Here is a 140,265-nt window from a genome sequence, read left to right on the forward strand (position 1 = left end):
ACGTGGTACACCGCAGTTGGATTCTTTGCATGCTCGGGCGTGAAGCTGGAGAAGGTGCCACATTTTCTTACACAAATGACAGCCTCCTGAAGCACGCTTTTTGCACTGGATGCCATGGCGGAAAAGACCTTTGACCTTGCGACAGTTGGGATACTGGCAAAGGGGTGACCGGCACTGAGAAGCATGCACCAGGAGCTCGAGCATTTTCCTCAACTGCAAAAACAAGTCCAAGAAATTTCTGTCAGGACTCGGGGCAGTATAATTCATCGCTCAGCAAGGACAAATAATAAGTGAAGAAAGGTGGGTGTGTGATCTTAGAGTAAAATTTACCTGCGTGACTCGTAATTGCCTGGCTTCTTTGTTCTGTGCATTAGGATCAATGGACTGATTATTAGTTAGCTTATGAGGATGATCTTTTCCTCCATCCTTCTGATAGCAGGCATTGCATAGATCATAATCGGTGCATGTCTCACATCGGTAACCTTGCCCACTCTCTATATCAAGGTGGCATTTGACGCATGTTGTGACAAAAGCTGGGGCAGTCGGATTGTGTAGATGATATAGGACCATCATAGAAGAATGCTTAGCTCGGCGAAGAGTATCGTACTGATAGTGGTTTCCTTGGCAAAGACTAAGAAATGCCTGTCTTGTGTCAAAAAATTCACTTTCAAGATTCTCATTATCTTTAGTTTCATCAGGAACTTCAGCAATGTCAACCTGCAGATTCATAAATTTCTCAGTCCAAATTCTAAGCTCAAACGAATTAAATCTGGCAAAAAATCATAAGCAAAATATAAATGTCAGCCATCATTACGATCGTAGAGACTTACAGGATAAAGTGCATGAACATCCTTGTAGTTTACAGGATGTCTATCCCTATCATCACGTTTCCTCTCAGCATCATAGCATCTGAAAGGAGCCGATTAGTACACTGCTCTACGTATATAACATGCAGCATGATGCTATTCCAGATGCAATCAACTAAAAAAGTTGGATATCTCGAGAAGATAAAAGAGTAAATACAAGGGACATGGATTAACATTTTGATTTGCGTGACGGAAATAGAAAATCCCTTGGAAATGAAATCAACATGAAAATGTTTAACGATAACTGAGGCAGAAAGTGAAAAAAATCCTTACTTGTCACAAAGCTGAAATTTTTTGCACTGCTTGCAGACCCAGCGTTTTCCAGAAACAATTAGGATGCAGCAATGAGTACATGAATGTTGTAAGTGAACCATAATAAAATCTTCCTTCATTGAAGTTATGGAGTCACCAAGCTAGGGAAACAAAGAATTTATTTTAGTATCACTAAGAAAATAGCAGCAGTAATTGCTTAGTCTTGCAAATATGAAAAAGAACAACAAAATACACAAAGTGACGCATACCCACAAGTTGAGCACAATTTCTGAAGAAAAAATTAAAATACAATTATGGCAAAGATCTTACCCTGTGCATTAACATCAGATCCTTTGATGCGTTACTAGAAAGATCGGTTTGGCCAGATGCCTTTAAAGCTCTTTTTGTGATCTTTTTCAAAGTTCCCTTCTTAGATTGTTTTCTCCCATCTTCTTCTTGTTGCAGTTGATAGATGATGTCCTCCGCAGCACCAGGCCAATAATCTCCATCAAAGTATGGCAGACGAGATGCAGTTACCTTTGCTTTACATTCACCAGTTGAAACAAAGAAATGTTCATACAGATTAGTGAGCTCTACGACAATGTTTTCCTTTGTGGCTTTTCGTAGCATGACCAAGTACCTGAAAGAGAAAAAATAAGGTGAAACACTGCTATGAATAATCGCTCACATTTAGACAGTAATGATACCAACCACTCTCGAAGTTTATCGGATTTGGGTGTCTTTTGAATTTCTGGGTGACAATACAAAATGTAGTCTTCACCCTTCAGCGGAGGGCATGCCCAGATGTAGCAGCTTGTAAAACCACGCATTTTGCAGTACTCCAAATATCCAATCTGAATCAGAAATACATATCAGCATACTAATAAAGAAATGGTAACATCTTTTCTTTTGTACATCCATCAACTATAAGGAAAAGAGAAAGAGTATGTTAACTTGCCAAAATTTCATGGTACACATATGTCCTTAGAGCCTCGCCAGAGACAGCTTTGACATCTGGCCTAAAGTACTTAACAGAATCCAGGTAAGAGAGGTAGACTCTTCGATGATTCGGCTGCTGGCATTCAGATCCAAATTCTTGAACATACATGCCAAACAAGCATACTTCAACGCCCTCGATTCTCTGAAATAACAGGACCACCTGCAACATAGTAAATACAGTTACAACACATTAATGGACCAGCTAATTTGCAATAGCAACTAATTCATTTTTGCTTAACTAGGCTTCAAGTATATGCAAACAAAGAAGACACCAAGCTTAAGTAAGGAGGCATATCAAGAAACAAATCTCCAGTATATTTTTCAAATTATTCGTGACTAATACTGATAGTGTTTTTTTCTGAAATCTTAGATATAGTTCATATGGAAGAATTTAGAAGCATTGTATCAAAATGTAAAGACATACCTTAGATCTATAAGGGTACTCTGTTGGATAGTTTTCCTCTTGGAAAATCTCCAGGAAGCGAGGCTTAACATCCAACTTTTTGTCAACTGATGATACCACTCTTACTACAAGTTCTTCTGCTCCTGGGATCTGGAAAAATGGGCGAAAAAATTATGACCTAAACAGTAACCATTCAACAATAAAAACTTGCTACAAATGCACAAACCACAATACTGATAATTTACACACACACACACACACACACACACATATATATATATATATATATATATATATATATATATATATATGTCAGTGTATGTGCGAGCAAAGATAATAAAAATATGCCACACAGTGTAAGTCAATAACCTCATCATAACTTTTGCCTTGCATCCTTGCTCTGTCAAGCCTCTCTTGCTTCAATTTTACAATTAAACGCTGCTCCAAGTGATCACTTAGATGTGATCTAGGCAAATCTTTTGCACCGAGAACAGCACTCTGCGGTAATGGTGCGCGTTCTCCCATTTCAACTTCTGCCATATAACAATTTGGACAAGTATACTCAGCTTCTCCACCATTATTTCTTCTACCATTAAACAATGCACAGATTTGATGCTGCCAAGCTTCACATTTGTCACATTGAACCCACTGCAAGAAACAATTACTTAGCGTAGTATTAAGATTAAATATCAAGATAGAACAACTCTGCAAGAAAATAAAGCATTACCCATTCTTCAGTTTCTTCGTCATTTTTCTTTTTCTCCACCCTTCCCTTTGGAATAGGCGTGCCATCTACTGCAATGGTGTCTCCATGAGAATTGTTATAGCATGGAATGCAGAAGCAATGACGGGTGTCCCCAGATCCAAAGGTGTAATACATTGCATTTCTTTTAATGCGAGTACCACAGGGAGTACAATATATAGGAGGAGGTTCAAAGGTAAGCTTCTCAACTGCACATAGTTGGCAAGAATTTTCACTCATTGAATGCTCCATTGCCTGGTTTCTCTCTGCCTTTGCTTTGCTCTGTGGACGAAAAGAGTAATTATAAATTTCAGAGGAAAAATCTGAAGAGCATATATGATGTATGATGCTTTTGAGTAAGGTGAAGGCATGACTGGGTGAGATCTAATCCAACAAAATGACATTTTTTTGTCCCATCCCTCTTCGAAATACGAACATGGGATATATAAAAAAAAGATCTAGGAAGAAAAATGAATCAAAAAGAAAAAAGGATGGACCCATACCAAATCAATGTTAGTAATGAAGAATGAATTCAAGGATCCTCGTCTAGAATAGTTGTGTTATCAAAACACCAAGCAATATTACTCCCTCCGTCCCACAAGAATATGCATTCTTTCCTTTTTAGTCCGTCCCGCAAGAATATGCACTTTCCAATTATGGAAAGTCTTTTCACTCTAATGAGGTGGGACCCATTCTCCACTAACAATACTTTAATTACTTTTTCTCTCTACCTCTCTCTTACTTTACCAATACTTTAATTACTTTTTCTCTCTACCTCTCTCTTACTTTACCAATTTTACATTAAAACTCGTGCCGAACCCAAAGTGCATATTCTTTGGGGACGGAGGGAGTATTAAACAAAAAAAAGCAAGCAAGCAGAGAAAGGGGAAGAAATTTTCAAAGCATCTCAGAGCAAGAAATGCATGTTATGAGTGTAATCCTAGTCCATATCAAATACAACAAAATAAAGCAAAAGAGAACACAAATGAGCTTCTAACTGTCTGATTAGATAAATGCATACAAACTCAAAGACAATGACTGTGATGAAATTTCATAAAATGCTTTAAATTGCTAAAAGCATTCAGGAGCCTTCAATAGGCATACATAGAGCACCTTGATAGTAACTAACCAAGGATAGTAATAATCATATGCCTAATAAGGTTGAGAAAATGGACGACACTGACCTGTCCTACCCACTGACGGAGACCCATTATATGTTGGCGAACCATTTCCGGCGTGAACAATTCAATCATTGATACTCCCTTTATTTTTGGCTTCCCAGACTTGGATGCACTCTCGGGAGGTAATGGAGTGTTTTCTTGCTTAGTCTGTGCCGAATCGTTTTCTGTCTTCGCGACCTGATGAACACCATATCCAACAGAATCACTAGGTGTGACATCATCACCTTTTGGAGTTTGGATGTATGCATCATCCAAGTTGTCCTTTTTTATCTCTATTTTGGGACTTTCATGTGCAACGTTTACAGGGACTTTCAACTCTACTTTCACATCGCTAATTTCAGATTTTACTGGAATTTGGTAATTGCAATCCTTTTCACTTTGACGTAGATCTTGGATATGACAATCATTTATAGTAGAGGTCAGTGCCACAGAGAATCCACTCCTAGAGACAAGAGACTGCAAGCCTTGCTCAACTTTTGCACGTTTAGTAGAAGGTTCTAGATCTTTGGGAGTTTCAGCTATCACTGGGTCTATCTTTGGAGTAGACCTTCCCACTGTTCCAGCTATATCATGGACACCAGAAGATTCATTGACTACTGTAGGCAACCCAGGCCTCAAATTAGAACGAGCAAGTGTCTTGAACTGAGCCTGCATAAAGCTTTTAACAGGTATACAAACAGGGCAATTTGTATCCTGACAGCGCCTATGATGATTGACTAATACCCTTGTCGTACGGCAACGAGGGTATGTACACTCAAGAGAGTTGCAACTTCCCATATGCTTCAACAGCTTCTGAACAGTTAAGCAGTGAGGCTCAGGGCATTTCCCTTCTGGGAAATGACATCTACGAGCATGCCTCAAAAATAACAACCACCTCTGTTGGTTCTTGAACTGTTTTTCGCGAATAATGCTATAAGTTCGAGGTGCTGGGTCACCTGTGTTCACTGGTTCTGTTGATCTAGAAGTTCCAGAGTAGCCAATAACAGATTCCTCTGAGGATAAATTATTTAGTTGAGCTCCATCTTGCCTGGTTAATCTTTGATGAATTTCATCTTGAATAGTCTGATCAAGAGGGAGTCTGCCTGATACATCCATATCTTGAGGCTTGGAATACCGCTGACCGCCCAATGCTGCATCTGGTTGAACACCACCAGAAAGACCAGTAAAATCACTTCGAGTGTTGCAAACAAATTGCTGTGGATGCAAAGATGGGGCATCATGCGGCACAGGTGAATGAGAAAAAGGCTGAGAAGATCTAGAATTGCCCTCCAGAGAGTTTGACTGGAACTGATTCTGGGTATTGGAATGGAAGGAGTGGGTAACTTTTGACTGTAGACCTTCATTATGATGCTCTGTTCCAGTCTCCTGCTTCACCTCAAATGCCATACTGGGCGATAAATGGGAATGAGTGAAAGAATCATTTCTCAACAAATACTGGTTTTGCATTTTGCTTTTTTGTTGCAATTGATGCTGAGAAGGTTGCCGTTGCTGAAACTGCTGGGACGGCTGTTGAAGCAGCTGATGTTGATGAGGCTGCACAGGATTTTCTTTCACTGTATACTGCGATTGAAAGTTCACCTTTTGTGATTGATCTACTGAGTGAGAATCAGTTGCCTGTTGAGAAGAACATACATTTGGTTGGTTATTGGTCATCAAAGGAGAATCTGTCCTGTGCATTGATTGCATGGATATGGCATTCAAACTTGGGTTGTTAATCGTTGACCCAACAGTTGTTACAGGAATATACATGTTTCCAGACCCAGAAGCATCAGTAGTGCCAATTCTATAGGCATCACCTGTCAAATGGAATACTGTCAAAAATTATACAAACTAGAAGCTCCAGAGGTATCCTCAACTAACTCTCATTACATTAAGGATTTGGGAAAACACGTCAGGACACAGAAACATGGTTGCAATGGTGAAGATAGAGTAAAGTACCTTGTGTTACTGGTCTTTGGTTATGCTGGTCAAGATGCTGAGACAAGGGTTTGGTGGAATTTCCATATATAGTTCCAGATAAATATCCCTCGGTGGTTCCTGAACTGTTCATGACAGACATATTCTTTCCCATCATTCCAAACCCACCACTTAGGGACCCATGATTTATTCCAAAGGATTTCTGCTGTAACGTAGAACTGCCTCCACTACCAATTTGCCCACCAATATTGTGTAAGACACGAGAATTTTGACCCCCAACATGATGTTTTTGCAACATAGGCTGTGATGCAGTTGTAGAGTCAACATCAGGACATGCTCCAACATCTGATGGCTCAATTTTCATGGAATTATTGTTGCTAGTGTTAGTAATCATAACACTAGTGTTGGAGTTACTAATTCCAGGAGTTGGGATCATTTGACTTGTCATTCTTTGCGAACCCATGGACGTCATCATGTTATTTCCACCAGGATTGACCAAGAACGTATTAGTTGACTGCTGATACCCACCAGCCAAAGCTCCTGCAGAAAAATAATCCGTTATATGAGTGAAAAGTCAACCAGATAATACTCCATGGATGAAAAGGCCAAAAAGACCATCAGATGAACTAAAGGAACTACCATGTGCACTTCCAGGAGACCCATTTCGAGTTGGAAAAAAGCTTCCCGAATTCATCGTAGACGATGTGATTGTATTGGAACTACTATTGTTCACGAATGAATTATCCACTGATGAAGTTCCAGCGAAGCTTGAGTTTTGTTGAAACCCAGGTGTGGGTATCATTGTACCGACGGGAGTGGAAGAATTGGCATGTTGCAACTGCTGATTGTTATTACTTGTAGGGAAGCGCTTAATCAGAATGTGCAAACGCCTCTCTAAAGTTTCCAGGTTTAGGTACTCCTCCTGACATTAAATGACATAATGAGAAATAGAAACGCAATAAGGAATTTATGAATAGTAACCCAATAGTATAAGTAGTTATGCTAACAATTTTCCAACATGCATACACAATTACACAAATATCTACTTAAAGATTCTTGAAACTTATATTAACTTTAATGTCAACCAGAAATTTTTCTATGTAATGTTATGCACAACAAAACATTAGCTATACAAGGAGGATAATTGCATGATGAAACAGATTAGAAAACAACAAACCATTGTTGCAGCAGTTCTGAATAGACCGTCTTCTAGACGTTTCACTATATCAACCATTTTCCTGTTGGAAACCTCAGGTGATTGTTGGCGCCGCTGCATAAGAAAGTTCCAACTGCAGAACAGAGAAACTAAACATTTAGCAGCACAAATCAAGCAAGCAATTTTTACAGCATGTTTTCAGAAGTAACCTTCACCTATCTCTACACAAACCAGGAAGCACTAGAAATAGCACAAGTAGAAATAATCCAAGAAAACTCCTTACATTTTCTCTTGCATGCATTTGCGTCTTTTAATAGTTTCTGGATCCATATTGGGTACATTTCGATGAATATTAGGATTCTGCATTTGGCTGGCCATAGGGTTTCCATTTTGCTGTGGTAGCCCAGGCAACATAGTACCAGTTTGGTTGGGTACCTGGCCCGAGATCTGCCCTGTATGGTGTGTCTGTAAATTCATCTTTATCTTAGACCAATATAATATGTGCTTTGCAACATGAAGCTTGGCCCCCAACTAGAGCCAAAGACCATAACAAAGGAGTCGAACAAAGTTTGATGTGATCTATCAAGTTTAGAGCAATTAAACCACAAACGTCCAAGCCAGACACGGATACCTGTCAATTAAATTCAATAGTGTGAGAAAATAAAACGGGTACGAGAAGAGAGTTGATGAAGATTCTGAAAATACGGAAAAGATCTGTACGTAAGCTTGAAGACATTAACAATCAAAAATAGATCATCTTATAAACATTCAAAGCACAGATTAATTGATGGTGAAAAATGTATACTATGAAGTCCCATCCCTTTTCCTATGGAACGTAATAATAAAATATACTAGTACACAAATTTCATGACATACCCAACTCTTCAGCACTTGTCTAGAAGAACCACACAGTGAAAAAGTCAACAGAACTGAAAGATCACTTCATCGTGAAATTCAGTAGCCATTTATCTCTAATTAGATCACTTTCTAGCTGATCCTCAAAAGGGGCTCCAGAGAGAGAAATGACACCCCAAAGATGACAAAACTTAAGCTATTTGAGAAAACTAAGGTCGTTAGGAACCCACATCTAACACACCAAAACCTATTTCATAGTATTACACATTTCCCAAAAGAATGATTACAAGGCCAAACACTTGCAGAGTGCAAAAACACACATACACTGAACAGGGTGAAACCAATAGCATTGGGCTTAATTCTGAGTTGATATAAGCCTCATAGCAAAAAAGCCCAGTTCTTTTCTCCAGAACTCGAGTTCCCACACCAAACAAAAGCTAAAGCAATTCTGCAGCATTAAATTTCTCAGAAATGATCACATGCATAAAACTCATACAGACTACAATTTTCGCATAGACACAGGCCCGTGTCAGCTGCATACAAATGATGAAGTCAAATTCAGTTGAAAATCGGTCATTTTCAAAATTCCTAGGGCTTCATCAAATTGGGGGAAATCAAATTAGGGCTTCATTTCTGATCAGACCAACGCTATATTTTCAATTGGGGGTAAGACTGATTTCAGCAAGCAATCAAATAAGACAACAGAACAAGAAGATGAACACACTAACAAGGCAACCAAAAAACGCACCGAAATTGAAAGCGTCACTTACGGGAGCTTAAACGAAGAGATAAAAACGCAAATAAGTTGTAAAAAATGCCAAACTAGCCAGCTACGTCGGTGCTGAGCTTAACCGGCGGTCGCGCCAAGATTACGGCGGAGAACGGTGGTTTGGGGAAAAATGGGGCTGATTTAGAATTTGTGTATTTTTGTTTAATTTCTTTTTTTCTGACTGTAGAATGGGCGGTATTTAACTTTTTCTTTTCTCTTTTTTTTTCTTTTTCGTGAATTTCTGATATCAAATTATTATTGCTTTGTGACATTATCTATTACACAATAAAATAGTTGATTTAAATTATTTAATAGTGTCTGTTATATTTTCACTCAAATAAAGCAGAAATGTGCAATGCAGTTTGTAAATCTTTATTCAAACATTTAATGTCCTCAGTGACGAAGTAAGAAAACAATTTTGACACGAAAAAATAAATAATTTGAGTGATTAATTTGTGTGTATTACACTACTGCATTACCCATACAGTTTTACTTATGATTCTTTAATTTTATAAGCATTCTTTAATAGTATTATATTTTTAACAAAAATGAAAATTATTTACTTCTTTACTTTTGTGTTTATAAGAAACTGAAATATCCCATTTTCAAAATTTCAAGAATTCGTCCATATTTTGATTAAGGTTATTCATAAGTATTTTTCTAAACCGTATTTATATAATTTGAGAATTTATAATTTAATCTAAAATAAATGGGATTGTAGTCTTTATTGTATAGTCAATAAAGATAAAAGCAGTCGTAACTGATCCAAGAAAATTAAAGGGAAATCTCAAATTAATGGAATTGTAATCTTTATTGTATAGACAATAACCAACACAAAATTTCAAATGGTAATTATAGATATTAGAAATTAAAAGGTATTTTCAATTTATATTAGTATTAATTTTTATAATTGGGATAAAATTGTTTTTAGAATGAATGGATCAACTTACCTTCCTACTGTTTCGTCCGGAATTTACATAGTATACCTCGTACCAAATGTCTTGTTACAAATTATATACGTATTAAAAATATATATGTTGTTATTAATAGAATAACACTAAATTAACAAATATACTTATGTCATTTTGTATCAGAGATTTAAAATTAACTGGTACTCCATAATTTATTGAAACTGAGTTAGCTACTATTACTAATATTTCATTTCCACATTTCATTTTTCATATTTGCATAATCAATTCTTAGTATTTAATTTATAACCGTAATCCTCAATTGCTTTATTTTAAATTCGGATCTCTCAGGATAAGCTCAAACAACTGTGAAAAAAATCATCAGTCAACGAAACACTAATTCGGTTAAGAAAAATTAATACTTTTTGCTATAACTTAAATTAGGAAAATATTCAGAAAAGGTTAAATGAGTAAAACTATTCATTTCATAATTCCCTAACAAACTAGTATTAATTTTATAAAGTATGGTACGGATGTAGTGATACTTAGGTAATAGTATGTGAAAATAAAAAAAAAGGATGAAAGAAATATGTAGATTGATTACAAAAGTGTGAGAAATTAAGCAGAAAAAACGTTGCAACTTGAGGTCAAATATACGATCATTTGTTAAAATATTGTACAAAGATTGCGCACTCAATATTTTTGATCAAACGACATGAAATTATTAAAATAAATCAGCATATACTTATGAACACATTTGAAAAAAAATTACATAAAGAAATACTAATATATATAGGATTGTTGCCATAGTTAAATTTTTTTTACAATTTATGCATGAAGTGTACGAATCGGAAAAAAAAATTTAGTGATATATATTAGTTGTTTGGGATTATTAAAAAAAGCACAAAATTTGTCAAATGAAACAATTTATTTTTGTGGCAAATCATTACTCCTGTTTTGATTCTAAATTTGTGATATGATATGCATAACACACTCACAACACAATAAGGTAAAGTTTGCTATAAAAAAATAAACATCACGATATGGCTCCATTCCAAAGAAGTGTTTAGAAACAAATCAATATTTGAAGTAGCAATCTATTTAGTAACACAAAAATTTTACAAATTAAATGAATTTTAAGAAACGTAAAAAAATAGAAAACTTACGCTTGAGAAGCCGATGTTATCAACCGTTGCAAGTTGCAATCTTCGACCATCAATGCCCAATTCATGGTGGTTGATATTGATACCCATAAAGTGAAATTTTGCTTGATTTGACAAGCCCTAAAGAAAGTTCTTGATGATTGTCGGACATTTTTTTCTTCGGGGCGGAACTCAGCGATACATTCGTTGCAACAAATATCATTGTCTCTCGAATATTTATTACTTTCTCGTTACAAAATCCTACTAAAATAATTAGCTAGTCTCTCGCTAAAAGCAATTCCGAAAAATCTTTTTAGCCACGTTCTATAAATAGCACTTTCTATTATTTTTTTCGTGAAAACGGTCAACTTATTATGTCTGCTTTATAATATTACGAGATATGATTCGAAAGGGTGGGACTATGAATACTTTTATCGTATTTTAAGAAATTGATGGTATGTTTTGAATGGTTAAATTGTCTTGAGATTTGTACATATTGTCTTTTCCTAATTTGATTTTATAAGGAATTATGTTTTTGATATTTTATAACAACGTGGCGAGGTACCTATGACTACTTTGTTATGACTTTACTACAATCATTAGCTCTGACTTCAGTGTCCTTTTCACATGTGAGTTTTCAGAATCATATGCAACCAATAAGCAATGAGGAATCCATGAGTATTTGAACCCAAATATCTAGTAAGAGGGATTAGTCTTGTACAATAACAAGTTGTTCTCAGTGAATCCCTAAATAACGTTACATCTTTATTTATGTAAAGATTTTCAACAACTTAATTGAAAACACACTAATTTATGCTTAGTCTTTCAATTTTTTTATAACAATGTCGTCGATAATCAATTTTATTTCATATTCCCTTTGTGTCAAGCTACTTGCTCTATATTCTATTTTGAGTCGTCTCAAATTACTTGCAGCATTTTCTTTTTTTTAGGAAACACTTTAGTCTTTGTCATATTTTACTCTTTCGTTCTCTTTTCAACTATATTCTTTTCCATACTTTATTCTCATTCCGCTTAACCTTCGAACATCAATTTTATTAAATCTAATGTCTATAAAAATGCGTCAACTAGTATGGAACGTAGAAGTATAATACTACCATATGCCCTCATATCAGAAATTTGAGGTACTTTTATGATGTACTACTCCCTTCGTCCCAAGGAAGATGATCCATGTGCGATTCAATCACGAGGAAGCGGGAGGTGCCGCCATCGCTGAGCTGCTCAAGACTCGGAGCATCTCTTGTATTCTAAATGTATGCTGTGCTCCCGTTTGTTTTTGGCATTGAGATATGAGCTTATTGATTCGAGCTGTTTTTGTGCATAAATATGCAATTTTTTATCGGTATGATTGGGTTAAGTAGTTAGCAGTAGGAAGGTTGTAGCATTTGTTGCATAGAGTTTGGTATTTTAGAATTGGTTCTTTATCTACATATATGAAAAATTGCAACATTTGTATAATACTTGAAATTGGTTTAATTGGTACTTTATATACATAAATACAAAATATATAAATTCATTGCGATATATATTTAGTGAAAGAAGTTAAGATGTGGTTATGGTCCATTGATTAGTTAGTTGTAGTACTATAATTTATTGGGAAATCCTCCACATACTAAAATTAACTACCCCACACAAAAATAGAATTGGGAAAAACTCAACCACTTATATTTCCAACTAACTAAACCAACTTAACTAAAATATTTCGTATATACAAATTCCACCTCTTCTCAAAATCTAAATCCATCTTCATTTCTTGATCACAACAACTAAATCAAACAAAAATTTTAGGAAACCACAAAAGAATTTGGCAATGACTGCATTTAGGCCAAAAGTTTCAATAATTTTTTTGGTGGGAATGTTGGCTTGTTTGGTCCTAGTAAATCAAGTCCGTGCCATGGACCAACCTGGACACAACATACACGCTTTCGGCGAGCTAGCTAACGAAGATGCCCATGATACTCGCGATGGACCTATTATAGGCAACCTAAAGAAATTTGGCGATGAAGATTCCGATGACGATATACCAGAAGTTACCGTTTTAGGACATTAAGATGTGCATGTTTGCACACATATGTTTATAAATCTTTCATCTCGTGAGAGCTCTATGTTCGTTTATTTTCTACTCTCTTTATCAGTCATTAAATGTCTCATATTTCAATTTGTGTATGTCCGACATTAAATGACCTTGAATAAAATATTATTGTGAATTTTTTTCGCTATTATGATTTTTTATGTATTAAAATAACTATTTTCAAGTTTAATCTATACAGTATATAAAAGGGGAGTTTTGGAGAAATTTACAAGATTGTCATTTAATTAAAAAAAATATATTAAATTAAAAATGTATAAATGTTTGATTAAAAGCTGAAAACGTGTGAACTATGAAAAGCCTACGTGATGGAGTGGGAGGTTTTTATTTGATGAACATCCATGATAAATCCTTTCTTCTACCCATGTCTTCATGCCATTAAGTTTTCAACTTCTTTCTTCCTATAAAAACACTACTCCACACCTCATGCTTCTTCCTAAAATTGGACGAGCACTTTGAGGTTCTTTTTCTTTGCTTTTTTTTTTTAGGTTTTAGTATTTACCTATTTCCATTGTCCTTTTGATTTTAGGTTGTGTAAATTGAAAGTGGAAATAGTTATGCTAACAAATATGGCTACTTTTTCATTTCCTAATGGAGTCTTCTTAATGTGCTATCACTGCTATGTTGTGATTCAATTGTTATTTTGTTATTACGTAAGGAAATATCAGAAATATAATGAGTCGTGCATCGGGTGAAGGAAATAGCATAAATGTTATATAATTGCTATAAAATCATGTCATAACTAAGGAAATTCAAAAAGGGGTTTATTCACGTAGATTTTTTTTTATAATTTTCATATAATGGTATTGTTTCTAATCTTATTTAATTAATTTATTTATATTATTAAATCAATATTTCAAAATATATTAGTCCGTGCATAGCACGGGGTGATACTAGTTTTTATTAATGAGACACACACTGGTGCACTTACCGAATTAAATCATAATAATATCCTCAATACATGAATAATAGTATATTTTGTCATTTTGAATATTTCTAAAAAATTTAACACATTTTCTAACTTCCCTTTTCAGAACATTTTTTAATATCTAATTTTCCGTACTTATTTACCAAGAATATGGCCAATCATTATAAGTCGGATTATATCTACATTCACATAACACACTATCTAATTTTTATTAAAACTAATTATTACACCAAAATAAAATAAAATCCGAATTAGATTTATGGCTACATATTCCATCATTTATGGCACATTTTTTCCTTAGGGAATAGACTTAAGAGATACCACAACTTAAAAAGGTCAATTAATTATGAGCCCCGAAATGTAACCCTACATATTAGTTAGGGAATGCGACTTGAAAACCAATCCATCGAACAAAATAAATATTAGTATAGTATTTTAAAAGAACGATCCATTATAACTAAAATGTGCAGCTATTAATCATGCTTCAGATTCAAAATACATCTTTTTTGGAGTAATATACTATAAACTTCAACACAACAAGAATGTAATTTAACAACCCTTTTTAATTACTAATTATCTCATTTTCTTCTTACTTCTAAAGTCCCATGTCGAATTTTAAAATGGCGATATTCCCTTATATCTCATTATTCATAATCTTACATTTCACTTCTCACTTTATCAACACTCGTCGCATTTTTATTTATAACTTTATTGATTCCAACTGTTTTTGTGCCTAAATATGCAATTTTTTTTCGGTATGATTGGGTTAAGTAGTTAATAGTAGAAAGGTTGTAGCATAATTTGTTACTTAGAGTTTAGTATTTTAGAATTGAAAGTGCTTTGAAGTTAGATCAAAAGATGTTTGTACTCAACAAAAATTTGTGCTTAATTTAATAGATAATTTTCTGGTTATATGATTTCTGTGTTTCATGAAATTGCATAAAGTAGCAATTTTAATTGACTTGATTGAGTTAAGTAGGGTTGACATAAAATGAATTTGTTGGTTGGTTTATAGTTTTAGAAGAGCTTTAACCTTAAAGAGATTTGATCAATTGATTCTTTTAGCTTTTGCGTGGATTTATATACAAAGATTAGTACACATTGAATTCCCACAAATTAATGATGGTTCAAACCTTCAATGTATTGATTTACTATCTGAAAAACTGCAGATGAAACTTGACATTATCTTTCCAATGCATTCCTGTTGATGCATTTTTATTTAATTTGTGTTTAGAAATTGTAATCTTGTGTGAAAAAACCAATGAAATCAGCTTAATTGGTTCTTTATCTACATATATGAAAAATTGCAAAATTTGTATAATAATTTGAAATTGGTTTAATTGGTACTTTATATACCTAAATGCAAAATATATAAATTCATTTCGATATATATTTAATGGAAGAAATTAAGATGGTTATGGTCCATTGATTAGTTAGTTGTAGTACTATAATTTGTTGGGAAATCCTCCACATACTAAAATTAACTACCCTACACAAAAATAGAATCGGGAAAAACTCAACCACTTATATTTCCAACTAACTAAACCAACTTCACCTAAAATATTTCGTATATATAAATTCAACTCCATCTTCATTTCTTGATCACAACAACTAAATCAAACAAAATTTTTAGGAAACCACAAAGTTTAGCAATGACTGCATTTAGGCCAAAAGTTTCAATTATTTTTTTGGTGGGAATGTTGGCTTGTTTGGTCATAGTAAACAAAGTCCATGCCATGGACCAACCCGGACACAACATACACGCTTTCCGCGAGCTTGCTAACGAAGAGGCCGATGATACTCGCGATGAGCATTTTATAGGCAACCTGAAGAAATTTGACAATGGAGATTTCGTTGACGAAGGTGGAGAATCCAGAATTTTTGGTCAGGGGGTATGATAAATAATCCTAATAATTTAAAGTCTTAAAATTCGAATCTTTTATCTTCTTTCTAATATATTTATTTCAACCATAATCTATATCATTTTTTATTAAAAATATTTATCGTACTTAAAAATGAGTTACTTGTTGGTATTATTAACTTTCACTATTTAAAATAAATTTTCTTACATAAACTTAAATGTATTTAAATAGATTTTCTTACATAAACTTAAATGTATTTCTATTGTTCTAAAATAATAATGAGATTAAAATTTTAAAATAATAATGAGATTCCGACCCGCGTCTCCCCTGAATATAGTAGACCCCTCTACCACTGCACCACCTGCTAGGATATGTTTTGGGGTACAATCGTACCCCTTTGTTCTCACGTGGATCCGCCACTGGATGACGATATACCGGAAGTTACCGTTTTGGGACATTAATATGTGCACGTGTGCACATATATGTTTATAAATCTTTCATCTCATGGTAGATCTATGTTCGTTTATTTTCTACTCTCTTTATCAGTCATTAAATGTTTCATATTTCAATTTTTGTATGCCAGATATTAAATGGCCTTGAATAAAAGATTATTGTGGGTTTGTTCGCTATTTCGATTTTTTTAGTATTAAAATAACTATTTTCAAGTTTAATTTTTAATAATGAGGCACACTCAGGTGCACTTGTCGAATTAAATCATAATAATATCCTCAATACATGAATAATACGGAGTAGTATATTTTGTCATTTTGAATGTCTCGAAAATTTTACATATTTTCTAACTTCCCTTTTTAGAACATTTTTTAATATCTAATTTTCCATACTTATTTACCAAGAATATGGCCAATCATTATAAGTCGGATTATATCTACATTCACGTAACTGACTATCAATTTTTTTATTAAAACTCATTATTAAACAATTAGATTTATGGCTACATATTCCATCATTTATGGCACATTTTTCCTTAGGAAAACTTAAGAGATACTAAAACTTAAAAAGGTCAGTTAATTATGAGCCCCACTGTGGAGATGATCTCCTACTCCAACACTTCTACTTCATTCATACTGCAATGCTCATAATAAAATAAAATAACATTATTTTATTTTATTGTAAGTGTTAGAGTAAGAATGAAGTAGGAGTTTTGGAGTACGAGATCCTCTCTCCCACCAAAATGTAACCCTACATATTAGTTAGGGAATGCCACTTGAAAATCAATACAATAAACCAAAAATAAATATTACTAGTATTTTAAAAGAACGATCTGATTGTAACCAAAATGTGCAGCTATTAATGATGCATCAGATTCAGCTCAATAAATCATCGATATTTCTGGACTTCAAACGTACTTATATAATACTCGATCAATAAGAATAAAATCTAACCAAATACATCTTTTTTGGAGTAATATATAAACTACGACACAACAAGAATGTAATTTAATTAACAACCGTTTTCAAGCACTTAATTATCTCATTTATTCTTAAAGTCCCATGTCGAATTTTAAAATGGGGATTCCCTCATGTCATTATTCATAATATTACATTTCACTTTCACCTTATCAACACTCGTCGCATTTTTATTTATATAATTATTTCGGTATTTTTTTTAGTATTCTCAATTTTGCAAAAATCAAAACGAAATTGGTGTAAAAATTAAAAAAGAATTCAAAAAAAATATTAGTTTGAGAGGGACAGTCGATGATAACAATGTATCATGAAAAGAAAATAAAAAAATACGTTACTGAATGGCCTCCATTTCAGGTTGGGATTTAAATGCACATTTTTTCGAACATAGTGCTTTCACCACATCACAATATTTTGCATCATTATTTATCCATTATTATTTTACTCTTCGTATAAAAAATTATTAGTAAATTAATTATTATTCTGCCTCACAGCTATCGCCCAATAAATTACTTACGGAAATATACAATTGAATTAATTACAACTATTTATTGCATATGCCATGTAGCTAGATTGGTCCATGGTTTATTTGTTATAGGTGCAATAAAAGGCACCTCTAATTGGGAAAGCTCAACTAATCATTTATTTATCTGACAATATTTTACTTCATCATATTTTTGTACCATGAATAACTCTTTTTTGCTACAGCAGTTTGAATATCTTTCAGTAATAGAAGAAAAAGAAAAAGAAAAATCAGGGCACATATTAATAAATGTATATGCCTATACATCTAGAGTCTCATTTCTTCTCTTTTGCAATGGTCCATCCTTCTAATGAACATTGATCACACAAGCAACCAACTTTAACAATAAACACTTCAATAAGTGTTCAATAACAAAATATTTAGTACAATACAAATTTGGAACACATTCGGAATCACTTCAAAACACATAAATTTACCAGCCTATTCGAACATTACTATCTCCACATACTCATCGAACCAAATATCGACAGATGTTCGATGATGACAGGATAAAATACGAGATCGAAACGCACCTAAAGTCACTCAGAAAACAAAAGCATGAATGCATGGGTGCATTTCAACACCCTGCCAACCCATTTAATGATTTAACCACCTCACACCAATGCACTCTAATTCAATGCACCATTAACAGCTTCTTCCTTTTCCTCAACTCCCAAATCCATTAAATAAATCAACCAACAAACTTTCCCCCAATTTTCTATATAATTTATCACTTCCACCTAAAAAACAAATTAATTTTTCCACAATGCTCAGTTTTCCTCTCTTAGCTTGCCTCCTCCTCTGCCTCCTCGGCGGCGGCGGCGCCGCCGCGGTCCCGGCGGTGATCGTGTTCGGAGACTCCTCGGTCGACGCCGGTAACAACAACCAGATATCGACGGTGCTGCGGAGCAATTTCCGCCCCTACGGCCGCGATTTCTACGGCGGCAAACCGACGGGGAGATTCTCGAACGGTCGCATTCCGCCGGATTTCATCTCGGAGGCGTTCGGTCTCCGCCCGTTCGTGCCGGCGTACCTCGATCCGCAGTATAACATATCCGATTTCGTCACCGGCGTCTGCTTCGCCTCCGCCGGCACCGGATTTGATAACGCGACTTCGAATGTTCTCGTAAGTTCGAGATCGGTTTTAGCGACACGCTTATATCGTGTTTCGTTGTTGCGATTTTAATTGTTTACTTTTTTTTTTTTGCTGAAATTGATACATACAAATTGAAATTTGCATGAAATTTCTTTTCAAGCTTGTTTCTGAAACAAATTCTGTGCTTCACTTGGACCGAAAAATAGCAGACTGAAAATAAGCAGCATTTATTATTATGCATAATAATTAATGAAATGAAGTTAATATTATCCTATTTTGATATTTTATTTCAGTATTAAAATAGAGAAATATACTCAATTTTGATCAATTTGTGTATATTTTTTTTGAATTTTGTGATATCTATGTAGAATGTGATTCCTCTATGGAAAGAGGTGGAATACTACAAGGAGTACCAAAACAAACTCAAAGCCTACGCCGGTGAAACAAAGGCCAATTCCATAATCAATGAGGCTCTCTATTTGGTAAGCTTAGGAACAAATGACTTCCTAGAAAACTACTACACTATCCCGAACACGAGGTCCAGATACACGGTCGACCAGTATCAGGACTTTCTTATCGGGCTAGTGGAGGAGTTCATCACGAGTATTTACGGCCTGGGAGCCCGAAAGATCTCGTTGACCGGGCTCCCGCCGATGGGGTGCTTGCCGTTGGAGAGGTCCACAAACTATGTGAATGGGAATGGGAATGAGTGCATGGAAGGGTACAATCTTGTGGCCTTGCATTTTAATGAGAAGTTGAATGGTTTGGTTGGGAAGGTGAATGGGAAGTTGAGTGGGATTAAGGTTGTTTTCTCTAATCCTTATGGGATTTTCATGCAAATGATCAAGAAGCCTTCTCTATTTGGTAAGTTTTTATTTTCTTATTTCCTTCTCTATTTGGTAAGTTTTTATTTTCTTATTTTTGTGAAGTTTCTTTCAGTATAATGTTTTTCAGATCAAGATACTAGCTAGTAAAATGCCAAAATTATGTTATGTAATACATATGAATATAGATAAATTAGAGGTACCATGAAATGGAAAAAATTAAATCACTTATTTTGGGGAAAATGGGGGTTTGAATTTAACTTTTGATGGGGTTTTAGTTTCATACTACTTTCAAATGATCAGATATTTTGTGAATAGTTTACACGTCAATTTGGGGCTATGAATTAGGATACAATTAAGTATGAAGGTGGTTGGGCATTGATATATATGTCAACATGCAACAATAAATTTCAAGAATTGTATGTGTTTATGTATACAAATATAGCTGGAAAATTAAGAAAAGAGGGTAATATTATTACGTGAGTACAAAATAGTACCATGTTGTTATGAATTATGCATGTGAGTACCAGATTTTAAAGGTTGTTAATTAAATTATAGGTTGTTAAATAATTTGTTACTAGCTAACCAGTTAACATTCTTTAATTATTCTTCTCTAGGTTGGCTATAATAGATTATTTATTGATTTTGTGCCATATACATATAAAAAGGTACGTGGGTATACAGTTAGCCAATTATTCTTTAATCGGCTATCGGTTAACCGATAACTGATAGATGATCTGACTAACTCGATTATTAACTAACGATAATTGAAAATTCTGGTTTCGGTTCATCATTTAGAGAGCGAGTTAATCGATAATATATAAATGATTGAGTGAGAGTGATATATATGGTGTAGTAAAAAATGAAATTATTTTCAGGCATTAGTTAATCTCATAGATTTACGGTGGATGAATCACTTTACGAGTAGATGGGTGAATTAGATCAACAGCTTAATCATTCTTCTCAAAGTTGTTAACTTTATATGAATTGAAATATGTTGTATTTATCTAACTTTATAGCATTATGTTGTGAACTATATTGACAGGATTTGAAGTAGCATCAGTCGCATGTTGTGCGACAGGAATGTTTGAAATGGGGTATATGTGCGACCAGCTCAACCCCTTCACATGTACAGATGCAAATAAATATGTCTTCTGGGATTCTTTCCATCCAACTCAGAAAGCCAGCCAAATTGTAGCTACCTACTTGCTCAAGCATAGTCTGCGTGAATTCTTATGAAAAATGTAAAACTTGTTCGACCCCGATTTTGTGTTACTAGCGCATATCTAGCTAGGTTTTGAGTACGTTGTGGTTTTTGAGACCGATGCGCCCAACTAGTGCTCGTGTACGCGCATAATATCTCGACTTAGATAGCGAGGTAGCGTGATTTATGTTTGACGATGTTCGTGTTATATGTCAATATATATGTTATGCCAACTATTATCTACTAGTCTCACTATTTGTTTATGAACGAAAATTGCTCAAAGCCAGAAGTTGACGAGCAAAGTTCTAATAAATCGTAACAATACGTAGTAGCAAAATTAGTACAATAACAAATGATAAAAAAAAATAAAAAAATAACCACATAACTGCAAACAACATAAAAGGATTTAGCCGATATAATTGAGCGATGCCTAATGAACTCATTAATAATAGTATTGACTTATTAGTCAATAATCGTTGTGTATAAAAATGAGACACGTGTCGAGTTGGAAAAGGTCAAGAAATCTCACATCAATCGCTAGTGAGAAGATGCACCTCTAGTTTTTTATAGTTGGGGATTTAAATGCATTGGCATGTAGTATTAATTTGTCAACTTTATTCTCATACATATTTGGTGTGATATTAATATTATTGTAAGTACTAAATAAAGAAATGTAGCAAACATGCATGGTATATAAGTACAATGCCTGCTGCAAATGCGATAATAGTTGCAATTAATAATAGCATTCGGTGGGTGGTTGCTAAATTGGCACTATCGAAATCTCTGGCTGCATTTGATCGTATTAATGTCGATTCATTTTTTTTATTTGGAACACTATTTTACATGCCCTCTCCCTTTCTAACTTATCTTCTTCACATTAAATATCGTATACCTACTTTATTAAGTTTTACAAAATTATTATTTTACCTTCATTGTTGCACCAAAAATAGACATGCAATTGAAGGATTGCAATGGAAACAAGGTTGAAATTAGAAATTCGATCTCATTTTTCTAAAATTTAAAAAGAATACACTTATTTGGAGTTAAATTATAGACACTTATTCAAAAATAGAGAAAACCAATGGTGATAGTTTTATGGAGTACTATTATTCTATATTTCTATTGTTGTATAGAGAGTCTAATCGACCTTGCTTTGTATGATATGACCCAAGTGATGAGATTCAAGGAATCGAAGTAGGTCTAAGTGTTTGAAGAGTATATTTATAATTTACCGAAACAAATATCATTACATCGATAAGATATTCATTCTCGCTTATTTTTGTTTACCGAAACTAAATGTTTTTAGATATAGTTGATGATTGTTTCATAATTCAGTATGATGTAAGAGTTCCTCTCGCCCATCTTCTTCGGATGTGATATCAACTTTCTCGAACATGTAATCAGATCAATTACCTAAAATCTTGATCTTGTGTTGTAGCAAAAAAGATTTTATTTTATGTTCATTTCTCAGTTTGCTCATTTTGAGATTATTACTTTTAGCCCATAGATTTAGGTTTTTAAAGATAACATTTTTGGTAGATGTACATCAATAAAAATTATAGATAGAAAATATTTTTTAGAACATTTTTAAAGCTTTCACTCCCTATGAAGAGAGAGAAAGTGGATTGAGAGGATAAATGTTTTTAACGTATTAGAATCAAACTAAATATATAAATCGAAACGAACAACGCTAAACATGCGTCAAATGAGATCAGTGCTCACATAAGGAGCTCACATAAGGTATGTAGCATATCATTCCTCGTTAAATCTATAACATTATTTAATTTACCATAATAGCCTATATACAACATGATTATAAAAATTTACCATCTCATGTTTTTATAATAAAGTGACATTGAGATCAATAGCATCGGATTTGTAGTCATGAACCAAATTATATCCTTCAAAAACTAAATTGGGCCTACCCATTCGGCCCTAAATTTATGGAAGGCCCGGCTTAGCTTGCCTAAATTTTGAGGCCCAATTTAACACTTTAATTCTATTAAATGGCCATCTTGTGGGGCCCAATTTCTGATAATGCAGAAAATAATATTGATAGAGGCTTTTAATAAAAAAATTATTGGTAATGTCATGGAAATCAGTAGAAAGAAACAATCGTGCAAGTGTTCATTTCCATTCATTTGATTGGTATGATTTTGAATCGGATGACCAATGTTATTATTCTCACTAAGGCAAAACGTGTATGATATAACATATGATGTAATTATCTTGTAACATGGCCTTGTCACATTCAATACAATTTTATTTAATCATATTAGCATAGTAGAGAGAATTGACCTAATTTGTTTTGTATGTTCAAATCACATCACCGAAAATAAACTGACCCCTTGAAAGTCAATTAAAAAAGGATCCATTATGTGAAAAAACTTTTGTATTTTTTAACTTTTTAATTGACATCGATGAAATTAAAAAATAGTAAAAAAATAAAACCCATCATTAGTAAAGAAAGACAAATTGCGTGAGCAAATTGAAACCGTTAAAAGTGGACCAAGTTCCAATTATTGAATTTAAAATGTAAATTATACGGCTCTTAAAGATAACCATTCTTTGTGGTTGGTTTATGATTGTAAAGTATAATTAAGAATCATAATTACGATAGCGACTGATTTGATGAAGCAAATTAACAACGTCCATACTAATTGTGAAGGCATGATTTTGAGTTGATTATGTAATTTTGAATTAATTATGTTTACATATATGGTTTATTTTTATGGTGTAACTTTGTTCTCATATTTATTTATTCAAATAACTAAGTGACATTGCGTGACTAATTAATTTAGCTAACACTTGATAATAGCAACTCCGGTGGTTAGCTAAACTACTAAATTTTTATTGTGGTTTTGCATGCTCCAACTTCATTAAGAAAATTATACTTAATTTTAGTGTGGGGGTGTTTCATGGATCACGCATGTTTCGATTTTATGTCATTTAAAATCCTTTTGATTATTTATATTGATTATAGTTATGATTAATTAAATTTAGTGTAGATTGTTTCATGCAGTCTTCCATTTATATATTAAATTAAACTTATTTTAAAGTGCAGATATTTATTTAATCACAATAGTTTTTGCATGGTTGGTTCAATGCATAAAATATAGTGTTTGGATGCATTCAAAACTATTTTATTTGTTTGAAGTGTTTTTTTAATTATTTATAGTATTAATTATGGTAGTAATTTCAGAACTGGTGTACGATTTGGTTATTAATTTTTTTACAAATAGATGTAAAAAAAGGTTTAATTTGATAACTTTCCATCTTCTTATAACATGTCGACTTATTAATATTTTTGCAAAAAAAACTATACTCCATCCGTCCCCAAAGAATATGCACTTTGGGGTCAGTACATGTTTTAATGTAAAATTAGTAAAGTAAGAGAGAGGTAGAGAGAAAAAATAAATAAAATATTATTAGTGGGGAATGTGTCTCACCTCATTAGAGAGAAAAAACTTTCTAAAATTAGAAAGTGCATATTCTTGTGGGACGGACTAAAAATGAAAGAGTGCATGTTCTTGAGGGACGGATGGAGTACTATATATTAGTATTAATGAATAATAAGAAAATTTGTCCCAAAATTCCGAGACATATATTGAAAAGAGACATATCATAACAATCACATATCTGTGTATATTTGGGGATGACCCGAGATAGAAAAAACTCTATTAAATTCGATTTTTGGAGCTGTCGCCAATCCCACTATGAGACAACTCCACACCATCCTTTCAAGGCTGGGGTTCACTTCTATTTTTCATCCGCCATCCACTGCAAGCAACAATCACCGCGTCGCTTATGCCTTCGATGCTATAGACGATCTCTTTTGTTATATACAAACTCTACGAGTTCTGTTTTCTGGACCCGCTTTGCACGATTAGAACTAATTTGAGCATGCAAGATAGACGACAAAGGTTCCAACAAAGGACAAATTATGAAAACGTGGCGCAGCTCTCCAAAATCAGCACACTCATTATATAAAGTAGCATATTCGTCGGAATATTACTATTATGCTCTTTCTACCGATTCTTTCTCTTTAGAAAAAAATAAAACAAAAATAAAGGTGCATCTATTATAATATTGACTATGTCAACATAATTTGTTCCAGCCATTTTAGGAATGTGTTGAATATAATTTTATATTTATAGCGCAACTTTTTAACTTTTTCCAAACCACACATAATTTCGAGGTTTCGTTTATTGTAAGTTGTAGTAATATAATAGTAGTGCCTAGAGTTGCAAACGTAAGGTTTTAATACATACAATTATTGCTACAAATAGAAACATTAGCTTTGGACAAAATTAATTATAAAAAAATCTAGTATACGTGTAAAACTGTTTTTATGATTTTAAATTAAAGTAGTACTCCATTTCCTCTTCTACTTTTTATTTTTATTCTTTTATTTATTGATTCAAAGAATATCCACCGATTTTTATTTGTCAAAAAAGATATAACCGAATATACTCCTTACAACAAAAAAGTTAAGTAGAAAAGGATTGCCTTTCCCTCATTATCATGCTTTATCTTCTACCAATTGCATGTGTGTGTATGTATGTATATAATTATAATACACTCTACAATTAATGGTCAATTATTGGTTCCAATATTTTCAGTATTCACGTTTTGAAATTCATGTATGAAAATAATTGTGTTCGTGTATTTACGTAAAGAACAAGTTAATTAGAGATCGTAAAGTCAAATAGTTGAATTGACAAAATTCTACTTTAGATTATGCTACTTTACAACTATACTCTAAATCCTAAACTCTAAATTAAAGTTTTCAAGTTGAAAACTTCAAATTTATACTAGTAAGCTTAATTTGTTTATCTATTTTAAATAACATTATAACAAAATTTGATTTCTATAAAATAGTCACATAATCAACTAGATGATTAGCATCCCTATGAACACAAAAGTCGCCCTAATAATCCTTATTGTAAAAGAATTTTTTTTTCTTCTGAGGAGAAAAAATAACACAATTTAGTTGACCATACAATTTGCGAACTTACTCTAATTTCAAAACCTAAATGCAATACAGAGTCAAAACCACATTTTCTTTCTAATGAAATATTATAAAATATTTACTCAGTCCATAAGCTAAGAATTCATTTTATCAATTTGACTCGTCCGCAATTTTGTTATCCAATTTTCGTATTTAGTTAATCATTTTAAAATTAGTATTCGAGACTCTCATTTCACTAACAGTGTACCCAGACTCGAGAAATTTATTTAAGTCCACATCAAAAGGGGCCGAGAATGGGCGGACACACATGAACCCAACAATATAATAAGCCGAAGCCTTACCAAATTGATATTTTATTTATCTATATAATATCGTCGAATTCTCGATATTATGTATATATATATATATATATCCTATACCAAAACAAATTCTACTTCTACTCCTAGTGATCGGAAATGGGTCGTGGACGGAGGGAGTATTATTAAATAGAGAAATAGATAAATTCGAATAAATGGACGATGAGTGCACGCATATACCATTTCTTACGGTAGTCAAATTTACATGCCCAAACATCGCCTATAAATAAACCCGCCAACTAAAAATCATCAACAAAAAGGCATTTCTTCAACACTCCTTTTCATCTGAATCAACTAAAGAAGCAGGAAAGCGAGAGATCGCTGTTGCAGCACTTCATTTTTTTTTGTGTTAAATTAAAAATCAGAAAATAAAAATGATGATGAAGTTCAACGCGGACAACGGCAGCAATAGAAATCAATGCAGAGCTGCGGTGCCGCGGCAGCTGCAGGTGTCGTTCCGGGGCGAGAGCTACGTGGAGGCTGGCGGCGCGGTATTCACGCCGCCGCTCAATTTCGCAATGGTGGAGTGCGGGATTTACCGGTCTGGATTTCCCGACTCCGACAACTTCTCCTTCCTCGAAACCCTCAACCTCCGATCTATCATGTAAGTCTCTCTCTTCTCTATACATACATATGTATCTATAAATAGGTCTGAGGATATGGTGCTGATTTGAGTGTGTGTGGTGTGTGAAAACATAGAGGTGGATATTGAGGTATTTTTGACATTTTTTTTGTAGATATGTTAGTTGTTGTTAGATTATTGAAGATTTTGGGAAATGGCATTAAATTCTTTGTCATTGTGTGGGAAGAAGGATAAAATATAAAAGAATCATTTTGGGTGTTTCTTTAGCTATTTTGATTACAATACAGTTATTACAGTTAAGACTGTACAGTTTCATAAGATTTTTATGCAATAAGTTTATTTAACATGGCTATAACTCTTTCCTTATATCACACATCAAAGTAATGTGTGTGTGTATGTGTGTGTGTGTGTGTGTGTGTGTGTGGAGAGAGAGAGGTTAATTTGTGGTTTGTTTGTGTAGATATTTGTGCCCGGAGCCATACCCCGACGCCAACGTGGAGTTTCTCAAAGCAAATGGGATTCAGTTATTTCAGTTTGGGATTGAGGGATGTAAAGTAAGTATGATGTTGATAACATAATGTACTTGTATAATGCTCAAAAATCAAAATGGCTCTTTAGTTATGAAGCTCATCAAAGATTTGTGATTGTGTAAGATGCTATGATTCATATATCTTGAAAAGAGAGTGATAAATGAGGTAATAGTGAGAGGGGAAGATGAAGATGAAGATGATGAGCAAAGCTACAATATAGAGAGTACTGACTTCCTAAAATTTGATTACTTCTTCTTATGCGTTGAGTAGAACTATACTCTGATTAGCGACGGATGATTTCTAGGGGGACGGACATGTTCCTGATATCTTAACACGAACTCGTTCTAAACAGGAACCCTTTGTGAATATACCCGAAGAAAAAATCCGTGAAGCGCTGAAGGTAGCTATAGGTATGTTGGTTTCAAATTTCTAATTCCCATTTCAGACTATGCATGCTTGAGTTTATTATGATAACTTCTCTTTTATTAACTTTTTTTCTGAATGTTAGATGTCAAGAATCACCCTCTACTGATTCATTGCAAACGAGGAAAGGTAATATATATACATTCTCTATAGACTAAACTAGCTAGCTAGCTACAAAGTTGCAGATGTAAGTACTAACTTGTTATTGGATGTGGTCACTTCATTCAGCACCGGACTGGTTGCCTCGTTGGGTGCCTGAGAAAGTCACAGAGATGGTGCCTGACTTCTGTTTTCGATGAGTACCAGCGGTTTGCAGCAGCCAAAGCAAGACTTTCGGATCAGAGGTTTATGGAGATGTTCGACGCTTCATCCTTTAAGAACTTGCCTAAGTCATTCTCAGTCTCCAAGAGGTATAAGGAGTGTGCCTGATAGAATATTTTTTGCTTCATCAGTTCAACTAGTGAATAAACATTAGTATCAAAATTTAGGAGCAACGACATTTCCAAAGCCATGTCTTCTCCTTCCTTCTCTAAGCTGACCTGCCTCTGAACTATGAAGTAGAATGATTGTTTAGGATCAGTAAAACACAATCTATCAGATCAAGAAGGCTTCTTCTCTCTTGCTTATATGAGTTTAAATGAGCCTAATTCTTATGCAGCTATCATAGTCACTCCATTGAAAGTAAAAGCTTGAATCAATATAATCTGAAGCATAATGATGACTCGTGCTTACGGCCTTCATACAAGAGTATTGTTGGGAGCGAGAATATTTGAATGATCTAATGTGTACTGCTTCTCTAGTTCAGAATGATAACTTTCTCAGTAACGAATAATCTGCAATGCACATACATTCGTTATTCTGATAATTCTTCTGGACGGGTATTCGTCTTTGATGAAGCTTTATGTCTCCTGCAGAACACAACTGGTTAGTGGATGACAGGCAAAGGAGATGAAAATGGCAGGTTAATTTTCAGTATGAGCTCACTCATCTTTCCATGAGCATTCTTTTTCGTATGTTTTCACAATACACTTTCCTCAAGTGTCGAAAGTAAAGTAGAAATCGTGCTTATTTTATCGTGCATAGGAGTCTACTTAGAGCAGCTATTTCAAATTCAATGTAACAACTCCTAGTTGTTTATGGAATCATAAAAGTTTGTGTACTAGTTATGTCTCTGCAAGCCGAGCTGAAATTTCCCCCTCCCTCTCTCTCTCTCTCTGAAGACAAGAGTGATGCTACACAAATTGCACCAGTGAAAACAATTTACTGCTAGTTTAGCCACAGTTAGCAACCGAAGATAGCTTTCTGTGGTTACCTCTGATTGAGATGTTATATGTCCTTCTTGGACTTCTTCACTTGATAAAAGGACTCTTTCCACGGAGGAGCACTGTCATATGAATCTTGGGTCAAAAACTTCCAGCGGATGCATAAATCAAATTGAATATCACTTCTGCACATTCAAGGGGGAGGGGATAACAGTTCTTTTGGACTTACACTAATCCCAACTTTTTCTTGATGCCACGCATTCCTCATGGCTCTTAACGATCTTTGAATGAACTCACGCACATGATTATAGATACTGCATTGAAAAAAATTGTCAGACCGACGAGCTAGCGTTCGTCCAAAGATAAAAACGGTGCTGCATTCCGTAAGTCTGGGTTAGGATTTCTGGTTGAAGATTTCATGTCATGCTAAAATCAACTGCTCCCCCAAAATAATACTATGAGGTTCAAATTTTAAAAAATGGTTGAGGGTGCTGAAGCTCCCCTCTGCATTGAACTGTCTCCGGGCAAAATGTGCTAATTGAACCTGTAAAGGAGCTCTACTTGGATCTCAATTAATTAAAATGCATTGAGATCCAATCATTAGTTTATTATATTCCCTTTTGTTAGCTCACTAACTTGTTTGTTTGCATGCCTATGAACCTATACCAAGTGAAGTTCGGCCCAATATTCTGCTTTCAACCCAGTTCACAAGCTCGAATTAGATCCCCCCCCCCAATTTTATGTAACTTGATAAATGACAAACCCAGCTCGAGCTGTGCACGAGCCTAACTATTTTGATTTGAGCCAAACTCAAATATGTATCAAGGTGGAGCCTAAGTAAAAGCCAAATGTGTTAAGTTCAGGCTTGCTAGTGTTTTGGTAGGCTCGGCTCGTTTCCAGCCCTATATCAACTAATATAATTATATCAATGTCATACCTGAGCCGATGCCTATTGCAGGCAGCAAGGAAAGCCACTAAACCGTGGAAAATACTCCGGAGAGCACGAAAAATCTGATCAAAAGAAACATAACATATATGCATACATTAAAAATTGCAAGAAGATCAAATATGCAAAACACTAGTAATCAAGCAGGTTTCAGTTGTGCAGCAAACTACCTGAGAGAAAAGGTCATTCCAAAGGGAACGCCACATTGAAATCTCAACTGTGCTCACTGTTGACTGAACACTCCTTGTCACCATAAAGATGCTCCTTGTAGACATCCACACATCTCTAAACAAGGCATATAAGAACGAACTTGAGGACGCAAGAATACGGCAGAACCCCAAGAGCAGCCTAAACGGAGCGTAAAAAAGTATCCATGCTACAGAGTATACAAATTTTGTGGCTGGAAGAAACAGATCAAAAAGATCAAGAATGTGTAGCTGTTATGTAGAAATGGTTAAAGTGATTGATGAAAGTATGTGTCCTTACAAACATTCCAAGCTACATTGAACAAGTACCACACCGGCAGCAGGAAGATCTCCAAAATGTCACCTATCATCGTGAAGGAAGATTCCACCACTGCCGAAATCACTGAGAAGAAATCCTGTGCTACTGGTGTGAACAGATTCCAAAGGGGCAAGAAGAGTTCCAAGACCTCAGCAAAGGGCCGAGCCAATGGCATAACACAGAATGAGAGGAAGGAGAGAATGGTCCTTGTTGCAGTGAGGAACCATTTCATGGCCTTTTGGAAGTTATGAAGAAACAGCATAGTTCCTAAATACTGAATCCTTGAAGTCATTTCCCATGCATCTATCCAGTCGCAGAGGGGTCCGAACATTCTAGAAACTGTCGCCTTAAGCAGAGGTACATTCTTGTATAAGTCATAGAAGCCAATGAGGACAGTAACGACTGAGATAAGGACATATAAGCCTCGTGCTAGAGGGCACATCCATGGTCGGTAGAGCCGGCAAAATCCTGGGTAAGACTGCAGGAAAATAACCCATGATGGAAGTCCAGCTTCAAGTAGAGTGAGTAGCCTTAGTTTTGGCATTATTATGTCCTTTAACTTGAAAGGGAGATAGGGATCACTGAACTTGAATAGAATCAAAACATCACGATAGATTGTGACCTCGATTTTTTCTTCAGTGTCACTTACATCAGAGGTCTTCGAACAGATTCCATTCGGTTCACTGTTTGCTTCTCCAGAGCTAGAAGCGTGCTTAGCTTCATAGTGACTAGAGCGAAAAAGTTTGCATCTTCTGGGAGGCTCATTGAGGGTAGGAGACACACGGTGTGTGTCATTTATACTCTCAGTTGTATCTGGACACACGCTAGGTGTATGCTCCAGAGTGCCGGGAGTTTCACTCCCAGCAAGTGTAACATCACTAGTAGTTTCGTCCCCATCCTCATCAATAATCGTCAGGAAACTTTCTTCAGAATCATAGTAATCCTCTCCTGAAATAACCTCAAACTGAGTGCTGCTACAAATTAACTTATAAAGCATTATCACATTCATGTGTTGTGTTCTTCTAATTCTAAACATGCTAGAAAGTAATAGAAAATGGATCATGTCCTTGGACAATCAATAAGCATGTTTATATTATACAAATTTTCACTTTGTAGTTTTGTTAGAAATGAAGGATCGAAAACAAATGATGCAATGAGAACTGGAGAGGATTTGTGATAAGCATATAAGATAGGAAGCCCCAACTTAACCCAAAACCATGGTCAAAGATAAAGGGTTGACTCCCTATTATATGTTATTCCACACTTTCGTGTGAAACCGATGTGGGATCGTATCAATCCATCCCTCTTTTAAACCGGACGTCCACGGACGGCACACGCCGGGTGGCAAACCCAAAGCCACGGGCCCACCATCCCCTTTGTTGCCCTTTTCCTTCGGGCCCACATTTTTCAGTGGCACCCCTTTGGTCACACCTACGGGTAGCCCCTTTCCGTAGGACATCCGGATCCATGTTCACCGCACCAAATTGATAAGCATATAAGATAGGAAGCCCTAACTTAACCCAAAACCATGGTCAAAGGTAAAGGGCTGACTCCCTATTATATGCTATTCCACACTTTCGTGTGAAACCGATGTGGGATCGTATCAATTTGCCATGTACCTATGAACGTTTTATCCACCTAAAAAATAATATTGAAATGATGCAAGAATCTAGAATGCAGTTCTGGCTATGACAAATACCTAATGTGACTTCCAAATGCTCCTTCAGCAGAATATGTTCTTCCATCGTCCCAGGAAACCATGAGGCTATGCTCCACACAGCTTGTGCTATACTGTCGAATTCCCATCTTCGCATAATCTTAGCCTCTATTGCAAGTGATGTATCTGTCTGAAAACGACAAACACGAAACGAGAAACAAGATTTCAGCCACCTTGTTTCGAAATGCAGTAACTAAAGTTTTCTCTGCGGTCACTACCAACCTGAAGATCATTATAATAATTGATTCCACGAACATTGCTCCACACAACCTCAAATACAATGAACCCATACAGACTGCTCTGTATCAAGCCATTTGCAATCAATGAGGTTGTAAGCTTCTTTACTGGACGCAAAGCATCCTTCCTGGATCCAACCACAGCATCGATGACATGGAACCACTCTCGGAGAACTCTTAATTTTCTGGTAGGTGGTGGGGAAGAAGTCTGTGGTTCTGGAAGTTCTTCAGTTGTCATTCTTTCCTTCTTGCCCCTTGTGTTCGCGAATGGGGACAACCTGGACTGTAGAAATATGAGAAGTACTTCTGAGAGAAACAGTTTTTGAGAGAGCTTATGTTAACTTGATAGCGCTAACTATAATGGAACATAAACTTTTTAGCAACCTTAGTGACCATCCATTGCCACCAATGAGTAGGCAGAGGCGCAAGATCTTTCAACCATGGCCTATTGTCCACCAAGATATAGAAATTCCCACTCTCAGATGCTAGAAATAAGTGGAGATGTGAAAGGTAGGCCTGCAGATCCCTGCATAAAGCATTAAACAGATTACAGCAATGTCTAGAGAAAATCTTTCAGAACATTGAGTTAGGATGAACACACACACACACACACACAATGTATCCAAGGAAAGGTAGTCACTGGTGAGATTTTCCTCATTTGCATATTCATTTATCAGGAATTTTGAGAAATAGGTTTCCATGATCTAGTTGAATGATTTAGATTATACACTAGAGATTAATGTAGACAAAATTCTCCTCCTTAGCATCCTACACACTAAGTTATATACTGCTTTAGGGAACTACAAAAGCTTCAGAAACCCCAGGAATTCATCATATTTTCTTTAGAAGGAAAAGGATTTCTAGATATTCAGAGCTCTCTGATCTATTTTCATAAACTTTTCCTCTCTTCATAATCATAATACTATTTCCTTAATAAGACCAGAAGGCTTTTTTAAAATCAACACGAATGGAATACCATTCATGGAAAAATCAACAAAAAACAGCTTCCAAAATCCAAATTCGTCCACAATGAGTTCAATAAAACAATTAATTACCCAATCTGCAAACTCGTCAATGGAAAGACGCCCCGCTCCTCTTCCCCTTTCGCCATTACTCCAACAACGATTCCTCAATCCTCGCTTCTCCTTCAAAGTTCCTCCTACAACCACAAGTTCAACAACATTCACATTGACAGGATTGAAAAACTAATTGGGGGAAAAAAACCTAAAAAGGAACAAAAAAATACCTGAATAAACAAAATGCGGTTCGATTTCAGGGTATTTCCATAAGACTATAGCTTGGCACGAACGATCGGAACAGCAAACACCGATTACAAGCTTCATCAACCTTAAATCGAGAATCCAGAGAAAATGGGGGGAATTGATCGGATGTTCAGCTACGCGATCGAGCAATTATCGGTTTTTACGGTGTGAGCTGAATCAGATGCCGAGAATCGCAGCTTCTTAGCTTCGGCAGAGGTAATGAAGGTCTGCCATTAATGTGTGTGGAGAGAGAAAATATAGGAAATGAAGATTGCGTGGATTTTGTAGAGAGAGAAGTGAATTTATTTGTGGATCGTCGGAAAATCAGCGACACGTATCATGAGAGAGAGAAGGCGTTCATGAATCAAACCGGTAGTTATTTTAGAGAGAGAAGGCGTTGGAAAACTGAACCGGTCGTTAATTTAAAGCGAAAGAAGAATTTTCCCGCGCGATTAGTCTATAAATATTAGAGATTGTCAATTAGTAAAATTTAAAGGATTATCTAATTTTTAATGAATTTCAGTTTATAGCCTCAAATAAATTTTTTCCTAGCATGAATTCTGAAAAGGTTTTGAACATTATAGTAACATACAACCAATTTCAGCTCGTTTAGTAAAAGTGTCGTTCTATTATCATGTAAAGATGAAGATTTATGACTGTAATATCTGATAATTTTGGTTGAGCAATGAATACACTTTCACATAAAAGTAGTACCAAATGACTATTTTTAGATCTTTGTCAAATTTGTTGAATAATACGTCAAAATCTTCGTCTTGATATGATTAACAAATTTCATACATTAATCGGAAAAACCTAACAATGTTGTTGTGACTTGTGCGCATGTGCAAAACTAATTTTGGACTTGCCCATTAGAATTTTTCTAAAATTCATATTTTTTGAAAATGAAAAAACAAAATTGAGACTGAAAAATGATGAAATTTAGAATTCTTCTAAAATTCATATTTTTTGAAAATAGAAAAACAAAATTGAGACTGAAAAATGATGAAATTTTGGTCTTTATACTAAATGAATCCATGCGTATTCACAATTTGCTCATAAATATAGTTTACAATAATTATTTCATCTAATTATCTAATTTATATTCATTAGCTATCTATGTAGAACAATAATTACATCTAACTGAATTCACACTACACCACAACTACACTAAGACCAATTCTTCTCTAAAATATTGTTCTGATTTTGCAGCCACAGCTCTTGCTGGTCCTTCAAATTCTGCTGATCTCCGGCGCCGTCGGCACCTTGATCGGAGAAATCAGCCCAAGAAGCAAAAGGATCATTTTCAACCGAACCCACATTCGGATTTTCCGCAGTAAACGTCGGCGCCGCCGCCAATTCCATCAAATCCTCTGTAAAAGGATTGAAATTATGATCAACCGGCGCCTGCGATTGCGGCGCCGCCTCCGCCACCTCAAACAAGAAGAGATCCTGTTCGCCTCCGTCATCGACATTCAGGGTTTCCGGGAACGCAGAGAAGGTGTTTGTGTTAATGTCTGTGTGAGGCATTGGCGTAGACCTAGTCGGCATTGTTTCAGCTAGCACAGTTTCCCAATTTTTCGATAGCAACGTCCCCAATTTCTCCCTCCGCCGGGGTTCCAGATCGTCGTCTTCGTCGTTTTCCTCCACGGACCAATCGTCTAGTGACATCAGATCGGCGCTACCAGTTACCGGCAGCGATCGGCTGGAGTCAGTGTCGCTCACTCCGAACGCTTCCTCGCCCTTGAACGTTGAATAAGCCTCGAGATCAATGGAAATGCCACGGCTCTTCCACGTCCCGGCCGCCTGGATCAACTCCTCCAACGAGGGGGCGCCCAGGGACTCGGACCCGGCCTCGGACCCCTCGTTAGAGACGGCGTCCGTCGCAACTGAGAAATCCGACTGCGCGCCGTAGCTCTTTTGCACGACGGACCTCGTCCGCATCGGCGCCAAGGCAGCTGCCTGCTTCACTGCCACCGGCGTCGGGGCAGCGATCTGGCTCATCGCCGCCGGCTTGCTGCCTAAGGATGATTGATCTTTCAAAAATTCTTGAAGAGATTCGATCAATTCCTAGGAGATCGTTTGCACGGTCGGATATTCGGAGATTCTTCCGATGCCTGAGCTTTTGCAGAGGCTGAAGAAAGCTGAGACTTCTTCAGATTGCTTCACAGCTTTCATGCAAGTTTGAAAGGCAATAACACAATTTTGGTATTGCAAATGGAAGAAGCTACCAAGAATGAGGGAAAGCCCTTCGGATATATCTTTGTCAAGATCGAAGCTTTCCTTGAGCACGGCGTAGAGTGCAACGTGGACGAGCCGGTTCCCTTTCACGGACCCAGTCGGCCGCATGACGATGGCCCGATCGAGAAGGCGTTGCCAGCGCGACAACTTGTCGAGGAGCATCGTTGGCTTCATGTCCTGGATGGGCTCGGTAGAGTTGATGATCTTGCTCCGACTCCGTTGGAAGACAGAGGACGCCCCCTCAGCCCCCTCCAGCGCTGAGGCGCTGGAGGTTCCCCGTGAGGTAGCACTCGAGGCACTCGTCGAGGTAGAGGGCGAAGGCACAGACGAAGGAGGTGAAGTCCCACGGGCTTGAGTTGGAGTCGTCGCGGAAGCTTGAGAGGTTAAGGATCTTGGCCCCACGCTTCATCGCGTGGAGGACCTCACGCGGGAAGTAGGGGTCGCTGTCCTGGAAGATCCTGTGGACGAGCATCAGGGACTTCAGGGCAACGATCCAGTTGCGAGTGCGGCCAATGCGCTTCCCGATGGCCCGCGCGCATGCCTCTGCGTGGATCTTGTTGGAGGACACGAGCCGGAGGACCTCATAGACGTATTTTTCGTCGACGGGGACATCATCGTGGCTCGTGGCCTTCAGCACGGCTACCTCGAGGCTGGAGGAGTCCTTGCTCGAGACCTTGGCGAGGCTGATGCTTGTTTGGTCTTTCACGGCAGCAATGGCCTTCTTGAGCTTGCTTGGCATTGTGGATTCGAGAGAGAGAGAGAAAAGAGAGAAGATCGTTGTTTTTGTGAATATGAGAAGACAGAATATGCGAAGACGAAGCCCGGAAAAAAGGACCTTGATTCTTACAGCATTAAGGGCACCAACAAAATCGTCAGACGTATTGCTTTTTCATTCTTGTTGCTACTTTTTTTTGCCGTTCTTTGTTTTATTTTCCTGTTTTGGGGGATTTAGGGGCTCAATGCTTACTTCCCAGTTCGTTTTATGCTGCTATTGATCATAAAAAATTGATCTTGGGTTCTGATTCTTCCTTGGTTTGGGTTAATTTGGTGCTCCAGCTTGGTTTTTTTTGAGAATGTGAATGTTGTAACTGGATGTTGGAGTTGGTTGACAGTTGATTTTTGTTTGAATTATGGAGTTTTGGAATGCCCGGTTTTCTGCATTTGTGCCCATTGTTTATATATGTTGCACTCATATGTCTTGCAAAAAAAAGTAGTCTTTTTGCAAATGTGACTTGGGATTATCTTGATGTGTGTATTGGTAGTGATCTCTAATTCTATAAGTTTAATGGTTTATATATGCAAACACTTGCACATTGTATCTTGTATCGGTTGGGATAAAGTTTTGAACTTTGTTGGACTAAAGAATGTGGGTGTTTTTGTAGCGGGAGATTGTGTGTTAATGAGACCATCCGACTCAGACAAGGTCCCGTATGTGGCCAAAGTGGAGAATATCGAAGCTGACCATAGGAACAATGTGAAAGTGCGTGTGAGGTGGTACTACCGCCCTGAGGAATCCATCGGGGGCCTCTGGCAGTTCCATGGCGTGAAGGAGCTCTTCTTGTCCGACCACTTCGACGTGCAGAGTGCTCAGACTATCGAAGGCAAATGCATTGTGCATAACTTCAAGAATTACACCAAGCTTGAGAATGTCGGCACAGAGGATTACTTTTGTAGGTTTGAGTACAAGGCTGCGACTGGAGGGTTTACTCCTGACCGTGTGGCTGTGTGAGTATTAAAATTTGAATATTCAGTGAATGAATAATGAAAATTGAAAATAAGCAAATAAAAATTTGTTTATCTAATGTTCTATCAACTTACCGTCTGTGTTATTTTGATAGGTATTGCAAATGCGAGATGCCTTATAATCCTGACAATCTCATGGTTCAATGTGAGGGGTGCAAGGACTGGTATGGCTCCTGATTTAACTGTTTCACTTGATTTTTCAGCATTCTTAGAGCTCGAATGACGTGAATTACGAATTTTGGGTTTTTCTAGTACACTGTGATTCATGAGTTGTAGTATTGCATTTATTTAATCATTTGTTGACGCTTTCTTCAAAACAAGATTATTTGTGAAGATTTCTAGAGGTGTCTGGTAGAAGAGCTGGATGACTTTTTTTGGCAGCTATCGAAATTTGAAGTTTGATTAACTCATTGCACTGAAATGTGGAGATGATAGATGTATAATAGTTTTGTTTAGCTTCAAACACTTCATATGTCGAGAACTTGAGCTTTAAACTGTTACTGCGCGTTGGGTGAAGTATGTGTTTGAAGTATGTGTTTGCTTTTGTAAAATTGTTGACTGAATACAATTTCGAGTCTTGTAACAAATCTTCTTTTGAAGGTTTCATCCTTCGTGTATGGGAATGGCCATTGAAGAAGCGAAGAAATTGGACCATTTCTTATGCTCTGATTGTTCATCCGATGATGATGCCAAAAGGTCATTGAACTCTTTTCCAGTCTCACCTGCTGATGAGGGAAAGGTAAGAGATTCTTCTCTATTTTGAACTGGAGTGAATACGATATTATGTATTGTGGCTTTCGAATATGTTTATAATACGACAACGGTCAGAAGATAACCTGGATTTATTCTCGATTCAATTTAGATGTAGACAATGATAGCTAGATAAGGTCATTGTGCTATTTGTCGTCAACGACCAAAACATCCTGTTTGCAATTTGTGCACATTACAAAATTAGCCTTTCCACTGATGAAATTCATGTTCTGAAGTTAACTTGGCGAGACTGCATTTCGATTTTCATTACTAGGTGGAGCCGAAGCGCAGAAAGAGGTGACACGTTGGTCCGGAGGCATCAACGAGGCTGTGCCCATTTCTTGCATAGCAGCACATAGTAGCTCTAGTATAGTTGTTGTATCAAGGAATTGTACAGTGCCCATTTTTTAGATGGCTTTTTACACAATAAGAAATTAATCTTTTTCCACTTATCTTTTTTGAACACACGCACAATCATGGTTTATATGTTCATTTTCCACAATAACTTTAGATAAATAAATAAATAAAATAATAAATTAGATTTCATATTTATGTAATTTGTAAAATAACTAATATTAACAATAATTTTATGGTATTTGAATAATACAAAACATATAATGTTAATGTGAACCAAATAAAAATAGTGTGCACATAAGGTATATAATACATAGATACAATCTGGACATTTTCACATATGAAACAGCTTATACTAATAAACTTGATCCATCATGTAGAGCGAAAATATGATCATTCAAAATCTGAGAAGTGAACTTGTTTGTATTACTATATCCATAACTTATCACTAAACGAGACAATGCTAAGAAGTCAGGTTTGAGGTTTGAGGTGAACAGTGAGGTCGTCCATGGTGGGGCACCCGAGGATCCGCAGCTCATGCTCGTTCGCTAGATGTAATAGGCAAATGAAGCACAAATGAGTCGAGATGTCATTAATCGATGGTGCTGCTCTGCAGCTATCTGGGAAATTAGCCAATACTTGCTTGAAGGAGACAGACTCTTCCTGAAATAGTTATTCAAGTTTGTGTTACTACAAATGTGATGGAAATAACGAGTCTCTAAAATAGTGTAAAATCTAAACTAGTTTACCTCAACTGGGCTTTGATCCAGGTGTTGTATATGGCTCCATAGTGTTTCCTTTAGCGCGTGAACATCAACTTGTTTCGATGTTTTATCATACTGAACCTCAATCTTGCTCACCTGAGTACGAATCCAGCCGTATTTGAGAGAGAGAGATGATGCATTGGTTACTACTACTACTACTACTACTAGTAGCTAATACAGTCTGATTAAGAGATGGTGATAGACAAAAAAAACCTGTCGAGGTTGAGAAACAAGGGTGCTTGTCTCTTCAACATCGCAATGAGCATGTCCATCATCTAAGCCACCACCAAAATCATCTCCATCATCCCAAGATGCAGTTGCTTCAAACCCATCTCTTTGTTGATTTTCAATATCTAACCACAATAATTAGTGTCTCACGCATGTGATGAAAGAGATGAACAAGCAGAGATGTTTTCTTATGGTTGGCTAGGGTACAAAGCATAATAGTAAAACTTACCATGTTTCTTCGTTCTAGTCCTTCCGAGGCACTGCAGCAAAAAATACAACAAAATGGTTATTATTGTATTGTCCTGCGATAATGGAAAAGGTTAGTAAGCTACATGAGTCGTTGTAAGTGTACCAAAACATGAGGTAGCAAGAAAAGCTTCACAAGATCCTCTGGTTGGTAGTGACAATCTTCGGGAAGTCTGGTGTTGCAAGGTGCTCTATTTGCTGGAAGTAATAAGGACTTCGGATTCTTTGGAGGATCAAAGATTTGCGAAATGTCAGTATCAATAGTGTTTGAAAAATCAATATCCAAATCTGCTTTCTTGTTTTTTGCTTTCTTCAACTTTGGTGATCCTCTTTCCTCAGCTGGAGCCTCAGGTTCTGCAGAAGAAGTCAGCTTTTAATTTCAAAGCAAGAGAGAAACCGAAAAAGAAAACCAGCTCGGGTGCATGGTGAAGCCTAGACCTTTTGTTTTCCGGAATTTCCAGTGATTGGGACCTGCCCAAGAATTTTGCTTGGTTGAAAATCCCAAACTTACAAACAAATAGCTATCAACCTCCTCGGATCTGTCATCCTCATCGGGGTCATACACATATGACTGTTCGTCACCCTGCAAAGTGATGCATGCAGTCACATATTTTTCGTTCTGATAACTTGAAATATGCAAAAGAAGGTCAGGAGGTTGAAGCAACAATATATCTACCACATAGGGAGCTTCATTCTGGCTAGGGAACGTTGTGTCCTGATTATCAGTAGCCTGGTCTATCACATTTGCTTCGTCATCATGATCATCGTCCCAAGCTCCGTAGCCCCCAAACGTCTCAGCAGATACACCATCATCATCATCCCTGTCGAGAGGTTCATTAACTTGCCCAAATGAAACTGACTCAGATTGTCTTCGGTTATCTGTGTCCAATTGATTAACTATAGCCATAAGGCTAGGAGATATTTCAGAGCTGCTAAGCATATCCGACACCATCCGCTCAATGCATTCTGAACAAAATTAAACATCAAAATCAACAGGCATCAAGTCCAAACCAAACATTTTTATTAAAAGAAACAGAAAAGGTAAAATCCTTGCAGTAAAATCCAGCCTCCAGAATTACCTACCACTAGCAAATGACAGATCAATAACTTGAGCACCCTCATCTCGAGCCACGGGAGATGAACACTTCCCAGGTACTTCCAATGAATCAAAAAGGACCTTGCAGTTACCATAAACTCTAAGATTGTTCAGCAACAGACCCTTTGCTCCACCTTCATCGAATTGTGCTGATGTCTGATGGTAGAGAGGATCCACCGCAAATGCAACTAAAACAAGAAAATGAAAGTCATGAGCACATGTAGACTAACACACACACCAAATGCCATTCAGAAGAGAGACAATAATAACACCAGATATTATGACTACTGATTGATAAAGTAATTTATTAGAAACCACTAGATGCAAGTCATGCAACTCACCATCAAATTTCTTTACATTTATGGCGGCAAAAGATGACTCCAGCGTTGATAAAGGTGACAACTGCATTGATAAATGCCAAATGTACAGGTTACTCAGATAACGATGTACTTGATCAACTGCTTAATACTTCATATTCCTTTTTCATCTCTCCCAAAATTAAAGTCCATTTCTAGTCAATGGTACAAAAGTTTTTTGACACTTAAGCCATTTAAAAATACTTTAGAAACATATCTACATAGGTGTCAAAAGGAAAAGTGAACTATCTTTGCAGGAGTACAGAATACAAGACAGACAATTAACCTTTCTCCCTTGCTCTTTCTTCTCATCATTTTCCGCTTGTCCAGCAGTGACATTGCCATCCTCGACAGCATCTGTATGAATAAAGTGTTAGGATTTAGGAAGCATAACAAAACCAGATGATACAAAATGATGTGAATTCGGTATCAAATGTTCTTTTCTACTACATTTGATCCACATACCGACAGTCAAACTGGAGTAGAAAAACCTGAAAAGAGGAGGAAAACTCATAGACAATTAACAAAGGAACCATGAAGGTATGTGAAAGCTCACCTTTTTCATCTGCATGCCCAACCCGATTAATTCCTCCAAGAACTTTATATGCCTCAGAATGCACAGAATCCACTCTCATTGAATAAATCCTAACCCCAGCTTCAAGTGTACAACTAGCCTACAGTAGGTTATACAGTTTAGGATACAGATACTAGTGACTCCAAATAACATTAAGAAGGAAAATCCAAAGACAAAGCATTCACACATTCAAGAAAATTAAGTGGTTTTTGCATCCTAAATTGTATGGATGAAGAACATTCAACAGCAACCAAGAATCATATTTTTCCTCAAAGGCGATGATAAATAAATTGCACAGCTTTCTCCCCACATTCATGATCGTCGTCAAGTTACAGAAACTAGTTACGATCATTGCACAAATTCCACTTGACCTTTTGACCTGTTCAACTTAATAATCATAATCATGTTACAATCCTCTTAACCTATGTGATGGACTGGTTTTTCTTACTTATGCTTCTCTTATTCTTATTTTCAACGTTAATTAACTGATGTTTTAATCCAGAACACTTGATTAAACAAAACTTCAAGTCTTCAACTCTCAAAATGTTTTAAAAAGTGATGCTCAACTTCTCCCAATCACTGAATGCTTGTGCAATGAATTGCCCAAAATCCAATGCACTATCAAAGCATATCTCCAAAAATATGCAGCTAATAAAGTCATTGCAATTGAAATATAAGATCAAATACAAACTAGGGATTTAAAACAAAATACCTTTTGGAAATTGGTTTCAGTGTCATCTTCTTCTTCGACCTTAACAATCTCGCAGAGATGATCAATCAAATTCAGCTCCCACGTATTTTTCTGATTAATTTTCTGCACGCCAGAGATAAATACAAACGACAATTACAAATTAATTTGAAAGATTTTAAAAAATCATAATTCAAAATAGAAAAGAGCGGACATTTTCGCTGGCTAGTTTGATGCAGTTGTGGAATAAATCGAGGATCTGTTCTTTCCCAAGGCACGAATCGGCCTCAGGCGAAACGGAGGTGGAAACGACGGTGGGCTTGCGGCGGATGGCGGCGGCACGTGCCGCACGTGCCTGAGCCCTTTCGAGCTTGTCGTCGTTGGAGCCAATTGCAAACTGCGGGCTCTTAATTGGGGAAAATGCAGCTCTTTGCTTCGAAATTGGGCTTAAGGCTTCCCCCATTTCCGGTTGCAGACGGCGGCCGGAATTCGTAGAGAGAGAGGTTAACGAAATTCTGTTTTTTCCCTCCTTTTCCAAAGGCATATAAATAATTACACATTAATTAATTGTGAATAATTAGTTGTAGTAACAATTCAAAAAAAATTACAGTACTTTCTTCCAATTCAAAATTCCAAAAGAAAAAAAGAACTTAATTAATTGCTCCAAATAGCGTTGCTATTCCACGTTAAATTTTAAAAATAGAACAATGTTTAATATTTTCATTTTAATTAATTGGTCCAAATAACGTTGCTAAATTCGACGTTATTTTTTAAAAATAGAATAAAAATTAATATTTTCATTTTTTACCTTATTAGGAATAAATCCAAAATCATTCTCAATCTTGCTTTATTTTATTTTAGTAGGTTATAGTTCATATATCAATAATATATGAACTACAAGAATGAATATACACATTACAAAATCAAATATTTATACAAGACACAGACACATATACCAAAAAACAACACTTGAATGAATATACACATTACAAAATCAAATATTTATACAATGACAATCCAAATACAGACACATCTTCCCTACAAGAAACAGACACATCTTCCCTAAATCAAAATAATTTTACACAATAAAAAAAATACTTTTTTTTGTACTCCCAATATTTATTTACCAACTTATGCTTCAAAAACAATAATAACAAAAAAAAATTAAATAATAGGAGCAGTATAAACAAAGATCAAAACTAGTCCAATTTAAGGCACTTCTGTTGCAACCTCAGCAGCAATCTTGCCTGAACTAATGCTTGTACTTTCCTTGAGATCTTCTTCCCCATCAAGCTGAGGTGCAACATAGTTCTGCACCTTGTACCTATGCCTCATTGCAAACAAAAGAAACACCAAAAAATTCAATATCCCCAAAAGTGCAAGCATCCAATAGAAGTTATCCAACTTCCCTCTATTGAGGTCACTCATTAGCCACTTCTTGTTCGTCATGCTGTCGACCAGCGTGACGAGCAGGCTACTGACGAAGAAGCCCATGGACAGGGTGCTGAGGAACAGCCCCGTGCTCATGGACTTCATCCTCTCTGGGGCCTCTCGAATAAAGAATTCGAGCTGGCCCACGTAGGCGAAGGCCTCCCCGGCCCCCACTAGGAAGAACTGGGGCACGAGCCAGAAGGCGCGGATTCTGAGGCTGTCTTTGACGAAGGCGTCCCTCCTCTTCATCTCCACGAGGGCCGAGGCAGCCATGCCGAATACGGAGAAAACAAGGCCTATCCCGACCCTCTGGAGGGAAGACAGGCCTTGTTTCGTGTGGGTGACGCGACGGGCTAGGGGGACGAAGAGCCTCTCGTTGAGGGACGTGAAGAGGAGGATCGAGATGAAGAGGAAGAAGGAGAAGCTGCCGGCCGGGATCTCGAAAGTGCCGATGTTCCGGTTCATGAAGGTGGCTTGCTCAATGGTGAATGTGTTCATTTGGGAGTAGACTGTCCAGAAAAGTATGCAAGTGGACCAAATTGGTAGGAGCATTACAACCATCTTCACTTCCTCAACTTGAGTAACGGTTGCGACTTTCCCTGTCGTCGCGCCTTTGGCTCCCCCGGCCCCTGTGTCGGCCTCGGTCACCGACGCCTTGTCCAAACACCTAATATTGCGACAATTTCAAGAAAAAATCATACTTTTTCATAATTGATATTCTAATAACTCCCATGTTTTACTAAGAAGTGACATGACTGTACTGACATGCAGCAGACTACTTGCTGCCCGCTTTCAGTTCAGTCATGTCTAGGATTAGTAAAACAGGGGAAATTAAACAAAAATAGAAAACTCTTTACCTAAGTTTATTCGAATGAGGAACTGTGGCACAGAAGTACTCATTCAACATGTCAGGTTGAGGAGGATACGGGAGTCGCCTCCTCCTCCACGCAGAGGAGACGACGCGCCATATCACGGTCAACGGGCTCCCCTGGGGCTGTTTGTAGCGGTACAAAGCGGTTCCCGCTAACAACACCCCAACCGCGATGATCATAGTCCCGGCCGAGATCCCATACCCCCACCCTCTCCCCACATTGTCTTGAATGTAGACCAAAACCGTGACGGCGAACAGGGACCCGAGGCTAATGCAGAAATAGAATCTGTTGAAAAAGTATATCATCGCCTTCTCCTCCTTCGGATCAGACGAGTCGAACTGGTCTGATCCGAAGCCGGAGACGTTAGACTTGATGCCTCCTCCCCCCAACGCGATCGTGTAGAGGGCCGTGTAGAGCATGGCCAGCTGGCGCCCGTTGGCCTCCACGCACGGCTGCCTCCGCGGATCCGTGCAGGAAGGAGGCCTCATGCTGGGGATGGTGGTGGCCAATGTCAACAATGTCACACCCTTCAATAATCACATAATCCAAATGAAATAATACAATGTTAGATTTATAAAATTACATAGAAAAAAAGTAGTAGCAAATTAGGACATGACTACTTTGATTCTTTTCTTACCAAAGCTGTGACGGATGCTGCGATCGCAACCGTCGTGTAACGGCCGAGTTTGGCGTCCGCGACGAAGCCTCCGAGGAGGCCGAGTAAATTGAGAGTTCCCATGAAATTCGTCACGATGTTCGCCGATTTTGCCGACGAAAGATGCAATTCTCCGACGAGGTAGGTCACGAGATTCATCGATATCCCCATCACGCAGACCCTCTCGGAGAGTTCCGTTCCTGAACTCAGAAACACGGGACGAGACTCATAAGTCAAGACTATTTAATGTAAAAGGTCAATCCTTTATGATTATGGCTAGATTCTATAGGGGTAGTTAGTCTTTATAGTCTCATATTGTTAAATAGGAATTTTATCAAAATTTCTGACTTCGCCACTGCTTAACTATAACTGCATGATATATGGATTACCTAAAATGAGCCCCGCTGCCAGCCAACCACCCGTTTTCGATTTGTCCACCGGTTTTCCTCGAAAATCCACCATAGCTCCTTCATCTTTGCTGCCATGATTATCAACCAAAACCTGCGTATTTCCAAACATCAGTTTCACCATTTTTGCACAAAGCATATATACATATATATGCGTAGTGTTACTTACCATTGCAAAGAAGGAGATGAGAGAGTGGAAAGGGAGGAGAGAGAGAGAGAGTTGGTATTGCTGAGCACAAAAGGAATACAATAAAGTTGGATTGGAATTGAATGATTGGGAAAAATACTAAGTAGCAAATGTGAAGAGCAAATAAATGAAACTAGTACATTTGGATTTTGGAGCTATTCTTTTGTGGTTGAAATCCTACACAACTAATCAAGACATTTTAATAGATACAATGTATTTATCTCTATATCGATTCCACTTTTTTTTATTTAATTATTTTTCTTTGATTGCCAAAGACAATTCTCTAGCCATGGTATAAGCAAAAATCACTTTGTATACCATCAGTGACGGAGTCAGGATTTTTTTATTTAAATGTGAACAATAATTACATGATCGATCGTAAACATAAAAGAACTCGGGGCCGAGAACGTGGGAAGATTGGAGAGACTGGCGAGTAGTGACAAAGAGAAGATTTATTTTAATTTTTTGACAATCAGAGTTTCTCTGTTTCTGTCCCTTAAGATATTTTTATTGAGGAATTAAGGGATTAAAAATTGAGTAAGTCTTAAATATTTTATAATATTACTATTTTGAGAATACAGTCTGGATCCGGCGTTGTATGCAATAACATGTGAGTGATGTAATTACGACAAATATTGGCTATATAAATTATGGCTGGAATGGGGATTTTAATTTAGAAAATATTGGGACTAGAAATTATCTAAAAAGTATTCGATAAAATCTAAATTTACTCAACCATAATTGTTACGAGCATAAAGATTTTTTAGGGAACTATTCTTTGGTCACATTTTACTCATTTTTCACACATACAACGCAGGCTTCTTAATTTGTCCCTTTTCAAGAGATGATATTGACAACTCTACCAAATACTATTGCAATAGTATTTTACATTGTGTTTGGTTTAATAGATTTAAAAGATTAATTAAGGCTTATGAATATTGTTTTTTATTAAATATTGATATTAATCGTAGAACAATATCACATTGTAAAGAGTTATTCAATTCTCACTATTAATTACTCATAATTAGATGACATAGACTTTCTAATTATCTCTTGTTCGACTGCATATTACCTTAAAGACTTGGCTCGTGATAGTGTATCTCAACATCTTCATAGTACTGAGGTGATGTTCGGTTCATTATAATTACACTATGGCTTCTGATTATACATCTCATCATCATCCATATGACTAATCTAATCCTAGACGAAAACTATTGGGGCTTATCGCATACTGTATCTCAATATTATCTTGTCTAACGTACTGAACGCCACCTAACTATGATTGATTAGTTAGCCACCTAACTAGTATCGCTCACGTGACTAATTACTAATCTAAGAACCAATTCAATAACAATTTTGATCAACGAAATTAAGGGGCTAAATTTGACGATTCAAATGATTAGATACGTGATCAATTAAACCATGAGGTGCCAACAAGATGTAGTGTGTATTGTCTAATCCCAATTATGGAAATTAACATTGATTGTATTATACTCTTCAACTACCAATTGTAACCATATATATCATAACTATCTACTCAAGAAAAAGAGGAAGGAGTTTGAAGGTAGAATACAAATATAGAAGTTCTATTATTTTGGGGTACGAATATAGGATTCGATATTCACATTTTCACCATGTTCTTGCCTTGAATAATAGAAGAAAAAACGTGTTTTTGGAATGCGATTGATACTTAACCTTGCATCGTAACATGCGCATGTTTCCCAACGTGATTTTTACTTCATGAATTATTGTTTGGTTTTATTTTAGCCGATTTGGATCTTTTTTCATTTATAATGAAAAATCTTGAAGGCACGTAGTTGTATCTCTATTTACTTACATTTTCAAAGTGTTTACTTATTCATCGATGCTTCTTGGAGATTGCTTATAATTTACTAAAACACTTTTACTATGAGAATGTAAGAACGTAATTGTAATTGCTTATAATCGCATCTAGGATTTAAATTCTGGTTCTCATCCATCACCGATATTCATAACCTAAAGACAGAAATTTTTCACTATTAAAATTATTCACATTTGAATCTCTTCCCTCTTCCATCCATCTTAACTTGGTATATATAGCATCTATGCACTTTAATACAATCCAATATATGCTCTTATAATAAAGTAAATAAATGCAAATGATATCTCGTGTTGGTTTATGATTTTATTTCAAAATTGTCTATTACTCCTATTATACATTTGACAATTTATCATTGGAGGCCCATATTGGGCTTAACCAACAACTAATGGGCTTTTAGTTAGAATAAAACGGGCCCATTTAGCCCATTGCTATTACAACGATCATACCCAAGTCCTCTTTTAAATGGTACTTCCATCATAATTATCAGTTACTACTATTTTACACCCCCATATAAAGTTGAAATTTTAATAGTTAGTTAATTATATCTCAATAATATTATTAGGTTTAAAAATTCTTGATAGACATGAACACAATTTAATAGCAGTAATTTTTATTTTTTACTATGTATTAACTTTATTAAAGTATTAATTATGTTTATATTTTCTTGCATTTGATATGAAGTCTCCATTTCTTGTCTTTGATGTTACAACCACTGTCACGCCCGCATTTTCTAAGGATAGAAAACACGGTTGATCGCGACTAGGGGAGGATTAAAGAAGCGGGGAAGAAAGGGGTAAACAACACAACTCAACCATAGCCCGAAACAAATGGGAATAGCTCGAATAAAATCAGAGTATCTCAACAATCAACAACTCAAAATGAATACTATCTCAACGATACAGGAACTCAAAAGAAGAACAACTACTTAGCGGAAGCATTTCGAGAGAAGGAATATGCCATGTGTGAAGACATGACACATTCTACACACTTAAATTTCTTCAACGGTCTTGCTCAACACCCACCGCACCCGTCACGCTCAACCTGCAACTTTTTAAAAAGAAATGCAGGGCTGAGTACTTGATGCACTCAGTTGACTCATGCCGAAAATATTTTATAAAAAGTATTTATCATGCCACCATTGAGTGACCTTGGGGTTTTAACTTTAGAAATCGCCCAAGACACTAAAATCATTTCCATCGTAAAACTCGTGACAGCAGTCATTTTCCTATAGATGTCTACCATATCTGATCCATTGATGACAAGGAATGTGGCCACATTCCAAGTCACTAGACTGGCCGACCCAAAAGACGGCTCACGATCTCCATAGGTGTACACTAGCCTGAATAGGGACTCACTCCCTAGACAGACCCGAATTCGATTATCCATTGATGGCAAAAGCCACATCAGATAGGTTCCATAGAATAAAACAAAACACGGCATGACAAATATTCATATCATTTTCACATAAAAATATACTTAGGGCATAGCCCTTATTTAAAAAGAAAGCCCACCTCGCTTGCTCATACCACACAATCACGACTTTACGCAACCTTTTACTCTTGGTACCCTCGTACGTGCAACAACCCTTGTCAATATCACCACACAATCAGGTTTTCCATTATTACAATTATCATGCATGTCCTATCGTTCCTTTCATCGTTTTCTTAGATTGCCCATTCCCGAACGTTCATCAACATAAGGAAAAACATGCCATAATACTTCTCAACGTGTTACACATAATCATGCCATAGGATACCTTCTTAAATCATACATGCATCATATAATTCATTAAAACTTAGCAACAAGTGATATTTTCACCTAACAACAAAACTGGCAGAATTGCGCGGTTGGTTTGTAAAAATCATTTAAAATTCATCCGGTCTCCGTTGGGGCTGAAACTTTTCCACAATACAGTAGACACATAAAATATCATTCAATTAAAATTCCACATCAAAATAATCTTTTTAGGTCGGTCAAATCGAAAACGTAACTCCCTGGTCGAGAAAAACAATTTCTGGCAGAACTGCGCAGTCAACTTCAAAAATTCACCAAAAATACATCTTTTGTCCAAATAGGTTGAAATTCACACACCACACAGAAGACACCTTAAGGTTTACTAGAAAAAAGAATCGTATAAAAAGGAGTTCGTTTGGTCAGTCAAACATGTGTCGGAACCTACTGTCCGAATACTACAGATTTCATGCTCCAAAATTCGAGTTATCCTAAATGAATGCAAGGAAATCAAGGCTGGGAATTGATCGGTGATTACCTTCTTAGGCGGCAGAAAACTCTCTTCTCCAACTCGGTTCTTTCTCTAAATTTTAGTTCCTGGTTTTCTTGGTATTGAATTTATGTATAGAAAGATCGTGGGATTGATTGGATATATATAGGCAAAACTGATAGATATTGATGGATTTGGTGGTTGGAGAGATTTTAGGGAGTATAGATATGGGGAAATCGTTTGGTGATATGGTTTAGAGAAATATATTTGACCAAGTCAACTAGGAAAAAATTTAATTAGATTTATTTGATTTTTTTTTTCTTTTTTTTACGGGTGTTACAACCACCATGAGTCCATGATCATGCCGTCAGATACCATATCTTCACCGCAATATGTCAGAAACCAGAATCGTTTCATGTCATTATCGTGTGTTTTGAATTGTCATTGTCATGTTGTTATGGTGTCTCAACTGATTCGTGTATGTGTGGATAATGTTTGGATTTAAATTAATATAGTAGGCCAACGTTGTGCTAGGATAAGAAATTTCCTTAACAAATCGTGTTCGGGTTTAACCTTAAAGGACTGAGTTGTTATTGGGTCAACCGGATAATAACCCCGCATAATTCGTCTCAATATGTGTGAAATTACCATTGGCATTGTTGATAATTTGCCATATCGCTAAGTTATTTTGTTGTATTGAACTTTGATTTGACACATTAGAAATGTGAATATTTCATAAAAAAAAATGAAATCATAATGGAAAATTTAAAACTTTAGCTTCATATGGCTCCACCTGGATGATGAATGACTGATGGTGATAATTTGATGATATGAAATACGTGACACAAATACTGATTTCCAAACGGCCGAACCCCAAATATAAAAAGAGATGAGATCTGAATTATTATATGAAAAATCTCATGAAGTGATAACACACTGACCATCAAAAGTGTAACTACTACTATTAATTTGAAAAATACTTCAAATTTAAAAATTGAACACCAGAAAAATCACCTAAAATCTAACTTGTTTACTTAATTTATATAATGGGTTGAGATAAATAAATTTATTTCATGAAATTGAAAATATAGAAAATGATATATGATATTATTTTCGATTTATATATTTTGAATTTAATGCATACGAAACGATTTAACTACTTGTCATATATATTCATCTAAGTACAACAATAATTGCAAATAAGTATATAACAAAAAAAAAATATTTTACGTGAAACAAATGTATGGCCGAAAAGTGTGAGCCTACGTGATTTTGTTTTTTCCACATTAGAATCCAAAAGCCAAGCTATATTTTGATTTTCAATCCTCTTGTGCAAGATATTTATTAATTATATTATTATTTATCTAAATAAAAAATATATACTACTATTTTATTTCCTCAACATATATTACGCCTTATCAAAATTCTGTGTCGTCAGCAACTTAAAAAAGGATGGAAAAAAGCTAGCCATCTATGTGCAAAATATTATTCAACAAACGACGTTGTTTTCTTTATGAATAGACGATGTCTTTTAACTCATGAGTGATGACATTAACATGATTTTACGGCTAACATATCAAAAAAGTTTACTGATAAATGCAAACAAATCAAAATTTCATATTTTTCCTACTGATATTTTAAATTGTGGCATGAACAGAATTTGACCAAATTACATGTTTTGTCATCCAACCTCCCCCTAGTTTATTCATTGATCATTTATGCCAAATGATTCACTTAATCATTGTTAAAACAATCTTAGATCTTTCTCCACTTACAATATACTAAGTCAATTTTATTAAAACTCGTGATATTTCGAAATACAAATAACAAGAGTAATTGATTAGCTAATGATAATATGTTGTAAAAAAGGTGTAGCAACAATTGTCCAAATTAGAAAAACACGTGCACAACGTTCTCAATAATTTTGCTCAATTTTTAACTTATTCATCACAACCTTTTTTTCCTCCTACAAAAATCTCATTCATGCAAACAGAAATTTCAATCTCATTCCAAACTCACATTCCACACTCTCTTCAGCACAATAAGCTTCAAAAAACCCCTAAAATTCCCCCAAATCATGAATGCAACACTCTCAGGGGCGGCGATGTCTCCATCAGCCGCCTCTCAGCGTGCAGAGATCCCCGGCAGCTACGGCTGGCCGGTGATCGGGCCGCTGTCGGAGCGCCTGCAGTACTTCTGGCTGCAGGGGCCGCAGAAGTTCTTCGCGAATCGGATGGAGAAGTACGAGAGCACGGTTTTCCGTACAAACGTTCCTCCGACGTTTCCCGTCTTCGTCGGCGTCAACCCGAACGTGGTGGCGGTGCTCGACGTGAAGTCGTTCCGCCACCTCTTCGACACGGAGCTCGTCGACAAGACGAACATCCTTGTCGGAGATTTCATGCCTAGTGTTAAGTACACCGGAGGAATTAGGGTTTGTGCTTATCTTGATACCACAGAAGCTAAACATGGTATCTCTCTTTTACTTAAATTTAACATAATTTGTGTTAATTTTTTGGTAATTTGCAAAAAATCTTGACTGATTTGTGCATGTGAATATGCATGTGACCACACGCCTATATTTCTATTTTGTAACAAATATGATTGGAATTGTCGACCGTGGTCCATGCTAAAAAGTAAAAAATATTTATTATTATTATTACAATTATTATTATTATTATACGAATTATCTTATCTTGTTTGCTCTCGTAACCACATAATTTCTTTGGGATGGACTACTATTTCTTGTGGATTAAGAAGCATGATAGGTTGTTACGTTACACATTGAAGCTTGAATTATTGCAACAGTGTGTTGCATTACATATTATTGATTTACTTGAATTATTTCGTGAAGATATGACCAAAATACGAATTTAGTCTAAAACATTCAGTTTTTGAATAACAAATGAAAATGTCGCCGAAGTAGTCTTTTTTTTACGGTTCTATAAAAAAACTAATGGTCAACACTGGTATGACCGTTGGTTTTTTGACAGAACTGTAAAAAAGGACCACTCCGACAAGAATTTCATTTGTTATAGGTCGTTTTTAAAAAAATGAATGTTATGGACTAAATTCATATTTTTGTTATATGTTTAAGACAAAAATTGATCTTTACTCTTATTTCAATATAAAATGAAATCGCTACGTAGTTCAAGTATGAGTACAATTGATATTTTCTATTTATTCATAGTTATTTTTTTTAAATCGGGACTATTTAGTATACTACTCTTTTCGATTTCCGCCATTATTTACTTCATAAACTTTTTTATAATTAATCAATGACTAAATAAAATTGCAGATCAAATCCTTCGCCATAGACATCTTAAAACGGAGCTCGAGCAAATGGGTTTCGTCCATGGTCACCACCCTCGACGCCACGTGGGATTCCCTCGAGTCCCAGCTCACCGCCGCTGGAGACGGTGGCTCAGCCAGCTACATCCTCCCTCTCCAAGAATTCCTCTTCGCATTCCTCAGCCTCACCCTCCTCGGGGCCGACGCCTCTGCCTTCCCGGAGATCAAGAAATGGGGCCACATATATCTCGACCTCTGGCTCGGCGTGCAGCTCGTCCCAACGATAAGCATCAACGTTGCGCAGCCCCTTGAGGAGATCTTCCTCCACTCCTTCTCCTACCCCTTCTGGCTCGTCAAATCCAGTTACGAGAAGCTCACGAGGTTCGTTGAGAACGGAGCCGCGGAGACCGTCGCCCGAGCGCAGACCGAGTTCAACCTCACAAAGGAGGAAGCCATCCACAACCTCCTCTTCACGCTCGGGTTCAATGCGTTCGGAGGGTTCACCCTCTTCTTCCTCTCGCTCCTCGGCAGGCTAAGCGAGAGTGCGAACGTGCACAAGGAGCTGAGGAGGGAGGTGCGAGAGAAGCTCTCGAACAATGTCCTTAGCTTCGAGACGGTGAAGGAGATGGACCTGGTGAATTCGTTCGTGTACGAGACACTAAGATTGGACCCGCCGGTTCCACAGCAGTTCGGCCGAGCCCGAAAGGACTTCAACCTCACCTCACACAACGCGGTGTACGAGATCAAGAAAGGAGAGCTGCTGTGTGGCTTCCAGCCACTAGTGATGAGGGATCCTAAGATATTCGAGAATCCAGAGGACTTTGTGTACAACAGATTCTCGAAGGAAAACGGTGGTAATAAGTTGCTGGAATACCTGTTCTGGTCGAACGGGCCGCAGACGGGGACTCCTGGCCCGTCGGCCTCCAACAAGCAGTGTGCAGCCAAGGACGCCGTGCCTCAAACTGCTGCTGTGTTTCTGGCTTACCTGTTTCAGAGATATGATGAGATCTCCATTTCTTCTGGTTCCATCACTGCTCTCAAAAGGGTAAAGTGACGGCTGTAAACGATGCTGTATCATAGTACAGTACAACGTCTGTATACATCGACGTTTGTCAATGTGTAAAATAAACATGGAAGAACAATATGTTTACCTGTTCAAGTCATAACCATCAAACAAAATTGAACTTATAAACCTTAAAATAGCACAATGATGATTCTTTCCTACACAATAACTAAGCTCTATAACATTACTTCGATTCCTAAGATCGATCGATAAACATTATAAGCACCATATCTGCTACAATCTAAAGTTCGAAGTTGACACAACTCTGTATGTATTCTTCCAAATGGTAAATAATAGTAGTAACAATAATAGTGACAATGATACCTCTACATGAAGATCCGATAACATTCATCGGTCTTGAATCATACTCGTGAAGCTGATGCTCGCTTACAGCAAAAACACCTGGTATTTGGAGCTTGTGATGCCCTTCAACCAGAGCACCATTCCCCGTTAACCGATTGCAAGAAACTATATATGACATTTTTTGGTATTTCTAATAGACTACGTGTGATGATTCAGCTAGGATTGAGCCCTGCCGTTTCCTTCCTTCCAGCCTTTTTGGCGCGCCCTTCGCTCCCACATTGCCGTCACCTGTTTCTGCGCTAATAAAGCCGCTTCAAACTTTTCCCTTGCCTCCTCGCACGTCTCCATTCCAGAATTGCACTTGTCGGCCTCTTTCTGGTACTGGGATGTCATCTTCTTCGCCTCAAGCAGTGCCATGTCAGCACGCTGCTGATTCTCCAACGCTTCGGCTTCCCGCAGCTTTAACTCTTCCGATAGTAGCTCTGCGAAGTTCTTCTGCGTGTCCTCACTCACATCTGGATCGTGCTTCGCGCAGTCTGTGGGACATGGAGAGAAAACAGAAGAAAGCAGATAGGTTGAGATATGCAGAAGTTTCAATAAATGCTGGACAATAAATGCTGAACACTTGAGATATGCAGAAGTTTCAAATCCAAATTAGATTGCTATAAAGTGGGACAATGAATGTAAAGAGGACTTATAGACATACTCCCATAAAGACGGTAAAAACAAGTGGGCAGCCGCTGAAAATACGTGTGTTTTAATTAATGTGTTTTCACACAAAAATTAAGGTTTAAGCTAGCACTACGTGAATACACTAGCTGAGGATAAAAGGTTGAGGAAATTAGTGACGTATTCTAGCAAGAGAAAGTCCCATGAGAACAGATGGAGAAAAACGAAGATATTCACGTTCATAGCTCGTTTGTTTGCTTAATAATGTCCCTTGATGCAAGCAACCATTGGAAAATTTTATTGTAAGGCAATTAAAACAAAGAATATAGTGGTTACCTGTGAAGGAAGCATTATGAAGACCTGCAAGAAGCAAACAAGTAATCAGAATATACGTTATTTTCGAGCAGAAGACTAAATAAAATCCAAACATGCATCGTATAACAAGATAGTCAAGAAAGTGACACTTAGAAAAATCTCTACCATGCACAAATACATGAGCATTGCAATATAAAATATAAGTATCAGTGACTATCATCTTACTGAGAGCTTCATTGCTCTAACATCAAAATTTCTGACACCTATCGTATATTTCAGTCTGTTGGTGTGTCGACCAACTGCACACAACGAGATAGTACACTAATGTTCAGTTAAGATTCAGAGAGTGCATGACTCAGTCATCTCCTACTGCTAGAATCCACCCAGACTGCACTACCTGTTATGAATCAGGTCGACTGCATCTAAACGATAAAGCCACTAAACGGTGGTCTATCAGCCCGACGATAGCCCTAGATTTACAGTACATCTTATCAATTACAGATTCGGGTGACAGAAGCCGATTAAGCCACTAAATGGTCTTTCAAGTTTTCAATCTTCCAACTCTGGTATTGTAGCAAACAGAAGCCGACTCCACACACACTACCATCAATCACAACAATTTAAATTACAATTCCCAAAAAATGGCTCAATTACAAATCACACACTCCAGTCGAAAACGAAAACACTGTCTCACCAAGATTTAAACAACAAAAGGCAAAATCGATCACTCCATTGCTAAAACAAGCTATCTAGCAGAGCCAAGTCCACATCTTTATCAAACTCACACCAACACACAATCATCTAAACCTTAAATCCGACTAATTACAAAAAACCTAAAAAAAGTAGCACGCGCAGCAATCAATCAATCACACATAAATTCATCCAAATTTCGAGCTTTAATGCTAAAAGTCAAACCCTGGATGGTCATAATTTCACAAATTAACACTTTAAACACAAAAATCGTGATAGATCTAGCACACGCACCTTTAGGAATTGAGAGAAGGGGCAAAGCATCACAATCACAGTTACAAGAAGGGCAAGTAGCTGAAGCAGAGGCCAATCCCTCCTTCAAGTGCCAATACAGTGGCGGCCCCACTATATATGCAGCCAAGCAAATCGCCATTAAACCAAGAACTGCCTTCAAAACCCCAGTCCTCACCGCCATTTTCGCCCCTTTTCTTCCTCTCTCTCTATATGTATCTATCAATCTCACTAGATGTAAATCAGCTGAACTACATGGACGTCGAAATCAATTCACTCCACTGCTTGATCAGATCCCAATAGAATCTAGAATGCGAATCTGATTCAGAGTGTTCAATTTCATCATAAATCGAATCCAACTCTGTAAATTACAATTCAGTCTCTAAAAATTCCTTCATTTTGTAATTTTAGCCAACAACTTTACAAAACTGTAAATTGACCCACAATGGGTTTTTTCTTCTTTAGTTCTAGAGTACATTAATCATTCCTCGTTTGTACTGCGTTTTTTTTTTGTTCCGGATTTGGGAGAGACGCATGACCCTCATGCGTCTCTTTTTAATGAGACGCATGACTGTCATGCGTCTTTTATAGAGACGCATGAGGGTCATGCGTCTCTCATTTTTTTCCGTTTTATTTTGACGACGCATGAGAGTCATGCGTCTTAAAGACAGACGCATGACGCTCATGCGTCTTTTATTTTTTTAAAATTTGACTGAAGACGCATGATGCTCATGCGTCTTAGATAGAGACGCATGAGCGTCATGCGTCTCTACTTCGAATTAAACCAGCGGCGAAGGCAATAGCTCCTCATTCACGCACGCAGACAGCAAAGGTTGCGATTTCCTTGGCGATTTCTTGGCGATTCCCGTCATATTTCGGTAAGTTTCCTTCAATCTTTCAACACTGCTCCCTTATTTGTTGTTTATTTGCATATTAGTAGGGTTTTTGAAAAATTTATGTAAACTTACTATTTTAGGGTTTATTGAAAAAATTTATCTTTAATTGTTGTTGGTTTGTATATTTATTTTTGCAGAAATCATGCAAGTATTCGTGAGTTTATATTGGGGTGGTAGAATATATCAACTTCCTCATGTGGGCATTTGTTATGATCCTCCTCGTGCGAGAGCTTCCATCGTATTGGATTCATGTGTTTCATTATCTGAATTAGTAGGAATGATATGTGCTAAGATAAGAATAGATTCCAACCAACACTTCATCGAAATATCTTGGAGGCATTGTTTCTTGGGTACCGGTACGAGTTATGTATGTACTGCGGTTGACAGTGATCAAAGTGTGTTTTATATGTTCAATGCGGCTCTAAATTCTACTCGGCATATTGAATTATTTGTTGAGTATTCGTCTGTTGGAAATGCCTTAATCCCACCAATTGTTGATCATGGTGTTGGTTCATCTACGAGGTTTGAACCTATGAGCATCGACTGCGGTATGAATGAGCAAACAGACGTTGCAGATGTTGGATTGAATACTCAAGAGAATGTACAAGAACATGCTGATGTTGATGTTGTACGAGGAGACCTTGCAGATCCAGAATTGTCGTCATCATCGTCTGATGATATTTTAAGTGATGATTCTGGTGCTGACTCTAGTGATGAGGAGGTAGTGTATAAACCCGTCGTACAAGGTGAACAACCACTTCCAGAATATGTTCACACTGGGTTGAAATATTTTCGCAAACTGCCAAGTGGTCGTACTGAGGTACCTGAAGTTGGTAATGAACGCAGTACCATGTACTGGGATGAAGAACACCCATATCGGATTAATGGTGGAACAAAATTTGATAGCAAGCTGCATGTGAAGACTGCTATTACTATGTGGAGTCTGAGGCAACACCGGCAATTTAGGGTGGTTGAGAGTAAATTAAGAAGGTGGCATGCCGTGTGCAAATATCCAAATGGGAGGACAGAAGATGGGACAGCTATTATCAGCGAGACCGACACTGACAAAGCGAATGAATGTCGGTGGGAAGTGTCTGTTACACACATGGCCCATGATGATATGTGGGAGATTAGGAAGTGGCGGGGACGCCATAGTTGTGAAGGTCATCGTAATGATAGAGGACATGCTAACTTTTCATCACCAATGATTGCTTTGTGTATTCGCCATCAGTTGCTAAAAAATGCCGAGTTTAGTGCCGCCGCAGTAAGAAATTTTGTTCATGACAAATTTCATGTGGTAGTCAGTTATAAGAAGGCATGGTATGCACGGAGGAGGGCTTTAGAGATTGTATTTGGTGGATGGGAGGAGTCATTTAGGGATTTGCCAAGCTACATGCTTGAACTGCAGTATAGGAATCCAGGCACCATTGTTGAGTGGAGGCATAACGAGTTGTTGAGCCAGGGCCGTACTAAAGTCTTCTATTACGTGTTCTGGGCACTTGGGCCTGCTATACATGCTTTCCAGGAGTGCCAACCAGTTTTGACAATAGACGGAACTCACCTCCGAGGAAGATTTAAAGGTAAGCTGCTTGTTGCTTGTGGTGTTGATGCAAACAAGAAATGTCTGCCTATTGCATATGCTATTGTTGATGAAGAAACTGGCGACAGCTGGGAGTGGTTTTTGGATCATGTCAGAATTCATGTGGTGAAGTACGAAAGGGAGGTATGCATCATTTCGGATAGGCACAAAGGAATCCTCAAGGCTATGCGTTCAGATGAATGGAAAAAGCCGCCGATATGTCACCACAAATTTTGTTTGATCCATGTGAGGAAAAATATCTTGACAAAACTAAAGGGTAAGGGAGGAAAAGCAAAAGGCATGATATGGGCATTGGGTGTCACAACTCAAGTACGCAAGTACGTGAGAAGGCGACGTGCACTACGGGAGGAAAGTCTTATTGCGATACACGAGCTCAACAAAGCCAAAAAAGAGAACTGGTCTCTTTGCTACGATGATGAACTGAGATGGGGGGTGCCCTCGACAAACATGTCAGAGAGCTACAACAACGTACTGAGAGGTGTAAGAGAGTTGCCAATAAGAGCTTTGGTTGATCTGACATTTTGGCGAACAGTTGAATGGTGGGCAGATAGAAAGACAGAAATACAACAAACCGAAGGTCGGTTGACCCCCTGGGCGAGGGACAAACTTGTTGCGAATGATGCGAAGGGGCAAATGCATTACTGTTCAGTAGTCGCCCGAGAATTAGGTCATTACCAAATTCGAAGTCGTCCACGTGTTGAAAATGGAAAGGCAAAGGGCGATAACAGACAAGATGTCGAGTTTATGGATTCAAAGTGCAGTTGTGGGAAGTGGCAGATGTGGAGAGTCCCTTGTTCACATGCGTGCACCGTTGCCAGAGATCGAGGTAACTCTATTTTTGAACTCATTGATAAACACAACCACAAAGCTACATGGGAAGCACAGTACTATGGTGTCTCATTTCAAGCACCAAGACACCAAGACTACATAATCGGGCACCGGCTGGGACATCCTGAACTGCTTTGTGTAGCCGTGTCCCCCAGTCCGAACACCAGGCACTCCACGACGCCGTGGAACTACTTCTGGTTCATAAGGCATGACCACATCCTGATGTTGAGAAGCGGGGTACTCCATGACATCCGTGTTGTTCGTAGATTCGAGGACATTCTTAACAATTTCTCGAATCTGGCGCACTCGTGGGTCCATTTCGTCTTCCGTAGTTAAATGGAAAACCTGCTGAAACCCCTCAGCCTAGACACAAAATGATACACTTATCAGTACTAAACAATCTATATCACATGAAAGCATATATTTTAATATAACAAACTTACAAATAGTCTCATCGAAGCAGCCGACTCGTTCATCCCAGTAGTGGCCCGTGTCCCCGGCTGAGTCATGTACGTCACGGTAATCCTGTTATACCACGCCATATACCCCGGGTTCATGGGGATATCCATGGACATCGATGCGGCATACTGGGCAGCTTGGAACCTTTCGAACCTCATGTCCCACTCCCCAATGTAGAACTGATGCGTGTTTGCCCAGTTGTTGCCTTTCTTGCCACGCCGATCAGTTTTGCCCAAATGATCGGCGTTCCTTAGCATCCTGTCTACGGACTGCGGTATATCCTGGTACCGATTGAACTGTCGGCGTACTCTTCCAGGCTCATGGGCCTCGACATAGGCCCAACATACCAAGTAGGTTTCGCACAAAGAGCATCCATTCACATCATTGCAGTAGTCAGGCAGTGTGAAAGGTGCGTACGGCGTCCAGATAACTACAAAACAACATTGCAAATGCCAAATTAATTTCATAATAAGTTCATAAACGAAGTCTAAACCGAAAGAATATTCACCTGGCCAGGTCTAATCAGAGATAATTGGTCACGGTAATGCTCAACCGAGTGTCTTGGAGCATTTCCTATCTGCGTTGTTCCTCTCCACCTATACATAAAATTGATGTAAGAAAAAAATTCACCCAATATGCATTAATAAATAAAAATTTCGATATATACCTGGCGCCACATGGTGTATATGGCTCGTGCACCTTTGGTCCTATGAACGCAGGCCTCAATGTGGGCATTCTTTCCCACGCCCATAGCTGCAGGAGGATCATAGGGCCGCCCAACTCTTTTCTCTTATCCATGGAAGCCTCGCATAGATAATGATAAAGGTAGGCCAATGCCGCGCTTCCCCAACTTATATTCTTCACCTCTTCCGGATCCCCAAGCCCATTCAACCACATAAATGGCACCTTACACCCCGTGGTATCCGGTAGAATGAGACCTCCTAATAAAATTAGGGCATGGATACGTGCTCTTTGGATGTATACGTAAGTAGGCAGGTCATCACCCAGAGGCATCCTTGTCTGGTTGATCAGCGCGGTCATCAGCAAACCGCCTTGCTTTGTCTCTGTGGAAGAATCTGGTATCCATCCCAACAGATCGCGGCACTTACTGGTCCAATCTGGAAAGTTGTCATGATAGTCACGACCCGTGAAAACGACGCCATCCGCCCTCAAGCCCCAGATGGCTTGCACATCTTCCAAGGTGATCGTCGTCTCACCAATCGGTAGATGGAATGTGTGTGTCTCCGGCCTCCAACGCTCAATCAACGCCGTGATCAGCTCATTGTCGACCTTCATTGGCTTCCCACAATCGATCACGCCTTTGAAACCAAAGACGTCAAGCCAATATCTTACATTCTCGTGAATCACGGCGTCCCAAGTCTTACTTTCAGTCCTTCGGACTTTAAATACTTGGGTTGTTCCCCCTTTCATCAGTTTATTTGAAATGTGATTTTTTTGCATATTTAACACGGACGGGTCTTCGGGTCCATACAATAAATGTCCAGTAGAACTTGAAGTCGCCATCTAATCTAAGTACATATTCACAAAACAACAATTACAAACTCAACCCTGACATGTGTTAGCTTATTTGTTATAAACCCTAATTTACAACCAAAATCACAACACCAATCATCAAACATTAGGGGAAATCTAAATAATCTATGCAACACCAATCATCAAAAAACATACCAATATTATACAATATTATACAACCAAAATCACAACCAAAAAACATACAAAATCACAACACCAATCATAAAAAACATACCAATATTATACAATAGAATGAATTTAGCCACTAAAATCGTAGACATTTAACTAAACAACAAAAAAATCAACCAAATTGGAGCTATTCGTTTTTAACCCTAATTTACAAACATTAGGGGAAATCTAAATAATCTATGCAAATTAACAACAAATAAGGAAGGCAAGTAGAATGATTGAACGAAACTTACCGGAAAACAAGTCGAAATCGTCTTCTTTCGCCGAATCTAGGAAGAAATCGCCGCCTCCGTGAGTGTTTGCTGTCTGCGTTCGTAAGTGAGGAGCTACTGCCTTCGCCGCTGGTTTAATTCGAAGTAGAGACGCATGAGCGTCATGCGTCTCTTCCTAAGACGCATAAGTATCATGCGTCTCCAGTCAACTTTTAAAAAAATAAAAGACGCATGAGCGTCATGCGTCTGTCTTTAAGACGCATGACTCTCATGCGTCGTCAAAATAAAACGAAAAAAATGAGAGACGCATGACCCTCATGCGTCTCTATAAAAGACGCATGACAGTCATGCGTCTCATTAAAAAGAGACGCATGAGGGTCATGCGTCTCTCCCAAATCCGGAAAAAAAAAAACGCAGTACAAACGAGGAATGATTAATGTACTCTAGAACTAAAGAAGAAAAAACCCACCCACAATAGACTAATTGAGACTTTCTCTCTCTCACTCTCTTTTGAAAAACCTCAGCTAAATTCTCTCTGCGTATCAACCAAGCTAAATCATCAATGGCGGAACCCAAAACCAAATACGATCGTCAGCTCAGGTACTGCATTTTCCTCTCTTCAATTCCCAATATTTTCCCACTGCACGAATTCGGTCTGTGTAACTCGATTTTTTTAATTCCCTTTTTTGTTTAAAGAATTTGGGGCGAGCAAGGGCAAGAAGCCCTCGAGAAATCAAGCATATGTTTGTTGAACTGTGGGCCCACCGGCTCAGAGACCTTGAAAAATCTAGTTCTTGGTGGAGTCGGAAGCATTACTGTTGTTGATGGCTCGAAAGTGGAGCTCGGGGACCTCGGAAATAACTATATGGGTATGAAAAGTTTGATCTTTTTTTCTTTATTAGCCCTATTTTATTGGTTTTATGTGATTTTTTTCTTCTTAGTGTTAATTCTGTAGTGGGATTGTGTTTTATGTGTTGTTTTGGTTGATGACTATCTAGTGGACGAGTCGAGCGTTGGGCAATCGAAGGCGAAAACGGTTTGTGCCTTTCTGCAGGAGCTGAATGATGCAGTGAAGGCTAAGTTTATTGAAGAGTATCCCGAGAAGTTGATCGAATCCAATCCATCCTTCTTTTCGCAATTTACGTTGGTTGTTGCCACGCAGGTGTGGAATATGTGCATTCTTTGTGTGTCGATGAGCTAAATTTACATACATTGTTCGTTTGTTTCCATTATTGGTTATAAATTGGTTGCTCATCTTGCCCTATGGTTCTTGTGGTTTTAGAATAATATAGGAGTATTTGTTTTAACAGGATGTGTGGACCGTAGAGATGTGTTTGTTTCATGTTTCAGTAGCGAACTTTCAATGCCCCTTGTGGTTGTGTAGATTGAAGTTAGCATGGGATTCACAGTTCATATTCAGGAGTTTAATTGTGTCAAATATTGTTCACCTTCTTGTTGTGGTCTTTAATGTGTTGGTTTTTGAGTTTAGTTTATCAGGATTAGAATTATACGGTTTATGATTGGATAGACGAAGCTGCATGTTGTTTAGTATAAGTGCTCTTGGATCAGTGTGATTGATCGATCCTCTTTAAGATTGAAAATTGAAATTGTTTGATGTCATATATATGAAGATCGTCGATCATTTTTATTTGGTGCTATACTGTTCTGTTCTGGATTTCACATCGTCTGAAAAGAGATTTTTCATAGAAAAGAAAGCTAAATCAACTTACATCTGGTGTGAACACACAAGATTACTTCCATTTAACATGTAGCTTATTTTGTCTCTTTCTATATAATGTCTCGTTTTTGGTTGTCCCATTTGTCACTGTTCTAGTTCATTCTATTGTTTGGGAAAATTGTATCTCGAATTCTACTGGAATGATTTTCATTTGTTGAGAACTCTCATACTCATACGTTATAACTTGTGTCTTGAATTTTTCTTTCAGCTCGTTGAATCTTCAATGGTAAAATTGGATAGAATCTGCCGTGAAGCCAATGTCTTGTTGATATTTGCACGCTCTTATGGCCTTACTGGTTTTGTTCGAATCAGTGTTAAGGTACTTTGGCTGCATCTTAGATATAGCATATAATTTTTATGACATGGATAGTAAGTCTTGCTTCTTTTCAGGAACATGCAGTGATTGAATCAAAGCCCGATCATTTTCTGGACGACCTCAGGCTAAATAATCCATGGCCAGAGCTTTGGAGGTGTGATCTTCTCCATATTATCTATTTTCGTTATGTATGACTATAACTCACATTTACGTACTTTAAAAAAAACCGCAGATATGCAGAATCAATTGATTTGGATACAGCCGATCCTATTGCTCACAAGCACATTCCATATGTTATTATTCTCATTAAGATGACAGAGGAATGGGCAAAAACTCACAATGGAAAACTTCCGTCTACAAGAGATGAGAAAAGAGTATTTAAGGTGCATTATAAGTTTTTCTGTCTTGGTGATTTGCTCGTTGTCGTGTCTGTCTTTTGAGGTATTCTGGTTGGTGTCTCGATGGATGCTATAGGATTTAATCAAGGCCAAGAAGACTGCACCTGATGAAGACAATTACAAAGAAGCAATGGAAGCTTCATTCAAAGTCTTCACTCCTCAAGGAATCAGTAAGTTAATTTCCCGCTAGTTGTAGAAAAACATTTCTACGATATTTGTTCTTTGGTGTTCAACTTATGAGCTAGACTTCCAACGTGGAAATGGTAGATTGTTTGATTTGTGGTAGATCAATAATACTTGCAGCATCCTCTAGTAAATCTATGTTGAACCGACCGGGCATGGCATATTTTCTAATAATAAACCTGCTCTAGCTGCAGTGAACGACAAATTTAGAAGGATCATAATCCAACTATAGATTCCTTTTTGCGAATGGTGATATTTAGTCACAAAAAATTGTTGCTGATTAGTGCAGAAGGTGCTCTTTAATCACTTTCCTGACAGCTTGATGTTTTTGGCATCACAGGTCCAAGCCTACAGCAAATAATTAATGATACATGTGCTGAAGTTAATTCCAACTCTTTAGATTTTTGGGTTATGGTGGCAGCTCTAAAGGTAACTCGTAGCACCTTTATCCATTTAGGCGTAAAATCTCTTTACTTTTACTTTTTCGTACATACTCCATTGTCCAATTTTTGACTGATATATAAGCGAAACAAATATAGTCTTGAAACTGAATGGTTGTCCAGAGATATAGTTATATTTTTACTCCCTTTTGCTTCACAATTTAGGAATTCATAGCTAACGAAGGAGGCGGAGAGGCACCTCTGGAGGGATCTATCCCAGATATGACATCTTCAACTGAGTTAGTGACTACTGCTTTGTCGAGCCTAACAGTACACACGACTCGAGAAGTCTTTATACTGACATCTCGGTTGTTACCTGCGTCTGTTGTAGATTGTATGTCTCCCTACAGAAGATCTATCAGGCTAAGGCTGAGGCCGATTTTCTTGTCATGGAGAAGCTCGTCAAGAAAATACTAAAGAAGCTAGGTAGAGATCCAGAAAGCATCTCGAAAGCAACCATAAAAAGCTTCTGCAAAAACGCTAGGAAACTTAAGGTTTGTGCTTGAAACTTCATTGCTACTTCTAATCCTTTAATAAATGTACCTCCATGCCCGTGCATTTGTGACATTTCGTATTCAAACTCCCCTTCGGCATACTTGACGCCTTTCAAAAATGGATATTCTAAATGGCATGCTTTGAAAAGTCTCATTAACATGGTGTTCCCAGTAACTGAATTTCCTTCCGTTTGTCCGTGTTGTTTAGGTATGCAGATATCGCATGATTGAGGAGGAGTTCAGTTCGCCGGTTCAATTGGAGCTACAGAAGTATCTTACAGACGAAGACTACTGGTACTCCTATATATGATGCGTTGTTTCCTTTTCTTTAAATTTTGTATCTTTGTACAATCTGTGGATTCGTTTCGTACATTCCACTAACTCTTGCCAGCACTCCAAACTCACGGTGCAGTGTTGCTTTTGGTTTCTACATTCTTCTACGAGCTGTAGATCGTTTTGCTGCAAACTATAATAGCTTTCCGGGGCAGTTTGATGGGTAAAACCTTCTCCATGTCTTTTCAACCCGAAATATCATTACCTTGTGGCAGCCTGAATCTGATTCATGTCCTGCAGTGAGATGGACGAAGAGATTTCCAGATTGAAAACAACAGCTGTTTCCCTACTCAACGACCTGGGCTGCAACGGATCATCCTTGACTGAAGACCTCATCAATGAAATGTGTCGTTACGGGGCTGCAGAGCTTCACTCAGTGGCTGCATTCGTTGGAGGAATCGCCTCACAGGAGGTGATTAAGGTTCGTTATTTTTATATTTTTGTCGTCTCATCTTAGTTTTACGAAGGTCTCAGCATTGTCTATTTGTTCAAAACTGCAACTGAGGCCCATGCTCTCTCTCGTCTGCAGCTCATCACCAGACAATTCGTTCCAATGAGTGGGACTTTCATCTTCAACGGCGTGGATCACAAATCACAGCTGCTGTTACTTTGAGCTCGAAAAAGCATACGTATGTGCCAACCTCAACAACAAAAAGTTTTCCAACGATGCAACGACCTTCTCTCTTCTTCTGAGGCTCGACTTTTATGTAGATGGCTCAGCGCCTACGTTGGCCACGATTTCTTGAATCAATATAAACTTTGCTGATTGTCATCTCCTACACTCTTGTCGTTGTGCTGTTTATACAGGTTGAAAATTAGATTTTGGAGCTAGAATTTTCTGAGCTATAATCTTACCTTTATTTTTGGTTTCATTTCATATCAGAGAATATAATTACTTCCAACCTAATTGTTAATCATTTTAAATAGAGAAAAAAACTCGAGAAGCAAATAGTAAAAATACTAACTGCAACACACTCAAAATTAAATTTTCATTAATTTTGCCATTCTTGAAAATTACACCTGTTGAAACTATTCTGCTTACAACAACGAAATTGAAACCAAAATTCCAACATTGTATAGTCTCTACATCAACAAAAAGATGAGAGAGAGAACTAGCAAATGTATGAACTATTCCAATTACAACAACAAAATTTGGAGGAAAAAAATAAACCATCATCAAAATTCCAGTATGCAGAGTAGACTAGAGAGAGAAATTTATCCAGCAATAGCAGCGGCAGAAGCATTGGTGGTGGGCTTGTAGACACTGAACTCACCGAAATCTCTTTTACCACTGGCAAAAAAAATGTCCAACATCAAATCCTTTGGACATACCAAAAAATATCAGGTTTTTTTCACATTAAATCCAAATTTCTGAGTTTTAAGATTTTATGTATGCTCATCTTCTAAAAGAACCAAGAAGAAAAAGTACTGAAGATTTCCAACATTTTACTAAATGAAACAGAGCAATTTGTAGGCATCAACTTATGTCAAACTAGAGTGTACCTGTGCTTAACATCCCATCCACCTGGCAAGAAACGTGGATGAAGAGCTTGTACGAAAACATGTCTCCATCTCTGACAAAACTCGCGAACCCCATCTTCGCCATGCTCCTTAAGCAGATATTCGACTACTTGCATTCCGTGAGGTCCGTGTCCTAATAATGACATTTTGGAATCATTCTTTAGCAATGTTTCATTTTCCTCCGATGGATGAGTCGTCCCATTTGATAGGTTTACGCCCCCAGAAGTATCATCATTGCTGGAGATAGAAATGCTTCCGATTCCTGAAACTATCTTTGTATCTGATAAAGAATCATCAGCGTCATCGCTGCATGGAGCAGTTATTTTTGCATCATCTAAAATGTTGCCATCATCTTGTGGATAAGCATCTGTTGTATTGGTGTGCAACAAATCCTCATCTTCATTGTGCGATGCATTCTTGATGGTGACTGGTGGCCTGCCACCAATATCCTCTTCAGCATCAATTGGATTGCTACTTTTTCTGAGGTGTTTGAATGTGTAACCTCTCTTTTTCTCGAATCTTCTTCTCTCGTGAGGACTCATTCCGACTAACAAAGCCTTCTCAAGATCTTCGTCTGTTATTTCTCTACCTCCATAGTAAGCCATGACAGTCTGCTCAAAGTAAAGACTTGTAAGCATATTACGGAGAAAAGGGACTCTGACAGAGTTAAAGTACAATACAATATTCAGTGCCAAACTCGATATAATTTGGAATGAAGAAACGGGTCCCCATTCCATATTACTTTATCGAAGCTGTATTATTAGCTTCTTACCTGCATTAATTCTTCACGGCGCTGAGATGGCATTTGTGGTCCGTGGCGCAGCAGAGCCATAGCAGCAATTCGTAACTGTAAAGGAGACACGCCAATCTCCTCACACGATGCAGGCAAAGATGTAGGTGAATTTTGTGTCGTATCTAAGTCAGCAACTCTACGGATAAATAATGGTATTCCAAATTCAGCAGCTACTTGCTTTTTGTACTTTTCAGCAGCAGTATGAGCAATTTCATGACAATCCACACACAGGAGGACAATATCATGCGAGCGATGACTTTTCAAATGCTCCGGAAAATGTATTCTGTAGCAAGAAGGTATAATTCTATATCGTAGGTAGTGGTTTCCTTCGCCACAGCCAACACATATATTTTTCTTCTTCTGGATATAAAAGTCGTTGTCCTCATCTTCTGGGCGTCCTTTGGGCTCAAAGAGAAGCATGATGGACAGAGGATCTTCTTCTACGAGTTTTGCCAGATCCCGGTTCAGATACCTGAACAAAATGTTACTATTTAGCTTGCACAAAATAGGGAAGTAAGCATTGAGGATACAGCGCACGGTCATCTAACCATTGAAGCTTTCTCTGATCACAGTAACATAATAATCGTCCATCACTGGCATAGATCTTGCAGTTGTGATAAACAGGGGACTTGCATGAAAACTTCTGAACAAAAAGCTGTCGAGAAGCCATCTTTGCAACCTGTTTTGAAGCTCTGAACCCGTTGTGATTAGGGATAATTCTATTGCCTGTTCCCAGAGTAGTTTTGGACAGAAGGGCATAGTTATATGCAGAAAGAGGACAGCTACCGCCTTGACCGAGGTGTTCCCGGATGCACATTTGAAGTATATCATCAAGCTTGGTAATCTTTCCTCGAAGCAGGCAGAACAGGTCGTCCAAATGAGAACAAACTACAGGAGATGGAGTTTGGAGAGGAACCATTGTCACAGATTCAACATCTGAATCAGCTTCTAGCATACTGCTGTAAATATCAGCTTCGGTTGTCGGGATTTTAGCTGCTAGTGCAATGATCGCGTTATCTGATAAAACAAATCTCAGGCTCTCATCATGGAGGCGAGCCTGAAAGAATTTGAAATATATTCAAGTCAGCTGTTTCATTATTCAAGATATCAGTAGTTACACTAAGAAGATTTTAATTTAAGAATATAAAGCAATTGATAGAACTAACCATTAAATCCCTCCATACACACAGTCGTCTCACAAGTTCCTGAAACTGAAAGGAATATTCTTCATCAGTATTATCCATCCTAGCTCTACCAATAACAATAAAAAAAATATTACAGCCAACAAAATACCTTCTCATCACAAACACTTGGTGAAATATTTCCGGGATCATTTAAACACCGAGAAACGATTGATGATGCAGCCAATTCTCCAGTACAAGATTCGATATCTTTTGCAAAAAGCTGCAAACAAGTTGCATTTGACCGTCGACTAGCCTCGAGAATAAAATGGAACTTGTCACCAGGAGATGAATTTTCTGAAGCACTTATTTTCTTTAGAATGTGAGTTTGGCAAACTGATAAAAATTGAAAATTGGAGTTCGATGGCTTTTGTGTTTCTGGTGAAACCAGTGTAAATGAAAAGGAGAGATTCTTTATACTCATCTATTAAATACAGAACATCTTCTCCAAAAAATCTTTCTTTTATTATCTTTTGCAAAGAAGGATCGCTAATGGAATACACTAACATAAACAATTAGAAAACGTACCATTTTCCAGTTGTTTAAGCTCCAAGCACAGACAATATGCTATGTACAGCAGATAGTGTGCATCCACTCGAGCATACTGGATCATTTCTTCTGACAAAGGACGCTGTCTCCAGTCCTCTCTCTACAAGTCAGATAGCTACGAAGTCAGTGCATGATCATTAAAACAACTTAACTGGTGTTTCCTGCTAACTGAGATGATTGTAAAGAAGAATGTGAATTTATTCCGCTTTCCAAAGAGCTTGCCAATTCAGGACATATGAAGATACATTTGATTACAGTTAGTAGTGGAAACCTGCAACAGCTTGTTTGTGGCAACACCACAATATGTTTCAAGCAAATACGCCAACGATTTGTGAGGCTTTGATAAGATATCACATGCCTGCAATACATGAGTAAAACAGCACTCATTAATTTGATAGGAAGCTGCTGTATAATGAGCATACAATCTGGCCGACAAGTATGTAATAAGAATAGTCTTTAAGATGCTCTAACTTCTCAATGGTTTAGAAATCACCAAAAGTCAGATAACCTCCTTAATGACTCATATCAGATGAGATAAAAAACAAATTACGTCTTGTAAATAACCTTGGCCGTGTCAAATAAATTGACAACATAGATGTGGAAATCTCTTTGAAGCCAGAGTACATCATTATGGGCACCATGAAACACCTGTTTCATAAAAAGAACATCTTTACAAAAGAACAAAAATATAAGTATTAATAAAACTTTAAAGCATGAAAAGTAATAATATCACCTTGCATATTGCAGGATTGGCAAATACAGATCTAAGAAGACCCATCATATCATGTAGGGCAATTGTGTCTATCAAATAATCCTTGCTCATAGTGGATATCTGCATTAACGTATATGCATATCATGGTCAATTACAAACGCACATTAATGAAAACAGATCGAATTAGAATAATGTTTAAGTATCTTTTTGTTTCTTCCTATGGCTGTACATTATTTGGGAATAAGGTTGGCTAAAATGTGCTCTTTGAAGTTCCAATTCAGAAAATAACTCAAATTAGCATTTTTCATGCAATTAAGAAATGTAAACAGAACACGAGAAGAAAAAGCTCATACATATCTAACACACACACAAAAACTTAAAAAATCTGGAAGAAATAATGACTAAACATTCAATAATCATCCCTATGGAGACAATTACAGTTCCAACAACTAATTCATCAACAACCTGAAGTATATAAAGTTATTAACTTCAGTTATCTTAATCACAAGCACCATGAAGTTATTAACATTGATCATACGAAACACACAATTACAAGTCGAACATTTAGAATGGAAACACCATATGCATATTGCAAACAACATATTCTTGCAAATTTAAGCCCACCGCACACATATAACCAAACAATGACCTGAACAAACTGAGACAAGCAGACAGAGAGAAGGCAACTTCGATTCTAGAAATGCAAAATATGAACCTGAATTAGAGCTGTGAAGCCTAAAAAAGATCTCAAACCATGCTGCTCAGTATCCACCGCAAACACCTCCTCGTTGCTCAAATCCGCCACAAGCTCTCGCAGCTGCTCCTCCGCCTCAACCCACACATACTCACCTCCCATTTCCATACTCCACTTCTCACACCCATCAAATAACTCCAAAATCCCCACATTTGGATTTTTCATTAGCCTCGAAATTTCCCCTTTGTATGGATGCAAATTCAATTCCTCCTCTATCCACAGCAGTAGTCAAATAACTCAACATAATTAACCAACAATTTTCTATAACAAAACAAAAACTTAATCAGCCAACAAGAGAGTGAGTGAGTGAGATTATACCTTCGGCGACAGAATCAGCTGCGTGGAGCTTAAGGTGTTTGAATTGAGAGTACGAATTATCCGCCAATACTCGCTTGAATTTGTATTGGGGTTTAAATTCCGCAATCAAATAACAAGGTTTACTGCGTTTTGACTTCGAGAAGAATTGCTTTATGAGATAAACAGAGATTGCAATTGCGAAGAAACAGGTAGCGGCGATAGAGAGGGGCGTTGCTCTGAGCTTATCATTTTCCGCCGCCATTGCCGCAGCTCCAAATGTTAAACACATCAGTAATCGAACGGTGCCAATGCAATTCTTCTCCGACACCAAATATCAATAATTGTATCGAATTAGCCTATGAATTGGTGGTCAAGCGCGAAGAATTTGCTAGCTGAAGCAAGCTTCCTCGTTGAAGACACAGAGCCGCCATTGATGCAGTTGAAATTTTCTTCTTTTTTTTATTTCTGGGCCGAGGAAATTACCTCGTCATATTGGGTTCGGCCCAATAACTATGGATCAAATATGATGTGTTCAGCCAATTTTTGAGTGTGTATTTGAGTGTTAAAACGTTAATCAGCCCATATTTTGAGTGTGTATTTGAGTGTTAAAACGTTTCAACGTTTTATTGATTTTAGAAAAATAGATGCACTTTTTATTTTTTCGTGATGGATAAATATCACAAAATCATAATGAATGTGAATATATAATTTTTTTTATTTCTCTTAATCTAATGAAAATTTTCACTTTATCAATAACGATTTTCTCACTAGTTTGTGGATGTGGTAACGATCTTCGACCACTTAATTGATTGAAGGATCTCGTCTTACTAATTAGAGGATCCACGTTGGGGCGGAGGATAGTCCGTCCGATGCAACCTCCGCCCTATCGTCCTTTACTGTAGGTGGGCGGACGATGCGCCCTCCTTCCTCCGCGCCCTATGCATCGTCCGCAGACGATCATGCAATTTTTGCATCCTCCGGACTATCCTCCGCCCCATTGCGAGGGTCCGGACGATGCAGCACAATTTTTTTATATATTTTCTTTTATATATCACCAATTCTTTTACTTCATTTCACATCTTTCACTCCACTCTCTTCCCCATCTCAATTTCTCTCTAAATTCAATAATGAATCCGCCAATTTTCCATATTTGCAAACATAAAATATAAAAAACAAATTCTGACAATAGGATTTGGTTTTAATTTGTGGTGTTTTTATATTTATTTTTGCTAATTGATATATTTGTAAACATAAAAAATAAAAAACAAATACTACAAAATAGGAGTTAAAACTATAGGGCGGACTATAGGGCGTCTCACTGCAGGTGGATGGAGTGGAGGATAAAATGCTGATGTGGCGGAGGATAGGGCGGACTATAGGGATGAAGTGGAGGATAAAATGCTGATGTGGCAGAGGATAGGGCGGACTATAGGGCGTCTCATTGTGGATGCTCTAGTTGCCATTTAACACACACTCACATTTGTATATTCGATTATATCTTTTTATCTAGTATATATACCTCACAAGATTTGCCATTAATCAAAATTGATTTTATTGATCCCAAAATATAGTCCTCTTTGGTTTGTAGTCCCACCGTACATTATTTATTAATTAGTTATTCATTTTAATAAATCGATTTCTTTATGTAATCTTTAGTTTTCTTGATGGGTTTTTAAGTTATCTTTCCTTGGGGAAGCAACCGAATAAATATTGTGATTTGAGTGTTTTTATTTGAAGTTAAGAACTATGTGTGTGTGTGTGAAAATAAGATGTTAAAATTGCAAAAAGAAAATCACAAGAATACTTTTGATTTCACCACTAGTATTAATTTATATTAGAAACAATTACATAATTGGATTTGGCTATCTAAAGAGTAATACATTTGTTTTTAAATAAGTTTCCTATTAAGTTTTTTTTTTACATTCCTGAATAGGTATCCTATTTTTAGAAAAATGAGATATTCATGATGTTTTTCTATTTTATTCTTATTCAATGTTTTCTTAATTTGGTACTTAGTTGTATATATAATTTTTAAAGCTACAAATTAAAATTTTCTATTTTCTTAATTTGCATAATTTGATGGCTGGGGACATTTATTTTAAATCAATTGGTTTACTTGTATATTTCACCATCATTGTTGCTGCATCACATGATTCTTGGGTCAATGGTCCACAAAAATTGGTGATCTCATACACCACACTTTAATCACATTATTCTTGATGATTTGATCCATATAATTTCTGCAATAACTATATAAATTAATGGTATAAATCTAAGATTTTGTGATCCATTATATTAGAAGTAAAGGACCCCATCTGCCCAATTCTTGGGGGGGACTCAATCATTTTGATTGTGTCTATAGTAGATATTAACAACATTTTTTAAAAAGGCTATAGAATTCATCAATGATCCTAATGGCTATTTGTTTTTTGTTTTTTTGCTAATTGTACATATTCGGAGGATTCGACGGTTGGCCCAATAATTTAAAGTTTATTTTATATCTAAAGCTAATGATTAATACTTTGACATGTGGTTCTATGCAACATACCACTTACACTCTTGAATTGTTAGTATCATTTTTTTATAAATTCACATATGGTTTCACCAATGTATTCATTCTTCCACCGAAATTCATTTCAAAATGCGATGATATTTTCATGTTTTTGAATGACTTATTTCTTCTTTCTAAGTGTATGTTCTACTCCGAAGATACTATAGTTTTTTTATGTATTTTATGTTTGATATAAAAAATAAATATTGCTTGCTAGAACCTTTGTCTTTAGAAGATCTCTTTGTTGCACCTATTATGGGAGAAATATCTTTTATCAATTATTTTCTCTTTATGCAAACACTAAAATTGAAGGTTGGCTAAAGCAAGAAAGAATCATGTGAAATTCTGGCTCAATAAAGTGAGAGCACTTGTTCAATTCCCTTTTTCTTTTCATCCTTTTTTTTATCAAGCACCTAAGTTGAAAGAGAAAAGAAAGGTTCAATTCCCTTAATACAATTTATTAGGGATATAATGTAGTTATATTTTTCACGAAAAAATAGTAACAATTCATTTTTCTTATACTGGTACATAAAGCTCTTTATTATCTAAATTTTTATCGTATATAAGTCTCTATCATAACAAGTTCATCTTCATTAAATTCCCAAATTTAATGATTTGGTTAAGACTACATTACCACAATCTTTTTCAATTAAATCATTAAAACGAAATTGGTAGTTCGAGTAGAATTTCAAATTAATTACAATTATGTTAATTGATTAGCAGTCTAATTACTGATAGGATTGTGGGACAATTGATGTGAAATTATCCACCTATAATTTTTGACTTTTATGAAAGTTTAATTAGGTTTGTAGAAGTTATATAGAGAAATTCATTGGATTCGAAAGTCTTGCCCCATTAAAAATTACACAATTATTGGAGGATTTTTATTCGTCAATTCTTTGACTTCCAAACATAGCATATTCAATTTTTAATCCTACATAATAATTATGTAGTTTAATTACAATATTACATTCAAAGCTTAAATTTAGTCAACGTCCAACTTTATTTTAAAACAATACTATAAATAATGGTTCATTATTTATTTCGTGATTATGATAATTTGAACCTTAGATCCATTTAAAGAGGACAAAGTTATATCTAGATGGGGTTTGGCAGGTGATCGATTCCACCGTTGGTCTATGAATATTGTCGGGAAACTTTATTAATCAATATTTGACTGCACTCCCTATCTATATGTCCGCTATCGATAGAGGACATATATCATCAAAACTTTAATGATTCAGATAGTTATTAAACCATTATCTACGAGAGTCACATAGCTTTTGTAGTCACCTTATTTTCGTTCTCTTTATCCATTTTAAGTAAAATCTTTTGTACGAGATATTGACAACAACGAAAATGGAGAAAAAAAAAACGCTTCCTTGACTCAAACAGTATCAGACGACATTGACAAATCTACGATGACCCTTTCCAGCTAGAAAATTTCAATGTCACAAATTCTGTGCCCTAATCTTTACTAATAAGAGAGACATCGTCTTACCAATAAAACTACAACCCATGTAACTTGCTTATAGATATATGCATATATCACATGAATGCTTCTCTAACAAATTAGGAAGAGAATCAAATGACAAAATTAGCCCTAGAAAGAACTACGACACGTGTCAGGAGGCTGGTGTGAGAAGTGGACCTAGATACAGACAACTGCAGTTTCCCACGTGCTGGGGAATGGAACCTGTTTTTTAATCATTAAACATTACAAAATTTAATGAAAATAATAAAAAACTATATACTATAAAAAACTTCTTCTCCAAATTTAAACCAAGCCATATTGCCATTAGATTCTGGCACGTGCCACCACCCAACCTTGGGGCCCACTTTCGTGTGGCAGTCACGAGCCAATATCAGAATTCAGAACACTAGATCCCATTTTGCCTTTTTTCCAAGAAAAATATTTAAAAAATATATTACTAGTAGTATATACTTTCGAAAATAATTTGTTTTATACTACTATGTCATACTACTTATGTGTAAAAAATGAATTTTTGTGAGTTCTTATTTCAGCTTAAAGTGAAAATACTGTTATGTCGTTGGAAGTACTACTATTTCACTTAGTTTTTAAAATTCTTTTAGTTATTTGCATTAATTTGTTATTCATGTCACTTAGCACCCTTTCAAAAAATTACCACCATTATGCTCACCTTTACACTAGTCTAAAATAAAAAAGGCTCTAGTGAAATTCACATCTACCTAAGTAGGAGTAGTAGTAATTTCATTACCAATAACAAAAAAATAAAATAAAAATCATCATAGTATTTATTTCAAACCGTAATAAACTGCCCACCGCGGTGGCATTGGTTCTGACAAGGACAGTTAGTCAGTCTTCCCTCACTTGTATTTCAAGTCCCTTCCCTGCAAAGTGTGCTCATCTCTCTCTCTCTCTCTCTCTCTCTCTCACACACACAGGTGTAGAGAGAGAGGCAAAGAATAAAGTGAAAAGAACCAAAGAAGCTTGAGACAATGCCACCCTTTCTTGATCTTCACCTCTTGCGCTCTGATCTTTCCTTCTCTTGATACAAAAAATTCTGAGAATTTGGGATCAATAAAAATTTCATCTTTTTTCATGGGCTTTTCTTGAAAAAGATTGGAAGAAAAAACAATGAAGAACAAAGGAGGAGGAGAGCAGTTTTCAAGAAGTGTTGTATCTCAAAAATGGGCTCTTTTTCTCTGCCTTGGTAGCTTCTGTTCTGGGCTGCTCTTCACCAACAGGTATAATCATCCATGCATATATTTTCTCATTTAATTTCTTGATTTTTTAAAATTGTTCATTTGATTGTGTTTTTTTTAATGAATGTCATTTTTAAGATCCCAATTCTTGAGTAGAGTACTTTTCATGGATGTATATATGCTTGTTCTTGATTCTTCTTTCTATCTTCATCTACTTTTGTGATGCCATTTTTGGCTAATTTATGGTGAGGGGACCTCTTGATCACAAAAATTTTGATAGCATCTAATTTTAGAATATGTTACATTGCTTGGAAGCTCATAGATAGGGGCATATGTTTAATTAGTTTCTTCTCAATAATTCTACTTTAGTTTGATTTCTTAATCACTATATGCCTCCTTTACTGCAAAGTTCTTAAATCATGAAGTAGTAGATTGCATATTTAATGCTAGATTGGTCCCATCAATAATTGTGGAAGTTGCATTTGTAGCTTCTAAAATTCAAGCTTTTCTCCTCATTTACCTTTTTTAGTTGGATCATTACTTTTTATGGACATTAGTATCATCTCTAATGATCAGTATTGTTTGAAGATATCTGTCTATTTTGAGATATTGAGTCGAATGATATGTTACTGATGAATGGATGCATTTCGACAGAATATGGATCGTGCCAGAAGCGAAAGGCGTGGCAAGAACGACAGCATTTGAAGCCGAGAGGCTAAAGCTCGTTGCAGAAGGCTGTGATCCAACATTTGTGAGTATCATCATCTCCTCCTTTCCCTTGTGTAGAGCTATCAGCAAGTTCTTAAAGACGAATCTCACTTTTTACGCGTTTTCATCCATGAACAGAACAGTGTGAAAAGGGTGCCAAAGGAGATCTTCAAGGAAGTTTCCAACACTCAACACGCTATAAAGTGAGTAGTTTTCTTGATTTTTCCCCCAAATTTTGGTTTTAGGCCTTTTTTTGTTGAGTTTGTGATGATTTCTCGTTGTTTATGTGTTGATAGGACGCTGGACAAGACCATTTCCTCGTTGGAGATGGAGCTAGCTGCGGCCAAAGCAGCGCAGGAGTCCATCCTGAGTGGCGCTCCCTCGTCTGAAAATGACAAGGGTTCGACTAAAAGAAGGAAGTATTTCATGGTTGTCGGAGTTAACACTGCTTTCAGCAGCAGGAAAAGGAGAGATTCAGTTCGTGCAACGTGGATGCCACAAGGTCCGTTCTTGAATCCTCGCCTGTGTCCAGATGTTTCCTTTATGATTGCATCTAACTTGAATTGAAAAATAGGAGAGAAACGACGAGCTTTGGAGGCAGAGAAAGGGATAGTAGTCCGGTTTGTCATCGGTCACAGGTAATAAAATCTCATATCTATTAGCTTAACTGTCAAAACATTAGTCACATTGTACTAAAAATAAGTGTATGTCTCCACATTCCATTTGCAGTGCTACTTTAGGAGGAATACTAGACAGAGCCGTTGAGGCCGAAGACCAGAAGCACGGGGACATCATGAGACTGGTGAGCTCGACTCGAACACTTCTCCTTCTCCACATCCATTTTAGGCCTTACTATACTATATTATTGAGACATGGTGTGTTTGCGTGTTTTAGAATCACGTTGAAGGCTATCTCGAGCTGTCTGCGAAGACTAAGGCCTACTTTGCCTCTGCTGTCGCGTTGTGGGACGCAGAGTACTACGTGAAAGTCGATGATGATGTACATGTCAACATAGGTTCAACACAACACCATCTGTCTCAAATATTTTTCCGTCAAGTTTTTGATTGATTTTCATTAGTCATATATTCGAATTCTTGCAGCAACGCTAGCTGAAACGCTAGCTAGGCATCGGAGGAAGCCTAGGGTTTACATCGGATGCATGAAATCCGGCCCCGTCCTCTCTCAGAGGTACATCAATGTTGCAACCTTTCTCTATGAGGAAATGAGTTTCTAAGATTGTTTTTGGTGCAGGGGAGTGAGGTACCACGAGCCCGAGTTTTGGAAGTTTGGAGACAACGGGAACAAGTACTTTCGCCACGCGACCGGGCAGTTATACGCCATATCAAAAGATCTCGCCACTTACATCTCAGTAAACAAGTAAGATCAAGTTATCAAACACATTTTTTCATTAAAATGGACTAATGGTCATTTTTTGCTAGGAATGTTCTGCACAAGTTTGCAAACGAGGACGTCTCTCTCGGATCTTGGTTCATAGGGCTAGACGTGCAGCACATAGACGACCTGAGATTGTGCTGTGGCACGCCTCCAGGTGAGTAGATGGGAAATCATCTATATGTGTGTGTGGAGTGTGATGTTGGTTTAATTTGGTGATGCATTCGAATTGCAGATTGCGAATGGAAGGCGCAGGCCGGGAACATTTGTGTTGCTTCGTTCGATTGGAGCTGCAGCGGGATATGCAGATCAGTGGATAGGATAAAGGAGGTTCATAGAAGATGTGGTGAAAGTGAAGATGCAGTGTGGAAGGCTAAGATCTGAGTGTTAGTATAAGGAAAATTGCAAGATCTGTGTGGAAGGCTAAGATCTGAGAGAGGCCTTGCAAGAACTTCTCCATTTTAGAAGAGAAGTATGCAGCTAAGGAAACAAAGCAGCACTCCTCTTGTCCTTGTTGAGATCATAGTATTAATTTCCTTGTGATTTGCTTTTTTCCTTTATCCACTTTTGTATACTTATGATATAGCAATCTAGAAATCATATATGAAGGTCATCATAAGTATAAAAAAACACCATCAATATGTTATAGGTAGGCAATGCTGTTAGATTATTGAGATCAAATTGAGTTAAGAATTTGATTGATTTTTTAACTGATACGAGCAACAATTTAATCTCTATTTTTGGACCTAAGGTTAACACTTAACATGGCTCATATTCATTTATTCGAATCAATCAATCAACCACTACACTTCATTTTCAGGTCAAGTTTTCAACAGCGTATTTAATATGGCTCATTTCAAAATTTATATGAACATATGATATAGTACTAAATTTTATCAAGTCAACTAGGAGTCAACCAATTTATTAGTGCCCTACATGGACAAATATCAATGACAAAATATGCAATTGTACCATAAATTTGGTCCCATATAATAACAAATCCATTGACTCCAAGTCTCCTATTCTTGGCTTTAACACACAATTGAGAAGGCCTGCACTATTATTTTTTATTCTTACAAATTTACTATTTTAATTATTTTAGTTCAAAAGGTTGATATTCTTATTCATATCATCCTCAAAATGAACATTCGTATGAGAAAATATATAGTATATCAAATTTTAGGTGACAGAACTTATCAAAAAGTCTTAAATTCATGAATTTCCATTCAATTATTTACCTATTATGTGCGTCTGGTTTAAAGAGATGGATGGTCTTGCCGTCTTGCTATTCAAATTAACTCGTCAATTATTCTTGGAATGTGTAGAATAATTCAAAGAACATTCCATACACTATTATTTAAATTAAAAAAAAACTTGGCATTATTCCACCTAGCTAATAATTTAAAATTTTATTTTGTTTTATTAATGAGCATGTAGATCAAGTCTGGTTGAATGTTTATTTCAAATTCTATTGACCTCCAAAATAAATTAAAGTAATTAGATTTTTCTTCAATTTATAGAATTTAAACTGATTCATTTCCAGCGTTGGATAAAATTTAGAAAAGGAAACTAACTTTAGAAACTATATTATACAAAAAGAAAATATTCTATAGTGGTATTATTGAATAATAGTAGCTTATAAAAAAACTATTCAATTAAATAATATTTTAATAAATGATCTCCGTGCTAATCGGGGAGGTATTTTTGGAACATGTCACAAGAGGCACAAAAATGCATGAATGCATCAAATTGCAACTTGACCCTAAAATTTCTATCCATTTTCAGTGTGGGACCATATCCTATCAATTTTAATATCCCACAACTTTTGACCATTTTATTTTCACTATCTTATGTCATTTATTATTTCTTTTGTTATTGTTATTTTTTCTATTAGATGTTAGCATTTATTTTTATTTTGAAAACTTTTAGGAGATAAATTTTTAAATAGTATTTACTTTTATGGTATAAAATTTGTTGGTTTCTGGGATTACAAAGATAACTACCGGGCGTAATACAACCCAAAAGAAAGGAAAGGAAGAACTGAACTTAAAAATACAACGTATAATCGAAACTACTAAACCAGTGTGATTAGCCGAGTCGAGGAGGCCTCTTCCCGCAAGACGAGATACGCCCCGGTAGTGCTCTTCGGTTTGGCGTGTCGTCCCCAAAGGTAAAACGGCTACGTCTCTATTGATGCAGCACCGCAATCAACAGAGCTCCGGCGAACTGGATGGAGGAGAGGGCAGAGCTTCGACAGAAAAAACTATGCAGGGAGAGGGAGAGAGCTTATGATGCAGAATGCTTTTTGAATTGTGTAGTGATGCATGGAATGGCTGGCCTATTTATAGGCTCAGTCCACTGCAGGGGGTCAACAGCCATGATGGCTGTCATCATGGCAATTCGTAACCGACGTCGGTTACAGACGTGTGGCAGGAGTGTGCCATCCGTGTGTGGAGCGTGTGGATTTCTCACGTGGCAACCGTGACTGTGCCTCGCTTGACGACGTGTCAAGCCACTTGGATTGCTGACTCGGCGGTGGTCCAAAAAGAATAGTTTGGGCCAAGCACCAAGCCCAAAGACCACCCAAAGACCAATTGCCAAGATCCAAGTCCAAGTCCAAGTCCAAGATCAAGATCGAGATCGAGATCGGGATCGAGATCGGGATCGGGATCGGGCTCGGGATCGGGCTCGGGCCCGGGCCCGAGGCCCGAGGCCCGAGGCCCGAGGCCCGAGGCCCGCGACCACGAGCACGGGCACGGGCACGGGCACGGGCTCGGGCTCGGGCGGGCGGGCGGCGGCGGCGCGCGCGTGTGCGCGCGTGTGGGCTCTTTCACCCATCTTGGTCCACTATAATTATTAAGTAACATAAAGTCACTTAATTTATACACATTAAAGATGTGTTAATCCTCCAATGTGGGATAATTAACACTAGTTAATTATTCCCTAAGCTCCATCTCCAAGCTTTAATTAAAAGCTAATTATGCCCAACTTTAATCCACTATTTCTCACTCACCGGAAATCGGATTTGAGAAAGTGAATATACTACATTTACCTACGTAAAATGTAGATCGACGCTATGTCATTTAATTTCACAAAATTAAATGTCTCGTCACATTTATTATTTGGTCAAAATCCATTGACCGGGCATATTTAATCCATGATTTTTTACAATCCCCCACATGAGTGGAAATAGCCGAATGCATATGCATGCAGACACAAGCTCAACCCTCGCGAGGTATATAAGCATAAGGATAGGTAGTTGTTGACTTTGAACCCTCCATAGTCGACACCATCGGATACACAGGCGGCTTAGTAGCGCGATGCTTTGAACTAATCCCCCACGGCGTGCACCGAGACAATGGTGTTAACACTTAAACACCTCAACCTCATCCGTTCTCACGTTTTGTGTCCATTGCGGTCTTGGACACCACTTTGGATTCATAAGTGCGTTTTTTATGAAGCGACCACACTTCGCACTTACGTAGGTGATTCTTAGTCAAGTACCTTGCCATACTTGGTCTCTTTGAGAATTCCATCTCTTTGAGATCCTTAAGAACCATTAAAAGTCATAGACTTAGCCTTTACCACGAGGCAAGTTCTCCAACACTCTATTGCTCTCTAGGGAATAGATATAGTTTGAGTGTTTTTCCATGAACTCTCATAGCTTAGTTGTCCCTTTGAACCAAGTTCTTGGGATCTCCAGTCATCATGGTTGGGTTACCACTATGACAATTCTTTAGTTTGTGGATTTCAAACCCATTCCCTCTAGCAACTTATTCATTTGATCACGGTTTAACCCTTTGGTTAGCGGATCCGCTAGATTATCTATTGACTTCACATAGTCAATTGTAATCACCCCTGTTGTGATCAAATGTCTCACGGTGTTATGTCGTCGACGTATATGTCGAGACTTACCGTTATAGAAACCATTGTTTGCCCTTCCAATAGCCGCTTGGCTATCGCAGTGAATCAGCACTGGTGGCACTGGCTTAGACCAACATGGAATGTCTTCAAGGAAGTTCTTAAGCCACTCGGCTTCCTCACCAGCCTTATCCAAGGCAATGAACTCCGATTCCATTGTTGATCGGGCTATACAGGTCTGTTTTGTGGATTTCCACGATACAGCACCACCCCCAATAGTAAAGACATATCCACTTGTTGAAAGTGAGTCTCTATTATCGGATATCCAATTGGCATCACAGTACCCTTCAAGCACCGGGGGGTATCTCGAGAAGTGTAGCCCAAGATTTTGAGTGTGTTTTAAATATCTCAAACCCTCACAAGAGCTCTCCAATGCTCTTTGCTTGGATTGCTCGTGTAACGACTTAACTTGTTCACGGCACAAGCAATGTCAGGTCGAGTGCAATTAGTCAAGTACATAATGCACCCGATGACCCGTGCATACTCTTCTTGTGCAACGGGCTCGCCTTTGTTTTTGCTCAAGTGAACGTCGAGTTCAATTGGAGTCTTAACCGGCGCGCCATCATAGGCTTTGAATTTATTCAATATCTTCTCAACATAATGTGATTGTGTTAAGATGATTCCATCATTCGTTCTTAAAATCTTCATTCCAAGAATTACATCGGCTAGACCCATGTCTTTCATGTCAAAGTTTCTCTTTAACATGGCCTTTGTATCGTTAATTACTTGAGTGTTGCTACCCAAGATTAACATATCATCAACGTAGAGACACACTATAACATGACCGTTATTAGTGCTCTTGATGTAGACACATTTGTCGCACTCGTTGATTTTAAACCCATTTGATAACATCACATTATCAAACTTCAAGTGCCATTGCAATGGCGCTTGTTTCAATCCATATAGGGATTTCACGAGCTTGCATACCTTTTTCTCTTGTCCAGGTACTACAAACCCTTCGGGTTGTTCCATGTAGATTTCGTCTTCTAGTTCACCATTCAGAAACGCGGTCTTTACATCCATTTGATGAATCTCGAGATTGTGCAATGCAGCAATAGCGAGAAGCACCCGGATAGATGTAATCCTTGTTACAGGTGAATAGGTATCGAAGAAGTCATGTCCTTCTTTTTGTTTAAAACCCTTTACTACTAATCGGGCTTTATACTTATCAACTGTTCCATCGGCCTTAAACTTTCTTTTAAGAACCCATTTGCATCCTAAAGGTTTAGCACCTTCGGGCAAATCAACCAACACCCATGTGTGGTTTAGCAAAATTGAATCAATTTCGCTTTGAACAGCTTCTCTCCAATGCAGCCCGTCTGGGCCAGCAAAGGCTACTTTTATCGATGTTGGTTCTTCATCCAACATGAAAGCAATGTAGTCAGGACCAAAAGTTTTTGGTGTTCTGACTCTATTACCACGTCTTAGTACTGTATCTTTTGGATCGGGCCTTGCACGCTTGCGCGATTCAGGTTCCGCATCTGTTGATTTAGAACTAGTGGCTTCTTCTTCCACTTGTTTAGAACTAGTGGCTTCTTCAATTCTTGTCTCAGAATTGGTTGATACTTTTTCCTTATCTTTGCAAGGAAAGGTATTTTCGAGAAATACAGCATTCCTCGACTCAATTGTTGTTCCTACTGTGATAGTCGATATTTCAGACTTGTGAACAACAAATCGATATGCACTACTGTTAAGTGCATATCCAATGAAGATGCAATCAACCGTCTTAGGTCCGATTGTAACTTCTTTGGGCGGAGGAACCATCACCTTTGCCAAACACCCCCACACTTTGAGGTATTTGTAGGATGGCTTCCTTCCCTTCCACAACTCATGAGTAACATCTTTTCCTTTGAGAGGGATTTTATTCAAGATATAGTTTGCTGTCAAAACAGCTTCCCCCCACATGTTATGTGGTAATCCTGAACTGAGTAGCAGTGCATTCATCATCTCTTTTAGAGTTCGATTCTTGCGTTCTGCAACACCATTGGATTGTGGTGAATATGGAGCAGTTGTTTGATGAATTATACCACTTGCGTTGCATAACTCCTCAAACGGGGCTACATATTCGCCTCCTCTATCGCTTCGAATCATTTTGATTTTACAACCAAGTTGATTCTCAACTTCGTTCTTATAATTTTTGAACGCCTCTATTGCTTCATCTTTGCTTCTTAAAAGATAAATGTAGCAATATCTTGTGCAATCATCTATGAAAGTGATAAAGTACTTTTTACCACCTCTAGTTTGCAACATCTTTAAATCACATACATCCGTGTGAATTAATTCAAGGGGTTTTGTGCTTCGTTCAACCGAGTGAAACGGCAACTTAGTCATTTTTGCTTCAAGACAAATTTCACATTTATCTTGGATATCCAATTCATTAGCCTTTAGTAAATCTAAATTTACTAATCTTTTAATGGCTTTTGAATTTACATGTCCCAATCTACAATGCCACAAATTTGAAGACTCAATCAAATAAGAGGAAGTAGATGCTTTATTCTTATTGGCCAATGGCTTCGCAACACTTCGAGTTGCTACACTAAGCTTGAAAAGCCCATCGGTTACATAACCTTTTCCGATGGATTTTCCAAACTTATACAAGACAAACCTATCGGACTCAAATACAAGTTTAAACCCTTTATTAACTAGTATTGATCCTGACACTAGGTTCTTGCGGATGTCCGGGACATGCAGCACATCCTTCAAAGTGATAGTTAGGCCAGACGTCATCATGAGAATCACGTTGCCAACGCCGAGGACTTCTGACGATGCTTGATTCCCCATGTTGATCTTCCTCCCTTCAACAGCAGTGTAGGAGGCAAACTTGCTCCTGTCGGAGCAAACATGAGCAGTAGCGCCGGTGTCGATGTACCAGCCTCCCTTGTTATCAACAAGGTTAACCTCTTCAGTGACCACTGCAATGAGGTCGTTCTCATCCCAGTCCTTGAACTCCTTCTCAACGACGTGGGCTGCCGGCTTCTTCTTCTTGCTGCGGCAGTCTTTGGCAAAGTGGCCCGGTTTGCCACATTTGTAGCAGTCGCCTTCAAACTTCTTTGAAGGCTGCTTTCCCTTCCCTTTGTCGTTTGGACGGTTTGGGCGAGGGCGTTTGTTGGAGGGACCGCCCCGCTCCAACAGGTTGGCTTTGGCTTCATTTGGGGTGAAGCCCTTAGCCTTTTGATCACTTTTGCGCACGTCGGACTCAATGCGCAACTTCACGATCAAGTCTTCAAGGGTCATCTGCTTTCGCTTGTGCTTGAGATAACTCTTGAAGTCCTTCCAACTTGGAGGGAGCTTGTCAATGATCGTGCACCTTAGGAACTTATCGGGCAAGGTCATCCCTTCAGCCACTAAGGAGTGGATGATCATTTGGAGCTCTTGGACTTGCTCCATGATGGGTCGAGAGTCGACCATCTTGTAGTCCATAAACTTGGATGCTACAACCTGTTCAGTCCCTGCAGCATTGTCTATGCTATATTTCTTCTCTAGGCTTTCCCACATTTGTTTAGATGTGGTTACATTGGAGTATACATTATAGAGGCTATCATCTAATGCACTTAAAATAAAGTTTTTACATAGATAATCCCCTTTTCTCCAAGCTTCATAGTCCGCCATGACTTCGAGCCTAGTCTCTTGGTCGCTTGGCGCGGGCGGCTCGTTCTCCGTGAGGAAGTTGGCGACGCCCAATGTTGTCAAGTAGAACAACATCTTCTGGTACCACCGCTTGAAGTCAGATCCTCCAAACTTTGGTGGCTTCTCGGCAGGTGGCATCATTCTTGGTGCCAAAGGTGCCGCAGTTGGTCCTTGGAAGGAACCAATTCCGTTGCCCCCGAAGGAGCCAACAACTTGGTTGGGCATAGAGCCCCCACCATTCATGTTGGGCATAGAGCCCGCCATGGTCGTACCAGCCCCGAAGGGACTAGCACCCGCATGAGACCCGAAGGCCCCAGCATTCGTGTTGATCCCGAAAGATCCAACACTAGTATTGAGCCCGAAGGCACCAACACTCGATCCATTAAAGGATCCGAAGGAACCACTAAAAGTGGAACCAACCGAACCACCAAAGGTGGAACCAGTGGACGCCCCGAAGGGGTTGTCCCAAACCCAAGGAACGGTGGATGAAGCGGCTGGGAAGCCAGAAGTTGGCATCATCGAGAGAATCGATGAAGTGTTGACCGGTCCAGTGGTCGCCATGGTGGAGGGAATGGCGGCGGTGGCGTTGGCAGCAGCAGTGTTGGATTCCGTCGACATCTCCAGCAAAAGGTGTTAATGTTTCGGAAGTTTTAGTTCAGTTTAGAAGTTCAAATTCCTTCAAAGGCAAGCTATCTCGTCTTGCGATTGTTGGTTTCTGGGATTACAAAGATAACTACCGGGCGTAATACAACCCAAAAGAAAGGAAAGGAAGAACTGAACTTAAAAATACAACGTATAATCGAAACTACTAAACCAGTGTGATTAGCCGAGTCGAGGAGGCCTCTTCCCGCAAGACGAGATACGCCCCGGTAGTGCTCTTCGGTTTGGCGTGTCGTCCCCAAAGGTAAAACGGCTACGTCTCTATTGATGCAGCACCGCAATCAACAGAGCTCCGGCGAACTGGATGGAGGAGAGGGCAGAGCTTCGACAGAAAAAACTATGCAGGGAGAGGGAGAGAGCTTATGATGCAGAATGCTTTTTGAATTGTGTAGTGATGCATGGAATGGCTGGCCTATTTATAGGCTCAGTCCACTGCAGGGGGTCAACAGCCATGATGGCTGTCATCATGGCAATTCGTAACCGACGTCGGTTACAGACGTGTGGCAGGAGTGTGCCATCCGTGTGTGGAGCGTGTGGATTTCTCACGTGGCAACCGTGACTGTGCCTCGCTTGACGACGTGTCAAGCCACTTGGATTGCTGACTCGGCGGTGGTCCAAAAAGAATAGTTTGGGAGGCCCGAGGCCCGCGGCCCGCGCCCGCGACCACGAGCACGGGCACGGGCACGGGCACGGGCTCGGGCTCGGGCGGGCGGGCGGCGGCGGCGCGCGCGTGTGCGCGCGTGTGGGCTCTTTCACCCATCTTGGTCCACTATAATTATTAAGTAACATAAAGTCACTTAATTTATACACATTAAAGATGTGTTAATCCTCCAATGTGGGATAATTAACACTAGTTAATTATTCCCTAAGCTCCATCTCCAAGCTTTAATTAAAAGCTAATTATGCCCAACTTTAATCCACTATTTCTCACTCACCGGAAATCGGATTTGAGAAAGTGAATATACTACATTTACCTACGTAAAATGTAGATCGACGCTATGTCATTTAATTTCACAAAATTAAATGTCTCGTCACATTTATTATTTGGTCAAAATCCATTGACCGGGCATATTTAATCCATGATTTTTTACAAAATTCAAACTATTAAATTATTGAATTGAGAAAGTATGAAAATGAAATCTAACTCACATATTTTTATAATACCTAACTACATATTTGGAAAAAAAAAAGGAGTATTAATATAAGTAAAAAAATTCTAGGATCATTTTGTAAAAAATTCTACGATCATTTAGGATCAAACTATTATTAGTCAATAAGGTTGAGAGACTTGAGATCTCATATGAGAAAAATTCTAGGAGCTAATAATTAAAAGTAGATACATTGATTAAATATAGTGATTAGTTTAAGATCTAGTTACACCCGAAGGAGTTTATATTAGTTTAGTGATCGTTAAGATGAAAACTCAGCTATTAATTAAAATTGTTATGAGCTAAATTTTTAGCCTAAATTCTTTTGCTCATACATGAGTTTAATATTGCAGTAATTAAAATTAAATAATTAGTCTTATAGTATGATTCCGTTGCTTATCAATCTACACTTACGTCAATATTGTAAATTAATAAAAAGTGCATCACTTTAAGGTGGAACTCTTAAATCGAGGTGTCAGAGATATTTTAAAAAATCAAATTTAATGGAGTTTTCCAACGTGAACCAATGATGAAGTTGTTCTAATTCCAACCCTATATGAATCCGCCATGAACATATACACATGAAATGTACAATTATCGAAGCACAATTTTCTTTTAGTAAAAAAAAGTAGTATTAATAGTATTCTATACTACATAAATCAGACTAATACATTAGATTTCTTTTGTCGTGAGAAATAACAAGAAAGAAAAAACTAAAACATGACTATTGCTTAACTAGACAAGTGTAAACAGATTCACCACAAGTTTGTTAAACCTTTGACCAAAGTCCCCAGATCTAAATTAACTTCCACTTCATTTACAACAATAAACACAAATTTAGCATTCTAAGGCAATGACTTTAGAATTTAGACGAATTTAGACCTAATCCCCCAATAATCAATCCTCTCTCCCCAACAAATCTAGAACCCTATTCCAATTAATCTCCAAGAAATCCTCTAATTCCAAACAAATATTTCCATCCACACAAAATCAACACCAACACACGTATCACTACATGCGCAAATGTCGATTTTTTTAAAAAAATAATACATCAAAAATATACACCTACCCCCAATTCCACGCACACGTACTGATACGTGATACGTGGACTACGTGGCCCGGTGCTGATGTTGGAATAAAATAAGAAATATCAAGAAATATACCCTTATAATATTTGGTCTTCATTCACTAGTCTCAACCTTCCAAATTTGTAGCCGAGTCTTTGGCTATCTCTAAAGACGTTGCCCATATATTTTTCTCTATTTGCCATCAAGAATAAAATGGCCACACAAGGTGGACTCTCCTTTGATCCAGATCACAGTATCATCAGACTATTTCATCAGAGAAAAACCCTCTTCCACTCTCATCAGCTCAAAATCCACCACATTTCGCCGCAAATGGAGGCTCCCAACGCCACCATTGAGTTTCCTGTCTGCTCCTCTGACGATCGCGGGAAGAGGAAGGTTCTCGACGTGATGGAATTGTTCCCCGAGAAGAGAGAGGGCTGCGGCCGCGAAGACGACGATGAGGACGAGGAGAAAGGGATAGACAACTTAAGAGGAGGAGTTAATGTATGTTTCTTTTTTTTTGTTGATTTTTGAGTTTTTTATATATATATTTTTTTATTTTTTTGTGATTTTGAATTTTTTTTCCGGAAGACCGGTTTGCATCTTACGACGGGGAGTGATGAGTCGGGAGTCGAGGACGGGGCTCTCTCGATTCCGGAGAGCAAAAGAGCGAAAATCGAGGTGATTCGACGCTCCTTCTAGACTGAAGAAGTTGTTAGCCGATGAAATCTTAATTTTATGTTAATACTATAAAAAAAAAGAAGTTGTAATTTTTTATGGTGAAATGTTAAATGAATTTAATTTGTGTTGGTACAAGGTGGCGTTTCTTCAAGCGGAAATGGAGAGGTTGAATTCGGAGAACGATTGTTTGAAGTCGGAGAATGCTCGTTTGAAGGAATATATGTTGCATCAAATGGCGTCTGGGGGTAACGAGGAGGGTTCGTTGTCCCCGCCCGAAGGGCAAACTAGTCGGGATGTCCACGACAAAGATGTCGTGGATGATCATGAACGGTGTTTAGAGAGCAAGGCTCAGAAGCTCGCACACTCTCCGAGAAGCGTCGATCAGGCCGCTGAGGCTACTATGAGGAAGGCCCGTGTCTCGGTTCGTGCTAGGTCTGAGGCCACTATGGTATGTATATTTTGCTTACTCAATACGAACCCCAATAAATATCTCATTTTACCTCTACTATTTTTTATAAGTAGACCCCACATTCCACTAATTCATTTTACTTGCCATTACTATTAAATTAACACTCCATTTGTTTCTTAAAAATGAAATTTTTTTCTTTTTTTGCCTATTTCTTAAATATAGAAACTTTCCATTTTAGGAAAGTTCTTTCTCTATAATGAGGTGATACTCATTTTCCACTAACACACATTTTCTTTCTATCTCTCTTACTTTATCAATTTTGCATTAAAATCCATGTTATTTCAAAGTTTCCTATTTTAGAGAAATGGAGTGAGTATATAGTTCATACACATTTAAATTATTCCACCCACTTTTATTCAAAGAATCAAACAATTTTTTAAATCTCGCACCAGTAGTCAAATATGAGACTTCTCTCACCAGAGGGAACACTAGTCAAGATGAAATATTCTTAGTAAATCTTTGTGTTTGTTAAAATGGATTTGGAATTAGGTGTGGTAAAATTAATTAATTGATATAAATTTTTAATTCTAAATTATTTGATAAAAGTAACTAAATTTGACATTGACTTTTAATTAAATATTTTGTATATGCCTAATATAGCTCTTTATGTTTTTAGTTATAATAATAATGATATCAAAAAGTAGTTAATTTTTATTTTAGCCAGTACACCAAAATTAGTCTATTTTTTAAGTATTATTTTATTTTTTTCACAACTTTTTTCTCACCCACTCCTATTTTATCCATTTTTTTTCTTTGTCTTTCATATTTTACTGATTACGCATTAAAAAACTTGTGCCGTTAAAAAATGGACTATTTTTGCGAACAGATGAAGCATTATGTTTCCATAAGTACTATTCTTTATATTACAAACTTTAGCCGAAATTTGATATTTTCCACGAACCTAAACTTGGTCGCTAATATCATGAAGTTACGCTTTGTAGAAAATTTCTTACGAGTCTAACTTTTCTCTAAATAGAATTCAACGTGACATGTCGGATTATGAAGGTGGCAAACCAGACAATATAAGATTCGGCGTCACCTTTAATTTGCGTAAACCACGATTTTGTGTGTGTTACTTGAGTTTATATTCTTCTCTCAAATTCCTTCGGAATTTCCAAATGGTGAGGGTTTATGGTTTAGGACCAAAACGTTTTTTTGGCAAATGTACAAGATCAATTATGGACTTTAATTTCTAATATGAAAATATCTTAAATGTGAAAAAGTTTAGATGATGAATTTCCAAATCTAACCCTCCAATTTCCACACACATAATTAATTTTTTCTATCTTTCAATTACTAAATGGTTACATTAATTTTTGCCCTTGTATTCATTATTTGGGTTTTGTTAATGATATCTTAAAGATAACGGATGGATGCCAATGGCGCAAGTACGGGCAAAAGTTGGCTAAGGGCAACCCTTGCCCTCGTGCATACTATCGTTGCACGATGGGCGTGGGTTGCCCTGTCCGAAAACAGGTATGTCCTAAAATCGTATTTATCATCTATTTCAATATTATCACTGATATCATCAAATAGTAACCTAAAACTATGATTACACATCTCTTAGGTCCAACGATGCGCAGACGACACGACCATCCTCATAACGACCTACGAGGGAAATCACAACCACCCATTGCCCCCGACCGCTATGGCCATGGCATCAACCACGTCCTCAGCCGCGAGAATGCTCCTCTCCGGCTCGATGCCGAGCGCCGACGGCATAATGAACTCGAATTTCCTTGCTAGAACCCTCCTCCCGTGCTCCTCGAGCATGGCCGGGCCAATCTCGGCCCCCGCCACGATCTCCGCCTCGGCCCCATTCCCAACCATCACATTAGACCTAACACAATCACCCAACCCTCTCCAATTCACCAAACCCTCCAACCAATTCCCCCTCTCCTTCCTCAATCCGTCCACGGCCGCCGGATCATCCGCGGCCGCGGCCGCCCTTCTCCCGCAGATCTTCGGCCAAGCACTGTACAACCAGTCCAAATTCTCCGGCCTACAAATGTCCTCGCCGGAGCTCAATCAAGGGCCCCACGATCATCTATCGCCGTTGAATCAGCAGAATCATTTGAGTGAAGCCGTGAATGCTCTAGCAACGGACCCAAATTTCGCGGCCGCTCTAGCGGCCGCGATCTCCTCGCTTATAGGTGGCGGCCCGAGCCCCAATAACGGCAACGATAGCAGCAGCAACAACAACAACAACGAGCAATAACAACAATGGCCAAAGTAAACCCCCCATTTAATTCATTTCTATTAATTATGTTTGCTTGCTTACAATAGGTCCAAAACTCAAACATTAAATTGCGCTCTTCATTTTATTTTATTTTCTTTAAATTTTGAATAATGTATGTACATATTGTTAGATGTAAAATAGCAATAAAATAATAGAGGAAAGATGTTATCATTTTTGTACATATTGAGAAATTTGAGGATAATGTGTGTTAGTATTTTCAATTCTTGGAGATTATTGTCAATGCTGTTTGTATTATTCTCATGTGGAGACAAATGAGTTTGAAGAAAATTTAAATGAAACAAATCAAATATTCAATCATATTCTCTCACTTTGGCATGTTTCGTGTAGTTCGTAAATTTTTGTTTTTTCTTCTTATACTTTTGTTATCTTTCAAGTCGTGTCCATAAATTGAAGTCAAGTATTGGAGTCAATTAAAATGTCTGGATTTTCTAGAATCTTTGGTGAAAGCATTTACGCGGTTTATACAACTTGATCATTGTCTTATGTATTTTTCATATGACTTGTTATAACATTTCATATGACTTGTTATAACAACTTGATAATTGTCCAAACTCAATTATGACTTGTTAAATTTTCTTCGTACTTATCATGTACACATTTGTATTTATATTAGATGATTCGAAGTCCTGACTTAATGGACATACTGAAAATATATTATCTGTTGCTGCAGTCCCTACCTAGTTTTTGAGAAGAAATTATCTTTGTCTCATAATTTGTTTATTTGATTATTGTTGATTAAATTCATAAAAATAAAAATTAATTGAATAAAAAAGTCTCTCTTCTACATTTTGGATAGACCAGTTAACTCATGATTACAAAAGATATTTCATTTCCTTGTAAAAGTAAAAATAGTCACAATATAAATAGATAGAACAATATATAAGGCTTGATTGTCATATCGATTCCAAAGTCAATTCTTATCTTGGACGATATTATTGACATTGAGTACACTATATTGAATTCCCAAAAAGATAGATACTTATGTTGTTAAACCAAATGTTAAGTTTTCGATTAATGTTTATTTCAAATAACATTTAAATTGTACTCCCTCTGTCCCATTAAGTATGCAACATTTGCTTTTTGGCATAAGATTTTATGTAGTGTTGCTTTGTGAGTTAATGAAGATAGAGTAAAGTAAGAGAGAAGAAAAAATAGCGAGAGTATTGTTTTCATTTTTAGAAACGTTTCATTTTTAATGAGACATACCAAAAAGGAAAACGTTTCATTTCTAATGGGACAAATAAAGTATATTATTTATACATTATTTTGACTTAATATAAGGGGTGAGTTTTTTGTAATCCTATACTTCTAATATCTTGGATAATGATAATCTATACTAGAAGAATTAGCATTGTTACTTATATAATTGTGTCTCAGTAGAGTAGAGGTGATACTATCCCCAAAAGATGTTATGAACAAGACTTCATTACACATAAATCTAGTTTGTTGAAATTTATAACAATACTATAAAATTTAAATAAAGGCTTAAGAGGCCTAAAAGTATAGAAGAAGAAAATAATTGAACTGAATAAGAGCAAGCTTTGATTAATTAATATTTTAAATACAATAAAATATTTGAATTATCAAAACACTTTTGATGTATCTGAGTTATCAAACAACATTATCCCACTAATGGTAATTTTTAACGAATTAGTATGTCACTTTATCCCATTGTTCCGCTTTAGAACTCCCAACTGCTGACTTTTCAGCTCACAGTACTTTCTTGATTCGATCATTTCTCCGGTGTCTTCTTCTCCTTCAGGTGATTCTTTCAAACTTCAGATCTTTCTCTGCAAGGTTCAATCTTTTTATGGATAATCCTATTTCTATTGAATTCATCTTCCCTGGCATCAATTTGGACCAAAAAAACTGTCTTTCGATTAATCCCATAATTCGAATTTCACTATCACAAAACCTAATTGAAGAGGGACCCTTTAAATTTTAACTGTAAAGATTCAATCTTTGTATGACCCCTCTCAATTTCTATATTAATTTGATCACTTAGGTTTTCACTGTTTTCACTGTCAACTCATAGGGGTTGAAGCTAATTTTAACTGATCTTGTTGCAGTTTTTGGGATGGGTAAAAGTCACAGCTTTGCCACAGTCTTTCTCTTATTTGTGCTGTTTAGTTCAGCTTTTGCTGCTCGTGATGATGGGTTGCTGAGAATTGGGTTAAAAAAGAGGAAATTGAATCCGATTGATCGGGTTTCGGATGGGCTTGAGTCGAAGCAGGGGGGTTTAGTGAAGGATCGTTACAAAATCCGTGGCGTTAGGGGAGATTCGGGCGCGGATATCATTGGTTTGAAGAACTATTTGGATGCTCAGTATTTTGGTGAGATTGGCATTGGGACCCCTTCACAAAAGTTCACTGTGATTTTCGACACTGGGAGTTCTAATCTTTGGGTGCCATCGTCAAAATGCTACTTTTCTGTGAGTTTTTTTGGTGTAATTTAGTTGTATTCAACCTTGTTTGTGCGTTCTTTAAGTATTTTGTGCGTGTAATCTATCCAGGTTGCTTGCCTTTTCCACTCGAAATACAAGTCGAGCCATTCAAGCACCTACAAGAAGAATGGTATGCATAATGATTTTTCGCATGATGATCCGTGTTTAACTATATATGATGTCTATGATGATTGTTTTGGATAATTTCGTTTCAGTGTGGTTGTTATGATCTTTGGTGTGAAGTTAAAGGAAGTTAGACGTCTCAATAGAAGTGGTTAGATGAGAGGAATAAATAAAAGTAGATAGCTCGTGTATTCTTTCAATCAATTTTGATGTGAGAATTGTGTGACCTCTAAGCATCCCAGGGGATCTTGAGGAGAGTGTTATCGAGAGTTCTTGTTATCAATATGGAATCATTCTTTCCTATATTCATACATCTTCATATAATATGTATCATTGTGATTGTTTGAGATTGAGAATGAAAAAATTATGTTGATTTTAGTTTGTAGTTGTACCACATGAATAAGACAAGATCACCCCATTTACTATTAAAAATGTGAATTCATAATAAGCTTATGGTGGCTCTTTCCTTGACTAAGGCTGTGTAGTTCTCGTCTCATTTAATGGATCTCTGAAGTGATTTCCCGCTGCAGTATGTTTAAGTAGTTTGAGATTTCATACGTGACCGTTGTTTGGTGAAGGTAAATCTGCTGCGATTCAATATGGAACTGGATCTATCTCCGGGTTTTTCAGTGAAGATCATGTTCAGATTGGTGACCTTACTGTAAAAGATCAGGTATTTCTAGGAAACAACGAAAGAAGTAGGGGTTATTTTCGAGTTTTTCCTGATTTAACATATTAAATCTTTGTCTTGTTAGGAATTTATTGAAGCTACCAAAGAACCTGGCATCACATTCTTGGCTGCTAAGTTTGATGGCATTCTCGGACTTGGATTCCAGGAAATTTCTGTCGGCAATGCTGTTCCTGTCTGGTATGCACAAACACAAGCATACACACTCAAAGCTGTTTCTTAATTCACTATAAGTCTTTAATACTCGAGAAGTAGGGTATGTATGTATAAATGTATTTTCTGTAAGTAGTGGGAATTGAGAACGACGTTTCAGCAGAAGCTATAATGCTGAACTCTTTAGAGTCTTAATTTATCTGCGATGGGATAAGATAGAAAGCTTAAATTTGGATACTCTTTATCGTGTTTTCTGGTTGATGTGAACACTATATCACTGTGAACTCATTTAGTAATGTCGAAGAACAATGTAGCTGATTCCCATAAAGTCATTTGCCAACCATTTTAAAGTTCTCTGTCAATATTCGTGCAATATCAGGTACAACATGGTGAATCAAGGTCTCGTGAAGGACCCGGTTTTCTCATTTTGGTTTAATCGTGGTGGTAACGAAGAAGATGGTGGTGAGCTCGTTTTTGGTGGCGTCAATCCAAACCATTTCAAGGGCGAGCACACCTATGTTCCCGTCACTCAGAAGGGTTATTGGCAGGTGTCATTCTAAACCTCTTCGCATACTTGCAATCGTGTCCCCACTTCAAGCTAAATTCTCTCTGTTTATTTCAGTTCGACATGGGTGACGTTCTCATTGGTGGGGAATCAACAGGTGGCTTATGAAATCATTATATGACTTTCTGATTCTGTATTCGATTTTTCAATGGTCTATGAGCTAATCTTTAAAGTCTTGTAGGATTTTGCGCTGGCGGATGCTCGGCCATCGCAGATTCTGGAACTTCATTGCTGACTGGACCGACTGTACGTACTTCTAGTTACTTAGTAGACCTAAAATATGTATTTCACTCGAGATTGAATTGGCCGATGATACTGTCCTCCAAGAAACGTCTTAGGCTAGACATTTGGGAATCAGAATTTTGTTGCATATTTTCGATCCTCAAATTTGGCTAACTTAAAATTCTATGTTCAGACTGTGATCACTCTCATTAATCATGAAATCGGAGCTGCTGGGGTTGTAAGCCAGGAATGCAAGTCTGTCGTTTCTGTTTATGGACAAACCATATTGGAAATGTTGTTGTCTGAGGTGAGTGAGGCACTGATTCCCCTTACAAACTCACAATTCTAAATCCAGTTGATAAATTTGCAGAATATTGTATTTCTATAACTATAGCTCACGAGATATGTTTCTTCGTGTTGCTATTTACAGGATGAACCTAAGAAGATCTGCTCCCAGGTTGGTCTGTGCTCCTTCGATGGCACTCGAGATGTTAGGTCAGTACCTTTCACGCTCGACTTATGACGGGATGATTGCCATTTAATCACAAATTTGCGTTGACTTCCGCTCAATCCCATACTTTTGAAACTCGAATATAAAATCACAACTTTTCAATTTTTCACAATTTGTCCAATGATGGTCAAAATCAAAACTAGTACTAGGCAAAATCAAATATGATGCGATGACAATACAACGTTGTTTTAAACACAACGCCATCATTATATTTTGGGTGTTGGTTAAAATGATAATGTTTGGTCCAAAATAACGTGGTTTTGTTGCCCCATCATATTTGATTTTGCTACATAATTTTTTATTTTGATCATTGTCGGACAATTGACAAAAATGGAAAAGTTACAATGTTATATTCCAGTTTCAAAAGTTAAGAGATGAGATGATTTAAATGGCAATAATCCCAATTATTATATTGATAAAAAAGACCAAGTAACACTCGCACCATATAAAACACTTACCGTTTCTTGTATTCAGAGTTGATGCTTTGATATAAGGTAATCTTGCATTATAGATACGAGTATTATATTTGTTCAAATTTTTGTTGGTTGACACGAGTTATTTGCAAAACTACGTTCAGTATGCTTATCGAGAGTGTGGTGGACAAGGAAAGTGACAGCAAGTCACAAGGCCTCAGTGACGAAATGTGCTCGGTTTGCGAAATGGCAGTTGTGTGGATGCAAAACCAACTCAAACGGAACCAAACACAAGAAATGATTCTTGACTATATTAATCAGGTAGAATCAAAATTCATTCTTTTCTGGAAATGTTTTCCTCCTCACTTTCTCCTTTTATGCCCTGATCGTTGCTTTTAAAAACTATAGCTCTGTGATCGGCTTCCCAGCCCGATGGGTGAATCATCTGTCGACTGCAATACTCTTTCTTCGATGCCCAATGTTTCCTTTACCATTGGTGGCAAAAAATTTGCTCTCACCCCCGAACAGGTTCGATACATTAGGCCCTTTTTTCATTTTTTCGCTATTTTTCCCGTCTTTTAAACTTCATAAATGCCCTGGTCCGTTTTCTTGCGTCGCATAATCTTATTTGTCCCTTCTCTTCAAGTATCGCTGCACGACTAGCCTCATAGTACCATACGCTAGTTAGTGTTAGGCTAAATACTCGAAGAGGTGGACTCCCGATAGGTTGATTTTCTCTCGATTTCTTAATTAAACTGTCCAAACCTATCGTTATCGTGCTTGTATTCTTGCTCGTCAGTACATCCTGAAAGTCGGTGAGGGCGACGTAGCTCAGTGCATCAGTGGATTCACAGCCTTAGACGTGGCCCCACCCCGCGGCCCTCTGTGGTACGTAAATCTTCCATTGATGCAATCTATGACTGCGCTCGTTTCTCGAATCTCGACTTATATTGGTGCTGTGGTTGATGCAGGATTCTGGGAGATGTTTTCATGGCGCAGTATCACACCGTTTTCGACTATGGGAATATGAAGGTTGGTTTCGCTGAAGCTGCTTAAAATGCATTCCTGTTTCTGAAATCTAATTTAAACTTTCATGAATATTTGAAGTGACAAATATATGTATACTTGCTCGAGTTTATTCAGCTCATGTAATTCTGTAAATCGAATAATTTAAACTGTGTGTAAGGATATAGTACTACATAAAATATACAGTTCCTGCCAAGAATTATTCCTTTTCTTCCTAAATTATTGAAGGAATACTGTCTGTCAGAATCTGTAGTTCACATACTCATATGTGTCATCAAGAATCGAAGCCATACAAAGGGCTTTCAGTAATATTCTTCTTGCTTTAGCATAGCTTGGCTCAAAGAAGACTCCTACCATCCACACGTACAATTCTGTAACCCTATCTCTTGCATAAGGCATTTTATTTTTCACGTCCAATTTCTTCCACCACCTATTTATATCAAATTCCAACTCATAAGTACATTATCGAAATAGAACTAAATGGAATCACACTAAATAGAACCTTGTAGCATCACTAAGCTCTCTCTGGTGCATCTTCCGCACTATGCACATAGTGATCTCTGGGGGCCTACTCAAGAGAGATCTATTGGTGGTGGCAGATACTATATGAGTATCATTGATGATTATTCTAGAAAGCTTTGGTTGTCTATATTGAAAGAGAAATCTGAAGCTTTCAAGAAGTTTAAGGATTGGTGTGCAGAAGTGGAGGCTGAGAAGGGGGTTTGTTTGAAGTGCTTTAGGACTGATAATGGTCTTGAGTACATGTCCAAGGAGTTTGATGAATTTTGCAAATCCAAGGACATCAAAAGGCATCGGACTGTGCCTATGAACCCTCAACAAAATGGAGTTGCGGAGAGAGCAAATCGAACCATTTTGGAAAGAGCAGCTAGAATGGAGAAGAAATTCTGGGCAGAAGCAGCCTCCACCACAGCAAAACTGATGAATAAATGGCCATCTTCCAGTATCAATGGAGACACTCCAGATTTCAGATGGTATGGGAGTTATGGTGGATATTCTGAGCTCAGGACTTTTGGCTACAAAGCCTTTGCTCATGTGAAGCAGGGAAAATTGGAGGCTCGTGCATTAATTTAAATACTCCTAATAATTCTTTGGTATACTACAAAGCCTTTCCTTTTTAATTTGTCTATTAGAAAATACCAAAGAATATACAACAATTAACTAATTTTCACTTAAAAATAAAGTGATTATAGTATTCCCTCCATCCCAAAAAAGTTGAGTCGTATTCCTTTTTAGTCCGCCCCAACAAAGTTGAGTCATTTCCTTTTTTTTTGCAAAAGGCAAAAGACAAAACATCTAATCACTGTTAATTTATTTCATCATTTACTTTACTCTCTCTTATCTTTCCTAATTTTTTCATCTCTCCTATTTATTTAATACAAATTCTTAATCTCTGTGCCCAAAAGTTTTGTCTCAACTTTTTTGAGACGGAGGGAGATAATTATTTTGAGATGCATTGCAATTTGTTGACAACATAAAATTCCAATATGATAACGCCCCAATTCGAATAGGGCTGACTTGATTTCAGATGTGGCGACCCAATTTGACATATCTAATTATTACACCATTGCAATCTACTCATACTAGGTTGGGCCTAAATCAAGGCCCAAGCCCAACTAGCCTCTGATTTATCGTCTGATTTAATATTTCCATGCTATTGAAGTAGGTGATATTGGCTGCATCAAGCTGCAGTCTTCACTTTAAACATTACTCCTTCTATCCCGGCTAAGATGACGCGTTACTTATTCGGCATGGAATTTTAGGAGTTGTTAGTTAATGAGTTTAGTTGTAGAGATAAAAGGTGAGTGGAAGTATTAAATGTAGAGAAAGAAGTTGAATATTTTAATAGCAGTGAGAAAAAAGTGGTTGGATGTATTAATTGGAGAGAGCAGATTAACAAAAATAGAAACGTGTCTTCTTATTTGAGACAAACTAAAAATGAACGTGTGTCATCTTAGCTCGGACGGAGGGAGTAATAAACTAACTAGAATTCAATCAGAAATAAATAAGATGAGTACACTATCATTCACATTACAACAAATGAAAACTGTATCAACTAGTATAAATTATGGACTGATATCCACTTCCACTATTTTGGACATTAAGCCCGAATTCCTGATCTTTGTTGCTATGCGTTTGGTTGTTACCATTTTAAATTTCCGTAGACGCTTCATCGACCCAATCTCTTGCGGGAGGGTGTCTAGACGTGGACAATTCTTGATTTCTAGTTGCTCAAGCATAGCCTTTGCACCTTCTTCTACTTGTACATTTCTCAGGTTCCACAGCTCATTGATGTGTAGGACCAGGAGGTCGGCAAACCCATTGAACTGTACAGACATTATTCGACCAGTGTATGCATTCCTCAGTTTGAGGCACTCTAGCCACGGAAGATTCTTTAGTAATGGCATGGGATCTTCGTCAAGACAAGTATTTACCAAAGCCAGATATTTAATCCCTTGAGGGAAATTATTGGCACTTGGTAGCCTAGACAGAAGCCCATCCAGTTTGAGTGTCCAGAGTCTATCTACCATACCGATATTGTCCAAGCACGGTATGCTTCTGAAACGAAACCCTCTCAAGGTAAGGTGACGAAGGTGCTCCAATTCAGCTAGTGATGCAAAGAGCTTGCCTGCATCTGAGTTTTCATCAACTTCTTCAACACCTAATTGTTGGAGACAAATCATCTTTTCCAAGCTCGTCACCTCATACATCCAATCATAAATCGAGATGTAGGTTAGGGTCTCGAGATTCTCTAACGCATCTACTTTCAGAGGTTCCTGGTAAATCACATTAGACATGTAGATATGATGAAGGCTACCGATTTCCAATATATTACCTGGCATCTCCACCATAAAGTTTAGAGCTACATCGAGAACCTCGAGCTTTTTCAAGTCCCCAAATGAGTGTGGGATTTCTTGAATATAATTGTTTCTCAATCCCAAATACCTTAACTCAATCAATGTGCCCATAGTTTCTGATAAAGTCTTCACCCCAAAATCTTCCATGTCGAGCATCTTGAGGAGTTCAAAATTATTCCAATAAGACTGGCCAGCGTCGTCCAAGTAGCGACCACCTCCATGGAAGATGAGAGAAACAAGATTTTTTTCTTGATTGGTGGTCTGAATAAACATCTCTCTGCCACAATGGATAACACGATGACTAGGATTTTGAGCGGATTTATTATTTCCATTGCTGCTTAAGACCTCAAAGCCTATTTCCTCCTCTGCTTTTTTGACGGATAACTTGTGCAGTAGAGGATTCATGCGACACCTTTTCACTTCTTCTTTGGTTATTTGGTACGGGTCCAGGACTTCAATGATGGATTGACTAGATAAATCGTATGTACATTTACTTTTTACTCTTGTAGCCCAAGCAAACCTTCGTGTTTTTAATCCACTTACAGCCCAAATTTGTTCCAACTTTTCATTCCTCATTATTGCATTTTCCTTAAAAAAGGACATATGCAAGAAACATGCCTTGAGTTCACCATCCAATTCATGATACATCGGTTCCAATTTCTTTAACGATTCACTCAAATCAATTGAATCAAAAACCTCTTCCCATGCAATGCCTGAAAGTCTTTCTTTTGCTTTTTGTCTTCCAACATCTATTATAGCTATCGGCAAACCCCCACAATTTTTCAACATCTCCTTCCCCCTACTCTCTAACTCCTTTGAGAGTTTGTTCTCATGACCCGTAAATTTATCAACTATTTTCATAAACAATTTCCAACTCTGATCAGAATCCAAGGATTTCATCTCATGAGTATAATACACTTCTAGTGTTGTAACCTCACGGCGACTCGTTATCAGCAACCTACTTCCATTGCCTGGTTGTAAACATGTTAACAAAAATTAATGGCAAAGGAGACTCAAATGCCACTACTCCCTCCGTTCCGTAGTAGTGGAGGCATTTCTTTTCGGCACCCGATTTAACAATTTTGCATTTTCTAAAGAATATAACTTTCTCAATTTAAATTATTTTTTCACATGCCATATATATATCAAATAAAATGAAAGGTAATTTTACAAGGATTCTAACAAAATCTCAATAGCATACGTTCGGACGAAGAAATTTGCATGAAAAATGTTATTTTAATATATATATATATATATATATATATATATATCTATAATGACATGCAGTAATTGTATTGCTGTGATGCCCAAATTCAATGTACATAATGCAGAGAAAAAAATGTAGTAATGTTTTAAGTTTATTTTCGAATTTGCAAGTAGTTGCAGTTTAATAAAGTATATGCATTTTAATTTGTATGTGTATTTGTATTTGTATTTAAGTTTAAGCATGCAGAAATAATTTTGACGTAAGAAATAAAGACGAACATACATACCTACTCGTCGCAGACGTAGAAAGAAGTATGTGAAATTGATATTTGGCGGCGGGTTTTCGAGAACTATGAAACATGGAATTCGTCGCAAGTGATCGCAAATCATATCCATAAGACTCCATTTTCCCATTTCCTCCACCAACAAGGAATCTCCATCCTGTTCCATCAACTGTTGTATCAGGTTCACAAGCATTTCGTGTGTATCTGTGTCACTAGAAAGGGCGATCCATGCACGATGGTGCTTGAATCTTTCAACGATGGCCGCATTGTTGTATACTTGTGTGGCGAGAGTTGTCTTTCCCACACCTACCATTCCTTTGACACACATTGTCACGAGGCCTGGTTCCTCGTTAAGAATCACTTTACAAAGCTGTTTCACGTCTTTTTCCAAGCCAACCACGCCTACACTTTGTGGTCTGATCTCCTTCTCACCAGCTCCGGCCTCCATCACGAGCATCCTAGACTTCATCACCCAACCTAGCGCATTATCCAGTTCGGTAAATTTTCTTTCCATCACGAGTTCAGCTGAATGTCGAGCTGCATCGGCAAACTCAGCTACCAAATGCTGTAGCAGGCTCCTCTCTCCCGAGCTCTTGTCTCTCAAGAAATCCACCACCATTCTCAGCTCATTTATTACCTCTTCCAAGATTCGATAGTCAGTTTCATCGATATACCTATCCCACCCATTATCAACATTAAAATCCAGAACACGCTCCATTTTTTGTATCGCCACCAAGATTATGGACTCTGACGTGTTTCCGGACAAACTGTATGTATTAAAATTGTAAGAATTTACGTAGAAATGAATTAAGAATTAGCATATGTAGACAAATGGATTCATCTAATCTATTAATTAATCCACTAGTTTACTTTGATAGAATTAACCAATTTTATCAATCTATCATATCATTCTTACATATATGCAATAAATCCAATCTAGTATTTTTGTAGTGGTGTCAACGTCAAATTTCCGCATGATCAAATTTAACATTGCACGAGAATTTTGGCAATGTTATTTTGTCAGTTAAATAAAAAGAGAATAAAGTAGGTAAATACTGATTGTAATATACCGTACTTGATATTCATCGCGCCACAATCTTCTTTGACAGTGCTCCTAGGTCTGAGCTGACGTCGATAGACATCTGCAGCGATGCAGATGCCTATCACCACCCATAGAAGCATAAATCTAAGTACATAGTATGTGGCTATTAATACTCCCGCAACGCCAACACCAACGCCGATCACAACCCATCGACTTGAGTTCTCCGCGTTATGATGCACTGATTTCGGCATTCGAGTTTGGAAAACTACGCCGCAGGAGCGAGGATACGGTTTTTTGACTCTGTGCAGAGGATTGTTGAATAAGGAGTTAGAACCTTTTGAGAAAAGCTAAAAAATATGGGAATAAAATATTTGAAGTACCTTAATGATCAACACTTCCATAAAATTCAATTACACAAACTGTGGTAAATGATAACCGTTATTTCACCACACCAAATCATAGAACCATAAATCATTATTACCATGTATGTACCGATCATCAATGTGTGAACTGAAACATAGAACAATTCGAAATAGCACTGAAACATGTATTTGTTTGGCCTTAAGAAACAACCCATAAATCCAATCTTCAGACAATCTTTTAACAATAGAATCCTTAAATGGCAACATTACAATAATCCATATTCAAAATATGTCATAAGATAAAAGTAAAGGTCAATTTTTGGTCATAAACATATAACCAAAATATTAATTTAGCCAAAATTATCCACTTTTTAAAAAACGAGTCCATAACATATGAAATGTCTTCAAAGTAGTCTTTTTTCTACGGTTCCGCCAAAAAACTAACACAGTGGCATGACCGTTAGTTTTTTGACGGAATAGTCAAAAAGGGACCACACAGACAAGGATTTCGTTTTTTATATATGTACATGTTTTTCAAAAAGTGAATATTTTGGACAAAATTTGTATTTTGTTCATATATTTAGGACCACCAAAATTGACTCTAACAATGAATCGGATCCCGATTTCGATCCAGATTCCGATCCAAACCTGAATTTGGACCTAAATATTTATACTGATTCCGATCCTGATGCAGATCAAATCTAATTTGGCTCTAATAATGAATCTGGATCCACATATTTGTACTAGATCCAAGATCCATTAATACTCAAAATCTAAAATTTAAGGAGAGTGCTTAGATCTGATCATAGTCCAAATTTTTGAAGAATCAAATTCTATACAATTAATGAAACTGGATCAAATTCTAAAAAAAATAATGGGGAAAAAAAGGAAAGAAGAAAAAGTTCCCAAATCTAAAAAGCTTTACCTTCTTTTGTCTATTGTAGTTAAGATTTCTATGTTCATTTCACCCAAGCTTTTTGTACAGGCTTTAATTTGAAAGCTCAATTTTTTGAAGCAAATGAATTCAAATAAAACACACAAATATGAAATTATTCAGAGAAAAGAAAACACCTTTAGTAATTATTCTTCTTATCTTTGCCGATCTGGATTCAGTTTTCCGATTAAATTCTTTTCCTTATGTTCGCCTCTGAGTGTGATTATAACGATATGAAGGGATTTTGAACAACTAATTCATAGACTTAATATGGTCAACCCAATGAGGATTACATGGAGAAATAATTTTAAATAGTGCAGCTGGCTGTCTTAGAAAATAATGATAATATAATTAAATCATCGTTTCCAACAAGCGATTAATTAGTGTCCACATTAATAAATATTTTTATGAATTTCAACGGTGCAATTTCATCAAAGTCAAATTTATGGTCGTAAAATAAATTGATTGTCACACCTAATCCAGCATAATTATATTTAGAGGAGAGTTTTGAAATGCTCTCGAAAAGCTTAAATTATTTTGTTGATGTGAAACAATGAATGAATCAATTCACATTATGCTTCTCATAAGGGTATATCAATGCCCGACTAAAGCACTGTTAAGAGCCTCCTGCTCCTAACGGTGAATTCCGTCCGAATTCACAACTATAACACCACAATTTCGGCGCCCTCGTTTAGGGGTCGGCAGACAAACGATAGGGTTGGAGCGGAGGAGTCTCCGTCGGCAGCGTTGAGAGTTTAAATCCGTTGATTAATCCGGCGCCCAAGTCTTGGGTCGGCGGTGATCTCCGGCGATAGAGCTGGGCGCAAGAATGAATCTTGTCGGCAGCGATAGATAATTTTGGATGCTTGATACTCCACAAGTGGGCAAACGATAATGATTTTATTAATTGATTGAATGAATAAAAAAATAACAGTCTATCCTATTTATAATGCTACTGACTTAATGAACAAGAAAACAAAGATATAGAAAAAGATAAGCTAAATCCCTATAATATCTAAACTAAATAATAATAATAGAGGTTCGTATCAACTCCCCCACGGTTATAATCCACCTTGTCCTCAAGGTGGGAACCACAAAGCAAAAATGAGAGTTGAAAGCAGAAGCTTCGGCGAGGCAACTCCTCCTGGATCAAACACACACCGAACAGATGAACGCCTCCCTTCTTCACTTTCATAAAAAATCAACAAAGGAGACCCAACTTTGTCGGAAAAATTCCTTGCCAAATCGAAAAGCTTGTCCACGCCTCCCAGAATGCCCAAGTATGGCATGTCATTTCTCGGAGGGATCAGCCTTGCATCTTTGTCGAGCGATGTTGATCGATGATTCATACTTGGAACATCACCGACATTCAAATCCACATAGACACAAGCAATTACGGGCAAATCGGTGTAAGCACCATCTCCTTTCTTGCCCCAACAATTTCCAACAACATTTTTGGATGACACTTGAACAACACTGAGTGAGGCGATTATCTTCTCCACTTCACCAATAGAATCATCCTCCTCTTTATCTTCTAGCAATGTCTCCTCATTTTCACCAATCTTCTCATCATATACCCCAACGAGCACTTGCGGTGGCTCACTGTCGTTCTTGACAATCCCTTTGTTCTTGAGGAACTCTCCAGGGGACTCGTTGTTTTGAACATCAAGAGGAGCGCCATCATTGTGAATATCGGTAATGTCATGGGGAACATCATCACCGAATACTATCGTGGGAGTATTATCAGTTTTCTCTTCGGCTAAATTCTCATCTTGAATGTTCTCCTCAAACTCCTCTCCATCATCCGCATAACAGAGAATGCGTTGTTTACACACATGTCCCATGTTAAGACCTTACTCCCTCTCGAACTCCGATCTCTCTCTCTCGGCGGTAATCTGTCGTTCCGGCGCCCTGTTTCAGGGTCGGCGGCGGCTTCGAACAGATTGTGTGCGGGAAGCTTCCCCGTCAGGCAATCGAGTTCGGAGGCAAATTCACAAGATAACAACGAGGTGTTGGGCGATCAATAATTTTCATTCATAATCTGTTGTGAACACTATAGCCCTATTTATATTCTATGGACCCTAGGTTTGGTTCGACCTAATCCTACATCGGGAAAGAACCAACAAGAAAACCCGACGGAGCTTATAATTGCGCTCGAATTAATTACAAAATAAATAATAACAAGACTCCAAAATAAAAGGCTAATGTTCTACTAATACCAAAAATAAAGACTAACTAATTATGGAAAGAATTACTTGGCGACGAAGTCGCCGAACCTATTCGGAGGCTTTGCGTTCCTCGTCGGTTTTGTCTTCGCGATGGACGCTTCCTCTCGGACTCCCTTTGCACGCCTCTTCTCCCGCCTATCCCCGTCACTCTGCTGGCTCTGTTCCGCCACTGGCTCCTGCCGAGCATGCGGTTCCATTGGGCCTGTATCGTCGAGGCCTATACCCTCTGTCCCACGCTCTCTTTCCACGAACATAAATGTCATCAAACTCCTCCCAATCGTCCAATCGCGATGGCGGTTCCGACTCGCGTGACAAATCGAGGCTCGCAAACCTCCGATCCGTCTCGTCCTTCCACGCATCCAATTTATCCAAGCGATCCAAAACACGATCTAGTTTAGTATTAACGGGGTCCCCGTGTTGCCCTTCGTCCCCCGGACCAGTTTCCATCTCCAATTCCTCAAACGGAGGGTGATTAACTCCCCCAAAATCGCGGCGATTCGACGGCTGACCGCGCCGCGACGGACCCCAGCCCATTCTGCCGTAGGTATTGTAGCGTCTCATGGGTTCAAACTGAAAGCCCCAGATGTTAAGACCTTACTCCCTCTCGAACTCCGATCTCTCTCTCTCGGCGGTAATCTGTCGTTCCGGCGCCCTGTTTCAGGGTCGGCGGCGGCTTCGAACGGATTGTGTGCGGGAAGCTTCCCCGTCAGGCAATCGAGTTCGGAGGCAAATTCACAAGATAACAACGAGGTGTTGGGCGATCAATAATTTTCATTCATAATCTGTTGTGAACACTATAGCCCTATTTATATTCTATGGACCCTAGGTTTGGTTCGACCTAATCCTACATCGGAAAGAACCAACTAGAAAACCCGACGGAGCTTATAATTGCGCTCGAATTAATTACAAAAATAAATAATAACAAGACTCCAAAATAAAAGGCTAATGTTCGACTAATACCAAAAATAAAGACTAACTAATTATGGAAAGAATTACTTGGCGATGAAGTCGCCGAACCTATTCGGAGGCTTTGCATTCCTCGTCGGTTTTGTCTTCGCGATGGACGCTTCCTCTCGGACTCCCTTTGCACGCCTCTGCTCCTATTAGTTACCACCTGAAACTTCTTCAGACACTTCATTGACCTAATTTCTTCCGGTAGGGTATCGAGACGAGGACAATTCTTGATTTCTAGTTCCTTGAGAACCTGCATTCCCCCTTTTCCAACTTGTAGTTTTCTAAGATTCCACAACTCGTTGATGCGAAGGAGTTGGAGTTTGCGAAACCCATCACAGACCACCATTTCACGACCTATGTATGCAATTCGCAGTTTGAGGAGCTCTAGAGCTGCAAACTTCTCTAGTACTGGCATGGGGTCTTCGCCAAGACACGTATTTACCAAAGCCAACGAAGAAAGAGCACTGCTGATATTATCTTATCCAGTTTGAGTGTACGTGGTGATTGGCCCATGCTGCTAATCTTATCCAAACACGGCATGCTTCTGAAACGGAACCCTTTCAAGATAAAGTGATCGAGGCACCGCAACATAGCTAGTGATGAAAAAAGCTTGCCTACCTCCGTGTTTTCATCAACTTCTTCAATGCCCAATTTTTCAAGATTAACCATCATCGCCGAGCCCAAGACCTCATACGTCCAGTCATAAATCGAGATGTAGGTTAGGATCTTAAGATTCTGTAGCTTGTGAATTGTTAAAGGCTTCCTACAAATCACATTACACATGTGCAGATCAAAAAGGCTTTCCATTTCGCATATAATGTCCGGTACCTCAACCATAAAGTTTTGATCTATATCCAAAGCCTCAAGTTATTTCAAGCCACCCAATGAGTGTGGGATTTCTCGTATGTAATTGTTTCTCAATCCCAAGTATCTTAACTCAGTCAGAATGCCGATAGATTCTGATAAAGTCTTAACCCGAAATCTTTCATGTCGAGTATCTTGAGGAGTTCAAAACTTTTCTTCTCTCATTATTGCATTTTCCTTAAAAAGCGACATATGCAAGAAACATGCCTTGAGATTTTCATCCAATTGATCATACATCGGTTCTAATTTCTTTAATGATTCATCCAAATCAATTGAATCAAAGAGTACTTCCCATTCAATCCCTCAAAGTCTTTGTTTAGCTTTCTGTCTCCAAACATCTATTATTGCCATTGGCAAACCCCAACATTTTTTCAACATCTCTTTGCCCTTCCTCTCCAAATCCTTTGAGAACTTGTTCTCTTCACTTGTAAATTTATCAATTGTTTTCAAAAACAATTTTCAGCTCTTATCAGAATCCAAAGGTTTCATCTCATGAATATAACTGACGCTTGAATCTATATTGTAATTATAGCTGAGGATTGAATACATTCTTCCATAGAGACTCGTGCACAAAATTCTACGTCCATAGACTGCATATGATAAGAAAAATTGATACAAATAAGAGATTTTGGATTATGATTTTGTTATTACGACATATGAAGTTGTTGAGAGGGAATATAGAAATTATGTGATGACTCCTAAAGAAGAATGGTGGCGTTGTGGAAAATTCTTATATGTGGATAAGATGAAATGTCACTTGAGATCTTGTAAATGGCCGAATGCTGAGGTTCATAGAAAAAATGTCAGTGGTCGCAAGGAAGTGGAAAATGACAAGTCAATTGATTACTTAAGCATGTTGTTGGAAGTGATTTATTAATTCATCAACATAATTTTGTGAACCAGCGGTGTGACTCGGTTTGTATAAGAGAAACATTTAGCATATCTACCTGCTAATTTTGTAAAACAAGGGCTCAAACTAATCACATCCAATTAATAACAATGAATTGTTGACTCAGGTATTTCTTCTAACTGTCTTTGTATGCTTCTGCTATTTGTATTTCTCAGGACTTTGCTTATTTCATCAAAAGTGTTCCATTATTACCTCCTTTTGGACTAACTAATTTTTGTGCCACAGGCTCATTGTATCAAAGCAAGATATGGTATTACGAAAAGAGCTGTCCTTGCTCTAAAATTTAGATATAAATGGGCATTAAGTGGTACTCCCCTTCAGAATCATGTGGATGAGCTCTACTACATTGTAAGTTATGGTTGTTGAAGAGTGGTACCTTCAAACTTACTGCACAATACTAACAGGTTTAAAATTCCTTTCAGATTCGCTTTCTCCAGATAGTTCCTTTCTCGTATTATTGCGATTGCAATTGCAATATGCTTGATCGCAGGTATAGCTTGAGGATTTTGGTAATGCCTTTGAGTTTAAGGCATATCTCTTTGTCAACTACTTTTCTTTTTCTGTCTTCTCTTCCTCACTGGTCTGGGGTGAGAGAGAAAGTACAAGAGACCCAAACTAACAAACATGGGATTGGAATATTTGTTTAGTGTCGTGATTGCAATTTGACCATATTTTTTATTTATATCCTTAGAATTCTCTTTATGTTCTTTGCATTTCTTTGTATTTCATAGTTTTCTTTACATATCTGAAACTTTTATGTGTTACAGTTGTGCAGAATGCCTTGGATGTGGGCATAAAAATGCTCGGCACTTCTGCTGGTGGAGGAGAGTGAGCATAGATAAATATCTTTTTCCTAACACTTGTGTATTTAGACATATCATATTGACCAGCAATGTTTTCATATTTTAGTATGTTTCTAAGCCGATACTAAATCGTCGTGGTGATCCGGTGGCCAATAGTGGTGCTATGATTTTGTTAAAGCACAAAATCTTGAAAAGCATAATGTTAAGGCGCACAAAAGAGGGCAGGGCAGCTGATCGTGTACTACCTTCTAGAATTGTATGTTTTTTAAGTTAAACAATCTGAGTTTATTGTTGAATTTTTCAGCATTGGCATATATTGTAAGTCTGCTTTGATTCAGGTTACCTTGAAAAAATATTCACTCGATGCTGATGAAAAAGACTATTATACAGCAGTCTACAATGAAACTCAAGAACAATTTAATAAGTATGCCATCTGAGTTCACCATCTATCATTTGGAGTTATCTGTTAATTGTAAAAAGTGTAACCCCTCCAAGAACGTAAATGAAGGCACTTTACTCATACCATATTCGTCGTGTCTGTTGGGTTACAAACCTATCCCACATCGGATGAGTGAGGGAAGTTGGAAGGTGTATATAATTCCTGTCCAACCCCAATTAGTTTGAGGCCTTTTGGGAGTGACCCCAAAACAAATCCGTGCAGGCTTGACCCAAAGCGGACAATATCAAACTAATGTTGCAGTCGACGATCCTAACAGTGCCTTATTGGCAGATACGTCCATGCAGGAACATTGATGTTGATGAATAACTATATCCACATAATGACTCTACTGACACGCCTACGTCAGGTTATTGTTGGATCAGGCTTATGCTAAGATTTTGGTTCACTTAATGTTCAACATATCCATATAATGTTTATTGTTCAAGGCTTCAGAAACAATACAAGCAGGTTTGGACATCTAACTTTAGCATGTCATGGATTTCTATTATTAAATGTTTGTAATAAGATTATTAGAATTAGTATAGTGAAGTATTTTGTCATTTATAAATAAGTTCCGAGGCAACAAATAATTATAAAAACTCCAAATTTAGAGAAGACCTGTCGAAAACAACTAATAACGAAAAATGGTATACTGTCAAACTGATGCAATATAACATGCTTGGTTTTCTAGCTTCATAAAATTTTTTGTGATTTTTACGTATAATAACGTACTCCAACTCCATTCATACCTCACATTGCTGATCTTTAACTTCAACTGATCCTACTAAGATGCAGGCAAAGGGATGGTGGAATTTGAATCCTAAACCTCTCTATTACAGACATTGTAAAAAATCATGGATTAAATATGCCCGGTCAATGGATTTTGACCAAATAATAAATGTGACGAGACATTTAATTTTGTGAAATTAAATGACATAGCGTCGATCTACATTTTACGTAGGTAAATGTAGTATATTCACTTTCTCAAATCCGATTTCCGGTGAGTGAGAAATAGTGGATTAAAGTTGGGCATAATTAGCTTTTAATTAAAGCTTGGAGATGGAGCTTAGGGAATAATTAACTAGTGTTAATTATCCCACATTGGAGGATTAACACATCTTTAATGTGTATAAATTAAGTGACTTTATGTTACTTAATAATTATAGTGGACCAAGATGGGTGAAAGAGCCCACACGCGCGCACACGCGCGCGCCGCCGCCGCCCGCCCGCCCGAGCCCGTGCCCGTGCTCGTGGTCGCGGGCGCGGGCCGCGGGCCTCGGGCCCGGGCCCGAGCCCGATCCCGATCCCGATCCCGATCCCGATCCCGATCCCGATCCCGATCCCGATCTCGATCTCGATCTTGGACTTGGATCTTGGCAATTGGTCTTTGGGTGGTCTTTGGGCTTGGTGCTTGGCCCAAACTATTCTTTTTGGACCACCGCCGAGTCAGCAATCCAAGTGGCTTGACACGTCGTCAAGCGAGGCACAGTCACGGTTGCCACGTGAGAAATCCACACGCTCCACACACGGATGGCACAATCCTGCCACACGTCTGTAACCGACGTCGGTTACGAATTGCCATGATGACAGCCATCATGGCTGTTGACCCCCTGCAGTGGACTGAGCCTATAAATAGGCCAGCCATTCCATGCATCACTACACAATTCAAAAAGCATTCTGCATCATAAGCTCTCTCCCTCTCCCTGCATAGTTTTTTCTGTCGAAGCTCTGCCCTCTCCTCCATCCAGTTCGCCGGAGCTCTGTTGATTGCGGTGCTGCATCAATAGAGACGTAGCCGTTTTACCTTTGGGGACGACACGCCAAACCGAAGAGCACTACCGGGGCGTATCTCGTCTTGCGGGAAGAGGCCTCCTCGACTCGGCTAATCACACTGGTTTAGTAGTTTCGATTATACGTTGTATTTTTAAGTTCAGTTCTTCCTTTCCTTTCTTTTGGGTTGTATTACGCCCGGTAGTTATCTTTGTAATCCGAGAAACCAACAATCGCAAGACGAGATAACTTGCCTTTGAAGGAATTTGGACTTCTAAACTGAACTAAAACTTTCGAAATATTAAAACACCTTTGCTGGAGATGTCTACCGACTCCAACACCGCCGCTGCCACCACCGCCGCCGCCATTCCCTCCACCATGGCGACCACTGGACCGGTCAACACTTCATCGATTCCCTCGATGATGCCAACTTCTGGCTTCCCAGCCGCTTCATCCACCGTCCCTTGGGTTTGGGACAACCCCTTCGGGGCGTCCACTGGTTCCACCTTTGGTGGTTCGGTTGGTTCCACTTTTAGTGGTTCCTTCGGATCCTTTAATGGATCGAGTGTTGGTGCCTTCGGGCTCAATACTAGTGTTGGATCTTTCGGGATCAACACGAATGCTGGGGCCTTCGGGTCTCATGCGGGTGCTAGTCCCTTCGGGGCTGGTACGACCATGGCGGGCTCTATGCCCAACATGAATGGTGGGGGCTCTATGCCCAACCAAGTTGTTGGCTCCTTCGGGGGCAACGGAATTGGTTCCTTCCAAGGACCAACTGCGGCACCTTTGGCACCAAGAATGATGCCACCTGCCGAGAAGCCACCAAAGTTTGGAGGATCTGACTTCAAGCGGTGGTACCAGAAGATGTTGTTCTACTTGACAACATTGGGCGTCGCCAACTTCCTCACGGAGAACGAGCCGCCCGCGCCAAGCGACCAAGAGACTAGGCTCGAAGTCATGGCGGACTATGAAGCTTGGAGAAAAGGGGATTATCTATGTAAAAACTTTATTTTAAGTGCATTAGATGATAGCCTCTATAATGTATACTCCAATGTAACCACATCTAAACAAATGTGGGAAAGCCTAGAGAAGAAATATAGCATAGACAATGCTGCAGGGACTGAACAGGTTGTAGCATCCAAGTTTATGGACTACAAGATGGTCGACTCTCGACCCATCATGGAGCAAGTCCAAGAGCTCCAAATGATCATCCACTCCTTAGTGGCTGAAGGGATGACCTTGCCCGATAAGTTCCTAAGGTGCACGATCATTGACAAGCTCCCTCCAAGTTGGAAGGACTTCAAGAGTTATCTCAAGCACAAGCGAAAGCAGATGACCCTTGAAGACTTGATCGTGAAGTTGCGCATTGAGGCCGACGTGCGCAAAAGTGATCAAAAGGCTAAGGGCTTCACCCCAAATGAAGCCAAAGCCAACCTGTTGGAGCGGGGCGGTCCCTCCAACAAACGCCCTCGCCCAAACCGTCCAAACGACAAAGGGAAGGGAAAGCAGCCTTCAAAGAAGTTTGAAGGCGACTGCTACAAATGTGGCAAACCGGGCCACTTTGCCAAAGACTGCCGCAGCAAGAAGAAGAAGCCGGCAGCCCACGTCGTTGAGAAGGAGTTCAAGGACTGGGATGAGAACGACCTCATTGCAGTGGTCACTGAAGAGGTTAACCTTATTGATAACAAGGGAGGCTGGTACATCGACACCGGCGCTACTGCTCATGTTTGCTCCGACAGGAGCAAGTTTGCCTCCTACACTGCTGTTGAAGGGAGGAAGATCAACATGGGGAATCAAGCATCGTCAGAAGTCCTCGGCGTTGGCAACGTGATTCTCATGATGACGTCTGGCCTAACTATCACTTTGAAGGATGTGCTGCATGTCCCGGACATCCGCAAGAACCTAGTGTCAGGATCAATACTAGTTAATAAAGGGTTTAAACTTGTATTTGAGTCCGATAGGTTTGTCTTGTATAAGTTTGGAAAATCCATCGGAAAAGGTTATGTAACCGATGGGCTTTTCAAGCTTAGTGTAGCAACTCGAAGTGTTGCGAAGCCATTGGCCAATAAGAATAAAGCATCTACTTCCTCTTATTTGATTGAGTCTTCAAATTTGTGGCATTGTAGATTGGGACATGTAAATTCAAAAGCCATTAAAAGATTAGTAAATTTAGATTTACTAAAGGCTAATGAATTGGATATCCAAGATAAATGTGAAATTTGTCTTGAAGCAAAAATGACTAAGTTGCCGTTTCACTCGGTTGAACGAAGCACAAAACCCCTTGAATTAATTCACACGGATGTATGTGATTTAAAGATGTTGCAAACTAGAGGTGGTAAAAAGTACTTTATCACTTTCATAGATGATTGCACAAGATATTGCTACATTTATCTTTTAAGAAGCAAAGATGAAGCAATAGAGGCGTTCAAAAATTATAAGAACGAAGTTGAGAATCAACTTGGTTGTAAAATCAAAATGATTCGAAGCGATAGAGGAGGCGAATATGTAGCCCCGTTTGAGGAGTTATGCAACGCAAGTGGTATAATTCATCAAACAACTGCTCCATATTCACCACAATCCAATGGTGTTGCAGAACGCAAGAATCGAACTCTAAAAGAGATGATGAATGCACTGCTACTCAGTTCAGGATTACCACATAACATGTGGGGGGAAGCTGTTTTGACAGCAAACTATATCTTGAATAAAATCCCTCTCAAAGGAAAAGATGTTACTCCTTATGAGTTGTGGAAGGGAAGGAAGCCATCCTACAAATACCTCAAAGTGTGGGGGTGTTTGGCAAAGGTGATGGTTCCTCCGCCCAAAGAAGTTACAATCGGACCTAAGACGGTTGATTGCATCTTCATTGGATATGCACTTAACAGTAGTGCATATCGATTTGTTGTTCACAAGTCTGAAATATCGACTATCACAGTAGGAACAACAATTGAGTCGAGGAATGCTGTATTTCTCGAAAATACCTTTCCTTGCAAAGATAAGGAAAAAGTATCAACCAATTCTGAGACAAGAATTGAAGAAGCCACTAGTTCTAAACAAGTGGAAGAAGAAGCCACTAGTTCTAAATCAACAGATGCGGAACCTGAATCGCGCAAGCGTGCAAGGCCCGATCCAAAAGATACAGTACTAAGACGTGGTAATAGAGTCAGAACACCAAAAACTTTTGGTCCTGACTACATTGCTTTCATGTTGGATGAAGAACCAACATCGATAAAAGTAGCCTTTGCTGGCCCAGACGGGCTGCATTGGAGAGAAGCTGTTCAAAGCGAAATTGATTCAATTTTGCTAAACCACACATGGGTGTTGGTTGATTTGCCCGAAGGTGCTAAACCTTTAGGATGCAAATGGGTTCTTAAAAGAAAGTTTAAGGCCGATGGAACAGTTGATAAGTATAAAGCCCGATTAGTAGTAAAGGGTTTTAAACAAAAAGAAGGACATGACTTCTTCGATACCTATTCACCTGTAACAAGGATTACATCTATCCGGGTGCTTCTCGCTATTGCTGCATTGCACAATCTCGAGATTCATCAAATGGATGTAAAGACCGCGTTTCTGAATGGTGAACTAGAAGACGAAATCTACATGGAACAACCCGAAGGGTTTGTAGTACCTGGACAAGAGAAAAAGGTATGCAAGCTCGTGAAATCCCTATATGGATTGAAACAAGCGCCATTGCAATGGCACTTGAAGTTTGATAATGTGATGTTATCAAATGGGTTTAAAATCAACGAGTGCGACAAATGTGTCTACATCAAGAGCACTAATAACGGTCATGTTATAGTGTGTCTCTACGTTGATGATATGTTAATCTTGGGTAGCAACACTCAAGTAATTAACGATACAAAGGCCATGTTAAAGAGAAACTTTGACATGAAAGACATGGGTCTAGCCGATGTAATTCTTGGAATGAAGATTTTAAGAACGAATGATGGAATCATCTTAACACAATCACATTATGTTGAGAAGATATTGAATAAATTCAAAGCCTATGATGGCGCGCCGGTTAAGACTCCAATTGAACTCGACGTTCACTTGAGCAAAAACAAAGGCGAGCCCGTTGCACAAGAAGAGTATGCACGGGTCATCGGGTGCATTATGTACTTGACTAATTGCACTCGACCTGACATTGCTTGTGCCGTGAACAAGTTAAGTCGTTACACGAGCAATCCAAGCAAAGAGCATTGGAGAGCTCTTGTGAGGGTTTTGAGATATTTAAAACACACTCAAAATCTTGGGCTACACTTCTCGAGATACCCCCCGGTGCTTGAAGGGTACTGTGATGCCAATTGGATATCCGATAATAGAGACTCACTTTCAACAAGTGGATATGTCTTTACTATTGGGGGTGGTGCTGTATCGTGGAAATCCACAAAACAGACCTGTATAGCCCGATCAACAATGGAATCGGAGTTCATTGCCTTGGATAAGGCTGGTGAGGAAGCCGAGTGGCTTAAGAACTTCCTTGAAGACATTCCATGTTGGTCTAAGCCAGTGCCACCAGTGCTGATTCACTGCGATAGCCAAGCGGCTATTGGAAGGGCAAACAATGGTTTCTATAACGGTAAGTCTCGACATATACGTCGACGACATAACACCGTGAGACATTTGATCACAACAGGGGTGATTACAATTGACTATGTGAAGTCAATAGATAATCTAGCGGATCCGCTAACCAAAGGGTTAAACCGTGATCAAATGAATAAGTTGCTAGAGGGAATGGGTTTGAAATCCACAAACTAAAGAATTGTCATAGTGGTAACCCAACCATGATGACTGGAGATCCCAAGAACTTGGTTCAAAGGGACAACTAAGCTATGAGAGTTCATGGAAAAACACTCAAACTATATCTATTCCCTAGAGAGCAATAGAGTGTTGGAGAACTTGCCTCGTGGTAAAGGCTAAGTCTATGACTTTTAATGGTTCTTAAGGATCTCAAAGAGATGGAATTCTCAAAGAGACCAAGTATGGCAAGGTACTTGACTAAGAATCACCTACGTAAGTGCGAAGTGTGGTCGCTTCATAAAAAAACGCACTTATGAATCCAAAGTGGTGTCCAAGACCGCAATGGACACAAAACGTGAGAACGGATGAGGTTGAGGTGTTTAAGTGTTAACACCATTGTCTCGGTGCACGCCGTGGGGGATTAGTTCAAAGCATCGCGCTACTAAGCCGCCTGTGTATCCGATGGTGTCGACTATGGAGGGTTCAAAGTCAACAACTACCTATCCTTATGCTTATATACCTCGCGAGGGTTGAGCTTGTGTCTGCATGCATATGCATTCGGCTATTTCCACTCATGTGGGGGATTGTAAAAAATCATGGATTAAATATGCCCGGTCAATGGATTTTGACCAAATAATAAATGTGACGAGACATTTAATTTTGTGAAATTAAATGACATAGCGTCGATCTACATTTTACGTAGGTAAATGTAGTATATTCACTTTCTCAAATCCGATTTCCGGTGAGTGAGAAATAGTGGATTAAAGTTGGGCATAATTAGCTTTTAATTAAAGCTTGGAGATGGAGCTTAGGGAATAATTAACTAGTGTTAATTATCCCACATTGGAGGATTAACACATCTTTAATGTGTATAAATTAAGTGACTTTATGTTACTTAATAATTATAGTGGACCAAGATGGGTGAAAGAGCCCACACGCGCGCACACGCGCGCGCCGCCGCCGCCCGCCCGCCCGAGCCCGAGCCCGTGCCCGTGCCCGTGCACGTGCTCGTGCTCGTGCTCGTGCTCGTGGTCGCGGGCGCGGGCCGCGGGCCTCGGGCCTCGGGCCCGGGCCCGAGCCCGATCCCGAGCCCGATCCCGAGCCCGATCCCGATCCCGATCTCGATCTTGATCTTGGACTTGGACTTGGACTTGGACTTGGACTTGGACTTGGACTTGGACTTGGACTTGGACTTGGATCTTGGCAATTGGTCTTTGGGTGGTCTTTGGGCTTGGTGCTTGGCCCAAACTATTCTTTTTGGACCACCGCCGAGTCAGCAATCCAAGTGGCTTGACACGTCGTCAAGCGAGGCACAGTCACGGTTGCCACGTGAGAAATCCACACGCTCCACACACGGATGGCACAATCCTGCCACACGTCTGTAACCGACGTCGGTTACGAATTGCCATGATGACAGCCATCATGGCTGTTGACCCCCTGCAGTGGACTGAGCCTATAAATAGGCCAGCCATTCCATGCATCACTACACAATTCAAAAAGCATTCTGCATCATAAGCTCTCTCCCTCTCCCTGCATAGTTTTTTCTGTCGAAGCTCTGCCCTCTCCTCCATCCAGTTCGCCGGAGCTCTGTTGATTGCGGTGCTGCATCAATAGAGACGTAGCCGTTTTACCTTTGGGGACGACACGCCAAACCGAAGAGCACTACCGGGGCGTATCTCGTCTTGCGGGAAGAGGCCTCCTCGACTCGGCTAATCACACTGGTTTAGTAGTTTCGATTATACGTTGTATTTTTAAGTTCAGTTCTTCCTTTCCTTTCTTTTGGGTTGTATTACGCCCGGTAGTTATCTTTGTAATCCGAGAAACCAACAGACATGTGATCACACCGTTTGCTTTACTTGATTTGGTTTTACTGTTTTTGCAATCTAACTGAATAAACTAGATTTCAAATTCTGTAACTGAATCAGTATAATGCAATTTATTTTGTATGCTGTTATGAAAATAAAACCTAAATACTGAAACAGTTTAAATTAGTGGTTTAGACTAGTTTTTTTTTTCCCACTTTTTTGCTTCCTTTTTTTCCATTTCTACTTTGTATGTCTGAGGGCATCCACAATGCAACAATCACCTTTTGAGACTGCGATGGAGTGTTGGGGCCCGAATGCAGTGCGCGTTTCACCCTATCGGGTAGCGAGTGTGGCCGGTGGCGGAGATGGAAGAGGGAGAGTGATGAGAGATGAGAGATGGAGGGCTGTTTTCGTTTATTTTTCTAGTAATTTTTAACTAACAAATATAAATGTCTATATTATTTAATGAATTTCTGTGTAAATGTGATTATCATAAAATTCATAGCATTGATTTGGTTGTTGCAATATGTAAATTAGAGATTATTATGTAATTTAAATTTATTTCAATTGTGTAATATTTAATTTTTAATTTTTTTAAATTTTTTTTGAAATATCACAGTTAATTTAAATAAATATATGAAATTGGAGATTAAAAAAATTATAAATTGAAAACTAAATGTGTGGATGCCATAATGCTGATTTTGCTAAGGCAATTCTCTGGAGACTAGCCTCACCGTGTGGCCATCTATATTTGATTGAATATTTCATTACGAATTATTATATTTTAATTTAAAATTAACAGGTTACAGGTTTACTAAGAGTAGTAGTAATTGATAACTAAAACATGGATTACGGTAAGTGTTGGTAAAAAGATTGCGTTTGTAAAAAATAATGTGAGGAACATCGGGTCCTAAATTTAGTGAAAATGCTAATCGTGTGAGTAGTTTCACTAATATATCGCATCAAGAATTTAATATTGTGGAAATTCGAAATTAAATTAAGATATAAAATTACTAATATGTTTGTGATTCATGCAAATTCGGTGAGTGCACGATCATAGGCTTGAATTATGGTGACTTAATTATTTTAAAATAGTTATAATTAGGCATCGTAAAATATATATATTTGAGAAAGATAAATATAATATAGAGAAAAATACACTATTATAAGTTTATATCAAAATTTGATATAGAAATAGCTTCCAATGGTATTGTTGTGATATTCAATCAATTTTTGGATATGAAAGATATGTGGAGAAGGCTCAAATTATAATTTTATAATTATACATCAATCTTTTCCCCAACTTGCATCTCTTCTATTCCTTTTGTTCAAGTTATGCATATTTTTGTTGTTTTCCTTTTTTATTTTTTTAAAGTAAGGTTGTGCAAAATATTCAATAACTTGCTAAATTTGGTGTGTGTATTGAAAGACCATAGTTTATAAAATTGGGTGTGTGTTTTAGTGTTATATTCCTAATATGCATTCAATTGAAGAATGATCTTTATAATATGATATATTTTCAATTATAGTAGTAATTTATATCATTAGTTTTATATTATTATATGGTAACTATTGAATTTCTATCTATTTTTGTCGTGTTTGCAAAGTAAATATATTTTCTGAGCTCGGATAATTGAGTGTGTATGATACATGATGAATGTAATTGGTGTAATCATTGGATTTCCATCTATTTTAGGATGTTTTCAAGCACAAATATGGGCTTGTAAACTTTGAATGAGAGAATATATGACACATGATGAATGTGAATATTTTCTTGTCCCATCTTATGCTTTGGATGCATATGATCATAATGTAAATTATACTGGTGTTTTTTGCGTGTTATGTTATTATTTGTTGTAAAAGTTTAACCCTCAGATTTTAAAATTTGAATTCATCGGTAACTAAGAGTAATTTTGTATTTAATTGAAAATTGATCATACTCCTTGCTATAAATTGTTATTGGGTTATGTGAAGCCTCCCAAAATTGGATATTTAATTATTTATCGTACCACTAGACATTAAATAGAATAGTACTATTTCGGATTAAATTCCACAATGTCGTCATAATATGTAGAAAACCTCAATTTCGAAATTGGATAAACCCTAAATTTTGTGTGGCCGACTATAAAATTATGGACATGACGTGGTGTGGATGAGGCTTTTTTCTCAAAGTTCTCAAATTAAAGTACTAAGATACAATGTATAGAACGTGAAGCCTCATCTTTTCTTTAATTCTTTTTCATTCTAATAATAATTGAGAGATAGATGAGAGAGAAATTAGAGATGGTATGGTCTGCGTGAAGTCTCACAATCAGGAAAGACTATTGAACATTTCAAATTCGTAATTTGCTTTGGCCACTTGTAAATTATTACACTCCTTATGTAAACAAAATCTATGTAATTAGCTCTTGTTTACTTTATGTTAGTATAGTTTATTTTGTTTTGATCTTGGTACCCCAAAAATTATTATTCAGGTCATTATTTTAACAAATTACTTAAAAATCAAAACCTGGCCGGTTAGTTCATTTTCTAAACAAATTTAAATAAATGAATAAAATAATAAATTGGACTTTGATTTTTATGTAATTCATAAAATAATAATATCAATAACAATTTTTAATATATATAATTGAATAAAATAATAAAATAATAAAAGAAGAGTCATGCTCACAAACGATGCTCATAAATAATTGTAGTATAACTTTCTCTTAGTGTTACATATTTTATATGAGAATCAAATTTGTTCTTTTATTTGTTTTTTTGCGATAAGTTAATATTATATGAATGAAAAAGTCCACAAAAAATGTGAATAATTTGGAATAGACATACTAAATATAGCTAACACAAGATGCTGTGTTTTTGCGAGCTTGCGGATAAAAGTAGACTATTCCTATTGATTTAATTAGTGTATCCAACTGCATTGTATACACTTTTCTCATTTTCATATTTTGTTGTCTTTCCTTGAATTTGAGGATTCTTATGTATTTGGACCAATAATAAATGGCAACCATATTTATTTATTTTTTTTGATAAAATATGTTTAGTACTAGGTAAATAAATAATCCAGAATAGTGTTTTTAATGTTATTCTATTATATGAGATAATTTTCATGGATGAAATTATAGTACACAAACTAAAAATGACATTTCTTCTGAAACACACTTAATATTATCTAACCTAATGAGATAATTTTCATGGATGAAATTATAGTACACAAACTAAAAATGACATTTCTTCTGAAACACACTTAATATTATCTAACCTAATACACGCCTTATGTCTACATTGATACATCAATATTATATTCGGTTTGTACGATCAATATATTTAGTACTCCCTCTGTCCCAATGGCGAACGGAATTCAAAAAAGGGGACGGTGGTACCCCAAATTTTAATTTTTTAAATACTATTATTATATATATGATTTTATTAGTAATGTATTTTACAAAAATTTCCAAAAGATAGCTATGAATATTGAAGGAAGATTTATCTAAGGAAATAAATCAGAATATAAGCTTTGAGATAAAATTAAATTGAAAAAATTAAACCTAATTAAAATCTATAAAAAACTTTCATTCGTCAATTGTCAATTGTCAGACCAAGCCTATAGTCAACAAGTTGATTTTGATTCTTGCGGTTGCTACCGCAAGTGTAGAGAGAGTATTTTCTGGAATGACGTTTGTGAAGAATAAGTTGCGAAATAAAATTGGTGATCAACCTTTGAATGATTGTTTGATGACTTTCATTGAGAAAGAAATGTTTCTACAAGTCTCTGATGATTATATAGCCCATCCCTTTGAGGAAATGGAGACTCGTAGAAAAATAAATTAGATGTTATGTATAATTTTTGTTTTATTTTATTTTAAAATACACGAGTTCAAAATTGAATAATATTTTAAATATTATTTTATCTCTATTTTCTATTTTTTTAGTGTTATGTAATTATTTATCATACGACTCGTAAATGACAAATCCTGGATTCCACAGCTCCGTCCCTGAAATTTTATCACATTTTACCATTTACGTCCGTCCCACAAAATTTGTCACATTTCACTTTTTACCGTTTTTTGTAGTGGACCCCACATTCCACTAACTTATTCTCATTCACATTTTATTATAAAACTAATTCTTTAAAAGTAGGACCCACAACCTACCAACTTTTTCAACCCACTTTCCACTACATTTCTTAAAATCTGTGCTCGGTCAAACTGTGACAAAATTTGAGGGACGAGGGAATATGTCATTTCTTATGAGACACATTTTTATATTTGATATATATCTAATTTACATCAATTGAATATTATATTGGGTTTGTACAAGTACCAAAAAATTTAGGATTAATGATCGAACCCATCTGAACTTTATAGTTTATCAATTTTATCATGGATCTCGAAATTTATAAAATTTATCTCTACTTTTTAATAATTGTATTAATTATTTATATCCTAGTATTTTTTTTGAACCTGTGTCAATTTCGATTTCAGAATTTTACTCCTATATATAGTGAAATCGTGACATGACGTGTCGGAAGATGACCTATATTATTTTTCACCCAAAAATAAGTTATATAGACGAATATAAATATTTTATTCTACTTTTAGAATTAATTATTTGGAAACAGTTAATTGTCAAAATTGGTACCAGTTCAAAAGAATAGGATAGAACTGTGTAAGTATAAAAGCTGTGATTTAATTGACATAATTACTAAAAAAATTAAGGTTAAAAATGATAAAATTACTAAAAGTTGAAATTGATTCGATCATGAACTCAAAATTTGATCCAAATAACGTTTCCAAGGAATACACCCATAGAAGTAATATTCAAATCCATATATATAACACTTCATGTACCATCACACAACAATATTTGAAACTAGACCCTATTCAAATCTATATATATAACACATATTCATAAGATAATCGTTCAATCTGTTACCTTTCCAAATATATATACTCTCAAATCTTCAAGATTGATGCATTGGTAGGGTTCTTGATTAATCATATTAGTAAATGCTTGGCATATTATTCCAAAGGCAAGATCCTGCAACCGGGTTGTACTCTGAGTTGATGGGTTGACTATGCATCCTGTTGCTTGTACCATTGGTCAAAATTGGTGATTCGCTTTCATCTTCTTCATTCCAATCAGGGATTGGAGCGGAGAGCGGGAAGTTATCTAGAAGGCTCATTAGTTCGTCGTCCATCGGAGTGATGCCCATTCCGGGAGCCTTCGTATCGACACCTATGCCAAACCATAAGTTGTGAGCATGATCAGTAGCAATGTATCAACAAATAAGATAGCTTAACCTAATAAATATTAGGTTAATCTAGCTACATTTGCTAGAAAAAGGTAAATTGAATGGAAGAATGAGGTTAATTCAGATTTCATTATAGAGGATAAGAAACAATGTGTAACACATACAATGATGTCAGATCAAGTTACAAATTCTTGATACTCAATAGGTTTAGGGCAATCACCATTGTCAATAAAATAATTTGATTTCATAATATATTTGAAGTCTATCAATAAAATAATACTATCTTCGAATACGTTTAACTTTTCAATTAAATGTAAGATTATCTGTGGTATATTGGAATGGGCCCGACCTTGTCAGAAAGGAGAAGGTCACAACTATTACCGCAACATCATTAATTAATGTTAATAATTGACAATTTATGGATACGAACAATGACTTTGCCGATACTATAATCAGCAAAATGCATTTAAATACCTTGGCAATAGTATCCACATGAGTAATGATGCTATGTAACCATATTATGCTATAAAACTATTCTACCTTTTACGTAAATGTAAATTGAATCAGTGCACTCTTAAATTACGACGATGCCCCGCCGGAATATATTTTCCGGCCTCAGACCGGTAAATTTCTCCACTCTAATCAAATAACTTATTCCATTTCTAGTATCTCACTCACCTTCCACCATAAAATTCACTTTAGTAACAACTAAATGAAGAACCAAATTACTAATAAATCAAGCCTAATCCACATATATCAACAAAACATAGAACTATATAAATCATTATTTTCGATATAAATCATCAACTTAAAATTCTAAACCAAAAATTGATTAAAAATTCTTATTAGGGTTTATATAACACAAACACCAACCAATAATCATCAAATCAATCCAAAATCCGTACTCCACTAAACTAAAACTAAACAAAAAAAAATCTCATATATGCTACATTGTAAACTTATTTGCTTACATATTTTATTTTTATTCTTTTTAATGATAAATTAAACTATTTTGAATCAAATAAGTTTTTTTTTTAATTTTAAAAAAAGGATCAATAATAGTTCCTCAAGTATCATAAATCAAATAAGTTTCGATTATAAGAATTAATCATACCTCCATTGCTATCATTCGAGCTCGAACCACCACGGCTGAAATCGAAATCCGTTTCCTCTTCGCGCAAATTCCCGACCAACAAATCCTCCAACAGCCCGCTTCTACTCCTCCCCGCCGCCTCAAACTCGCCCGCTCCGTCGCTCGACGAAGCTGACGGAGTCACCGCCGCCGATTGGATCGAAGGAAGCCCCATCGCCTCCAATCCGTATCCGACCGAATCGACAGAGCTGTAGCCCATCATCGGCAGCTGATTCAACAGCCCTTGATTGATGAAAGTAGACGAAGCCATCGTCGGATTCGAGGCGTCCAGCGACATCGTGAGGCCGCCGCCGTTGCTGTCGTGGTAGAGCTTCAGCTGGCGGTGATGATTATTCGAATTCGGTGTGGAATTGATCATCAGCGGCGGCGGAGGAGGAGCGAAGGCGAGGAGCGGAGACGGGTTGTGGCGGTGGGATACGGCGAGGAGAGAGGAGAGGGACGGTATGGTTGTTTGTGGCGGCGGATTGTGGCGCTGCTCCTCCTCGAATTGTTGTTGTTGTTGTTGTCGTTGCCTGTGGTCGAAGGGGTAGATTGGTAATCCGGCTTTCAGGCGCCGCTTCAGGCGAGTGTTCCAGTAGTTTTTGATCTCGTTGTCTGTTCTTCCCGGAATCTATCAAATCAAATTAAAAAAAAAACATACAAGCCAAATTTAATACTCCATTTCAGTTACCAAAAAAACTTGAGAACGAATTGGCCTTCTAAACACACACTAAAAAAACACATACTTGTAGAGAAGCCATACAAGACAAAATTTAAAGGTTTAATTACAAAAAATAAATTTGTGAAAGAATTGGCTTTCACTTAATAATACACATACATAAAGAGCCATAGAGAGACACGAGAAGCTTCAAAAACCAAATTTAATGTTTCAATTACAAAATAAAATGGAAAACTTGAGAAAGAATTGGCTTTTACTTACTCATACAACTTGATGAGCCATACATTGAGAGACATGAGAATCCATTACAAGCCAAATTTAATGTTTCAAAAACAAAAAAAAAAAAGAAACTTGAGAAAGTAATGGTGAGAAAGAATTAGCCTTCACCCAAACACACACACACACATATATATGTATGTATACATAGAGACTTGAGAAGCCATAGGAGCCAAATTTAATATTTCAATTACAAAAAAAAAGTTGAGAAAGAATTGCCCTTCTCCCTAACACAACACAACACAACACACATAGAGAGAGACTTGATAAACCATACAAGGCAATTTTAATGTTTCAATTACCAAACAAAGAAACTTGAGAATGAAATGGTAAGAAAGAATTGACTCTCTCCCCAAAACACACACACATATATAGATATGTTTCAATCACAAAAAAAAAAAAAAACTTAAGAGAAAGAGAGGAGAGAGAGGGACCTGAGAAGCCATGCGAGCCCATTTGTTACCCATTTGGGAATGAAGCTCAACAATCAGGCCTTCTTCCTCCAGAGAGAAAGCTCCCTTCTTAAGATTGGGCCTCAAATGGTTAGCCCATCTCAGCCTACAGCTCTTCCCGCACCTCAAAAGCCCCGAGTTCCTCTGCACCGCGTTCCAGTTCCCCTCCCCGTGCTTCTTCACGTATTCGATCAACACCAAGTCCTCAGCCGCCGTCCAAGGCCCCTTCTTCAACGTCGAATTACAACTCCTTAAACCCTTACCAACCTCCGGCTCCATCAACCCTTTTCTTCGAATTGATGAGAGACTTACACAAAGAAAGAAAAAAAGAAAGAAAGAGAGGTGTTGAGTAAAGGAAAGAATGGAGACTGTGTGAGAGTGTGAGAGGTGATGGTAATTTATAGGTGAAGCCTTATACTTCGGCCCCTTGTTGAATGCTCCTCCTCCATTTTACAATTTGCTTGTGAAATTACTAAATTGCCTCTTCCTTTCTAATTGAGGGTAATCGGTGATAAAGCTAATTTGCCTGTAAATACACGAGCTATAATTGCGTTTTGGTTTTTTGTCAAAAATTAGATGTATGGACTTCTGGCTTTTCGAGTTTGGAATTTTGCTAATTACTTGATTTTTCGGAGCTTGACACGAGATTCGCAAGGTGTATTAATTTTGATAGAAATCTATGGGTTTCATCCTAAAACTAATTGGTGATAGGAGGAGGGGCCTATGAGACTTATATACTAGTTTTAGTTTTCTCTTGACACCGATGTGAGACAGTTATATGTTATATTTTTAGTTTCAATTGCCAACAAATTTCTTATACCGCATGGTGTATGAATACAAATTCCGGTAGAATAAAAGAGGAAAAGATAGAGTTTTGTGACTATAGATTTTGAGCCATTCCGTGACTACTTTCGGTGAGTATCTTTGGATTTTAAATCAGTCTGAGTTGTTCGCCTGCGAAATTTACACTCATGGGAATCCCAAAACTTAAATGTTCATGTATTTTTTTTAAAAAATAGTGCTAGTTAAAAAAATACATTTATTAATTATTAAAAAAATAATAACAATAAATCAAAAAAAGAAATACTCCTTTCGTCGCACAATATGAGTCATATTTGGTTTGGACACAAGTTTTAAAAAATGTAAAGAAAAGTGAGTTGAATAAGCTAGTGGAATGTAGGTCTCACTTATATATATATTAGGTTTATACTAGTAATAAAATGTGAGTGGAATAAGTTAATGGAATGTGAGCCAATACTTACCATTTATAGTAAAAGTGAAATATGACATTTACTGTGCGACTGCATGGAAATGACACAATAGAATTCTTATTATGGGATGCAGGGTGTAAAAAGAAAGTATGGGTTTTGGTTTATGCAATGACCTTGGTCCAAATTCATATATCATTTCTGTACTTTTGCATGTTTTTCATGAACCATGGTTTCGTCACGGTATTCAATATCTATATTTTAGTATGAGATCATAGTAATCTTTTATAATTCACATGTATTGCACTTGATTTTAAGTTACTTACCTTATTTCATAAATTGTCGATATTCAATTTAATGTTATATGCCTTTGTTTCTAAATGTGTAATAGTGGAACACCTATAAATTTGAGTTTGATGGACAACCTTGATAAAAAAAAATATATGTTATAACTTTAATTAATCTATCTTGATCCATTAAATAAAGAAAAAGCTAAGATACTTTCCTATCGTACTGAGTAATCCACAAGCAAGCATTCCACTTCATAATATTCTAAATTTGTAAAATTGAAAAATAAAATAATCTCTTCGTTTCAAGATAGATGTAATTATGTAACACTTAGGCGATGACATGTGATTTTAAAATATTTTGTTTAGTGTGTTAAATAGAGAAAGAAAAAGTAGTTAAAAATATTTTCTCTGTCTTCTTGATTCTTAGTTCGTATGAAATATGTAATAATTGTAAATATTATAATCTTGAAAAATAAGTTCGAATTTACTCTCTGTAAGAATTAAAAAGTGTTTGGAACAAGTTTAAAGTGGGCTTAGATAGTTCCGGTCTTGGGCCTCCAGCGAGAATGCGTTTCAGTTAGGCTTTTGTAAAAGCCCAATAGAATTCCATGTAACCAGTATTCATAATGGGCCTGACTGGTTTAGCCCGAATCAGTTCAATTACTAGATTTAGGCGTTAGAAGATCTTCTCAGTCAAATTCGCGCAAGGAATCCACCAATGGATTTGACTCCTCTCCACGGATTGATTCGAATAAAGTTTTATATTACGTCTGTCCAGGAAATTGTTTAACTACTAAAAAAAATGGATAGAAAAAATTAGTTAAATATGAATTCAATTTTCTTATAATAGCTTTATAATAAAATATGAGTGAAATGAGTTAATGAAATGTAAGGTAATATAAGATATTTAATGGCAGAAGGAGATAGTACATGATTAACACTACATAGCAGAAAACAAAATTTAAAAAAACATGGCATGATTTTGAAATATATTGATTGAATATTTCAAAATTATGATTTAGTAGTACTCCCTCCGTTCCATAATAGTGGTGTCATTTTGTTATTTTAGTACGTTCCATAGTAGTGGAGTTATTTTCCTTTTCAGTAAAAGTCAATATATTTCTTCACACTTACTTTACTCTTTCTTACTTTATTATCCTTTTTCATCTATCTACATTTTTCATTTCCTTTACTTAACTCACTTAACAAATTTTTCTTAATTGCGTGCCGAAAAGAAACGACTCCACTGCCGCGGAGCGGAGGGAGGGAGTGTGTCACAATCACAGCGTTCTTTGATTTTTATGGGATTAGGTGGATATTTATAGTTTAATATGTGAAAGTTGTGACATAAACAAGTTAAAAAGTATTTTTATATTCAATATATAAATGCCTTTGGCCGGCGTAACATACATTTGATTTGGGAATCAAGTAGATAGGTACGTCTAGGGATCAGACTAAGATCGAATTCACTAATTACCAAGACCTCTTTGTTCTTCATTAGAGAACTCAGTCAAACTCTAACCATGTGACTGATTTTACAATTCAAGGTTACAAACACTTGAATACAAAGTAACAATCTAGCTATTACACAAGATTAAGATCCTCTTCAAAACTCTAGTTTCTCTACCTGCACACTTAACAAACGCGTCAGTAACACAAGGAATAGATCCTCACGGATCTGAAACTGTTACACAAGTAAACACAAATTATGCAGTAAACACAGAAGAAATCAATGCTTCGGCTCAGACACCCACCGATAGCACAAGCCTATTCTCAAGAACTCAGATCCACGGGAGCACAACTGAATCTACCAGTGATTGACCTCACACTCCAGATTCCAGCACCATCAGACTCCTCAACACTAGATCTAACACCTCCGAGAACAAATTCACACAGAAACACTCACACAAAACCCTAGTTTTCACCAACACATCAGCAACCGAAGTGGTTGCCTTCTCTGGCACTGTAGCAAGACCTACTACACTTTCAACAGTGAGAGATCACAGAGAAACCGCCGGAGAACCGTCGGATAAGAAAGCAAAGAGAGAGAGAGAGCTTCTGAGAGTTTCGAGAGAGTGAGTGAGAATGAGTGAATAATGAAAAGGAAAGGACTCACCTCTCACATAACAAGCACACACCACAATCCAACGGCTGAGAGCCTGGATCCGGGTGGGAGTACATGTGGCTGCATCTGGAGTGTTAGGATTTAGTTTTGGGCCAAGCCCAAATCAACATCACACGGGCCAAAGGAAAAAACCAGCCCAAATGAAAGTCCATCACCAAAATATTCAACATACTCCACCTTGGACTTCATTCTGAGAAACCAACCTGTACTATAAGCTAAGGTGTAAAACTCATCACAACCTACAAGGTAGCCCCCCTAGCCTCAAAGAACAAAAGTTCACTGGCATTTAGGGAACCACCAAGTTGCCTCCAGACACCAGAGGGTTAAACCCATTAGCCTAGGAGGGCTTTCTGCCTCAAGTCACCTACCAGCTTTACCAATGCAGGTAAGATGACTGAGGACTTTATCCCCGGGACATGCACCTATCCTAAGTCAAAGTGCAAAAACTTAATGCAGAAAATAAGTTTTTTAACAGGCAAAGTTTTTGTACCCATATCAGCAGGGTTTTTATCTATATGCACCTTTTGAAGAAACACTTCACCTTTTTCTACTATGTCCCTAATGTAATGGAACCTTACATCAATGTGTTTAGTTCTATCATGAAAACAGGGTTTTTACACAACTGAATAACAGACCGAGAATCAGAAAACACAGTGGGAGATAACTTCAGAAATTTAAGTTCAAAGAGAACTCCCTTTAGCCAGACTGCTTCTTTCATTGCTTCTATGATAGCAATGTATTCTGACTCAGTAGTAGACAAGGCCACTATGTGCTGCAGTTGAGACTTCCAACTAATACAAGACCTGCAAACAGTAAACACATAGGAGGTAGTTGACTTCCTCTTATCCATGTCATTTGCATAGTTAGAATCCACAAAAACAGTTAGAATAACACCTTCATCACACTTAGAATAACACATGCCATACTTAGAAGTATGTTCAGATATCTGAGAAGCCATTTCAAAGCCTCTCAATGCACAGGTCCAGGATTAGATATATATCTACTAAGGCATGAAACTGCAGGCAATATCAGGCCTAGTACTCACCATCAAATACATCACAGAACCAATTGCATTTGCATAAGGGACTTTCTTCATAGCATCAATATCAGATTTAGTTGAGGACACTGATATTTATTCAACACAAAATGGGCAGCCAAAGGCACTGAAGCATATTTTGCATCAGACATGTTAAATTTCTTAAGAATTTTATACACATAGGGTTCTTTATGCAGCACAAGGGTGGAATATTTCCTATCTCTGAAAATATTTATCCCTAAGATCTTATGGGCATCACCTAAGTCTTTCATATCAAAATTTTCACTTAATGCAGACTGCACAGGTTTTATGGTTTTCAAACATGGTCCCATTATAAGTATGTCATCAACATACAACAACAAAAACACAGGCACAGGAGAATCAAGGTTCTTAACATACAAGCATGCATCAAAAGTGCTTCTTACAAAACCCAACTTATGCATACAACTGTTGAACTTGATATTCCATTGCCTAGGAGACTGTTTCAAACTATATAGAGCCTTTTTCAGTAAACAGACATGATTGGGAAACTTGGGGTCAACAAAGCCTTCAGGCTGTTTCATATAGATAGGTTTATCTAAATCACCATGCAAGAAAACAGTTTTAACATCCATCTGTTTTAATTCCCAATTAAAATGAGCAACAAGGCAAACATCAATCTGACAGTAGTGAATTTAACAACATGAGCAAATATTTCAGTGTAATCTACCCCCTCCTGTTGAGTAAAGCCTTTTGCAACTAATCTGGCCTTGTACCTATTGCCCCCCACCTCATTTTTCAGTTTGTATAACCACCTGCAGTCAACCACAGATGCACCAGGAGGCAAAGGCACAAGTATCCAGGTAAGATTTATTTCAAGGGAATGCATCTCATCCAACATGGCTTTATGCCACTGATTTCAGACTCATACACATTAAAAGCCAAATTAATAAGAGCAATCAAGCCAACAAATCTAGTAGGTTTTTGCACATTCTGTCTTCTAGTTCTATCCCTAGATAGCACATAGTCACTCAAATCAGTATTAACAATATCATTTTTCACACCAGAGGGGCTATGTATAATGTTCTGAACAGGAGAGTTATTTCTCAAAGGATGTGCATTGTTATCCATATTATTATCCACATTTTGAGGCACATTATCATTCAGATTTCCCTCATTGGGTGTCTCATCAGGTGTAAAGGCTGGATAAGTATTCCAGAAAGGCAGCTCCATCTCACTTGGAGTATCATTCTGATTCTCCACTTCAGTGAGTGGTACTGTGGACTCCACATCCATAAGAGGTTCATTGTCCGCAGATTGTGGAGTTGGGTCAGTTGTCAACCTTAAGCAGTGGAATTCAGATTCATTGAAGACCACATCCCTGCTAATTATGACCTTGAACCCAGGTTCATCCCTTAGCCAGACTCTATAACCCTTAACACCCTCAGGATATCTAAGGAAAACACCTTTCCTAGACCTAGGCTCAAGTTTGTCAGTCTTGTTATGCACAAAAGCAGTACAGCCAAACACCCTTAGGTGAGAAAGAGATATAGATTTTCCAGTAAACACACACTCAGGACATTGTCCTTTTAGAGGCACAGAAGGAGATCTATTAATCAGATAAGCAGTAGTCAACAAGGCTTCACCCCAAAATTTATTGGATAAACCAGATTTACTAAGCATGCATCTCACTTTTTCAAGCAAAGTCCTGTTAATCCTTTCTGCCACCCCATTTTGTTAGGGTGTGTAAGGAACAGTTCTATGTCTTTTGATACCATATGCAACACACAATTCATCAATCTGTTTATTACAGAATTCAAGGCCATTATCAGTTCTGATAGCTTTAATCTTTTCACAAGTCTGAGTTTCTATCAAAATCTTCCAGTTTTTCAGTTTCTCAAAGACATCATACTTATGCTTCATGAGAAAACACCAAACTTTCCTAGAGAAATCATCAATGATAGACAGGAAGTACACAGACCAGAGTGAAAAGACACTGAGGCAGGGCCCCAAACATCCATGTGCAAATACTCAAGAACACACTTGCTCACATTAACTGGCACATGAGAAGGAAAAGAAACCGTGTGCTGTTTACCCAGCACACAGGTATCACAGAAGGGTAAGCTACCTTGCACATCAGAATCAGATAGAATAGCATGCTTTTTCAGAATATTCATGCCTTTTTCACTCATGTGTCCTAGCCTATCATGCCACAACATAGTTTTATCACTTTTAACCACATTAGCATATGCACTTGCACATGAAAGAGGCTCTGCAGTACAGACATATAAGCCACATTTCCTTTTGGCCTTAAATAGACACATAGATCCTCTACAAGTTTTCATGCATCCCTCCTCCCATTTTCCCCCCATTCCACAAGCTTCCAAAGCAGTGCAAGACATCAAATTGTAGCATAGATCAGGAACATATCTCACATTTTTCAAGCTGAGCACAAAACCATTATCTAACTTAAAACACAGTGCCAATTCCATGGATTTCACATTTTTTATCATCAGCCATTGACACATAAGTATTAGTTATAGGTTTTAACTCAGAAAACACCTCCTTAAAAGGACTAACATGATATGTACATCCTGAATCACAAAGCCAATCATTTAAAGTGAAGGGACACACAGGAGAAACATTAATATACATCAGATCATGCACCATGAAAACACATTCATTATCAGCATCATATTTGGCCACATTGACAAGATTCTCAAGCTGTGTGTCATTATTTGGGGTTTTCATCTTTTTAGGCTTAGTGCACTCCTTTTTATAGTGCCCTACTTCCCCACAATTAAAACACTTTCTGAAAGATTTAGGATCCCTGCTATTGGACCTAGATCTGTGTTTTTTCTTAAATTTTGAGTTGGTACCTGATCCATTATTAGAGTCTTTACCCCCTCTCATTTGAGATCTACCTCTGGCATTCAGAGCCTTATTAAAAGCACTCTTATCAGCAGCCATTTCCCTTAATTCCAATTCTTTAGATTTTAAGGAGCTTACAATTAAATCCAGAGGGACAACATCCCTGCCATACTTAATGGAAGCTTTAACATCACTATAGGAATCAGGTATGACATTCATTAGAACTATGCTTGTGTATTCATCTATGGTTTTATCACCAGATCTTTTAATGTCTTGCACAAGCTTCTGAAATCTATCAATGTTATCATCTATGTCCTTAGTTAAATCAAGCTTAAATTTTAAAAATGTCTCAAGCAGGTACATTTAGAAGACATAGAGGTTTCTGTAAATAGAGAATCAAGATTTTTTCACATTTCAGAAGCAGATTCAATATGATCAACTTTCCTAATCACAGAATCAGACAGATTTAACACAATAGTGGCTCTAGCCAACTCATTCATCTCATCAATTTTATCTTGAGCAGTATCTTCAGGTAAGGAGCCATCCACAACTTTAAACACTTTTTGTTGAATCAAAACACATTTCATTTTCTGTTTCCAGATCACAAAATCATTTTTTCCATTAAAAGGGATCAAACCCACAGGCTGGGCCATTTTTGAAAATTTTTACAAGAACACAGGTAGCAAGACAGAAACACAAAGCCTTACACACCTTAAAACAGATAGACATAGGCAAAAGACACCAAGAACACTACAAGAAGCCAACACACAGGAGTTCAGACCCCAAATCCTTGACTGTCACGAGCAATACTTTCCAAGGCTATCCCAGCTCGCAATCACTCACTACTGGAGGGTGTAGGGGGTCACTTGGCAGTATATAATGCTTGGTGGCCAAGTAATGAGAGATCAAGAAACAACATAGAGAAAACAAGATCCAGTGAAAGCAAGTTCACAGAGAAAACACAGAAGAATCCTAAGCCTTTGCCAAGGGCTATCTACCAGCAACAAAATATCCCAAGCCTATGATGGCACTACGACAGAAAAGAAATACCAGAGGGATTCAGCCAATTTACCAGAGTGAATCCCCTCTCGAAGGAGGATTCCACTTGCCCACCTCCTTAAGCGACTTGGCGTGCCGATCTAGTCCCCCCGTGGCTCTGATACCACTGTAGGGATCAGACTAAGATCGGATTCACTAATTACCAAGACATCTTTGTTCTTCATTAGAGAGCTCAGTCAAACTCTAACCATGCGACTGATTTTACAATTCAAGGTTACAAACACTTGAATACAAAGTAACAATCTAGCTATTACACAAGATTAAGATCCTCTTCAAAACTCTAGTTTATCTACCCGCACACTTAACTAACGCGTCAGTAACACAAGGAATAGATCCTCACGGATCTGAAACAGTTACACAAGTAAACTCAAATTATGCAGTAAACACAGAAGAAATCAATGCTTCGGCTCAGACACCGGCCGATAGCACAAGCCTATTCTCAAAAACTCAGATCCAAGGGAGCACAACTGAATCTGCCAGGGATTGACCTCACACTCCAGATTCCTGCACCAACAGACTCCTCAACACCAGATCTAACACCTCCTAGAACAAACTCACACAGAAACACTCACACAAAACCCTAGTTTTCACCAACACATCAGCAACCGAAGTGGTTGCCTTCTCTGGCACTGTAGCAAGACCTACTACACTTTCAACCGTGAGAGATCACAGAGAAACCGCCAGAGAACCGTCGGAGAAGAAAGCAAAGAGAGAGAGAGAGAGCTTTTGAGAGTTTCGAGAGAGAGAGTGAGAATGAGTGAATAATGAAAAGGAACGGACTCACATCTCACATAACAAGCACACACCACAATCCAACGGCTGAGAGCCTGGATCCGGGTGGGAGTACACGTGGTTGCATCTGGAGTGTTAGGATTTAGTTTTGGGCCAAGCCCAAATCAGCATCACACGGGCCAAAGGAAAAAACTAGCCCAAATGAAAGTCCATCACCAAAATATTCAACAGTACGTTTATTAACTTTTTAACTATTGACAAAAGAGGTGGAGAGATGTGATTTTGCCAAATAATCTCTTCCACAAAATTTGTAATTAAAAGCTAATTCTTATTTGGTCAAGTAAAAGCATAAGGGAAAACAACCGAAAAAGAAAAACCCTTGAAGGAGTCTACGACTCAATTGTAGGCGAATATGGAATGGCGACAACAAATAAATTTTGTTGTCTTGAAGCTGTATTTCCAACATTTTCAGTCATGTCCAATATAAATATTATATTTATATTGATGTGAGAGAGAGTTTTTTCAAAAAAAAGAAAATGTGATATTTTTTATAGGACAAACTAAAAAGGAAAATGTGACATCTATTATGAGACGAAGGGAATACCATCTTAATTTTTTTTTTCTCAAAATTATGTATTTCCTTCGTTTCATCGAAGATGATACACTTTCCTTTTTTTTTATCACATCCAAGATGATCCATTACTAATAATAAAAAACTCTTTATTTCTACTTTATTATCTCATCCTGTCCCACAAAATAAAATTGCATAAAATCTCATCATGTTCAAGTAAGGGGTCATCTTCCTTGGTTAGAAAATAGAGCAAGATGGAAATATGTCCATCACTCGTTACCGTTAAGAACGGCGAGTGCTAGGATTCCAAATAAAATTAATCAACATTTAGATTTTAGAATGTAGAAATTAAGCATATGCATGCGTTTAGACTTTAGAATCTTAAAGTTAGGCACAAGCATGCATTTAGAATTTAGAATATTCAACTTATTGTGTAGAGTTTGGATTGGTCGTGGTGGCGGAGCCAGAAAGTCAATGCAGGGCCCAAGCGGCTGTTAACACGGTTGTGGAGTCGTTCACAAGAATTGGCGGTTGGGGGTTGCGAGCGACATGGGAAATGATAGAGAGAATTAAAGGATGGGTGATAGAAACTAGAGATATATGTGGTGACTATTGGTAGAAGGGTGATAGAAACTAGAGATATATGTGGTGACTAGACGTCCCCAAACCGAACCGAACTTGCCGAACCGGCCCGGAACCGTCACCGGCAGTTTCGAACCGGAACCGTCTGCGACGGTTCGAACCGTGACCGGAACCGGGCCGGTTCAGGTTCCAATTGTGCGCAAACCGTAACCGGCGATTTCGTCGGAACCGGCGGTTCGGCGGTTCCTGTAGCTTTTCAGGCCTATCTCCGACCTACACGCTAGGCTTTTTAGAAACCGTCAGCGGAACCGCCGGTTTTCGTCAGAAATCGTTTACGAAACCGGACGGTTCCGTCCAAAAAACCGCCGGTTCCGCCGGTTTTTTGAAAATTTGAATTTTTGAATTTTTTTATATTTAATTTAATCACATTTTCCCCCTATAAATACCCCATTCCTCTTCATTTCTACTTACCTCATTCTTGTGTTAACAAGTCTTTCTCTTCTCAATCTCAATTTCTCTATTCTCTATCTCCATTTCTCTCTAATTGCTCAAGTTGTTTACGTTATTTGCGCTCATAATTTACTCATGTTGTTTACGTTATCATATTCATACAATCACACTACTCTCTATTCTCCACTTTCAATTTCCATAAATATCATGTCTTCATCTATTCGTGGTGGTGATCGGGGCAAGGGAATTGCCCAAGATCAAAGTGATACTCGTCGTCGACGTGCCCCTACTAGAGCACAAGTTACGGAGGAGGTGGGAAGGCGAGCCGCTCTTCGAGCGCAAGTAAGTTCTAATATGTTTATTTTTTTAAATTC

General features: G+C 37.7%; 16 protein-coding genes and 1 pseudogene across 18 annotated transcripts in view; 8 read left to right on the forward strand and 9 right to left on the reverse strand.

Annotated features, from left to right (window-relative positions):
- Window positions 1-9,295, reverse strand: part of LOC121756236 (histone acetyltransferase HAC1-like) — a 9,848-nt gene extending 553 nt beyond the window's left edge. The window contains exons 1-16 of one of the 2 annotated variants that reach the window (XM_042151729.1): window positions 9,142-9,295; window positions 7,800-8,147; window positions 7,538-7,649; window positions 7,000-7,282; window positions 6,382-6,900; window positions 4,447-6,239; window positions 3,248-3,544; window positions 2,890-3,168; window positions 2,542-2,670; window positions 2,077-2,277; window positions 1,830-1,972; window positions 1,449-1,758; window positions 1,140-1,279; window positions 831-909; window positions 331-717; window positions 1-213 (exon numbers count right to left, since the gene is read on the reverse strand). The exon at window positions 1-213 is cut by the window's left edge and continues 5 nt beyond it. In XM_042151729.1, coding sequence (XP_042007663.1) covers window positions 1-213; window positions 331-717; window positions 831-909; window positions 1,140-1,279; window positions 1,449-1,758; window positions 1,830-1,972; window positions 2,077-2,277; window positions 2,542-2,670; window positions 2,890-3,168; window positions 3,248-3,544; window positions 4,447-6,239; window positions 6,382-6,900; window positions 7,000-7,282; window positions 7,538-7,649; window positions 7,800-7,993 — 5,079 coding nt within the window. In that variant the 5' untranslated portion in view covers window positions 7,994-8,147; window positions 9,142-9,295. Of the gene's footprint in view, window positions 214-330; window positions 718-830; window positions 910-1,139; window positions 1,280-1,448; window positions 1,759-1,829; window positions 1,973-2,076; window positions 2,278-2,541; window positions 2,671-2,889; window positions 3,169-3,247; window positions 3,545-4,446; window positions 6,240-6,381; window positions 6,901-6,999; window positions 7,283-7,537; window positions 7,650-7,799; window positions 8,148-8,695; window positions 8,790-9,141 lie in introns of those variants that run through there. The other variant, XM_042151730.1, reaches the window with a different exon arrangement.
- A 9,394-nt stretch (window positions 9,296-18,689) lies between these two features.
- Window positions 18,690-21,404, forward strand: LOC121756237 (GDSL esterase/lipase At2g04570-like). The gene is made up of 3 exons (XM_042151731.1): window positions 18,690-19,160; window positions 19,499-19,994; window positions 21,000-21,404. The coding sequence occupies exons 1-3, from the start codon at window positions 18,801-18,803 to the stop codon at window positions 21,191-21,193; spliced, it is 1,050 nt and encodes a 349-aa protein (XP_042007665.1). The 5' UTR covers window positions 18,690-18,800; the 3' UTR covers window positions 21,194-21,404.
- A 5,244-nt stretch (window positions 21,405-26,648) lies between these two features.
- On the forward strand, window positions 26,649-29,184 carry LOC121754185 (probable tyrosine-protein phosphatase DSP4). The gene is made up of 6 exons (XM_042149542.1): window positions 26,649-27,090; window positions 27,530-27,623; window positions 27,952-28,009; window positions 28,108-28,151; window positions 28,251-28,432; window positions 28,937-29,184. The coding sequence occupies exons 1-6, from the start codon at window positions 26,861-26,863 to the stop codon at window positions 28,956-28,958; spliced, it is 630 nt and encodes a 209-aa protein (XP_042005476.1). The 5' UTR covers window positions 26,649-26,860; the 3' UTR covers window positions 28,959-29,184.
- A 143-nt stretch (window positions 29,185-29,327) lies between these two features.
- On the reverse strand, window positions 29,328-34,281 carry LOC121755993. The gene is made up of 7 exons (XM_042151449.1): window positions 33,934-34,281; window positions 33,743-33,846; window positions 33,072-33,213; window positions 32,674-32,970; window positions 32,434-32,581; window positions 30,717-31,682; window positions 29,328-30,630 (listed from the first exon to the last, which is right to left on the reverse strand). The coding sequence occupies exons 2-7, from the start codon at window positions 33,796-33,798 to the stop codon at window positions 30,347-30,349; spliced, it is 1,893 nt and encodes a 630-aa protein (XP_042007383.1). The 5' UTR covers window positions 33,799-33,846; window positions 33,934-34,281; the 3' UTR covers window positions 29,328-30,346.
- A 738-nt stretch (window positions 34,282-35,019) lies between these two features.
- LOC121754239 lies at window positions 35,020-36,926 on the reverse strand (annotated as a pseudogene).
- On the forward strand, window positions 36,926-39,132 carry LOC121754240 (chromatin remodeling protein EBS-like). Of its 2 annotated transcripts, XM_042149612.1 has the most exons (5): window positions 36,926-37,065; window positions 37,570-37,912; window positions 38,026-38,094; window positions 38,531-38,669; window positions 38,955-39,132. In XM_042149612.1, the coding sequence occupies exons 2-5, from the start codon at window positions 37,587-37,589 to the stop codon at window positions 38,979-38,981; spliced, it is 561 nt and encodes a 186-aa protein (XP_042005546.1). In that variant the 5' UTR covers window positions 36,926-37,065; window positions 37,570-37,586; the 3' UTR covers window positions 38,982-39,132. The 2 variants fall into 2 exon arrangements, with proteins under 2 accessions (XP_042005546.1, XP_042005545.1); XM_042149611.1 differs by lacking the exon at window positions 36,926-37,065 and having other exon boundaries at window positions 37,073-37,912.
- Window positions 39,133-39,265: 133 nt separating this feature from the next.
- Window positions 39,266-43,511, reverse strand: LOC121754051 (condensin complex subunit 2-like). The gene is made up of 13 exons (XM_042149381.1): window positions 43,201-43,511; window positions 43,011-43,112; window positions 42,281-42,398; window positions 42,011-42,081; window positions 41,710-41,770; window positions 41,356-41,556; window positions 40,949-41,238; window positions 40,711-40,855; window positions 40,379-40,626; window positions 40,256-40,286; window positions 40,012-40,151; window positions 39,784-39,894; window positions 39,266-39,697 (listed from the first exon to the last, which is right to left on the reverse strand). The coding sequence occupies exons 1-13, from the start codon at window positions 43,447-43,449 to the stop codon at window positions 39,506-39,508; spliced, it is 1,959 nt and encodes a 652-aa protein (XP_042005315.1). The 5' UTR covers window positions 43,450-43,511; the 3' UTR covers window positions 39,266-39,505.
- Window positions 43,512-43,937: 426 nt separating this feature from the next.
- LOC121756247 (protein NRT1/ PTR FAMILY 6.4-like) lies at window positions 43,938-46,684 on the reverse strand. The gene is made up of 5 exons (XM_042151741.1): window positions 46,521-46,684; window positions 46,334-46,445; window positions 45,927-46,144; window positions 45,275-45,816; window positions 43,938-45,084 (listed from the first exon to the last, which is right to left on the reverse strand). Exons 1-5 carry the CDS (start codon window positions 46,521-46,523, stop codon window positions 44,196-44,198), a joined length of 1,764 nt encoding a protein of 587 aa, XP_042007675.1. The 5' UTR covers window positions 46,524-46,684; the 3' UTR covers window positions 43,938-44,195.
- Window positions 46,685-52,554: 5,870 nt separating this feature from the next.
- On the forward strand, window positions 52,555-55,068 carry LOC121753644 (fatty acid hydroperoxide lyase, chloroplastic-like). Its single transcript, XM_042148875.1, has 3 exons — window positions 52,555-53,088; window positions 53,767-53,771; window positions 53,916-55,068. Exons 1-3 carry the CDS (start codon window positions 52,698-52,700, stop codon window positions 54,960-54,962), a joined length of 1,443 nt encoding a protein of 480 aa, XP_042004809.1. The 5' UTR covers window positions 52,555-52,697; the 3' UTR covers window positions 54,963-55,068.
- Window positions 55,069-55,225: 157 nt separating this feature from the next.
- Window positions 55,226-57,563, reverse strand: LOC121753643. Its single transcript, XM_042148874.1, has 3 exons — window positions 57,243-57,563; window positions 56,280-56,303; window positions 55,226-55,810 (listed from the first exon to the last, which is right to left on the reverse strand). Exons 1-3 carry the CDS (start codon window positions 57,421-57,423, stop codon window positions 55,491-55,493), a joined length of 525 nt encoding a protein of 174 aa, XP_042004808.1. The 5' UTR covers window positions 57,424-57,563; the 3' UTR covers window positions 55,226-55,490.
- Window positions 57,564-63,420: 5,857 nt separating this feature from the next.
- LOC121756192 (NEDD8-activating enzyme E1 regulatory subunit AXR1-like) lies at window positions 63,421-67,692 on the forward strand. The gene is made up of 14 exons (XM_042151675.1): window positions 63,421-63,556; window positions 63,653-63,825; window positions 63,955-64,118; window positions 64,903-65,013; window positions 65,085-65,164; window positions 65,243-65,393; window positions 65,485-65,578; window positions 65,932-66,020; window positions 66,197-66,270; window positions 66,363-66,525; window positions 66,734-66,819; window positions 66,938-67,021; window positions 67,099-67,279; window positions 67,388-67,692. Exons 1-14 carry the CDS (start codon window positions 63,519-63,521, stop codon window positions 67,469-67,471), a joined length of 1,572 nt encoding a protein of 523 aa, XP_042007609.1. The 5' UTR covers window positions 63,421-63,518; the 3' UTR covers window positions 67,472-67,692.
- A 138-nt stretch (window positions 67,693-67,830) lies between these two features.
- Window positions 67,831-73,100, reverse strand: LOC121753693 (protein RRP6-like 3). The gene is made up of 12 exons (XM_042148933.1): window positions 72,687-73,100; window positions 72,330-72,580; window positions 71,636-71,734; window positions 71,467-71,550; window positions 71,174-71,260; window positions 70,882-71,002; window positions 70,466-70,650; window positions 70,339-70,383; window positions 69,721-70,229; window positions 69,152-69,644; window positions 68,362-68,990; window positions 67,831-68,149 (listed from the first exon to the last, which is right to left on the reverse strand). The coding sequence occupies exons 1-12, from the start codon at window positions 72,952-72,954 to the stop codon at window positions 68,074-68,076; spliced, it is 2,847 nt and encodes a 948-aa protein (XP_042004867.1). The 5' UTR covers window positions 72,955-73,100; the 3' UTR covers window positions 67,831-68,073.
- Window positions 73,101-77,613: 4,513 nt separating this feature from the next.
- LOC121756445 (probable beta-1,3-galactosyltransferase 2) lies at window positions 77,614-80,754 on the forward strand. Its single transcript, XM_042151994.1, has 11 exons — window positions 77,614-77,946; window positions 78,559-78,655; window positions 78,751-78,815; window positions 78,909-79,114; window positions 79,187-79,250; window positions 79,342-79,414; window positions 79,507-79,627; window positions 79,713-79,800; window positions 79,864-79,989; window positions 80,052-80,161; window positions 80,240-80,754. The coding sequence occupies exons 1-11, from the start codon at window positions 77,837-77,839 to the stop codon at window positions 80,386-80,388; spliced, it is 1,209 nt and encodes a 402-aa protein (XP_042007928.1). The 5' UTR covers window positions 77,614-77,836; the 3' UTR covers window positions 80,389-80,754.
- A 9,800-nt stretch (window positions 80,755-90,554) lies between these two features.
- Window positions 90,555-94,037, forward strand: LOC121755560 (WRKY transcription factor 6-like). The gene is made up of 5 exons (XM_042150876.1): window positions 90,555-90,931; window positions 91,019-91,108; window positions 91,245-91,556; window positions 92,940-93,053; window positions 93,145-94,037. Exons 1-5 carry the CDS (start codon window positions 90,641-90,643, stop codon window positions 93,793-93,795), a joined length of 1,458 nt encoding a protein of 485 aa, XP_042006810.1. The 5' UTR covers window positions 90,555-90,640; the 3' UTR covers window positions 93,796-94,037.
- A 1,401-nt stretch (window positions 94,038-95,438) lies between these two features.
- Window positions 95,439-100,200, forward strand: LOC121755559 (cyprosin-like). Its single transcript, XM_042150875.1, has 14 exons — window positions 95,439-95,599; window positions 95,907-96,268; window positions 96,350-96,410; window positions 96,982-97,076; window positions 97,159-97,271; window positions 97,624-97,792; window positions 97,867-97,906; window positions 97,991-98,055; window positions 98,225-98,338; window positions 98,462-98,526; window positions 99,120-99,276; window positions 99,364-99,483; window positions 99,755-99,843; window positions 99,927-100,200. The coding sequence occupies exons 2-14, from the start codon at window positions 95,915-95,917 to the stop codon at window positions 100,009-100,011; spliced, it is 1,527 nt and encodes a 508-aa protein (XP_042006809.1). The 5' UTR covers window positions 95,439-95,599; window positions 95,907-95,914; the 3' UTR covers window positions 100,012-100,200.
- Window positions 100,201-101,972: 1,772 nt separating this feature from the next.
- Window positions 101,973-106,955, reverse strand: LOC121753805 (disease resistance protein RPH8A-like). The gene is made up of 4 exons (XM_042149063.1): window positions 106,823-106,955; window positions 105,423-105,689; window positions 104,351-105,114; window positions 101,973-103,828 (listed from the first exon to the last, which is right to left on the reverse strand). The coding sequence occupies exons 2-4, from the start codon at window positions 105,638-105,640 to the stop codon at window positions 102,066-102,068; spliced, it is 2,745 nt and encodes a 914-aa protein (XP_042004997.1). The 5' UTR covers window positions 105,641-105,689; window positions 106,823-106,955; the 3' UTR covers window positions 101,973-102,065.
- A 19,234-nt stretch (window positions 106,956-126,189) lies between these two features.
- Window positions 126,190-129,267, reverse strand: LOC121755187 (transcription factor MYB101-like). The gene is made up of 3 exons (XM_042150476.1): window positions 128,971-129,267; window positions 127,564-128,212; window positions 126,190-126,433 (listed from the first exon to the last, which is right to left on the reverse strand). The coding sequence occupies exons 1-3, from the start codon at window positions 129,265-129,267 to the stop codon at window positions 126,198-126,200; spliced, it is 1,182 nt and encodes a 393-aa protein (XP_042006410.1). The 3' UTR covers window positions 126,190-126,197.
- Between the last annotated feature and the right edge of the window lie 10,998 nt (window positions 129,268-140,265).

Source organism: Salvia splendens, chromosome 11 (assembly GCF_004379255.2).
Source record: "Salvia splendens isolate huo1 chromosome 11, SspV2, whole genome shotgun sequence".
NCBI lineage: Eukaryota > Viridiplantae > Streptophyta > Magnoliopsida > Lamiales > Lamiaceae > Salvia > Salvia splendens.

Bases quoted from the DNA above. Each gene is read 5' to 3' on its own strand.
- LOC121753693 (XM_042148933.1), bottom strand. From the start codon at position 72,954: ATGTGTTTAACATTTGGAGCTGCGGCAATGGCGGCGGAAAATGATAAG. The intron at 71,735-72,329 runs GTTCATATTTTG...ACGTTAATGCAG, and splicing joins GCTTCACAGCTCTAATTCAG to ATATCCACTATGAGCAAGGA. The intron at 69,645-69,720 runs GTTAGATGACCG...CATTTTGTTCAG, and splicing joins GATCAGAGAAAGCTTCAATG to GTATCTGAACCGGGATCTGG.
- LOC121753644 (XM_042148875.1), top strand. From the start codon at position 52,698: ATGAATGCAACACTCTCAGGGGCGGCGATGTCTCCATCAGCCGCCTCT.
- LOC121756192 (XM_042151675.1), top strand. From the start codon at position 63,519: ATGGCGGAACCCAAAACCAAATACGATCGTCAGCTCAG. The intron at 64,119-64,902 runs GTGTGGAATATG...TTTTTCTTTCAG, and splicing joins CGTTGGTTGTTGCCACGCAG to CTCGTTGAATCTTCAATGGT. The intron at 65,165-65,242 runs GTGTGATCTTCT...AAAAAACCGCAG, and splicing joins CCATGGCCAGAGCTTTGGAG to ATATGCAGAATCAATTGATT.
- LOC121753805 (XM_042149063.1), bottom strand. From the start codon at position 105,640: ATGCCGAAATCAGTGCATCATAACGCGGAGAACTCAAGTCGATGGGTT. The intron at 105,115-105,422 runs GTACGGTATATT...TAATACATACAG, and splicing joins TGTGGCGCGATGAATATCAA to TTTGTCCGGAAACACGTCAG. The intron at 103,829-104,350 runs GTATGTATGTTC...GTTTACAACCAG, and splicing joins TCTACGTCTGCGACGAGTAG to GCAATGGAAGTAGGTTGCTG.
- LOC121755187 (XM_042150476.1), bottom strand. From the start codon at position 129,267: ATGGAGCCGGAGGTTGGTAAGGGTTTAAGGAGTTGTAATTCGACGTTG. The intron at 128,213-128,970 runs GTCCCTCTCTCT...TTGATTTGATAG, and splicing joins GGGCTCGCATGGCTTCTCAG to ATTCCGGGAAGAACAGACAA. The intron at 126,434-127,563 runs GTATGATTAATT...GGTTTGGCATAG, and splicing joins CTCGAATGATAGCAATGGAG to GTGTCGATACGAAGGCTCCC.
- LOC121755559 (XM_042150875.1), top strand. From the start codon at position 95,915: ATGGGTAAAAGTCACAGCTTTGCCACAGTCTTTCTCTTATTTGTGCTG. The intron at 97,793-97,866 runs GTGTCATTCTAA...TGTTTATTTCAG, and splicing joins CTCAGAAGGGTTATTGGCAG to TTCGACATGGGTGACGTTCT. The intron at 99,844-99,926 runs GTACGTAAATCT...TGGTTGATGCAG, and splicing joins CCACCCCGCGGCCCTCTGTG to GATTCTGGGAGATGTTTTCA.
- LOC121754240 (XM_042149611.1), top strand. From the start codon at position 37,434: ATGTGTGTATTGGTAGTGATCTCTAATTCTATAAGTTTAATGGTTTAT. The intron at 37,913-38,025 runs GTGAGTATTAAA...TTATTTTGATAG, and splicing joins ACTCCTGACCGTGTGGCTGT to GTATTGCAAATGCGAGATGC. The intron at 38,095-38,530 runs GTATGGCTCCTG...CTTCTTTTGAAG, and splicing joins TGTGAGGGGTGCAAGGACTG to GTTTCATCCTTCGTGTATGG.
- LOC121755993 (XM_042151449.1), bottom strand. From the start codon at position 33,798: ATGGCGAAAGGGGAAGAGGAGCGGGGCGTCTTTCCATTGACGAGTTTG. The intron at 33,214-33,742 runs GTAATTAATTGT...TGCTTTATGCAG, and splicing joins TTGACGAGTTTGCAGATTGG to GGATCTGCAGGCCTACCTTT. The intron at 32,971-33,071 runs GTTGCTAAAAAG...ATATTTCTACAG, and splicing joins GGCAATGGATGGTCACTAAG to TCCAGGTTGTCCCCATTCGC.
- LOC121754051 (XM_042149381.1), bottom strand. From the start codon at position 43,449: ATGGGGGAAGCCTTAAGCCCAATTTCGAAGCAAAGAGCTGCATTTTCC. The intron at 42,399-43,010 runs GTATTTTGTTTT...AACCTACTGTAG, and splicing joins CTGAAACCAATTTCCAAAAG to GCTAGTTGTACACTTGAAGC. The intron at 41,771-42,010 runs GTTAATTGTCTG...TTATCAATGCAG, and splicing joins AGAAAGAGCAAGGGAGAAAG to TTGTCACCTTTATCAACGCT.
- LOC121756247 (XM_042151741.1), bottom strand. The intron at 46,145-46,333 runs GTAATCCATATA...TTCTGAGTTCAG, and splicing joins GGCAGCGGGGCTCATTTTAG to GAACGGAACTCTCCGAGAGG. The intron at 45,817-45,926 runs GTAAGAAAAGAA...TGATTATTGAAG, and splicing joins CAGCATCCGTCACAGCTTTG to GGTGTGACATTGTTGACATT.
- LOC121754185 (XM_042149542.1), top strand. From the start codon at position 26,861: ATGATGATGAAGTTCAACGCGGACAACGGCAGCAATAGAAATCAATGC. The intron at 27,091-27,529 runs GTAAGTCTCTCT...TTGTTTGTGTAG, and splicing joins CTCAACCTCCGATCTATCAT to ATATTTGTGCCCGGAGCCAT. The intron at 28,433-28,936 runs GTATAAGGAGTG...TGTCTCCTGCAG, and splicing joins TCATTCTCAGTCTCCAAGAG to AACACAACTGGTTAGTGGAT.
- LOC121753643 (XM_042148874.1), bottom strand. From the start codon at position 57,423: ATGGCGGTGAGGACTGGGGTTTTGAAGGCAGTTCTTGGTTTAATGGCG. The intron at 56,304-57,242 runs GTGCGTGTGCTA...TGCTTCTTGCAG, and splicing joins CCTTCTCTCAATTCCTAAAG to GTCTTCATAATGCTTCCTTC. The intron at 55,811-56,279 runs GTAACCACTATA...CATGTCCCACAG, and splicing joins TCATAATGCTTCCTTCACAG to ACTGCGCGAAGCACGATCCA.
- LOC121756445 (XM_042151994.1), top strand. From the start codon at position 77,837: ATGAAGAACAAAGGAGGAGGAGAGCAGTTTTCAAGAAGTGTTGTATCT. The intron at 78,816-78,908 runs GTGAGTAGTTTT...ATGTGTTGATAG, and splicing joins AACACTCAACACGCTATAAA to GACGCTGGACAAGACCATTT. The intron at 80,162-80,239 runs GTGAGTAGATGG...TTCGAATTGCAG, and splicing joins GTGCTGTGGCACGCCTCCAG to ATTGCGAATGGAAGGCGCAG.
- LOC121756237 (XM_042151731.1), top strand. From the start codon at position 18,801: ATGCTCAGTTTTCCTCTCTTAGCTTGCCTCCTCCTCTGCCTCCTCGGC. The intron at 19,161-19,498 runs GTAAGTTCGAGA...ATATCTATGTAG, and splicing joins ACGCGACTTCGAATGTTCTC to AATGTGATTCCTCTATGGAA. The intron at 19,995-20,999 runs GTAAGTTTTTAT...CTATATTGACAG, and splicing joins CAAGAAGCCTTCTCTATTTG to GATTTGAAGTAGCATCAGTC.
- LOC121755560 (XM_042150876.1), top strand. From the start codon at position 90,641: ATGGCCACACAAGGTGGACTCTCCTTTGATCCAGATCACAGTATCATC. The intron at 91,109-91,244 runs GTGATTCGACGC...TGTTGGTACAAG, and splicing joins GCAAAAGAGCGAAAATCGAG to GTGGCGTTTCTTCAAGCGGA. The intron at 91,557-92,939 runs GTATGTATATTT...GATATCTTAAAG, and splicing joins CTAGGTCTGAGGCCACTATG to ATAACGGATGGATGCCAATG.